General features: G+C 41.3%; 2 protein-coding genes across 3 annotated transcripts; one reads left to right on the forward strand and one right to left on the reverse strand.

Annotated features, from left to right (window-relative positions):
• Nucleotides 1–5,156: 5,156 nt before the first annotated feature.
• On the forward strand, nt 5,157–107,039 carry ARHGAP45 (Rho GTPase activating protein 45). Of its 2 annotated transcripts, none has more exons than XM_070747303.1 (23): nt 5,157–5,420; nt 34,675–34,981; nt 45,230–45,373; nt 52,914–52,998; nt 56,398–56,470; nt 57,837–57,915; nt 61,432–61,569; nt 62,479–62,543; nt 64,694–64,804; nt 67,854–67,934; nt 70,161–70,343; nt 73,013–73,150; nt 74,934–75,124; nt 75,930–76,087; nt 78,947–79,033; nt 82,630–82,710; nt 83,542–83,705; nt 86,413–86,601; nt 90,900–91,037; nt 97,023–97,249; nt 100,234–100,468; nt 101,131–101,224; nt 104,691–107,039. In XM_070747303.1, the coding sequence occupies exons 1-23, from the start codon at nt 5,331–5,333 to the stop codon at nt 105,062–105,064; spliced, it is 3,432 nt and encodes a 1,143-aa protein (XP_070603404.1). In that variant the 5' UTR covers nt 5,157–5,330; the 3' UTR covers nt 105,065–107,039. The 2 variants fall into 2 exon arrangements, with proteins under 2 accessions (XP_070603404.1, XP_070603395.1); XM_070747294.1 differs by lacking the exon at nt 5,157–5,420 and adding an exon at nt 19,183–19,311.
• Nucleotides 107,040–114,326: 7,287 nt separating this feature from the next.
• On the reverse strand, nt 114,327–121,656 carry POLR2E (RNA polymerase II, I and III subunit E). Its single transcript, XM_070732653.1, has 8 exons — nt 121,543–121,656; nt 119,987–120,161; nt 118,784–118,899; nt 118,225–118,305; nt 117,944–118,002; nt 117,267–117,345; nt 115,928–116,009; nt 114,327–115,052 (listed from the first exon to the last, which is right to left on the reverse strand). The coding sequence occupies exons 1-7, from the start codon at nt 121,597–121,599 to the stop codon at nt 115,944–115,946; spliced, it is 633 nt and encodes a 210-aa protein (XP_070588754.1). The 5' UTR covers nt 121,600–121,656; the 3' UTR covers nt 114,327–115,052; nt 115,928–115,943.
• Between the last annotated feature and the right edge of the window lie 17,425 nt (nt 121,657–139,081).

Below are 139,081 nucleotides of genomic sequence, written 5' to 3' on the forward strand. Positions count from 1 at the left end.
GTTGATTTGCAGGCAAAAGAGGAAAGACAGTGAAAAATTACACTCTAATCTCATTTTAGCTGAAAGAACTGTATTTGTGTTTTAATTTGAAGGTACAGAGTAATAAAACTAATATTAATAATATCTATGGTTAAATTCAGAAAATGTGCTACATTGTTGATCCAATAAGCCACAATTAACTAGGTTCACACAAAACACCAAAGCATAAACCACACTTTGCTATTTAGAGTGGCTTGCTTCACATAACATGCTGAGGCAAAACCAAAGAAATCATATTGTATACCCCCCTTGCATCCTGGACATAAATTGTTTCAACTCCTACCCTCAAAAGGAGGCTACAGAGCACTGTACATGAAAACAACTAGACACAAAGGACCGTTTTTTCCCAAATGCCATCACTCTGCTAAGCAAATAATTCCCTCAACACTGTCAAACTATTCACTAAGGTTGCACTTCTATTAATTGTCTCATCGTTCCCATCACCCATCTCCTCCCACTTATGACTGTATGACTATAGTTTGTTGTTGTATCCTTACAATTTATATTAATATTGATTGTTTCCTGATTGCTTATTTGTACCCTATGACAATCATTAAGTGTTGTACCTTATGATTCTTGACAAACGTATATTTTCTTTTGTATACATTGAGAACATATGAACCAATGACAAATTCCTTGTGTGTCCAATCACACCTCACCAATCAAGAGTTCTATTCTATTCTATTCTATTTGTGCTGTATGCATCAGATCTAAATGATGAATTCATATTTTGAGACAAGGCTGTATGACAAATTAGATACATAGAAACATAGAAGATTGATAAGACCTCATGATCCATCTAGTCTGCCCTTATACTATTTCCATGATTTTTTAAAACTCTATACCCTCTGTGAATGCCATTTTAACCAAAGTCATTGGTCCCAGAGATGGGCTCTTGCAGGTACAAGTCATGTACGCCAAACCGGTAGAAAATTTTGCATTTTTTTTTCTTATTTTCCTTTCTAGGCTCTGGGTATGTTTTTCCTTTTGTAAATAGATGGGGAAATTGTATCTCTTTGAGGCAAGGAGCGGTCAGGCACCTTGTTTGTTTGTTTGTTTGTTTGTTTCTTTGTTTCTTTGTTTTGTTTTGTTTTGGTTTGGTTTATTATATTATATTATATTATATTATATTATATTATATTATATTATATTATATTATATTATATTATATTATATTATATTATATTATATTATATTATATTATATTATATTATATTATATTATATTATATTATATTATATTATATTATATTATATTATATTATATTATATTATATTATATTATATTATATTATATTATATTATATTATATTATATTATATTATATTATATTATATTTATTATTAGATTTGTATGCCGCCCCTTTCCGCAGACTCGGGGCGGCTAACAACAACAATAAAAACAGCGTATAACAAATCTAATATTTAAAATAACTAAAAGCCCATATTAAAAACCAAACATACACACAAACATACCATGCATAAATTGTATAGGCCTAGGGGGAAGGAATATCTCAATTCCCCCATGCCTGACGACAGAGGTGGGTTTTAAGGAGCTTACGAAAGACGAGGAGGGTGGGGGCAATTCTGATCTCTGGGGGGAGCTGGTTCCAGAGGGCCGAGCCCACCACAGAGAAGGCTCTTCCCCTGGGTCCTGCCAAACGACATTGTTTACTTGACGGGACCCCGAGAAGGCCCACTCTGTGGGACCTAACTGGTCGCTGGGATTAACCCGAACCCTTGACATGACTGACGTCAAGTTGGCCACCTTTAAGCCAGTCACAAGACCTTTAAGCAGTGAAGGGCTACCAAAAAATTTACTACCACACTGTGAGTGTGGCTTATACAGGGCGCCCTGCATTTTCTTTCAACATCTTTCAGTGCAAATTGGGTGCTCTGGGGTGGAGCTCCATTTTCACTACCCCACTGCGTTTCCTGCCCCCACTATCTGGGCAGTAGCCCACCCTGCCTTTAAGCCAACACCCGGTCACATGACCATCAACCCACTCCCACCTGGTCACATGGCTGGCAAGCCACACCCACAAAATAAGCCACGTCCACACTGTGGTAGTAAAACAATTTGCAGCCCTTCACTGGTTAAACCCTGGGATTTCACTGCTCACTCACTTTGTCAATATTACCAATGAGTGGGAAATTCTCTGCCAATCTGTGACTGGCAAACAGATTTCATAGATGAGATAGATAGATAGATGGCTCTGCTCCTTCCCCTGTGTGAAACAAAATGGGGCCGGAGAAAAGTGCCTTTGAACCAGATCTAAATGACTAATAGATGACATGGTTATCCTGTTGTGATGAGTCACCTGCCTGTGGAGAGAGACCATCGGCTATCATCTTAAGTAAAAAACACTACTTTAAAACTTTAACAGAAAAGGACAATTTAAGTCTCTTTCCATTATGGATGGAGGACAAGCTGAAGATCTAGTGGTTAAGGAAACCAGGTTAGAGACTAGACACAGGGGTAGGCAAAGTTGGCTCTTCTATGACGTGGACTTCAACTCCCAGAATTCCTGAGCTAGCATGATTGGCTCAGGGATTCTGGGAGTTGAAGTCCACAAGCCATAGAAGAGCCAACTTTGCCTACCCCTGGACTAGATTGTGAATTCTAGCCCCACCTTATTGAACTATGAAAGTTGATTGGGTGATTTTGGACCAATCCCCAGGAGACAGAGTACTAGTCCTGACTTAGGCGTGAAAGCTGATTGGGTGATTTTGGACCAGTCACTCTCTTTTGGTCCAACTCATAGGGTTGTTGTTGTGGGGAAAATAGGAAGAGGAAGGAGTACAGTATTAGATATGTTAGCTATATGGAGTTATCTATAAAAATAATAAAGGTACGAAAACTAAGAGAGACATGAATAGAGAGGCTGCCTGAGTGCACATATACCATGGTTAAATGCAGTGGGGCAGGGAGAGGCAAAGTTGGCTCTTCTATGACATGTGGACTTCAACTCCCAGAATTCCTGAGCTAGCATGATTGGCTCAGGAATTCTGGGAGTTGAAGTCCACAAGTCATAGAAGAGCCAACTTTGCCTACCCCTGCAGGGGGGAATTAAACTCTGAATTTCCTATCTAGAGAACACTCTCTCCTCCCAATAGCTTTATTCTTGTTTTTACATTAGCAAGCAAAGACTGTTTGTTTGTTTGTTTATTTATTTATTACATTTAAAGGTTGCACAACTCCAAATTTAATCTGTTTAAGTTTACTTAGAGCAAGCATTTTATTTTTAATTAGTGATGCAATTTAAATTCTGGCTTTCTTGCTCAAGAAAGTTTGTATTGCTTTGTTTTGTAATGGATGGGTTTTTCATTAATTGGCTTTTACGATTAACAAACCATTTACGTTTGTACATTATCCACTTATGTCATTAATAGGATTAGGTTGGCTTCCCTGACTATCATTTGTTTTAGAAAACCAAGATTATGTTCATATATATCAATAAAATAAACTATAAAGTAGCTTTTTCTGAGTTATAAGGCTGTTGTAGGATTAAGTTTCTTTCATTCTGAATAATTTATTTGTTAGTTACAGTAGTTTGTTTGTTTTGTCAAGTACATATTGTTGGTATACAAAGATTTATATACATGATAGTAGTAAAAGAGAAACATTAGGACAGGGGACGGAAGGCAGGCTGGTGCACTTATGCACGCCCCTTACTGACCTCTTAGGAATCGGGAGAGGTCAACAGTGGATAGCCTAAGGGTAAAATTTTGGAGGGTAGGTGATGATACTACAGAGTCTGGTAGTGAGTTCCATGCATCAACTACTTGGTTACTAAAGTCGTATTTCCTACAGTCGAGTTTAGAGCAGTTTACTAAGTTTGTATCTGTTGTGTGCTCATATGTTGTTGTGGTTGAAGCTGAAGTAGTCGTTGACAGGAAGGACGTAGCAGATGATTTTATGGGCTATGCTTAGGTCATGTTTAAGACGACGTAGTTCTAAGCTTTCTAAACCTAGGATTGTAAGTCTAGTTGCGTAGGGTACTCTGTCGCGAGTGAAGGAGTGGAGGGCTCTTCTAGTAATAATGATACTCAATTCAGACACGTGAACGCTCCAAACTTTCAAGGAGAGATTGGACTGCCATTTGTGGGGTGCTATAGCGTCTCCTCCTCGAGCAGGGGGTTGGACTAGATGACCTTCAAGATGCTTTCCAACTCTAATAAATAAAAAAATAAATAATGACAGAAGTCTGCTAAACTATGATCACATTAGAAAATTCTTTCTGCCTTATATCTTTGAAGCACAAACCTACATAATCTCACATTTGTAGCCGGTCCAGGATGTTGACTGAGAATTATAGTCTGTCTTTCAATTTAAAAAATTAACAGAATGAATTCCTGGCCGCAAGATGTGCCCAAATAATAGGACAGATGAAAAGAAACATAGAAACATAGAAGATTGACAGTAGAAAAAGACCTCATGGTCCATTTAGTCTGCCCTTATACTATTTCCTGTATTTTATCTTAGGATGGATATATGTTTATCCCAGGCATGTTTAAATTCAGTTCCTGTGGATTTGCCAACCACGTCTGCTGGAAGTTTGTTCCAAGCATCTACTTCTCTTTCAGTAAAATAATATTTTCTCAAGTTGCTTCTCATCTTTCCCTCAACTAACCTCAGATTGTGCCCCCTTGTTCTTATTAAAAACACTTCCCTCCTGTACCTTATTTAACCCTTTAACATATTCAAATGTTTCGATCATGTCCCCCCTTTCCCTTCTGTCCTCCAGACTATACAGATTGAGTTCCTGAAGTCTTTCCTGATAAGCTTTATGCTTAAGACCTTCCACCATTTTTGAAGAAAAAAAGAAGAAAAAACATACTCCCATAATAGTTTTTTTTGCACATTAAAGAGAGAAAAGGGGGTTGAATAACAGCAGAGGAATTTAACAAACCATGGCTTCCTCTTAGTTTTCAACTGCAGTGGTCACACATACTCACCAGCTTTTTCCTGTGCAGCCTCTCTCTCAATCTCTCTCTCTCTCTGTGTGTGTGTGTGTGTGTGTGTGTGTGTGTGTTTCAGGCAAACCCAGCCAGGAAATAAGTTTGTAATCATGTGCTTTGAGCCCAGGCAGTTTACACGCAGGGGCAGCTGTCTGTCGAGACTCAGAAGTTCTTCCTTGCTGAGCACCCAAAACACTTTCGCAAAACTAAGGCTTAGGAAGCCACATCCAGGAACCTGAGAAGAAAGGATGCGCCTTGGACAGTTCAGGCCCTGAGCTGGAGGGGGAGTAACACTGATTCTGGACCCCCTCTCATCTTTTCACCGAGCAGCATGTTTTCAAGGAAGAAGCGGGAACTGATGAAAACACCCTCCATCTCCAAGAAGTGCCGAGCGGGGAGCCCTGTGCCTCCAGCCGCCTTGGTAAGTAGGGTGCGGCCTTTATGTACTTGACAGCCAAAAATATGGATGCTCTTGTTTTTTTACACCTGCAGTTTCACAGAAGCAATTTTTGGGGGGGGATCTGAAAGCTGGGCCGGGATGTATTAGTACGGGCTGCATTTATTCACTTGCCTCGAATTCGTTCGTCCGACTCAGAGATCAAAAGGAGTGCTTGTGTTTTCCTTGAAAGGGCATGTGTTTCGATACAGAAAATCTCGTATTTATATATTGCGCGGAGCCACTGTTCGTTTAAACTGCAGTTTATTAAAGAACAGTGGGCTGGGCTGTAGAGTTTAGACAACCTGCTAAACTAACTATAAATCATGGTTTCGACATTGCACTGGCACTTCAGAAATCCGAGGTTGTGCAAAACAAACTGGCCGAACTCCAAGCCATAATTTGGTGTTTCAGCACATGTATTTATGTGCATGCGCATTGGAGACAAAATAACAGAAACATTGGGAATAAGGTATGGAGAGCCTTGCAGAGTGGAAAACAACTCCAGCCGCAAAAATGACAGAGGTATTTTGCAGAAGCAAAACCAGGATAGTGACTTACCCAAAAAAGAAAAGGAAAGAGACAGAGAGAGAGCCTAAAATTAACTATATTTTCTGTCTGTTTTATTTATTTACTTGCCTTAGCTTGTCCTTATGAACTTCTGCAGTGGCAGGCAGGTGGGGGGGGGGGTCCACAGGTAGGAGAAAAAGATAAAACAGGTATTATAGAAACATAGAAACATAGATGTCTGACAGCAGAAAAAGACCTCATGTTCCATCTAGTCTGCCCTTATACTATTTTCTGTATTTTATCTTACAATGGATATATGTTTATCCCAGGCATGTTTAAATTCAGTTACTGTGGATTTATCTACCACGTCTGCTGGAAGTTTGTTCCAAGGATCTACTACTCTTTCAGTAAAATAATATTTTCTCATGTTGCTTTTGATCTTTCCCCCAACTAACTTCAGATTGTGTCCCCTTGTTCTTGTGTTCACTTTCCTATTAAAAACACTTTCCTATTATTATTGTTATTAATTAGATTTGTGCGTCGCCCCACTCCCAAGACTCGGGGTGGCTCACAGCATATAATATAAAGCAGTAAATACAAAGACAAATCTACCGTAATTAATTAAAAACTATATAAGCTAAAAACCCAATACTGTATATTAAAACTCAATCAAACAAATTCAAATCACAGCCATACCAGCCATTATTTATTTTATTAATGTGTTTATTAATTGGACATATGCCGTCCCACTCCATGGACTCAGGGTGGCTCACAGAATGTCAATTAAAAATACAATACACAGTTGTTAAATGAATCTGACTTCCCTTACTTGTCGGAAGGGGATCACGTGACCCCGGAACACTGCAACCGTCATAAATGTGAGTCCGTTGCAAAACATCTGAATTTTGATCACGTGACCATGGAGAGTCTGCAATGTAAATGTGAAAAACAACCAGAGGTCCCTTTCTTTCAGTGCTGTTCAAACTTTGAATAGTCACTAAACGAACTGTCATAAATCGAGGACCACCTATAATTAAGATTACTGACGTTTGTAAAATCTGGAAATGAATCTAGTGGTAATTCAGGAGGCATTTTTCCCCCATTTGAACTGAAAGTGGTTTCAGAAGATATTTCGTTTTTCGTGGTACATTCAAAATAACTTTCGGGGGATTTTTTTTTGGCCAAAGATCTAGCAGATTTTTGAGACAATAGCCCAACCTGTTTTATTTGTGTTAGCTGAAGCCACGGGGGAAGAACACATCTAGGGCAGACAGCAACTCTCTGCTTCTAGCTGAAATAACAGCTTCGCTCCATTGGCAACCCTCAACAAATACAATTGGAATGAATGCAGCAAAATGTTGGTAGTCCTCAACTTAGAACCACAATTGGAACCAGAATTTCTATTGTTAAACAAGGTTAAATTATTATTATTATTATTATTATTATTATTATTATTATTATTTAATTAATTAAATAATAATAATTATATTATTTATCTCCGAAGACTTGGGGCAGCTCACAACATATAAAAAACAGTATCCATCGAGATAAAAATAAGTTAAAATTAAGAGTTACATTAAAAAGAAAACTAAAAAGCTTGTTAACATGCACACATCCCATTCAGCAAGCTTATTATATATTCATTGGCCAGGGGGTAGAGTCTAATAACCCCAAGCTTGGCAGTATAAGTGAGTCTTTAAACCCTTATGGAAGGCGGGGAGGGTGGGGGCAACACGAATCTCTGGGGGGGGGGAGTTCATTCCAGAGGGCCGGGGCTCCCACAGAGAAGGCTCTTCCCCTAGGTCCCGCCAAGTGACATTGTCTAGTTGACGGGACCTGGAGAAGGCCGACTCTGTGGGACCTGATCGGTCGCTGGGATTTATGAGTCATGCCTGATTTTACTACCTGTTTTGTCTCATTTAACATTTAGACTTATATACAGTGATGGGCTCTTACAGGAATGGTCAGAAACGCAGTTCCGGTAGCAAAATTTGGAGCTCTATCCCAGAGCACCCAATTTGCACTGACAGATGTTGAAAAAAAATGCATAAGCCACGCCCACAGTGTGGTAGTAAAAATTTTGTTAGCCCATCACTGCTTATATACGTCTGCACGGTGCTTTATATAGTGCTCTCTAAGCGGTTTACAGAGAGTCAGCATCTTGCCCCCAACAATCTGGGTCCTCATTTTACCGACCTTGGAAGGATGGAAGGCTGAGTCAACCTTGAGCCTACTGAAATTTGATCTGCCAAACTGCTGGCAGCTGGTGATTTTTTAAGTAAGTCACTGCAGTTGTTAAGTGAATCATGCAGTCAGCAAATCTGGCTTCCTCCATTGACTTAGCTTGTCAGAAGACAGTGAAAAGGTCACAAATGGTGATCAAATGGATGACAAGATGCTACAACCATTGTAAGTGCCAATTGGCCAAATGTTTATCATGTGATCTTGGGGATGTTGCAACAGTCATAAGTGCAAGGACTGGTCATAAGTCACTTACTTACTTACTTACTTACTTACTTACTTACTTACTTACTTACTTACTTACTTACTTACTTACTTACTTACTTACTTACTTACTTACATGTACGTACTTACTTACTTACTTACTTACTTACTTACTTACTTACTTGGACTTATATGCCACCCAACTCCCAAAGGACTTCTTTCAGTCTGTTGTAATTTTGAACTGTTACTTAAGAGGTTCCTAAGAGGTCAGTAAGGGGCGTACATAAGTGCACTAGTGTGCCTTTCGTCCCCTGTCCAATTGTCTTTCCTTTATCTCATATATGAGGACCTGTATACTGCACGAGTCAAAAAGAGGGCGGGGAAAATATTTACTGACCCCTCACATCCTGAACACAAATTGTTTCAACTCCTACCCTCAAAACCTCGCTACAGAGCACTGCACACCAAGACAACTAGACACAAGAACAGTTTTTTTCCGAACGCCATCACTCTACTAAACAAATAATTCCCTCAACACTGTCAGACTTTCTACTAAATCTGCACTTCTATTCTACTAGTTTTTCTCATCATTCCTATCACCCATTTCCCCCCATGTTGACTGTATGACTGTAACTTGTTGCTTATATCCAAAGATTTTTATTAATATTGCTTCTTCATTGCTTATTTGACCCCTATGACAATCATTAAGGGTTGTACCACATGATTCTTGACAAATGTATATTTTATTTTATGTATGCTGAGAGCACATGCACCAAGACAAATTCCTTGTGTGTCCAATCACACTTGGCCAATAAAAATTCTATTCTATTCTATATCATATATATTTTCTTCCTTTCATATATCTTCTCCTCTATTTTTACATATTATCTTTATATATATTACTTCATGTCTATTCTCTTCCATATGTATTGTGTATTGGACAAATGAATAAATAAAATAAAATGATTGTAAGTCAAAGTCTATCAAAAACAAGGGTCTGTTCTGGGTCCTATTCTTTTTAATATGTTTGTGAGTGACATAGGGGAAGGTTTGCCTATTTGCCGATGACTCTAAAGTGTGTAATAGGGTTGATATTCCTGGAGGGGTCTGTAATATGGTAGATGATTTAGCGTTACTAGATAAATGGTCAAAGCAATGGAAACTGCAGTTTAATGTTTCCAAATGTAAAATAATGCACTTGGGGAAAAGGAATCCTAAATCTGAGTATTGCATTGGCAGTTCTGTGTTAGCAAAAACTTCAGAAGAGAAGGATTTAGGGGTAGTGATTTCTGACAGTCTCAAAATGAGTGAGCAGTGTGATCGGGCGGTAGGAAAGGCAAGTAGGATGCTTGGCTGCATAGCTAGAGGTATAACAAGCAGGAAGAGGGAGATTGTGATCCCCTTATATAGAGCGCTGGTGAGACCACATTTGGAGTACTGTGTTCAGTTCTGGAGACCTCACCTACAAAAAGATATGGACAAAATTGAACGGGTCCAAAGACGGGCTACAAGAATGGTGGAAGGTCTTAAGCATAAAACGTATCAGGAAAGACTTAATGAACTCAATCTGTATAGTCTGGAAGACAGAAGGAAAAGGGGGGACATGATCGAAACATTTAAATATGTTAAAGGGTTAAATAGGGTTCAGGAGGGAAGTGTTTTTAACAGGAAAGTGAACACAAGAACAAGGGGACACAATCTGAAGTTAGTTGGGGGAAAGATCAAAGGCAACTTGAGAAAATATTATTTTACTGAAAGAGTAGTAGATCCTTGGAACAAACTTCCAGCAGACGTGGTTGGGAAATCCACAGTAACTGAATTTAAACATGCCTGGGATAAACATATATCCATTGCAAGATAAAATACAGGAAATAGTAAAAGGGCAGACTAGATGGACCATGAGGTCTTTTTCTGCCGTCAGTCTTCTATGTTTCTATGTTTCTATAATTTAGATAGGAATATATGTGAGTGTGAATGAAAATAAAGGGATGGATTTTGTGTGTACAACTTGGGACCAGTCTGGCTGCCCCATCCATCATAGATAGCCAAGTTTTCTCTCCTGTTTTCACACTCTGTAGCAAAGAGAAACTCACAGACCACCAGATTCTTTGCACGTGGTGAAAATGAGACAGTTTTTAACTACGGTACATATCTGAACTCTAAAGTCAAAGTAAAAATGTCAAGGCTTGCAATAGATTGGATAAAAGGCCTCTCCAGCATCCTGTTTTCCATAGAGGCCAACCAGATGCTTCAATGGAAAAACTCTTGTCAATGTAGGAAATGATACTCAGTGATGGATTTATTGGGTTCTTGACGATTCTCTTCCTGCAGACACTTTATTATCAGGCTAGGTAACAACATCCATGGAGAAGTAAAGCACATTCATAGAACACCAAGAATGCAACGGTGCCACTCTGAGCCACTTATATTCTCCATTACCAAGAGGTGGAAGTTTGGTGAATGGAGAAACGATATCATAGAAACATAGAAGATTGATGGCAGAAAAAGACCTCATGGCCCATCTAGTCTGCCCTTATACTATTTCCTGTATTTTATCTTAGGATGGATATATGTTTATGCCAGGCATATTTAAATTCAGTTACTGTGGATTTACCAACCACGTCTGCTGGAAGTTTGTTCCAAGCATCTACTACTCTTTCAGTAAAATAATATTTTCTCACGTTACTTCTAATCTTTCCCCCAACTAACCTCAGATTGTGCCCCCTTGTTCTTGTGTTCACTTTCCTATTGAAAACACTTCTCTCCTGAATCTTATTTAACCCTTTAACATATTTAAATGTTTCGATCATGTCCCCCCTTTTCCTTCTGTCCTCCAGACTATATATATCGAGTTCATGAAGTCTTTCCTGATAGGTTTTATGCTTAAGACCTTCCACCATTTTTGTAGCCCGTCTTTGGACCCCTTTAGTTTTATCAATATCTTTTTGTAGGTGAGGTCTCCAGAACTGAACACAGTATTCCAAATTTCTTACATCTTTGAGGACGGTGTTTAAAAAAATAAGTTGATACGGTCGTTCGTAAATATACAGTATACTATGGTTTACCGTGAAAATTCACTATCCTTGGATCTGAATTCAGATAATGTGTTATTATTACCTTTCAGATATTAATTAATGTTTACAATGCCTGAATGTTTTGTGTTTCAGTTCATCTTTTGCGGATTCGCTACTTCACGGGTTTTCAAAGGGGGCTTCAATCCATTAAATCCATTGAAAATTTTAAATCCATTAAAAATTCATAAAACACTTCTACAGTACTACTGTACTCTATTAAAGAAACTGGTAGGATATCCCAAGTAGTTTTATTTATTTTATTTTTATTTATTTATTTTGTCCAATACACAATGAGGGTTTTAGTGGGTATACAGTATATCTATATACGCATAGTAAAATACATGATGAAGTTTATAGAGGAGATACTCATAGTAAAATATATCTAAGAAATAGTAGAAAAGAAGGTATAGTAATAGAACATATCAATGAAAGAATAGAAGAAGATATATAGGAATAGAAGAAAGGTATAGGAGATATAGGAGAGCAATAGGACAGGGGACGGAAGGTACTCTAGTGCACTTGTACTCGCCCCTTACTGACCTCTTAGGAATCTGGATAGGTCAACCATAGATAATCTAAGGGTAAAGTGTTGGGGGTTTGGGGATGACACTATGGAGTCCGGTAATGAGTTCCACACTTCGACAACTCGGTTCTTGAAGTCATATTTTTAACAGTCAAGTTTGGAGCGGTTAATATTAAGTTTAAATCTGTTGTGTGCTCTTTTGTAGTTGTGGTTGAAGCTGAAGTAGTTGCCGACAGGCAGGACGTTGTAGCATATGATCTTGTGGGCAATATTAGATCTTGTTTAAGGTGTCTTAGTTCTAAACTTTCTAGGCCCAGGATTGAAAGTCTAGTCTCGTAGGGTATTCTGTTTCGAGTGGAGGAGTGAAGGGCTCTTCTGGTGAAGTATCTTTGGACATTTTCAAGGGTGTTAATGTCTGAGATGCGATATGGGTTCCAAACAGATGAGCATTATAAGAAACATTATAGAATGACTGTTTAATGCAAAGGGTGGGTTTTAAAAGTCCAACTACTCGTTAAATACATTTTTAAAAATCCTCTACTTCACAGAAATTTGTTTTTCACGGGTGGACTTGGAACGCATCCCCCCGAAAAACAAGGGATCACTGTATAGCTTCAAATTAGCCACTGTATTTTACATAGATCTCACTTCTGGCTAGGTTAACCCACATTAGTCTTTCTTAAGCTGTGCTTTAAATGTTGGATTTCAATTCCCACAATGCCTAACAATATAATCTTTATCAGTGCTGCTTTAGGATTACAGGAGTTGAAGCTTAAAAAACATGCCAGAGGACTCCAAACCAAGCAGAATGTGTCTTAACAAAACATTAGCAGTTTATTGTGTGTGTGTTTGTGCGTGCCTGTAAACACACTCACACTTCTGGTAATGCAAGATAACCCTCGGTGTGTCTGCTGAATCAGACTGACATTTATATAGTGACTGGAGTTATTGGTTTCCATCGTGCTACAAAACGTATTGTTCATTATTATGTTATGTTGAAAATGGAATGCCCTATCTTTGGCTGTTGCAAGAGTGGATGGGTGAGTTAAGAGTTGCACATGCTTCCTTTTACGAGAGGGTGTCTCAGTTTGAAAATGTTGATTCTGTCAGTGGTTGGGGCGTAGCCACAAAAATGTTGAAATGCACAATACGGAGCAGCTTGGAAATCTACATTCTGAAGTAACGGCTTGAAGATAACTCAGCCGGCGCGGTCTGACTATTCTACTTATAATAATAATTATAATAATAATTTATTAGATTTGTATGCCGCCCCTCTCCAAAGACTTATACTGCCAATATAACAGAATGTTATTTTTTACATATATAATGGAGAAATAGGGCAGGGTAGAATAAAACAAAACAAAACATTAGCAGCTTGTAATCAAGCCGTGTTCTTAAACGTACAGTATATAGAAACATAGAAGATTGACGGCAGAAAAAGACCTCCTGGTCCATCTAGTCTGCCCCTTATACTTTTTCCTGTATTTTATCGTAGGTTGGATATATGTTTATCCCAGGCATGTTTAAATTCAGTTACTGTGGATTTACCAACCACATCTGCTGGAAGTTTGTTCCAACCATCTACTACTCTTTCAGTAAAACAATATTTCCGCATGTTGCTTCTGATCTTTCCCCCAACTAACCTCAGATTGGGGGCCCTTGTTCTTGGGTTCACTTTCCTGTTAAAAAACATTTCCTTCCTGAATTTTATTTAACCCTTTAACATATTTAAATGTTTCGATCATGTCCCCCCTTTCCCTTCTGTCCTCCAGACTATACAGATTGAGTTCGTTAAGTCTTTATTGATAAGTTTTATGCTTAAGACCTTCCAGTGTTTTTGTAGCCCGGCTTTGGACCTGTTCAATTTTGTCAATATCTTTTTGTAGGTGAGGTCTCCAGAACTGAGGTGTCCATATAATATGGACATTGCACCTTTCAGCACAGGGGTGAACTGTACATGTGTGAAATAGGGAAGGCAGATAGATTTCTGAAGGAATGCCTCTTTTGTGACCAATAAATACAGTGGTACCTCTACTTAAGACCTTTTCTAGATAAGAACCGGGTGTTCAAGATTTCCCCCCCTCTTCTTAAGAACCATTTTATATTTCAGAACCCAAGCCCGGAAAAATTTCCCAGGAAATTTGAGAGCGGCATGAAGGCCCGGCCAGTTTCCTGCCATTCCCCCTTTAATCCCAGCCATCTCGGGCTCTTCTGGGCTGCCAGAGGAGCCTTTCGGTGGCTCTTAAGGAGGCTTTGGCATCCCAGAGTAAACAGAGCATTTCCCTTTCTTTGGGTGCATAGAGAGGGAATAAACCACTTCGCTGTGGTGACTCTCTCGCGCTACCTCCCATACACCTGGCACGAGGTTGCCAGTGCTTCGCCCCGGCCAGATCAACTCAGCTTCAGCCAAACTGAGGAGTCACCAAAGTGAAGGAAAGGCGAGCGAGCAAGAGGAGAAGGGAGCCCTTCAGCATGGGAAGGAAGCAGGTAGTAGCAACAGTTGCCTTTCGGTCAAAGGAGTGGGAGGTTCCCCCCTCTTGCTCGCCTGGGTTTCTCTCTGGCGCAGTGTATGGGATGCAGCCTCATGCTGGGTGTATGTGAGGCACGTGCTCCTCCTTGACACCTCAGAGTCCCCGCCTTTTTTTTTTAAGCCTTAAAGTTTTGGATTTTTTTTGATTCCCCTCACCTCACCTTCTTCCTTCTGCAGCGACTGTCCTCCTCCTCTTCCTCCTCCTCCTCCCACCCAAATTCTGAGCTTTTATTTCTTTCCTAATGGTTTTGCACACATTATTTGCTTTTACATTGATTCCTATGGGAAAAATTGCTTCTACTTACAAACGTTTCTACTTAAGAACCTGGTCACGGAACGAATTAAATTCTTAAACAGAAGTACCACTGTACTTTGTCCCAACGGTGCTTTTTTCAAGAGACATTTCTGGTTTTGCAAACAGCTGGTCATTTGTTTTCTTTTAGCAGGGAATAAGAATGCAAATGACCAGCTGTCTGCACAGATATTTTTCTTTTATCTATCTATCTTTTATCTATCTATCTATCTATCTATCTATCTATCTATCTATCTATCTATCTATCTATCTATCGTTTACCTACCCACCATCCCACCCACCCACCCACCCACCCACCCACCCAAGATCTATCTATCTATCTATCTATCTATCTATCTATCTATCTATCTATCTATCTATCTAATCTATCTAATCTATCTACCTAATCTACCTACCTACCTACCTACCCACCCACCCATCTATTTATCTATCTATCTACCTATCTATCTAATCTACCTGCCTGCCTACCTACCTATCTACCTATCTATCTATCTATCTATCTATCTATCTATCTATCTATCTATCTATCTATCTATCTATCTATCTATCTGGAAAGACTTCATGAACTCAATCTGTATAGTCTGGAGGACAGAAGGAAAAGGGGGGACATGATCGAAACATTTAAATATGTTAAAGGGTTAAATAAGGTTCAGGAGGGAAGTGTTTTTAATAGGAAAGTGAACACAAGAACAAGGGGACACAATCTGAGGTTAGTTGGGGGAAAGACCAAAAGCAACATGAGAAAATATTATTTGACTGAAAGAGTAGTAGATCCTTGGAACAAACCTCCAGCAGACATGGTGGGTAAATCCACAGGAACTGAATTTAAACATGCCTGGGATAAACATAGATCCATCCTAAGATAAAATACAGAAAATAGTATAAGGGCAGACTAGATGGACCAGGAGGTCTTTTTCTGCCGTCAATCTTCTATGTTTCTATGTTTCTATGAGTATAAATCCTTCCATTCCCCATCATCCAGTCAGAGTTGAAGAAGCTTCTTGAATGAGAAGCGAAACATCTTCAACCCCAACCCCCCAACCCCCCCCCCCCCGAAATCCAGTTGCTTCTTTCTTTTAAAAAAAAGCACCTTTGGGACAACCATGACCTAGAATCTCCATAGACAGTTAAACACATTAAAATTTTATTGGAATACTGTGTTCCGTTGACATACTTAATATTTCATACAGGAATCTTGAAATCCTGAGTAACTATTAACTGATTAAATGTTTATGTGATGTTTCAACGGGAAAACATATATGGTTTATAAAAAAGTATTATTGATATTACAACGCATTCAGGAAGATATGACAAGGAATTATAGCGACATGATGGAATTGATGCAGGACAAAGGTGTGAGACTAGGAAAACCCCATCAAATGAACTCAATCTGTATAGTCTGGAGGACAGAAGGAAAAGGGGGGACATGATCGAAACATTTAAATACGTTAAAGGGTTAAATAAGGTTCAGGAGGGAAGTGTTTTCAATAGGAATGTGAACACAAGAACAAGGGGACACAATCTGAAGTTAGTTGGGGGAAAGATCAAAAGCAACATGAGAAAATATTATTTTACTGAAAGAGTAGTAGATCCTTGGAACAAACTTCCAGCAGACGTGGTTGGTACATCCACAGTAACTGAATTTAAACATGCCTGGGATAAAAATATATCTATCCTAAGATAAAATATAGAAAATAGTATAAGGGCATGGGCAGACTAGATGGATCATGAGGTCTTTTTCTGCCATCAGTCTTCTATGTTTCTATGTTTCTGTCCTCTAAGAATTAAAAATATAGAAGAGGGGGAAAAGAAAATTCTCTTTAAAATGTTGAAAGAACTATGGATGGGTTCTCTAGAGCAGTGTTTCCCAACCTTGGCAACTTGAAGATATCTGGACTTCAACTCCCAGAATTCCCCAGCCAGCAAATGCTGGCTGGGGAATTCTGGGAGTTGAAGTCCAAATATCTTCAAGTTGCCAAGGTTGGGAAACAATGCTCTAGAGATCCAACAACAAGAGATAGATGTTGTAGCAGATGAAAAACGTAGATTAAATAAATGTGATGTAAGGAATTACAAGATCCCAAGGGAGAAGCAGGAAAATTTTACCCCCCAAAAAGTCTATAAGAGTTGAAATTCTAAAAAGAGCAAGAGATGATGGATAGAGATAGAATACTTCTTATTATAGTGGCTATTTTATTAAGACTTTAAAAAGGGATAGAAGTCAGAACATGGGAAAATAGTATTATCTATACTGATATAGAATAGAATACATCATAATTATGTATACATAAATGTTAGAAAGTAAACGATTATGATTATGTATACTTAAATAACTTAAATAACATTACTATTGTTATTATTACTGTGTTTAAAATACAGTATATTGATCCAGACAATACTCTGTTCACCAAGCACCTATGGTGGTTAAACAAAAGAACACCATAAATAAAACTATATATTTTTTTTTAAATCCTGCAGGGATCTACTTATTCAAGACTGTACTGAATAAACCACAAAGGGAACACTTTGTTCAGACTCTAATATGACATATTTCAACTTTTATAATAATAACAACAGAGTTGGAAGGGACCTTGGAAGTCTTCTAGTCCAACCCCCTGCTTAGGCAGGAAACCCTACACTATTTCAAACAGATAGTTATCAAAAATCTGCTTAAAAATTTCCAGTGTTGGGGCATTCACAACTTCTGGGGGCAAGTTGCTCCACTGATCAACCATTCTGACTGTCAGAAAATATCTCCTTAGCTCTACTTCTCTCCTTGTTTAGTTTCCACCCATTGCTTCTTGTTCTACCCTCAGGTGCTTTGGAGAACAGGGTGACTCCTTCTTTGTAGCAACCCTGAGATACTGGAACACTGCTATCATGTCTTCCCTGGTCCTTCTTTTTATTAAACTAGCCATGCTCAGTTCCTGAAACCTTCATATGTTTTAGCTTCCAGTCCTCTAATCATCTTTGCTGTTCTTCTCTGCACTTTTATCCTTTTTATCATCGTGGCGACCAAAGCTGAATGCAGTATTCCAAGTGTGGCCTTACCAAGGCCTTATAAAGTCGTATTAACACTTCGGGTGATCTTGACTCTATCCCTCTGTTAATGCAGTGCACTGCTGGCTCATAAGATCAGAAGCAAGATGAGAAAATATTCTTTTACTGAAAGAGTAGTAGATGCTTGGAACAAACTTCCAGCAGACGTGGTTGGTAAATCCACAGTAACTGAATTTAAACATGCCTGGGATAAACATATATCCATCCTAAGATAAAATACAGGAAATAGTATAAGGGCAGACTAGATGGACCATAAAGTCTTTTTCTGCCGTCAATCTTCTATGTTTCCATATTTAAATGGTTGTTCACTAGGACTCCAAGATCCCTCTCACAGTTACTACTGTTGAGCAATGTGCCACATATACTGTAGCTGTGCATTTTTTTTTTCTTGCCTAAATGTAGAACCTTACTTTTTTCACCACTGAATTTCATTTTGTTAGATAGCGCCCATTGTCCAAGTTTGTCAAGATCCTTCTGTATTTGCACCTATCTTCTGGAGTGTTGGCTATTGCATTTAGACTTGTGGACTTCAACTCCCAGAATTCCCCAGCCAGCACTGGCTCCGGAATTCTGGGACTCAAAGTCCACACGTCTTAAATTTGCCAAGGTTGAAAAATACTGCTCTGAGGCCAATATTGGATTATTAGAAACATAGAAACATAGAAGACTGACGGCAGAAAAAGACCTCATGGTCCATCTAGTCTGCCCTTATACTATTTCCTGTATTTTATCTTAGGATGGATATATGTTTATCCCAGGCATGTTTAAATTCAGTCACTGTGGATTTATCAACCACGTCTGCTGGAAGTTTGTTCCAAGGATCTACTACTCTTTCAGTGAAATAATATTTTCTCACGTTGCTTTTGATCTTTCCCCCAACTAACTTCAGATTGTGTCCCCTTGTTCTTGTATTATTTTCTTTTGCGCCGTGCAGAAAAAGAAGAAGTTGTCAGATCTAACATATTCTGAAACAATTTGTGGTTTCTTTTCTCCGCCTTTTTTAGAGCAAGGAAACTGGTAGTGGGCGGTGGGGTTTTTTGTCTTTTCTATTTCTTTTATTATTATTATTATTATTTTTTAAAACCCACGTAATCCTCCGGAAGTTTTTTTCACAATTAAGATGGGCCAGTTCCTGTGTCAGGGATGGAGTTCTTTTCTTTTAATTTAACAACTTTGTGGAATATATTTCTTAGCAGCGTTTTAAAAACCACTATGTTGCCTCCTTTGCAAAAGTGTGTGGCAAGGTAGGGGGTTGCCGATTTGACTCTTCCTGATGCTTGGCAAACGGAGGAATGCTTGGCAAGCGGATGAGTAGTAAGTCCGCATACAGCCCGTATTCTGCTGAACTACGGAAGAAGGGCTCCAGAACCAGCGGCAACGTTCTAGATTCGGTCGCCTTTCGAGCTAGTGTCTGGCTTAAGGTAGGATGATTTTCAAAACAGTCCTGTATGTACAAGGCAAAGAGGAAGCAAAACTGAGTCCTGTGTGGTGACACGGCATACCCTGTTTCCCCTGAAAATAAGACAGCGTCTTATATTCATCTTTGCTCCCAAAGAGGTCCTACGTTTTATTTTCGGGGGATGTCTTGTTTTTTTTAATGAAGAAGAATTCACATTTATTGCTGAACAAAAAAATTGAACATTTATTATATACTGTACAGTAGTTGTCATCACAAACCAGCACAATCTGCTGCACGAATCCCAGCGACCAGTTAGGTCCCACAGAGTGGGTCTTCTCCGGGTCCTGTCAACTAAACAATGTTGTTTGGCGGGACCCAGGGGAAGAGCCTTCTCTGTGGCGGCCCCGGCCCTCTGGAACCAACTCCCCCCAGAGATTAGAATTGCCCCCACCCTCCTTGCCTTTCGTAAGCTACTTAAAACCCACCTCTGCCATCAGGCATGGGGGGACTGAGATACTCTTTCCCCCTAGGCCTTTACAATTTTATGCATGGTATGTCTGAATGTATGTTTGGTTTTTACTTTAATGGGTTTTTAATTGTTTTTACTATTGGATTATTGTGTATACTGTTCTATTATTGTTGTGAGCCGCCCCGAGTCTCCGGAGAGGGGCGGCATACAAATCCAATAAATCAAATCAAATCAATAATCTGCTGCACGAATCCCAGCGACCAGTTAGGTCCCACAGAGTGGGTCTTCTCCGGGTCCTGTCAACTAAACAATGTCGCTTGGCAGGACCCAGGGGAAGAGCCTTCTCTGTGGCGGCCCCGGCCCTCTGGAACCAACTCCCCCCAGAGATTAGAATTGCCCCCACCCTCCTTGCCTTTTGTAAGCTTCTTAAAACCCACCTCTGCTGCCAGGCATGGGGGAACTGAGATACTCTTTCCCCCTTGGCCTTCAAAATTTTATGCATGGTATGTCTGTATGTATGTTTGGTTTTATAATAAGGGTTTTTAACTGTTTTAATATTGGATTGTTATATGCTGTTTTTATTACTGTTGTTAGCCGCCCCGAGTCTGCGGAGAGGGGCGGCATACAAATGCAATAAATTAAATAAATAAATAAATAAATAACCAGACAAACTGTGAATCCTATCAAGAATTTCTTACTACTACCGTACCATTATTTCCATGTACAACAATTATGCTGTCTTCAAATATATGTTATGTATGTTCTGTTCGGGAATGATGCGAAACGAAACGTCTCCTATGTCTTACTTTCGGGGGATGCCTTATATTAGGCAATTGTACGAAACCTTTCCTAGGTCTTACTTTCGGGGGTGACTTATTTTCGGGGAAACAGAATAGTTCAGCCCTTATACTCGAACCTATGGAACACGTGCCATAAGTGGCACATGGAGCCTTATCGATGGACATGAGAGCTCAAGTCCGGTACGCATGTATGTGCTAGCCAGTTAATTTTCAGGCCTTCTGGGGGGCCCTGGGAGTCGGGAAACCACCTGTTTCTAGCCTCTGGAGTCGGGTGGGGAAGGCCTGTTTTTTGCTCTCCCTAAGCTCCTGAGCCTTTCTAGGAGCCTCTGCCCCCCCCACAGGCCCTGCGAAGGCCAGAAAGGGTCCATTTCAATTCAATTCAATTCAATTTATTAGATTTGTATGCTCTCTACATGGGGCTACCTTTAAAAAGTGTTCGGAAACTTCAGATCGTGCAGAATGCAGCTGCGAGAGCTATCATGGGCTTTCCTAAATATGCCTATGTTACACCAACACTCCGCAGTCTGCATTGGTTGCCGATCAGTTTCCGGTCACAATTCAAAGTGTTGGTTATGACCTATAAAGCCCTTCACGGCACCAGACCAGAATATCTCCGGGACCGCCTTCTGCCGCACGAATCCCAGCGACCAGTTAGGTCTCACAGAGTCGGCCTTAGCCTGCTCCCGTCAAGTAAACAATGTCGTTTGGCGGGACCCGGGGGGAGAGCCTTCTCTGTGGCGGCCCCGACTCTTTGGAACCAACTCCCCCCACATATCAGAGTTGCCCCCACCCTCCTTGCCTTTTGTAAGCTCCTTAAAACCCACCTCTGTCGTCAGGCAAGGGGGAATTGAGACTTTCCCTTCCCTCTAGGCTTATAAAATTTATGCATGTTATATCAGTATGTATGATTGGTTTCTTAAATTGGGTATTTTTTTTAAATTAACTTAAATATTAGATTTGTTTACATTGTATTATTATTGTTGTTAGCCACCCGGAGTCTACGGAGAGGGGCGGCATACAAATCTGATTAATAAATAAATAAATAAATGCCACCCCTTTCCGTAGACTCGGGGCAGCTCACAGCAGTAATAACACAGTATATAAGAAATCTAATGATTAAAAATCACTAAAAACCCGTTATTAAAAGAAAACATACACACAAACATACCATGCATAAACTGTATAGGCCCGGGGGAGATGTCTCAGTTCCCCCATGCCGGGCGGCAAAGGTGGGTCTTAAGAAGTTTGCAAAAGACAAGGAGGGTGGGGGCAATTCTAATCTCTGGGGGGAGGCTGGTTCCAGAGGGTCGGGGCTGCCACAGAGAAGGCTCTTCTCCTGGGTCCCGCCAGACAACATTGTTTAGTCGACGGGGCCCGGAGAAGGCCAACTCTGTGGGACCTAACCGGTCGCTGGGATTCGTGCGGCAGAAGGCGGTCTCGGATAACAAGTTGGAAAACGGGCCATTTCTGGCCTCCAGAGGGTCTCCAGGGATGGTGGGGAAGGCTGTTTTCGCCCTCCGCAGTCTCCTACAATGGCTATGAAGCCTAGGGAGAATAAGAAACGGGCGTACCATTGCATGCCAGGAGCGGGCGGAGGGTTCATGTGTGCATGCGCATGGGGAAGTGCTCCCCTTGTTTTGGCATGCGAACTATAAAAGGTTTGCCATCACTGCCCTATAATGACATTTGGGTGGATGTGATCCTTTATATTTCTGCTCCACAGATCTAGACTGCAAGAATTCCGATGACCACAAGAGGTCAGTCAAGGGGCAGTTGTCTATCTCCTTTCTGCCATCTAGAGGTTGCTTTGAGTGGTTACATCCATACCTGATAGCCTAACTTCCAATAGGAGTCCAGTCCCAAGGAATCTCACATGGACTCTTGGTTGACTCTCTTGAAAACAGAAGAGCCTAATTAATTTATTTTGATTTATATCTGCAATGATGATACATCGTTTATTACAGAAAGCTGTCCTTTAAATTTATTTCCTTTCATGATTCATTTTCTTGGTTTTACACTTGAATTTTCCTTTGTAAAGCAAATATTGACAATTAATTTATTTTTTTAATTCCTGTGAATTGCTTTTAGATTTGTCCCCTTTTCGGGTTTTCCTTTTTTTCCCAAGAAAATATGAAACTCTGGTAAGCATTTATAGCAGCTGACAAAATAGAGTACAGTGGTTCCTCTACTTAGGAAATTAATTTGTTCCGTGACCAGGTTCTTAAGTAGAAAAGTTTGTAAGAAGAAGCAATTTTCCCCATTGGAATCAATGTAAAAGCAAACAATGCATGCGATTAGGGAAACCACAGGGAGGGTGGAGTCCCTGTTTCCTCCTGGGAGATTCCTAGAGAGGCCTCATGGAGGCTTCTCCCTGCCTTTTCAGGCCCTGTTTCCTCCCAGGAGATTCCTAGAGAGGCCCCATGGAGGCTTCTCCCTGCCTTTTCAGGCCCTGTTTCCTCCCAGGAGATTCCTAGAGAGGCCCCATGGAGGCTTCTCCCCGCCTTTTCAGGCCCTGTTTCCTCCCAGGAGATTCCTAGAATGGCCCCACGGAGGCTTCTCCCTGCCTTTTCAGGCCCTGTTTCCTCCCAGGAGATTCCTAGAGAGGCCCCACGGAGGCTTCTCCCTGCCTTTTCCGGCCCTGTTTCCTCCCGGGAGATTCCTAGAGCGGCCCCACGGAGGCTTCTCCCTGCCTTTTCCGGCCCTGTTTCCTCCCGGGAGATTCCTAGAGAGGCCCCACGGAGGCTTCTCCCCACCTTTTCCGGTTACAGTTTCAGAGACTTGGGTTTGTAAGTGGAAAACGGTTCTTGAGAAGAGGCAAAAAAATCTTGAACACCCGGTTCTTATCTAGAAAAGTTTGTAAGTAGAGGCGTTCTTAGGTAGAGGTACCACTGTAGTTAGTTCATGGACGTGACTCATAAAGGAGATGTTTTCATTTCTTTTCATAGTCCCTCATCCCTTTTTTTAAAGCCCAGGAATTGTTTAATTAAGGCATCAGCAAAGAAAGATGAGAAATTAATGAGGATTAAGTGTCTAGCTGGTATCTAAGACAAATGAGGGAAACAATGACCTAACAGGGGTTAGAGCTAGAAACTTGTTATCTCACTGCTTGCCAGGATAAATAGGAAGAGCTAGCTTGTTTAAGCAGCCACTCTCTCAGGTGTTAATTGAAAAATGTGGGTCAACCACAGGACATCCGATGCAAGCTAGAACTTGATGGGTTTAGAGCAGTACTGGGTTGCTACCAGTGCGTTAGCAGACTGCGCACCAGTAGCAGCCACCAGATTGCAAAATTTGCGCATGACCACTCCAGTGGCAGTCCTATGGGTGCCGCCATCTTTTTTCTTCAATTTTTTGTATTTTTTGCTTCGTGCGCATGATTCGCGTGTCCCCACGTGAGATTTCAGCACATTTTTCTTCCTGTGTGTGCACATGTGCATGCCTTCCAATTACCCCATCTAGCATGACTGGAGGAGGAATTCTGGGAGTTGAAGTCCACAAGTCTTAAAGCTGTCAGGCTTGAAGTTTGCAAAAAGTGTACATGGTTGTAAAAAGTAAACACGCTGGCATTGTATTAAATGATATACACTGCTCAAAAAAAATAAAGGGAACACTTAAATAACAGAATATAACTCCAAGTAAATTAACCTTCTGTGAAATCAAACTTTCCACTGAGGAAGCAATACTGACTGACAATCAATAAAACTATTCAACACCACAGACAACACATCTACTCTCCAAAAAGATCTCGACTTTGTCTCAGATTGGTCTAACACCTGGCAACTATCAACCAACAAATGCTCTACCCTCCATATCGGCAAAAAGAATCCAAACCTCATATACAAACTGAATAAACAAAATCTCACAGCCAACCCCCACTCAGTTAAAGACCTTGGAATACTAATATCAAATGACCTAAGTGCTAAAGCCCACTGCAACAATATCGCCAAAAAGGCTTCCAGAGTTGTTAACCTGATCCTACGCAGCTTCTGCTCTGGCAATCTCACACTACTCACCAGAGCCTACAAAACATTTGCCAGACCCATCCTTGAATACAGTTCATCTGTCTGGAACCCATACCACATCTCGGACATCAACACCCTAGAAAATGTCCAAAGATACTTCACCAGAAGAGCCCTTCACTCCTCCACTCGAAACAGAATGCCCTACGAAAGCAGACTATCAATCCTAAGCCTAGAAAGCTTAGAACTACGATGCCTAAAACACGATCTAAGTATTGCCCACAAAATCATATGCTGCAACGTCCTGCCCCGTCAATGACTACTTCAGCTTCAACCGCAACAACACAAGAGCACGCAACAGATTCAAACTTAATATTAATCGTTCCAAGCTTGACTGTAAAAAATATGACTTTAGCAATTGAGTTGTCGAAGCGTGGAACTCATTACCTGACTCAGTAGTGTCAACCCCTAACCCCCAACACTTCTCCCTTGGACTATCCACGATTGACCTCTCCAGGTTCCTAAGAGGTCAGTAAGGGGCGTACATAAGCGCACCAGTGTGCCTTTCGTCCCCTGTCCAATTTGTCTCCCCTTATCCCATATATCATATATCTTTTCTCCCTTTCATATATCTTCTCCTCTATTTTTATATATTTTCTTTATATGTAATACTTCATGTCTATTCTCCTCAATATGTATTGTGTATTGGACAAAATAAATAAATACAAATAAAAAATAAATAAATTTCACATGCTGTTGGGCACATTCAACTTTGTACAGAACAAAGCATTCAATGAGAATATTTCATTCATTCAGACCTAGGATGTGTTATTTGAGTGTTCTCTTTATTTTTTGAGCAGTGTATTAGTACACCATTTGGTTCAGAATACTGTACATTTTCCTTTTATTTCCATCTCTAAAATCTAGATGCGTCTTATACTCCGAAAAGTACGGTATTTCCAAGTCTATTTCTTAGTTTCTTCCTCTGATCATTAAAGTACTGGGGTCTCTTGGCTCTTTTGACTAATTGTTTCAATGGCAGCAATTTTTTCCCCACCATATCCTCCAGTATCATCCCCATATTTCATTACAGCATGCAGTGAATCTAAGAGGTTGCCATTTGTAAACCATGGTGGAATAATTTATGTGCTGGGCAATTAACCACAACCATAAATTAATTAGATCTGTGATTTACTGCCCCCAAACCCAGCCAGCTGTAGTTTATTTTACAAGTTGTGGCTTAGCTACGATCCATAACTAATTAATGATTCTCACCACTGTTCATATGCTTCAGAGGGTCCCAGCATCTGGTGTGCTTCCTATATGTTTGATTATAATTTTCATCATTCTCAACTACTGTGCTGCTGACTGCAGATAGTAATAGACGTTGCAGGGAATAAACCTCTGAATTAAATGCCTTTATACAGTCTCAATCTTGTTAGCAGGAAGCAAATAATAAATGGCAGCCAATTTAGCTTGGTTTATTTTAAATGCTTTCCCCTGGATGTGTATTTCATTTCATTTCATTAGTTACTTCAGTCATTAGCTGGCTGGCTTACAATTCTAGATTGATTTAAAGATGGGGGAAAAAATAACCAGGCAAATAAACAGTGCTTGTATTACATAATAGAATATTCCCATGCCAATGAATAATAAAAAATCCATGTAATCATAAACTATACAGGAGGAATCTTGCTCTTTTCCCCTCTCTCTCTCTCTCCCTCTCTCAAAAGTGTGCTGAAAAAAATTATAATCTATATGACTTGGTTTTAAGGTATCTGTTAGGTCGTAACAATGCACGGATGCTGTTCGGATCCGATTCGTTTTATTAGGAATCGGCAAGGAACGGTAACAAAATAAATAGAGCAAACAGATTTTATTTTTATTTGTTTGTTTTTATTTATTTATTTTGTCCAATACACAATGAGGGTTTTAGTGCATATATGTCTATGTACACATAGTAAAATACATGATGAAGGTTATAGAGGAGATACTCATGGTAAAATATATCTAAGAAATAATAGAAAAGAAGGTATAGTAATAGAACATATCAATGAAAGAATAGAAGAAGAGACATAGGAATAGAAGAAAGGTATAGGAGATATAAGAGAGCAATAGGACAGGGGACGGAAGGCACTCTAGTGCACTTGTACTCGCCCCTTACTGACCTCTTAGGAATCTGGATAGGTCAACCGTAGATAATCTAAGGGTAAAGTGTTGGGGGTTTGGGGATGACACTATGGAGTCCGGTGATGAGTTCCACGCTTCGACAACTCGGTTACTGAAGTCATATTTTTAACAGTCAAGTTTGGAGCGGTTAATATTAAGTTTAAATCTGTTGTGTGCTCTTGTGTTGTTGTGGTTGAAGTTGAAGTAGTCGCCGACAGGCAGGACATTGCAGCATATGATACAAAGTTAAGGCGAGAATGCCGGCTCGTGGCTGTACTGTCCTTTTTAAACTTTTCCCGCTAGAGGCGCAGCTTGACAGCCTCTTGATTTTCCCATGGTTTAGCCAATCCGCGGCCGGTATGCATATTAACTCATTTCCATAAACTATTTACATATCCTATTTACATACACAACAGAATCATTGGAGCCCCTTTTTTCAGGGCGTTAAAAAGTCAGGATGGTAGCTAGGATATTGCAACTGGGGTGCAGATACAAAGGGGCACAGCCAGGCAGGGGTTCCTACTTACCACCACTACCGGTGCTATGCGCACATAGCTCTGGCTGACCGATGGGCGCGTCCTGGCGAGATTTTGCTTCTGCGCATGCACAGGAAGCAAGATCTTGTGAGAGGACGTAACATTTTGGTGATTTTTTTGCTTCTGCGCATGCTCAGAAGCAAAGTCTCGCTGGGATGCCCGCTGCTCACCTGAGCTGCATACACATCGACGGTTTTACTACTGGTGCACAGTGTGGCCCTTATTGGCAAGAGCCCAATACTTGGTGCCGCCATTCTCTTGACTTTTCGGAGTGCCTGCAGACCCGGGTGGGCTACTGCCCGGATGGGGGGAACGCAGCGGGGTAGCAAAAATGGAGCTCCACCCCAGAGCACCCAATTTGCACTGAAAGATGTTGAAAGAAAATGCATAAGCCACGCCCACGGTGTGGTAGTAAACATTTTGGTAGCCCTTCACTGCCTGCAGATAACCCTGTTTTTCATATAAAAGCAACCTGTGAGCCTTGCAGGGTAAACTGTAGATAGGAATTACATATAGATCAGCTCATTCTACTTTATTGTAAAACTATAGAGATAGTCCTTAACTTATGACCACAATTGACCCCAACATTTCTGTTGTTAAGTAAGACATTCATTAAGCTGCATGTTATGACTTTTCCTGCCACAGTTGTTACATGAATCACTGCAGCTGTTAACTTAGTAATACAGTTAGAAACATAGAAAAATAGAAGACTGACGGCAGAAAAAAACTTCATGATCCATCTAGTCTGCCCTTATACTATTTTCTGTATTTTATCTTAGGATGGATATATGCGTAGTAAAATATATCAGAGAAGTGTGTGTGTGTGTGTGTGTGTGTGTGTGTTTGTTTGTTTGTTTATTAAATTTGTATGCCGCCCCTCTCCGCAGACTCGGGGCGGCTCACAACAGTAACAGAAAACAATATATAATACAAATTCAATAATTAGAAAGCTAAAAACCCATAATTTTAAAAAACATGCACACAACATATCATACATAAACAGTATAGGCTTGGGGAAGATATTTCAGTTCCCCCATGCCTGACAGCAGAGGTGGGTTTTAAGGAGTTTGCGGAAGGCAAGGAGGGTGGGGGCAGTTCTAATCTCTGGGGGGAGCTGGTTCCAGAAGGTCGGGGCCGCCACAGAGAAGGCTCTTCTTTGCCAATCAGTTTAAAGCTCTGTTGGGAGAATTGGCGCTAGATTTATGGTTGGGGGTCGCCACAACATGAGGAAGTGTATTAAGGGGTCACAGCTTTAGAAAGGTTGAGAACCACTGTTCTAGAGTGTTTATGTCAGAAATGCGGTGTGGGTTCCAGACAGATGAGCTGTATTCAAGAATTGGTCTGGTGAAAGTTTTGTATGCTCTGGTTAGTAGTGTGAGATTACCGGAGCAGAAGCTACATAGGATTAGGTTACCAACTCTTGAAGCCTTTTTGGCGATGTTATTGCAGTGGGCTTTGGCACTTAGGTCATTTGACATGAGTGTTCCAAGGTCTTTTATGGAGTGATGGTTGTCTGCAAGGTCTTGTTTATTCAGCTTGTATTTGGCGTTCTGGTTCTTTTTGCCAATGTGTAGGACAGAACATTTTTTGGTTGAGATTCGGAGTTGCCAACGTATTCTGTAAACCTTGATTAAGCAAACTTAATGTCCCACGGTGCAAAGCGTGAAGCCCATCAGGCAGTGATTTTATACAGTACCTTTGCAAGAGGAGTGGAAGTGGGACGGATGTGTGGTTTTTCAGCGGGTGACGAAAATGCCCATGTCTGCTGTTTACTCACTGCGACACGCTTGAGCAATTGTAGCTGAGGTTCTCCACCCATTTCTGAGTTGTTGAAAACAGTACATGATATTATCTCTCCGTACTGCTGATCCTCCTCCTGCCCCTGTTCTTTCTCTCCCTATTTTATTTATTTACTTACTTACTTACTTACTTACTTACTTACTTACTTACTTACTTACTTATTTATTGGATTTGTATGCCGCCCCTCTCCGTAGACTCGGGGCGGCTAACAACAATGATAAAAAACAACATGTAACAATCCAATTAATAAAACAACTAAAAACCCTTATTATAAAACCAAACATACACACAAACATACCATGCATAACTTGTAATGGCCTAGGGGGAAGAGCTATCTTAATTCCCCCTTGCCTGGCAGCATAAGTGAGTCTTGAGTAGTTTACGAATAACAGGGAGGGTGGGGGCAGTTCTAATCTCCGGGAGGAGTTGGTTCCAGAGGGCCGGGGCCACCACAGAGAAGGCTCTTCCCCTGGGGCCCGCCAAATGACATTGTTTAGTCGACGGGACCCGGAGAAGGCCAACTCTGTGGGATCTTATCAGTCGCTGGGATTCGTGCGGTAGCAGGCGGTCCCGGAGGTACTCTGGTCCAATGCCATGTAGGGCTTTAAAGGTCATGACCAACACTTTGAATTGTGACCGGAAACTGATCGGCAGCCAATGCAGGCCACGGAATGTTGAAGAAACGTGGGCGAATCTTGGAAGCCCCACGATGGCTCTCGTGGCTGCGTTCTGCACGATCTGAAGTTTCCGAACACTCTTCAAAGGTAGCCCCATGTAGAGAGTGTTGCAGTAATCGAACCTCGAGGTGATGAGGGCATGAGTGACTGTGAGCAATGACTCCCTGTCCAAATAGGGCCACAACTGGTGCACCAGGCGAACCTGGGGCTCCACCCCTAACCACTATAAACCAGGGGTGGGCTACTGCCCGGCCGGGGGGACAAAAATGGGGGTCCACCCCAGAATACCCAATTTGCACTGAAATATGTTGGAAGAAAACGCATAAGCCATGACCACAGTGTGATAGTAAAAATTTTGGTATCCCTTCATTGTTATAAACACCTGATCTTAAAAAAAACCAAACCCATAGAATCATAGTGCTGGAAGAGACCTTGAAGGTCTTCTAGTCCAACCCAGTTATCTTCACTCAGTTATCTAGGGATTTCTGGGAGTTGATGTCCACCCATCTTAATGTGACCAAGATTGAGAATCATTGATGACATGCAATGTTCCCTCTAATTTTTTTTCGGTGTGGGTAGAAAAGTATAGTGTCTGAGCGGCAGTCCCTTTGGGACTGGGCGGCAAACAAGAATGAATGAACGAACGAACGAACGAACGAACAAACAAACAAACAAACAAACAAACAAACAAACAAACAAACAAACAAACAAACAAACACAAATAGGAAAAAAACCCTTCTTTTTTATTAAAATAAATTAATAATAAAACAAAACCAAAATCGATTACTATTAAAACTAAAACAACCAGCAAAACCAAAAACACAACTATTAATAAATCCATGCTTAAAAATCTTCATTTCTTAAATATTTATCATAGTATTATAGTACAGTATTCTAGTAATACTATGAAAATCTGAACACCAATGCATCAATTAATATAGTTCCATAAATTATACTTTTCTATAATTTCATTCAATATTTCCAAGCTCAATTAATTTTCAGGCACTTAGCATTTACTATTACTGTATTAACTTTCATCAATCTTCTACATTTCGAAGTACAGTATATTTTAAATTCATAATGCAAACTCATAAAATCATACAGTACATATCATAAACACCTTATTTATCATACATGTTTGTCCATTTGACCATAGCAATAGCAATAGCACTTAGACCAGTGTTTCTCAACCTTGGCAACTTGAAGATATCTGGACTTCAATTCCCAGAATTTCCCAGCCAGCATTTGCTGACTGGGGAATTCTGGGAGTTGAAGTCCAAATATCTTCAAGTTGCCAAGGTTGGGAAACACTGACTTAGACTACTTAGACACTTCACCAAGGCAGCCTTCGTCGGCGCCATCTTGAATCAGAAGATAATCAGAACTGCAGAAAAAACAATTGCTGCCAACCTGTCTTCCTTTGAGGGCCTTTATACTGCATGAGTCAAAAAAAGAGGGCGGTGAAAATATTTACTGACCCCTCGCATCCTGGACACAAACTCTTTCAACTCTTACCCTCAAAACATCGCTACAGAGCACTGCACACCAAGACAACTATTAGAACAACTAAATCTTGTTCTAATAGTTCTTTTGCAATGTTTCTTGAAAATAAAATTAATTTCATTATGAATTCTACTGGCTTTGGGTTTGGTACTTGCTTCCCAGAAAGTCTACCTATAATAATTTTTGAGATTACTGCAGTATTTATTTATTTAGAGAGGGGTCCCCAACCCCTCGGTCTGTGGATTGGCACTGGTTTGCGGCATGCCAGCAACTAGTCTACGCAAATAAGCGAAGTGTTAAGATATTCATGAACTGGGAAAACCATGTTAACAAGGTCAGCCAACGAATAGGCATAGCAACTAAATCAGCCAATGAGAACTAAACACTTCTAAGTCTGTGCAGAGAATCGAAACTAACATTAAGTTTAAGGCTGGGGGTGGCTCACTCTCCACTCTGAACTCTCTGTGCTGTGTCTGCTCTGCTGAAATGAAACTAACTCTCCTGCTTGTGTTTACTTGTAACTACATTGAAGAAGAATTCTGCTCATGGTAATGTCAATTCACCTGTTCCTATGTTTATAAAGAAGTTAATTAATCCAGCTAAATCAGTTATCTGTGTGTGCTTCTGGTTTTGATTTTTGCAATAAATTCCCCAAAGATTGGGGGAGCCGCTGACTTAGAGTATTTATTTATTTATTTATTATTTTATTTATTCATTTGTCCGATACACAAATACTGTATATGGTACTTTGCTCAACAGTAGTAACTGTAAGAGGGATTTTGGAGTCCTAGTGAGCCAGCAGTGTGCAGCAGCTGCCAAAAAAGCCAACACAGTTCTAGGCTGCATTAACAGAGGGATAGAATGAAGATCACGCAAAATGTTAATACCACTTTATAAGGCCTTAGTAAGGCCACACTTGGAATACTGCATTCTGTTTTGGTTGCCATGATGTAAAAAGGATGTTGAGACTCTATGAAGAATCCAGAGAAGAACAACAAAGATGATTAGGAGACTGGAGGCTAAAACATATGAAGAACAGTTGCAGGAACTGGGCATGGCTAGTTTAATGAAAAGAAGGACCAGGGGCTGCCACAAAGAAGAAGGAGTCAGGCTATTCTCCAAAGCACCTGAGGGTAGAACAAGAAGCAATGGGTGGAAGCTGAACAAGGAGAGCAGCAACTTAGAACTAAGGAGAAACTTCCTGATAGTTAGAACAATTAATCAGTGGAACAGCTGGCCTCCAGAAGTTTTGAAGGCTCCAACACTGGAAATTTTAAAGAAAATGTTGTATAACCATTTGTCTGAAATAGTGTAGGGTTTCCTGCCTAAGCAGGGGGTTGGACTAGAAGTCCTCCAAGGTCCCTTCCAACTCTATTATTCCAAAAAAGCAATGATTTGTCTCGCAACTCTAGCAAAAAGGTAATAAAATGAGGCACAACTTACTTAACAACTGCCTCATTCAGCAACATAAATTTTGGGCTCAGTTGACGCTGTAAGTGAAAGACTACCTCTAAATCTGCAATAAAATAGTCATGATGTAACTCAGGTATAGTTGCATAATGATCGTCTTTGTTCAGTTGCTTTATTGGTCTGTACACATATAGCCTTCCATACCAATAAAATGCAGCATACCAAATACATATTCCCAATCCCTGCTTGGATGCATTTTCAAAGAGAAACTTGATGCAATTCTTAATGATATGTCAGTTATGAAAAATCAGGCCCACACATGAAGAACCAATTAAACTGATTCATTGCTAATCATATCTCTGCCCCGACTTTTTTTCAACTAACAGTTAGCTCCTGCCTGGAGTTAATTTATTTATTATTAGAGTTGAAAGGGACCTTACAGGTCATCAAGTTCAACCCCCTGCCTGAGCAGGAAATCCTACATCACCCCAGCCAAATGGCAGTCCAATCTCCTCTTGAAAGTGTCCAAAGTTGGGGAGTCCACAACCTCCGCTGGCAGGCCGTTCCACTGGTTGATCGCTCTCACTGTCAGGAAATTCTTTCTTATCTCCAGGTTGAATCTTTCCTTGGTCAGTTTCCAACCGTTGTTCCTCGTCCTGCCCTCTGGTGCCCTGGAAAACAGTGTGTCCCCCTCCTCTCTGTGGCAACCCCTCAAGTACCTGTATACAGCTATCATGTCCCCCCTAGCCCTTCTTTTTACTAGACTATCCATGCCCAGTTACAGCAACCTTTCCTCGTATGACCTGGTCTCTAGTCCCTTTATCATTTTTGTTGCTCTTTTCTGCACCCTCTCTAGAGTCTCTATATCTTTTTTGAAGTGTGCTGACCAGGGCCTTATAGAGTGGTATTATTACCTCTCTGGTCTTGGAGTGTATCCCCCAGTTCATGCAGCTTAGGATTGTGTTGGCTTTTTTAGCCGCTGCTGCACATTGCTGGCCCATTTTTAGCTGGTTATCCACTAAGACTCCAAGATCCCTTTCAAAGTCACTCATGGTGAGTGTGGTTTCGCCTAATTTGTATGCATGTTTTGGGTTTTGAATTCAAGAGAGGTTGGACTTGGGTTGCGAGCATTGCGGTAGGTGGCGGCCACAATTTGCCCGCGACCGCTCCAGTGCCAGTCCTATGGGCGCCACCATCTTTTTTCTTCAATTATTTTTATTTTTTTTTTGCTTCGTGTGCATGTGCAGAAGCAACATTTCAGGAGGGGACACGTGCACGAGAGAGATTTCAGCATGCGCGGAAGCAAAAATTCAGTAAAATATCGCATGCGTGTGAACCCTCGCAAGATTTTAGCACATTCCTGCTTTTTGTGCATGTATGGAAGCAAAAACATATTGGGGTGCGCACAGTGATGGGCTCCTACGGGAACGGTCATGAATGCAGTTCCGGTAGCAAAATTTGGAGCTCCACCCCAGAGCACCCAATTTGCACTGAAAGATGTTGAAACAAAATGCATAAGCCACGCCCACAGTGTTGGTAGCCCATCACTGGGTGCGCACACGCATGCGTGCATAGTGCACACGCATGCGTGCAAGACCACCAAAGCTGCGTGCGGCCAGTAATAGCAATCCGCCTTTGGTCTGTTTGTCACTACGTAGGGATTCTAGGCTGATTTCTGTTTTAACTGCCTGGGGAGGATGAAAACAGCTTCCCCTGCCTCCTGGAAGTTGCATTTTCCAACATCTGGTGGGCCTAGTAGGCTCATGTTTTGCCCTCCCCAGGCTCCAAAGGTTTCCCTGGAGGCGGTGAAGGGTAAAAACACCCTCCTCCATCCCCCTGGAGGCTCTCGGGAAGCCAAAAATGCTCTCCCAGAGTCTCCTGTATGAACCAAAAATCAGCTGGCCAGATTGGAGCTGAGCTAGAGCAACAGCTCGTGTGCCAGCAGATATGGCTCCGCATGCCACTTGTGGCAACCCGTGCCATAGCTTCGCCATCACTGCCCTATACCATCCTCCACTTCGAACTCTCTGAATAATCAAAATGGTTTTGATTCTTCTGCCAGGAGCTTCCACGGCGAGATGTCCTGGATGCATCAGCTTTCATCCTGGTGGATTCGTCTTCATCGGCCACCGCAGCCACGCTGAAGCGTCCCACGAGTCTCAGCCGCCACGCCAGTGCAGCAGGGTTCCCTCTGTCCCCTGCTATTCCCAGAGGTCTGGCCAAATCTCACAAGCCCCACAGTGCCTACAGTCCCTGTGAAATCAGCGAAGGGAGCCTAGCAGAAGCGGAGGACATTTCACAACTGCTCGCTGACGTGGCTTGCTTTGCAGAGCGCCTGGAGAAGCTGAAGGATGTTGTATTGCAGGAGGGTGAGTAATATTGCACGCGCATGTACAATAACCGTGAGTTAGGGACTGAACTCATGACTTGACACTCCATGAGGGTCTGAGAGCAGCTGCTATAACTTTAAGTTAATTTGCATTTTACTTTTCCCCCTCCAATGCATACATTTTATTTATTATTTATTTATTTATTTAATTTATTTATTGGATTTGTATGCCGCCCCTCTCCGGAGACTCGGGGCGGCTAACAGCAATAATAAAACAGCATATAATAATAATCCAAAACTAAAAACAGTTAAAAACCCATTATTATAAAAACTAAACATACATATAGACATACCATGCATAAAATGGTAAAGGCCTAGGGGGAAAGAGTATCTCAATTCCCCCATGCCTGGCGGCAGAGGTGGGTTTTAAGCAACTTACGAAAGGCAAGGAGGGTGGGGGCAATTCTAATCTCTGGGGGGAGTTGGTTCCAGAGGGCCGGGGCCACCACAGAGAAAGCTCTTCCCCTGGGTCCCACCAAGCGACATTGTTTAGTTGCTAATGCACCCAACGGCCTTGTCCAAATTGGTGTCTCTCAGAATTTTTCTGCCAGAGTTCCCAACGTTCGCAACAGAAAGTAGTAGTAGTAGTAGTAGTAGTAGTAGTAGTAGTAGTAGTAGTAATAATAATAATAATAATAATAATAATAATAAAAATATTAGATTTGTATGCTGCCCCTCTCCGGAGAGATATAAAATAAATATTTTTATTTTTCAATTTCTATTTATTTATTTTATTTATTTTGTCAAGCACGTATTAGTAGTATATAAAGAAATAGCACTGTTTATATACGTGATATTGGTACTAATAAGAGGGAAACGTTAGGATGGGGGATGGAAGGCACTCTTGTGCACTTATGTACGCCCCTTACTGACCCCTTAGGAATCGGGTGAGGTCAACAGTGGATAGTCTAAGGGTAAAGTTTTGGGGGTTTGTGATGAAACGACAGAGTCAGGTAGTGAGTTCCATGCATTAACAACTCAGTTTTTGAAGTCATATTTTCTACAGTCGAGTTTGGAGAGGTTTACGTGGAGTGTATTTGTTTGTATCCAGCCTTTATTGTTTTTGAATGTACCCAAATACAGTGTTCCCTCGATTTTCACAGGTTTGAACTTCGCGAAAAGTCTATACCACGGTTTTTCAAAAATATTAATTAAAAAATACTTTGCGGTTTTTTCGCCTATAGCATGGTTTTTCCCACCCGATGATATCATATGTGATCGCCAAACTTTCGTCCACCTTTAATAAATGTTTTTTTAATAAACTTTAATAAATAAACATGGTGAGTAATGATCTAAATGGTTGCTAAGGGAATGGGAAATTGTAATTTAGGGGTTTAAAGTGTTAAGGGAAGGCTTGTGATACTGTTCATAGCCAAAAATAGTGTATTTACTTCCGCATCTCTACTTCGCGGAAATTCGACTTTCGCGGGTGGTCTCGGAACGCATCCCCTGCGAAAATCGAGGGAACACTGTACTTCCTATTTTCCCCACAACAATAACTCTATGAGGTGAATTGGCTGAGAGAAAGAGTGATTGGCCCAGAGTCTCCTGGCAATAGGCCCAAAACTGGCTTTCATGCCTAAATTGGGATTAGCACTCCCAGTCTCCTGATGATGGGCCTAAAATCACTCAGCTGCTTCCAGGCCTAAGGCAGGATTAGAACTCATATTCTCCTGCCTTCTAGCTTGGTGCCTTAATCCCTTAGCAATATTGGCTCCCGTGAAGGGTGTCGGGTTAGAGAAACCTAATCCATAATGATAAAACACTGTGAAAAGTAACCATAATGTAAATTGGATTGCAGTAGTTAGGGGGGGAAACTCTTGAGGTTCTCAATGGTTTTCCTGCAACACAAAGGGGTCCTGAAACCAAAATGTTTGGCAACCGCTGGAGTAAACCATGATTAAATTTATTTTATTTATTTTTATTTATTATTTTATTTTATTTTATTTATTTTATTTTATTTTATTTATTTTATTTTATTTATTTTATTTTATTTATTTTATTTATTTTATTTTATTTTATTTTATTTTATTTTATTATTTTATTTTATTTTATTTTATTTTATTTTATTTTATTTTATCCAAAAACACAATAATACACAACGAAGGTTATAGAGCAGTGTTTCCCAACCTTGGCGACTTGAAGATATTTGGACTTCAACTCCCAGAATTCCCCAGCCAGCGAGTTGAAGTCCAGATATCTTCAAGTCGCCAAGGTTGGGAACCACTGTTATAGAGGATACACTCAAAGTAAAATATATAACAGAAAGAACAGAACAGAAAATATAGGAATAGGATATATCAGTGAGGGAATAGAAGAAAAGTTAGAGGGATAGAAGAGAAGATATATGAGATTTAAAGAAAATTGTAATGCACTGACATGCTTCAATTGTACAAAGATTGGGGGGGGGATGTTTCTTCAACCCAAGATATTTTGCGATGGTGGTGGCGGCAGTGGTGGGTTCTGAATTATTTTGCCATCAGTTTGTGTGCAAGCATGCCACTTCTGCACATGCGCAGCAGCATCCTGGGTGGGTGCAACTTACCACTGGGTGGTGGGATTAAGTTTAAATTTAAGTTTATTGAATTTATATGCCGGCCTTCTCCGAGGACTCGGGGTGGCTTACAGAACATAAAAAAGAAAATATATAACAAAATCCAAATAATTAAAATTCAGTTACAACTAAAAAACTAAGGAACCAATTAAAATACACACATAACCATTCAGTCCTTCAGGACTGGGCGACATAGAAGTCAAATAAATAAATAAATCAACAAACATACTATACATTCATCAGCCAGGGAGGAGAATCTAATAACCCCAAGCTTAGCAGCACAGATGAGTCTTAAGACTCTTATGGAAGGCGAGGAGGGTGGGGGCAGTATGAATCTCCAGGGGGAGCTGATTCCAGAGGGCCGGGGGCCCCACAGAGAAGGCTCTTCCCCTAGGGCCCGCCAAATGACATTGTCTAGTTATTAGAAATTAATAGCAGACTGTAAAGACGGAAATTATTGAAAATTTAATGCATGCATCATATTCTGTCCAAAATTGAGAATTTAAGCAAGCATGCATAAGGAGATATTTCTATATTATTATTATTATTATTATTATTATTATTATTATTATTATTATTATTTATTGGATTTGTATGCCGCCCCTCTCTGCAGTCTCGGGGCGGCTAACAACAGCAATAAAACATTATATAACAAAATCCAATACTAAAAACAGTTAAAACCCATTATATAAAAACCAATCTTACATACAGACATACCATGCATAAAATTGTAAAGGCCTAGGGGGAAGTGTACCTCAGTTCCCCCATGCCTGGCGGCAGAGGTGGGTTTTAAGCAGCTTTCGAAAGGCAAGGAGGGTGGGGGAAATTCTAATCTCTGAGGGGAGTTGGTTCCAGAGGGCCGGGGCCACCACAGAAAAGGCTCTTCCTCTGGGTCCCGCCAAGCGACATTGTTTGGTTGACGGGACCCAGAGAAGACCCACTCTGTGGGACCTAACTGGTTGCTGGGATTCGTGCATCAGAAGGTGGTCCCTGAGATAATCTGGTCCGGTGCCAGATGGTTATTATAGACCTATCTATAATAATTGCAATAACTTGGCAATTATTCTGCAAATATCCTCACTTTGCAAGTGGCAGTTAAAAAGTTTTCCCCTTGCCCTAACCTATTTCTAAGGCACTTGTAGTAGCGCGCAAGACTTTACACTCTGTTTTTGCAAGCAGTCTTAATTCATTGAGTGCAGAGCACCCACCTTATAAAAATTCTGCCTTTCCTATCCGAGAAAAGCCTTTATGATGGATGACATCAGCTGATTTCACAATGGTTTGTTTAGCCACGCTCCCAAATCAGTTGACATGTCAAAGCAGGCAGAAGGATGGGAAAATGCCATTTCCTGCCTTTTCTGCCTTTTCATTTGTCTGCCTTTCCTGTTTACGGGACCCTGTGACAGCTGGCAGCGCCCTGATAAATCTTCCATGGGTGCACAAGCCCCAAGGCTTGGGTTATTCTGTCCTTCTCTCCTTAGACTTCTAGGCTGAAAGGATAGCCAAACGCTGCCAAAGAGAAGGGGGTGGTGAGGATTAGGCTAATTAAATTAACCATGCCAACCATATTGTAGAAACCAGCTGTAGGCCTTAGTCTAATACTCATTTACCCAGTTTTGGGTGCTTCAAACCACCTTTTTTGCATTCAACTCAAACATACACTTCCTCAGAATTGTACGGATGGGGGAGTGCAAAATACTTTTGTAAGTTTAAAAGCAGAAGCAGGATGTGCCATAGGACCCTCCCCTCCTTAACCTACCATGCACGGTGGACTCTTTTAAAATTGCATTTTTAAAAATATGTTTCATTTCTTACAATGAGGATGGAGGGAGGGAGGGAGGGAGGGAAGGGAGGAGGAAGGAAGGAAGGAAGGAAGGGAGTGTAAGAGAGAGGTGTAAGAGAGAGAGAGAAAAAGCAAGGAAGGGAGGAAAGAAGGATGCAAGGAAGGAAGGAAGAGAGTGTAAGAGAGAGAGAGGAAGGAAGGAAGGAACCACAACAACACACGAGCACACAACAGATACAAACTTAAAGTGAACCACTCCAAACTCGACTGCAGGAAATACGACTTTAGTACCCAAGTAGTTAATGCATGGAACTCACTACCAGACTCTGTAGTATCATCACCTAACCCCAAAGACTTTACCCTTAGATTATCCACTGTTGACCTCTCCCGATTCCTAAGAGGTCAGTAAGGGGCGTGCATAATTGCACCAGAGTGCCATCCGGCCCCTGTCCTAATGTTTCTCTTTTACTGGTATCATGTATATAAACATTGTTATATCTTTGTATACTCCCAATATATACTTGACAAAATAAATACATAAAAATAAATTATTGTTGTTGTTGTTGTTGTTGTTGTTGTTGTTGTTGTTGTTGTTATTATTATTATTATTATTATTATTATTATTATTATTATTATTTACATTTGTATGCCGCCCTCCTCTGAAAACTCGGACCGGCTCACAGAATAAATAGAGAAACAAAGTGTACCAAACAAATCTAATACATTAAAAAAAAACCTACAGCTAAAAACCCTATGTATTACTCCATCAGACAATCCAATCACACCATGCATCACATTTATTGGTCATGGGGTAAGATCTAATTGCCCCAGGCCTGGCGATATAGATGAGTTTTTAAACTCTTGTGGAAGGCAAGGAGGGTGGGGGTAGTACGAATCTCTGGGGGAGCTGATTCAGAGGGCCGGGGGCCCCACAGAGAAGGCTCTTCCCCAAGGCCCTGCCAAATGACATTGTCTAGTTGACGGGACCTGGAGAAGGCTGACTCTGTGGGACCTAACTGGCCCCTGGCATTTATGTGGCAGAAGGCGGTCCCGTAAGTAATCTGGTCCGATGCCATGTAGGGCTTTGTAGGTCATTACCAACAAAGTTATTTAGCAAATAAACCAGAGTCTCACAATTCCCACCCACCTCAGCCTATAAGGCGACCATCAGAACATTGTGGGATGTTTAATCCAAAATATTGGGTAGAAACTAAAGTAAAAGTAAAGGTAATCCTCAGCTCAGGGGTGGATTCCTCCCAATTCGGACTGGATGGTAGCTACCTGCTGGTGATGTCACGAATCCGATTTGGTGGTGGTAGCGGCCATCAAAACTTTGAATCTGGGTCATAAGTACTTTTTGAGGGTGTGTCATAACTCCAAGCAGTCACTAAGCAACCAGTCATAAGTAGAGGACCACCAGTACAGTACTATGTTTATTAAAAACATAAATATTTATTTGTTTGTTTGTTTATCTATCTATCTATCTATCTATCTATCTATCTACAATATCTATCTACAATATCTATCTATCTATCTATCTATCTATCTATCTATCTATCTATCTATCTATCTACAATATCTATCTACAATATCTATCTATCTATCTATCTATCTATCTACAATATCTTTCTACAATACCTATCTATCTATCTATCTATCTATCTATCTATCTATCTATCTATCTACAATATCTATCTATCTATCTACAATATCTATCTATCTATCTACAATATCTATCTATCTATCTATCTATCTACAATATCTATCTATCTATCTATCTACCTACAGTATCTATCTATCTATCTATCTATCTATCTATCTATCTATCTATCTATCTACAATATCTATCTATCTATCTATCTATCTATCTATCTATCTATCTATCTATCTATTTTGACCTCTATGCCGCCCAATTCCGAAGGACTCAGGGCGGCTTACCACAGTGTAAATTACATGTAACAATAACAATAAAAAGAAGTTCAGAAAAACTAATAATAATAATAATAATAATAATAATAATAATAATAATAATTTATTAGATTTGTATGCTGCCCCTCTCCGAAGACTCGGGGCGGCTCACAACAGTAATAAACAATATGAACAAATCCAATACTTAAAACACTATCTAAGAACCTTATCATTAAATTTAACCACACAACCCAGTCATACCATACATAAACCTTATTAGCAGGGGGATGTATGCCTGGCGACATAGGTGGGTTTTCAGCAATTTACGAAAGGTGAGGAGGGGGGGCAGTTCTAATCTCCAGGGGGAGCTGAATCCAGAGGGCTGGGGCCGCCACAGAGAAGGCTCTTCCCTTGGGTCCCGCCAGACGACATTGTTTAGTCGACGGGACCTGGAGAAGGCCAACTCTGTGGGACCTAATCGGCCGCTGGGATTTGTGTGGCAGAAGACGGTCCCAAAGGTCTTCTGGTCCGATGCCATCTACAATTAAATTGTACATGGCATTACAATTAAAACTCAAAAACAGTTCAGCAACAAACATACTAGTCATTCATACCAATTCATACACATGGACAAGCTAGTGGTTGATTTAGGGGCCCCAGGCCTGCCCGCATAGCCAGGTCTTCGTGGCCTTATGAAAAGCCAGCAGGGTGGGGGCCATACAGACCTCAGGGGGGAGTTGATTCCATAAAGTCAGGGCAGCAACAGAGAAGGCCCTCCCTCGCGGTCCCACCAACCTGCATTGTTTAGCTGATGGGACCTGGAGGAGGCTAAATCTGTGTGCTCTTAATTGGTCTCTGGGGAGGGGGTGGTGGCAGGCGATGGTCCTATATAGGCCATATAGGGCTTTATAGGTAATAGCCAACGGAATAAAACCAAAGAATAAAAATCCTTTAAAAAAAAAAGAATTAAATCTAGAAGGCTACCAAGAACCAATGCAATTCTCCCTGCTAGTATTACAGGGGTTATCCAGAAAGTAAGGTTACAAGCCACGTAGCTCCCGTGGGGAATGTTCGCAGGGGAGGTTGGTATTGCTATCATGTAGCGGGAAGCTAGCGGAAGAGAACGAGCAGTGCCAGTGGTCAGTAGATCATCGATTGGCGTTGTGGTGAAGGATAGAGATGAGCGTCCTCATTCCGTTTCCCTCCAAGTGCGAAGTGTGCACTGTAATACGCTACCTGAATGCTAAGGCGCAGAGGTCCCCAAACTTGGCCACTTTAAGAGTTGTGGACTTCAACTCCCAGAATTCTCCACCCAGAGAATTCTGGGAGTTGAAGTCCACAACTCTTAAAGTGGCCAAGTTTGGGGACCCTTGGCTAAGGGCGTGAACGCTCCAGCGATGGGTCCCAAGATGCTTATTGAAGCGCACAAAATCGACAGAGTCAGTGCCGCCCGAGAATTTCTTGACCATTTTGAGATTGAAGGTGAGGCTTTTCTCAACTGTATAGCGACAGGAGATGAAACTTGGGCTTATCACCATACTCCAGAGAGCAAACGTCAATCAATGCAGTGGCGCCATACCCATTCTCCTCCAGCCAAGAAATTCAAAACTCAGCCATCGGCGAGAAAAATCTTGGGCAGCCATCGCGCACAAATATTGGGCACCCATCGCTGCAGCATTTGTGCCCTTAATATTCAGGTAGCATATTACAATGTGACTTTCCACTTGGAGAGAAACGGAATGAGGATGCTCATGTCTAGAACAGCTTACATCCTTATATCAATTGCCTTTTGCAATTGACTGATGGAGGTTTTGTCAACGCCGATGGTGTTCAAGGGGTGCTCCAGATTTTTGAGATTGCAACCAAGGCACCTACGATTATTGGCACTATCTTGGCTTCCTTTTGCCATAGTTGTTCTGCTTCTATTTATTTTATTTATTTTATTTATTTTATTTATTTTATTTATTTTATTTATTTTATTTATTTTATTTATTTTATTTATTTTATTTATTTTATTTATTCATTCATTCATTCATTCATTCATTCATTCATTCGATTTTTATGCCGCCCTTCTCCTTGGACTCAGGGCAGCTTACTTCTGCTCTGGCAATCTCACACAACTTACCAGAGCTTACAACACTTTTGCCAGACCCATCCTCGAATACAGCTCATCTGTTTGGAACCCATATCGCATCTCAGACATTAACACCCTTGCAAATGTCCAAAGATACTTCACCAGAAGAGCCCTTCACTCCTCCACTCGAAACAGAATACCCTATGAGACTAGACTTTCAATCCTGGGCCTAGAAAGTTTAGAACTAAGACGCCTTAAACAAGATCTAAGTATTGCCCACAAGATCATAGGCTGCAACGTCCTGCCTGTCGGCAACTACTTCAACTTCAACCACAACAACACAACAGATTTAAACTTAATATTAACCGCTCCAAACTTGACTGTAAAAAATATGACTTCAGTAACCGAGTTGTCGAAGCGTGGAACTCATTACCGGACTCCATAGTGTCATCCCCAAACCCCCAACACTTTACCCTTAGATTATCTACGGTTGACCTATCCAGATTCCTAAGAGGGCAGTAAGGGGCGAGTACAAGTGCACTAGAATGCCTTCCGTCCCCTGTCCTATTGCTCTCTTATATCTCCTATATCTTTCTTCTATTCCTATGTCTCTTCTTCTATTCTTTCATTGATATGTTCTATTACTATATCTTCTTTTCCATTCTTTCTTAGATATATTTTACCATGAGTATCTCCTCTATAACCTTCATCATGTATTTTACTATGTGTACATAGACATATATGCACTAAAACCCTCATTGTGTATTGGACAAAATAAATAAATAAAAACAAATAAATAAAAATAAAATCTGTTTGCTCTATTTATTTTGTTACCGTTCCTTGCCGATTCCTAATAAAACGAATCGGATCCGAACAGCGTCCGTGCATTGTTACGACCTTCCGTCCCCTGTCCTATTGCTCTCCTATATCTCCTATACCTTTCTTCTATTCCTATATCTCTTCTTCTATTCTTTCATTGATATGTTCTATTACTATATCTTCTTTTCTATTCTTTCTTAGATATATTTTACTATGAGTATCTCCTCTATAACCTTCATCATGTATTTTCCTATGTGTGTGTGTGTGTGTGTGTGTGTGTGTGTGTATATATATATATATATATATATATATATATATATACACACACACACACACACACACATACATATATATATGTAGATTGTTCTGAGTTCGGGTTTTGCCCTGTGTAATATTTTGCATGTCTATGCGACGTTTCAGTGAAATCACATTCACCATCATCAGGCTGAAGTTCCAAGCTTCGTGTTGTTGTAAAACATAATCATAATCATAAAAAACATAAAACATAATCACCCAATCTATTTGCTACATTCAAACCAAATCTCCACCCCCACACTATATACTAGGAAGAAATGACAGTTGCAAACATTCCATTTTACAACAACACGAAGCTTGGAACTTCAGCCTGATGATGGTGAATGTGATTTCACCGAAACGTCGCATAGACATGCAAAATATTACACAGGGCAAAACCCGAACTCAGAACAATCTACATACATATACCCGTGAAAACCGGGTCCTCATTTTACCCACTTCGGAAGGATGGAAGGCTGAGTCAACCTTGAGCCAGTGATGAGATTTGAACCGCTGACCTGCAGATCTACAAGTCAGCTTCATTGGCCTGCAGTACAGCACTCTACCTGCTGCGCCACCCCGGCTCATACATATTTGTAGGTCTTTGTGTGATTTTTCTCCAGTTTTTGTCTTTTTTTCTCCTTCCCCCAGGTTCTGTAGCATCCATTATCCAGATTTATTCACCTTTCATATAGACAGTTGTTTTTATTATTACAGTTGATCATGCAGCCAGCCAGATGTTTTATCAAAGCCTTGGAGCTTCTCTGAGATTTTTTTTCCCTTTCTTCTTTTGCAGATGGCCCAGAGTCTCGACGGTCGCTCGCCCATGAATGTCTTGGAGAAGCCTTAAGAATTCTTCGGCAAGTCATCAACAAATACCCACTGCTCAACACCTTGGAGACCTTGACAGCAGCCGGGACCCTCATCTCCAGGGTCAAAGGTCAGTGAGAGGATGCTCTTACCAGGAACTTTGCTTAGAAACATAGAATGACGGCAGAAAAAGACCTCATGGTCCATTTAGTCTGCCCTTATATTATTTCCTGTATTTTATCTTACGATGGATATATGTTTATCCCAGGCATGTTTAAATTCAGTTACTGTGGATTTATCTACCACGTCTGCTGGAAGTTTGTTCCAAGGATCTACTACTCTTTGCTTGTTCCTGATTTGATCTCACAATGAACCCCTTAGAAGTGTGCTCTTTAAAGCCTGACTAATATGAATGCTCACAGTAGTGGTTTTTCAAATTTGACAACTTTAAGATGTATGGATTTCAACTCCCAGAATTCCCCAGCCACCTCTTAAGATTGCCAAGTTGGAAAAAACCACTTAACTTCAGTATCCCACTCTCTTTGCTTTAGGGCAACTAGAGAAGGCAAGTAACATTATCTGTGCCATGATGTCATCCTCTAAAGCAGTGTTTCCCAACCTTGGCAACTTGAAGATATTTGGACTTCAATTCCCAGAATTCCCCAGCCAGCAAATGCTGGCTGGGGAATTCTGGGAGTTGAAGTCCAAATATCTTCAAGTTGCCAAGGTTGGGAAACACTGCTCTAAAGGATGTGAATTATATAATCTGTACAACATAATTGGGGCAAATTACTCTATTTGAGGTCAGGATGCTCCCAGTGTCAATATGACATGCTTTAGATAACCTGTGAGTCCAGCATTATGAATCGATGCAGGCTTCCCAACGGTCCTGAGCTATATGTGGCTTGTTTGGTTTTGATTTAATACAATGTGTGAATCCAGATGGGGTGGCTTATAAACCACAGCTTGTAGCCTAGCATCCCTGCAGATGCAATAAATTACGGCCTGTTTAACAAATCATTAAATGTTGGCACATATTGTGAACCAAATTAATAACTTCTGGAATGAATGTCCCCTTAGTTTTATAGTGCGTGTACATTATACTGTTGAGTAGAGATGCTAGCAAATGTATATTTTGTCTGCATTTTAATTCACTCTTTCTGGAGAGTACATTGTCCTCCCAAGGACAATTCCATCTGTCCGTCCATTACCCGGGGGGGGGGAACTATTGACCCCCTCAGAGAGGGTTCGCAACTTGGGCGTCCTCCTCGATCCATAGCTGACATTGGAACATCATCTTTCGGCTGTGGCGAGGGGGGTGTTTGCCCAGGTTCGCCTGGTGCACCAGTTGCGGCCCTATTTGGACAGGTAGTCATTGCTCACAGTCACTCATGCCCTCATCACCTCGAGGTTCGATTACTGCAACGCTCTCTACATGGGGCTACCTTTGAAAAGTGTTTGGAAACTTCAGATCGTGCAGAACGCAGCTGCTAGAGCCATCGTGGGGCTTCCAAGATTTGCCCACGTTTCTTCAACACTCCATGGCTTGCATTGGCTGCCGATCGGTTTCCGGTCACAATTCAAAGTGTTGGTTATGACCTTTAAAGCCCTACATGGCAGTGGACCAGAGTACCTTCGGAACTGCCTGCTATCGCACGAATCCCAGCAACCGATTAGGTCCCACAGAGTTGGCCTTCTCCAGGTCCCGTCGACTAAACAATGTCGTTTGGCGGGCCCCAGGGGAAGAGCCTTCTCTGTGGCGGCCTCGGCCCTCTGGAACTAACTCCCCCTGGAGATTAGAACTGCCCCCACCCTCCTTGTCTTTCATAAACTACTCAATACTGACTTATACCACCAGGCAAGGGGGAGTTGAGACACCTTTCCCCCAGGCTTTTTTATACTTTGTTTTATGTTTGGTATGAATGTGCTGTTTGGCTTTTTAAATAATGATAGGGTTTTATATGTTTTTTAATATTAGAATTGTTCCACTACTATTTTGTTTTTATAACTGTTGTGAGCTGCCCCGAGTCTTCGGAGAGGGGCGGCATACAAATCTAATAAATAAATAAATAAATAAATAAATAAATAAATAAATAAATAAATAAATAAATAAATAAATAAATAAATAAATAAATAAATAAATAAATAAATAAATAAATAAATAAATAAATAAATAAATAAATAAATAAATAAATAAATATTATAATAATAATAATAATAATAACAACAACAATAATAACAATAATAATAACAATAATAATACTTTATTTTTATGAAAGAAATCCTCAATCAGTAGCGGGGTGCTACTGATACAGTTGAGGACGGCGCACCGGTAGCGCAAGTTGCCCTGTGCGCATAGTTTGTTTTCTGCATGCATGCACATGTGACCCAGCACATTTTTACTTCTGCGCATGCACAGAAAGCAAAATCTTGTGAGGGGACATGTGCATGTGAGATTTTGGCAATTTTTTGCCTTTGCGCATGCGTACAAGAAAACAAAATCGCTGAAATCTCGAGCGCGCACACGTCGAATCACAAGATTTTGCTTCCTGTGCATGTGAAGAAGCAAAAACACTCCGGGATGCACCTGCCGGCAGGAGAAGCAAAGTTGCAGGTTTTTCAGAAATAAAGTATTTAATGTATACAGTGTTCACTCGATTTTCGCGGGGGATGCGTTCCGAGACCGCCCGCGAAAATTGAATTTCCGTGAAATAGAGATGCGGAAGTAAGTACACTATTTTTGGCTATGAACAGTGTCACAAGCCTTCCCTTAACACTTTAATCCCCTAAATTACAATTTCCCATTCCCTTAGCAACCATTTAGATTATTACTCTCCATGTTTATTTATTAAAATTTATTTTAAAAAATATTTATTAAAGGCAGACAAAAGTTTGGCGATGACATATGACATCATCGGGCAGGAAAAACCATGGTATAGGGGGGAAAAACGCAAATTATTTTTTAACTAATATTTTTGAAAAACCGTGGTATAGCCGTTTCGTGAAGTTTGAACCCGTGAAAATCAAGGGAACACTGTATACAGCGGTACCTCTATTTAAGAACGCCTCTACTTAAGAACTTTTCTAGATAAGAACTGGATGTTCAAGATTTTTTTGCCTCTTCTCAAGAACCATTTTCTACTTAAGAACCCAAGCCCGGAAAAATTTCCCAGGAAATTTGAGAGCGGCACGAAGGCCTGGCCAGTTTCCTGCCAATCCCCCTAGGTTTCTCCCTCCGGCGCAGTGTACGGGAGGCAGCCTCGCACTGGGCGTATGGGAGGCACGTGCTCCTCCTCGCCACCTCAGAGTCCCTCTTCTTTTTTTTTAAGCCTTAAAGTTTGGAATACTGTGTTCAGTTCTGGAGACCTCGCCTACAAAAAGATATTGACAACATTGAACGGGTCCAAAGACGGGCTACAAGAATGGTGGAAGGTCTTAAGCATAAAACATATCAGGAAAGACTTAATGAACTCAATCTGTATAGTCTGAAGGACAGAAGGGAAAGGGGGGACATGATCAAAACATTTAAATATGTTAAAAGGTTAAATAAGGTCCAGGAGGGAAGTGTTTTTAATAGGAAAGTGAAAACAAGGACAAGGGGACACAATCTGAAGTTAGTTGGGGAAAAAGATCAAAAGCAACGTGAGAAAATATTATTTTACTGAAAGAGTAGTAGATCCTTGGAACAAACTTCCAGCAGACGTGGTTGGTAAATCCACAGTAACTGAATTTAAACATGCCTGGGATAAACATATATCCATCCTGTTGTGATTCAGCCTGAGGCTCCTCAGGGACCGGCTGGAGCTCTGCCGGATCCATGCCCAGAGGAGGAGGACAGTGACCAGGAGGGGGAGGACCAGGCAGACGGGGGAGAGGAAGGTCAGGAAGAGGAGGAGGGAGAGCAGCCTGAGACCCCCGGGGGGGGCTCTCCCCAGCTAGTAGCCTGGATTCATTGGATGAAGACGCACAGGCTATAATAGACATGAGGCAGAGACGTGCAGCTCAAAGAAGGGGCCAATTAGAAAGGTATTTCCATCCCTGAATTGGCAACAGCTGGGTTTGGGTGTGGTTCTCCTCAGCAGGGTTGAAAAGGCAGGCCCGCCCTTACAGTCTTGTGGAGAGTTATCAACTGGGAGCCCTGTGACCTTGCTTCGATTCTTGGAGTCTCTGATCTTGGCTTGTGGCCTAGAAGGCTGAAAGACTTGGGGGAGGCGTGGGTTTTATTATCTCTAGTGTTGTTTTTGCCAGCAAGAATCCTGTTTTATTGCCTGGCCTTCGTGAAACCTCTGTGAAGCTTCATCGTGTTCCTGTCTGCAAGAACAGTTTTTGTTACCTGTGTTTGCTTTCCAGTATATAAACTGCCTTTGCTTTTTACCAGTGTGTCTGGATACTCTTTTTGGTTGGTGTTGGCGTCTCGGGGGACCCAGACAGAACACCATCCTAAGATAAAATACAGAAAATAGTATAAGGGCAGACGAGATGGATCATGAGGTCTTTTTCTGCCGTCAGTCTTCTATGTTTCTATGTTTCTAAGCTTTGGATTTTTTTTATTCCCCTCATTTCACCTTCATCCTTCGGCAGCGACTGACCTCCTCCTCTTCTTCCTCCTCCCACCCAAATTCCGAGCTTTTATTTCTTTCCTAATGGATTTGCATGCATTATTTGCTTTTACATTGATTCCTATGGGAAAAATTGCTTCTACTTAAGAACGTTTCTACTTAAGAACCTGATCACGGAACGAATTAAGTTCTTAAGTAGAGGCACCACTCTATTTTAAAAAGGACCAAATCTGCTCTAACAACCTTGCAGTGACTAGAATAATCTGGAAAATTATGAAGTAGATTTTGACTCTAAAGCAGGAGTGTCCAGTCTTGGTGCTTTAAGACTCGTGGACTTCAACTCCCAGAATTCCCCAGCCAGCTATGCTCGAATTTGGGGAGTTGAAGTCCAGAAGTCTTAAAATGGCCAAGGGTGAAAACTCTCTGAGTTTTCAAAGATACAGAGGAAATGTGAGTAATGGTTCAGTAGTACAAGTCAGATCCATTAAGTGTATAAAATATTATTTACTTTGGCAAATATCTTAGTCAGGAACAGTTCTAGTCATACACAGTTATATCAATCAATACATATACTGTACTATAAGTCTTACTGGATCAGCTTACAAATACATAAACCGGTATTTAGCACACAAACAGCAGTCACGGAGAACATATTTGGACCAGGAGTCACTGCTCACAGTCACTCATGCCCTCATCACCTCGAGGCTCGACTACTGCAATGCTCTCTACATGGGGCTACCTTTGAAAAGTGTTCGGAAACTTCAGATCGTGCAGAATGCAGCTGTGAGAGCAGTCATGGGTTTCCCCAAATATGCCCATGTTACACCAACACTCCGTAGTCTGCATTGGTTGCCGATCAATTTCCAGTCACAATTCAAAGTGTTGGTTATGACCTATAAAGCCCTTCATGGCATCAGACCAGAATATCTCCGGGACCGCCTTCTGCCGCACGAATCCCAGTGACCAGTTAGGTCCCACAGAGTTGGCCTTCTCCAGGTCCCGTCGACTAAACAATGTCGTTTGGCAGGACCCAGGGGAAGAGCCTTCTCTGTGGTGGTCCCGGCCCTTTGGAACCAACTCCCCCCAGAGATTAGAATTGCCCCCACCCTCCTCGCCTTTCGTAAACTTCTTAAAACCCACCTCTGCCGTCAGGCATGGAGGAACTGAGATATTCTTTCCCCCTAGGCCTTTACAATTTACGCATGGTATGTCTGTATGTATGTTTGGTTTTTATGATAAGGGTTTTTTTAGTTATTTTAGTATTGGATTGGATTGTTACATGCTGTTTTTATCATTGTTGTTAGCCGCCCCGAGTCTACGGAGAGGGGCAGCATACAAATCCAATCAATCAATCAATCAATAAAATAAAGTAAAATAAAATAAAATAAAATAAAATAAAATAAAATAAAATAAAATAAAATAAAATAAAATAAATAGAAATAGCAGAGAGAAAGAGAACCAAGTTTCTGGCTCCCTCTTGTGGCAATCCGTAACATTAACTCTTAAAGCAATAGTGTTTCAATACATTTAAGCATACATTGTTGGTTTGCTTTATATATTGCCAAACCCAACCAGTTATATACATCGTACTAACAATTCCTGCCCTAAACGATTCTGTGAATTGCCAAAATAATTCTTTACTATGGCACAAATGAGTATTTATAGAGGCGAGACACTTTCTTTTTTCACCTTGGGCCTCACCTTCCTTTATAATATCTTGGCATCAAAGGAATTGACTTTTTTGTGCTCTGAATCATATCAGAGTAGCTGAGGAGGAAGTGGTAGACAGAGAGTGGCAGCTTCTGCAGCTCAGCAGAGCCAAAATGTTTGTTTTCTGTTGCTGGCTTGGTTTCCTGTATCCTGAACAGTTTAACCACAAAAATGAGAGAGGCTTCATGTTTATGACATCTGCCATAGTAAACTTTGGAGAAAGAAAAACCCAGAGCAATTGAGTGATAGTGTATCCTCAAAGACACCCCCCCAGGTAAAAATCAAAGTGGTCTTCAGTTTCCCAGGGATTATGAGTGAGGGGTCAGTGTCAAAGAATGACTCGTGCAAGGATGGTTCCGTTCTAGGATCCTTTTCTTTGACCAAAATATTGGGTTTGCGTAATTAATTTTTTTAGTGTGATGTAGTTGTTGCCACAGATTCTTCCCTAAAGCTAATCCTCGATTTATGACTCCAATCTGGACATGAATTTCCATGTCCAATCAAGATGGTTAAGTCTTGTGCCTGATTTTATGACTTTTTGACCACCAATGGTTTTTGTATTGATTGATCGGTTGGTTTGGTTTGGTTTGGTTCAGTTTGACTTGATTTGATTTGATTGGATTGGATTTATATGCCGCCCTTCTCCTCACAGTCTCGGGGCGGCTGTTAAGTGATTCACTATAGTTTTTAAGCAAATCTGGGTGGGTTCTATTTACCTTCCCCACCGGTTCACATCATGACAGAAGTCCATGCGTCCCTTCTCGGGAAATAATCAAAAAATAGCTTCTGCACATGCACAGAAGCAAAAATTAGCTTCTACACATGCGCAGAAGCTAAATCCAAGAGGGCGGCACCCATGGAACAGCACTGACAGAACTGTCTCCATGACATCACCACCGGTTTACTAACAGTTCTAAAGAGCCGGTTAGAACCGGTAGGAACCCACTTCTACTGCAACAGGTCTAACTGCATGTCAAGCACCCCAAACAAATCCCAGCGACCGGTTAAGTCCCATAGAGTTGGCCTTCTCCGGGTCCCGTCGACTAAACAATGTCCTTTGGCGGGACCCAGGGGAAGAGCCTTCTCTGTGGCGGCCCCGACCCTCTGGAATTGCTTGTACTTACCAACTTTCCTACTTAAGAACCTGGTCACAAAATGAATTAAGTTTTTAAGTAGCAGTACCACTGTAAGATTATTTTATTTTATTGCTGAGAAGTGCTGCCTTACCCCTTTTCCTTTCCACCCCAGCCCCCACATGGAGAACATTGGAAAACACACAGAAATGTACAGTCTTATTGTGCTACAGCTCTACAGTTGCGCTGTGTATCCTGTAGGATGCCTTTTTAAGATTGATGAATTGGGGAGAATGTCATGGTTTCCTTTTCCATCTGCATTTTTTAGGCTTCCACTATGAGTCTAACAACGAAGCTGAAAAACGTGAATTTGAAAAGGCGGTGGAGATGATCGCAGTCTCCTTCAGCAGCACGTAAGCAAAAGATAAGCTCAAAGAAAACTTTTGATGGCTGCTTAGCAGATTTTAGAATCACAGAATATGTTCTACAAATGGATGGAAAGAAGGAAAACAGAGGGAAAGGAGGATGTATAATGTTTATAGCTATAATTTCAAGGGTGAATGAAAACAAACTTCTTAATTAAAGAAGGAAGGGTTAAGTAATGATATTTGAAAAGAAACAATATTTATTATAAAAGATGAATATCAATGAATAACTAAGCAGAGTGATAGATAAAAACTGTAAAAAAAATACAGTTTAACATATATATACATATCTGTTAAACTGTATTTATTTTAGTTTTTACATATTTATTTTTGCTGAATTTGAAAAATTAAGACTAGGATAGATCTATTTTGGCCTTATTTTGGCCTCATCAGCTAGCCATACGTTCACTGGGACTTGAACTGGCAACCTTTTGCCTTGTAAGGCAGAGAATTAACCTCTAGGCTACAGTATCCAATCCCTTCAGCTCTTTACCAGGGAAGGGTTACATGATTTTTGTGTCGAATCATATATATATGATTGTACTTCCATCTGTTTGGTTTTTAGTTATGATAGGGTTTTTAGTTTTTTTTAATATTAGATTTGTGCCATTATAATATTGTTTTTTATCGTTGTTGTGAGCCGCCCCGAGTCTTCAGAGAGGGGCAGCATACAAATCTAAGAAATTATTATTATTATTATTATTATTATTATTATTATTATTATTATTAATTATATTTATATATATATATATATACATATATATGTAGATTGTTCTGAGTTCGGGTTTTGCCCTGTGTAATGTTTTGCATGTCTATGCGACGTTTCGGCGCACAAATCACCTCAGTGGCCAAAACTCTCATCACCAGAACCAAACGCTTAGCTGACCATGAGCACTTAAAAACTGAATTGAACAAACTCAAAGATGTACTAATTTCTAATGGATTCAAAGAGAAAACAATAACAAACCTAATCAATAAAGAGACACCCCCCAAAAAACAAGATCAAGAACAGGACAATGGCACCACCATCCTTCCTTACATCAAAGGCACCACGGATAAAATTAGTAAAATTCTACAAAAACATAACATCAAAACCTCATTTTGCACTAACCAAAAAATATCTAATATCCTAAGGAGCCCCAAAGATAAAATCCAATTAGAATACCAAGGAATCTATGAAATCCCTTGCAAAACATGTGCAGCCACATACATTGGACAAACTAACCGAAGAGTGAGCCAGCGCATGGCAGAACATATGAATGCAGTCAAGAAACAGGAGAAGACCTCCTCCCTTGTCCAGCACATTAAAAGAACAGGGCACGAAATTGACTTTGAAAAAACTAAATTACTCCACAAAACAGAGAATTTATATAAAAGAATCTCTCTAGAAGCTATCGAAATTGAAAAGAGATCCTTTTGTTTAAATAAAAGGGATGATACCTCGCGCCTGCCAGAGATTTGGAAACCAGCCTTAAACAAAATAAACACTTCATTATAATCAATATGTCAATCCTTTAATTATTATGATTTTAGAATTTTATATTTGGAAATCAGACTTAAACAAAACACTTCATAATCTTCATGCCATTCCTTCTATAACCATGATTACACCAACCAATCAGATCACGGAAGCATAGTCACCCAATCTATTTGCTACATTCAAAGCAAATCTCCACCCCCACACTACATGCTAAGAAGAAATGTCAGTTGCTAATATTCATTTGCAAAAACACAAAGATTGGAACTCCAGCCTGATGATGGTGAATGTGATTTCGCCGAAACGTCGCATAGACATGCAAAACATTACACAGGGCAAAACCCGAACTCAGAACAATCTACATACATATACCCGTGAAAATTTACGAAAACAAATACATATATATATATATATATATATTTGGACAGACACACACACACATATATATATGTCATATATACCAGGGAGGGGCAAAAAGGAACTGTGACGCTCCTTCAATATACCAGGGTGATCAGACAGAAAAAACATACAGCCTTTCCCTGGTACAAAGCTGAAGGGATCGGATCCTGGGGCCTGGAGGTTAATTGTCTGCCTTACAAGGCAGAAGCTACAGGATCAAATCCCAGTAAGGGTATGGCTAGCTGAGGAGGCCAGAACAAGGCCCTTATTTAATTCAGTTTGTATGCCGCCAAACTTCCTAAGGACTCTGGGCAGCTCACAACCAAAAAACCTCCAAGACATATAGTATTTATAATAGAACACCTTAAAAAATAATTTAAAAATAGTTAAAAACCCACCGTAAAATAACCATACGCTCCATTTATGACCGGATCTCGATGGTGCACCATCCAGTCAATGGACCCAGGGCTGCCGGAAAAGCCAGGTCTTTGTAGTTTTCCGTAAGGCCAGTAGGGTGATCTTAATGATGTTTGTACATATTAAAAAATAAGAAAAATGCCATTTGCTGTGAATTAAAATAGTAATGCCATGGACCCAGATGCCGATTTTTGCATTCACTGGTATGGTGCAATTCCAAGTAGCATTTTCTTAATGACTATTTGGGTTATAATGCTGAATAGAGAATACGTCTGATATAGATGTTGGATTAGATATAGATATAGAGCCGGGGTGGTGCAGCAGGTAGAGTGCTGTACTGCAGGCCACTGAAGCTGACTGTAGATCTGAAGGTTAGCGGTTCAAATCTCATCACCGGATTGTGGGGGCAATAGGATGGCTCTGTTAAGAAGTGCTATTGCTAACATGCTGTAAGCTGCCCTGAGTCTAAGGAGAAGGGCGGCATAAAAATTGAATAAATAAATAAATAAATTAGAAGACCTCTAAGCTGATAAATGGAACTGCATTTTCTATCATCCCCCTGTCATTAGTAGTGATGGGCGAACCCAACGGTGTTCGGGTTCGGCAAGTTCGGACAAACTTTACGCAAAATTCGGCCAAACCCGAACCGAACCCAAACTCAAACTCAAACGGGGAATCCCTCCCATGAAGAGATCCCGGGGACGGAGCTTTGACGTCACCGGCAGGTTGCTAAGGATGCCAAGATGATCACTTCCTGGATTCCATGAAATCCAGGAAGTGATCACGTTGGTGTCATTAGCAACCTGCCGGTGACATCAAAGCTCCGAACACCGCAAAATTTGGTACGGACCCGAATTGTGCAGGTTCAGTTCGCCCATCACTAGTCATTAGCCATTTGTGACAGGGGATGATGGGAGTTTGAGTTTCAAACAGTGCAGGGTTTGAGTTCAAAAGAGTGGAACAGGTGTTGTTTGTGCTACCAACACTGGCAAGCAAAAATCTTTTTGAGGCTCAGTGATGGCTTTGCCGGCTGCTGCTAACTTATTTCCTGTTATATCCACCTTTTCCCTGTTTTGTTTCCTCCCCCACTCCAGTGTCTCCGAATTCCTCATGGGAGAAGTGGACAGCAGCACCATCCTTTCGATCCCTCTTTCCGATCTGAATCAGGTGAGCCCCTGAGTTCATCGCCCAAAAGGGACACAGTCCTGTTTTGAATAAGAAAGCAGCAGGTTTAATTTCTGGTGTTTTAAAAGAAAAGGATCCTGTGCTGAGGAAAAAAAACTTTCCCCTTTGTATCCTAATTCCAAATGATTCTTAGAGCCGAAGAAACAGTAAATATTTTGGTTCTCAGTCTTGATGGGGGCAGCTGTGCTTTCTCTAGCCATCTGTTCTGCAACCTGAGTCCTTCAGGAATGAGTGGCATAGAAGTTGAATTAATAATAATAATAATAATAATAATAATAATAATAACAACAACAACAACAACAACAACAACAACAACAATGTACCCATGTCACATCAACACTCCGCAGTCTGCATTGGTTGCCGATCAGTTTCCAGTCACAATTCAAAGTGTTGGTTATGACCTATAAAGCCCTTCATGGCATCGGACCAGAATATCTCCGGGACCGCCTTCTGCCGCACGAATCCCAGCGACCAATTAGATCCCACAGAGTTGGCCTTCTCCGGGTCCCGTCGACAAAACAATGCCGTCTGGCGGGACTCAGGGGAAGAGCCTTCTCTGTGGTGGCCCCGACCCTCTGGAATCAACTCCCCCCGGAGATTAGGACTGCCCCCACCCTCCTTGCCTTTCACAAACTCCTAAAAGCCCACCTTTGCCGCCAGGCATGGGGAAATTTATTCCCTTTGGCCGCTCCATTTTATGTATGATTTGTTTGGGTTTTTAGGACTGTTTTTAAATCAAGGGTTTTTAACTGTTTTGCTTTTTAATCATTGGATTTGTATTTTGTATTGCTGTTGTGAGCTGCTCCGAGTCTTCGGAGAGGGGCGGCATACAAATCTAATAAATTATTATTATTATTATTATTATTATTATTATTATTATTATTATTATTAATTAGATTTGTATGCCGCCCCTCTCCGTAGACTCGGGGCGGTTTACAGCAATGATAAAAACAATATATAATGACAAATCTAATAGAATCTAAAATAACAATAATACATTTAAAAAGCTTAAAAAACAAGAAACCCCAATATATAAAAACATACAGTCATATCATACACAAAAAACTACATAGGCAGGGGGAGATGTTTCAGTTCCCCCACGCTTGATGACAGAGGTGGGTTTTAAGGAGTTTACGAAAGGCAAGGAGGGTGGGGGCATTTCTAATCTCTGGAGGGAGCTGATTCCCGAGGGTCGGAGCCACCACAGAGAAGGCTCTTCCCCTGGGTCCCGCCAAAGGCATTGTCTCCATAAAAAGGGGAAATTTTGGCAGGGACAAAGAAAGAAAGCTGACATCATAGAAGTGTCCTTAAAGGCTCTGAGAGTAACTTTTCTTTTTCTTACTTGTAGTCAGTGGAAAATCTATATGGGGGCATTACAAATTTGGGGCCAGAAGATGTGCTGCATGGTAAGGAAGATTTCAGCTCAGGTAAGAACCATCTTCTTTAACTATGAATTTTGTTCCTTTAGTAGCTTCTCATGAATTGTGCAGAGTTCTGCATTTATGCAACATAGACAAATAATGTTTATTAATTGGACTTTTATGCCACACCTCTTTAAGGACTTGGGGTGGCTAATATTGATATTATTCTGATGCTTTCTCTCTTTTTTTAAAAAAAAATGTGATTAAATTTCTATAAAGAATAAAATATATTTTTAAAAGGAAAAATAGGGGGGGAAAGGGGGGGGAGAAAATAAAAAGGAATAACCAGGCTTTTTTAAATAACTACAAAATAAATTAACCTTTTGATCTGAAATTGGGTAATACCCAGCGTTTTCCAGGAGTGGGGTGGCATATAAATCCAGATAGATTAGATAGATAGATAGATAGATAGATAGATAGATAGATAGATAGATAGATAGATAGATAGATAGACAGACAGACAGACAGACAGACAGACAGACAGACAGACAGACAGACAGACAGACAGACAGACAGACAGACAGACAGACAGACAGATGATTGATAGACAGAAAGACAGACAGACAGACAGACAGATAGATAGATAGATGATTGATAGATAGACAGACAGACAGACAGACAGACAGACAGACAGACAGACGATGATAGATAGATAGATAGATAGATAGATAGATTAGAAAGAGAGAGAGAGAGATCTGTAATGCTAAACAAGTTTAGTCATCAAATCCCAAAATTAATATAGCATTTATTTCTGTCTTGAGTAGTGATGGGCGAACCCAACGGGGTTCGGGTTCGGCAAGTTCGGACGAACTTTACGCAAAATTCGGCCGAACCCGAACAGGGAATCCCTCCCACGAAGAGATTCCGCGGGCGGAGCTTTGACGTCACCGGCAGGTTGCTAAGGACGCCAAGGTGATCACCTCCTGGATTCCATGGAATCCAGGAAGTGATCACCTTGGCGTCCTTAGCAACCTGCCGGTGACGTCAAAGCTCCGAACACCGAACACGACCCTGAACTTTGCCCGAAGTTTGAAAAAATTTCGGGTTCGTGTTCGGCATACCGAACACCGCAAAATTCGGTACGGACCCGAATTGTGCAGGTTCAGTTCGCCCATCACTAGTCTTGAGCAAAGAATCCAAAAGTGGTTTCCAGATAGAAACAAAGCGAGGCAGTCTTTTCTTTAATTAAAGTAGTTAGTTTCACCATCTCAGCTAATTCTATTAATTTTATGACCTATTACTCCATTGTGGGGCTCTGCAGATCTTTCCATTTCTGTACATACAAAGGTCTCTTGCTGTTATATAAAAGACAGTCCCATATTTTTTCTCCTTACTACTACTTACCCATCATACCGAGAAGAAAAATACGTAATTCAAATTCTTTGTCGTGCACCTAATTATGGCACACACTTGTCCTGGCCAACCTCTTAATTCTGCTCTGTTTCCATAACATCAGTTTCATCCCATGTTTAGCTGATGAGTGAAACATGAGCTTGAATTATCTTTGGCTACATCAGTGTTGAATTGAACTTTTCATCTTTACTCTGATACTACCCAAAGGCAATTAAAACGTGTTAGGCTACGTCAACCTTTCTTTCTTTCTTTCTTTCTTTCTTTCTTTCTTTCTTTCTTACTTTCTTTCTTTCTTTCTTTCTTTCTTTATTGTTTGTTTGTTTATTTATTTATTTGTTTGTTTATTTGTTTGTTTATTTATTTATTTATTTATTCATTCATTCATTCATTCATTCATTTATTTTTTTATTTTTTTATTGGATTTGTATGCCGCCCCTCTCCGCAGACTCGGGGCGGCTAACAACAATGATAAAAAACAACATGTAACAATCCAATTTCATAAAACAACTAAAAACACTTATTATAAAAACCAAACATACTCACAAACATACCATACATAACTTGTAATGGCCTAGGGGAAGGAATATCCTAACTCCCCCATGCCTGGCGACAAAGGTGGGTCTTGAGTAATTTGCGACAGACAAGGAGGGTGGGGGCCATTCTAATCTCTGGGGGGAGTTGATTCCAGAGGGCCGGGACCGCCACAGGGAAGGTTCTTCCCCTGGGGCCCGCCAAACGACATTGTTTGGTCGACGGGACCCGGAGAAGGCCAAATCTGTGGGACCTTATCGGCCGCTGGGATTCGTGCGGTAGAAGGCGGTTCCGGATGTATTCTGGCCCAATGCCATGTAGGGCTTGGAAGGTAGCAAATTTCATGCTGCAATAGTTTTGGGCTGACTTAAGGCTGGATAGCCAACGCTACAACTCAGCTGTGCAGAAAGTTCTGTGTGATATTTTGCATTTTGGAGCTCAGGTTTTCTTTGCATTCTTCTTCCTTGATCTCCATCAGTGCTCACACAATAAAACATTACAAAAGCAAATGTTGCCTACGATGCTGCTTGCGGTGTTTGGAAACCACTGCATGAAAAGAATGTTGATGTAATCAGCCTTTTTATCAACTTCAGAAAGGGTTGCTTTTGTCATTAGGTGAAGAGTATATGAAATTCTTTAAGGCTGCACAAATTTTGGCAAGAAAAAGAATAAGATGATGATAACTCAAAATACTACCGTGTTTCCCCGAAAGTAAGACAGTGTCTTACTTTCTTTTTATCCCCAAAAGCCCCACTATGTCTTACTTTCGGGGTATGTCTTATATTGGAAAAAAATTGTCAAATTTTTTGTTTTAACCATAAAATTAACATTTATTAACAACCTGAACAGTATTGTATTCACCACAAAACAGCAGATGGTACCCCAGTATGCCAGTGTGTATGTTTTACTGATGTATGATTAATACTGTGTGCATTACCGTATTTTAAGCAGGAGGCGGCAGTGACAAGTGCAGGGGACAGCGCAGTGACATATGGAGAGGGGGAAGGTGCGGACGTGGGCAGGAGGCGGCGCGCAGCTAGATGAGAGGGAGGCGGCAATACCCCCGTGTTTCCCCGAAAGTAAGACATATGTCTTACTTTCGGGGTACGGCTTATATTAGCCGACCCCCCTGAAACCCCCGATACGTCTTACAATCGGGGGTGTCTTACTATCGGGGAAACAGGGTATCAAATATGGAATGACTTTTATACATGGTTGAATAAAAGAATAACTACTAGTAGCGCTGCGTGACAATAAACGTTACAAATAAACACAAACAACTTAAGAATTAAACCTTAATATGACTCTTTTCTATGTTTAGTTAATGGAATATAAGATTTCAAATAGTAAAACAAAAAACCAAAGAATGTAATATTGCATACTATATACTATTGACCACTGGTTACAATACCGCTAAGAATTAAATTGAGGAGGCTGTCAATTAAGCCAAGCCCCAGGAGGGGAGGGGAGATATATTACAGACTCGTCTTTTAATTTTTTGTTTGTACTATAAGTAATGTACTGTAAGTTGTAAATGTTTATCTGTTCAACTGTTTATTTGTAAATAAAAATCATTTTTATTACAATTTGGTTAAAAAAAAAAAAGATAACTCATTTGCTACTTTTCATGTGACGCAGCACGCTTGTCCGTTGAAGAGGTGAACGTACTCCTTCAGAAGTGTGATGGAGGGGTGGACTTTGCCCTCAAGTATGCCAAAAGCATCTCCAAGTACATGAAGGATCTTATCTACTATATGGAGAAGAGGACCATTCTGGGTGAGCTGACAGTGAAGGGGAATAGCTAAATTTACCCTTAGATTATCTACGGTTGACCTATCCAGATTCCTAAGAGGTCAGTAAGGGGCGAGTACAAGTGCACTAGAGTGCCTTCCGTCCCCTGTCCTATTGCTCTCCTATATCTCCTATACCTTCCTTCTATTCCTATATCTCTTCTTCTATTCTTTCATTGATATGTTCTATTACTATACCTTCTCTTCTCTTCTTTCTTAGATATATTTTACTATGAGTATCTCCTCTATAACCTTCATCATGTATTTTACTATGTGTATATAGATATATACCCATTAAAACCCTCATTGTGTATTGGACAAAATAAATAAATAAATAAATAAATAAATAAATAAATAAATAAATAAATAAATAAATAAATAAATAAATAAATAAATAAATAAATAAATAAATAAATAAATAAATAAATAAATAAATAAATAAATAAATAAATAAAATAAAATAAAATAAAATAAAATAAAATAAAATAAAATAAAATAAAATAAAATAAAATAAAATAAAATAAAATAAAATAAAATTTACCTTCACTAGCAATGATTCTTTAGTATTTTGGAACCTGGATCTTTCCTTGTCCTACCTTGAAATGTCCAAGAATGAATGTGGAACTTTCTGCGTACAGTCCAGGTGCTGCATGCCCTGAGTTATAATCTTTCCCGACCAAAAAAACCCCCCCCAAAAAAACCTGGTGGTCAAAGCACCTGTACATTCAGAAATGTTTGCCTTCTAGTTCCATCTCGTTTTCCAGAGATCTGGAGAAAAAAATTATGGTTCTTAATACCATGGCAGAAATCTCTGAACGCTTGCTTTTTAATGTCAACAAAACCTAACTCGGATCACAGCAATGGAGGTTTTTTGACCCTTTTTTTTTCTCATCAGAAATCGAGTTTTCCAAAGGACTCCAGAAGATAGTGAACACTTGCAAGCAAACTGTCACTCAAGAGGTAAGCCCGGAGTGACATGAGCATGATGTATACAATCCATTAATTCTGTTTGGATTTCCTGAGTGGTAGATGGGAGTAGAAGGCTGGAATTAGCCTTCCAGCTCCCTGGGGGTTTTTTTAATTGCATATTTTATTTTACTTTTTTCAATGTGTATGGCTGCTCATCTCAATCAAGTGACTCTGTATGGTGGGCAATGATAAAATCATAAAATTCCTCAACATTAGTAACTGTGAGAGGGATCTTGGAGTCCTAGTGGACAACAATTTCAATATGAGCCAGCAGTGTGCAGCAGCTGCCAAAAAACCCAACACAGTTTCTAGGTTGCATTAACAGTGGAATAGAATCAAGATCATGTGAAGTGTTAATACCACTTTATAAGGCCTTGGTAAGGCCACACTTGGAATACAGCATTGAGTTTTGGTCGCCACAATGCAAAAAGGATATTGAGACTCTAGAAAGAGTGCAGAGAAGAGCAACAAAGATGGTTAGGGGACTGGAAACTAAAACATATGAAGGACAGTTGCAGGAACTGTGTATCTCTAGTTTAATGAAAAGAAGGACCAGGGCAGACATGATAGCAGTGTTCCAATATCTCAGGGGTTGCCACAAAGAAGAGGGACTCAGGCTATTCCCCAGAGCACTTGGGGGAAGTGAAGAAGCAACGGGTGTAAACTTAACATAGAAACATAGAAGATTGATGGCAGAAAAAGACCTCATGATCCATCTAGTCTGCCCTTATACTATTTTCTGTATTTTATCTTAGGATGGATATATGTTTATCCCAGGCATGTTTAAATTCAGTTACTGTGGATTTATCAACCACCTCTGCTGGAAGTTTGTTCCAAGCAACTACTACTCTTTCAGTAAAATAATATTTTCTCATGTTGCTTTTGATCTTTCCCCCAACTAACTTCAGATTGTGTCCCCTTGTTGTTGTTTTCACTTTCCTATTAAAAACACAGGAGAGAAGCAACTTAAAACTAAAGAGAAATTTCCTGACAGATAAAAACAATTAATCAGTGGAACAGCTTGCTTCCAGAAGTTGTGAATGCTCCAACCCTGGAAGTTTTTACGAAGCTGTTGAATAACCATTTGTATGAAGTGATGTAGGGTTTCCTGCCTAAGCAGGGGGTTGGACTAGAAGACCTCCAAGGTCCCTTCCAAATCTGTTGTTGTTGTTGTTGTTGTTGTTATTATTATTATTAAGTTGTTGTTGTTGTTACTACTGCTACTACTATTAACAACTGGGAGAGGACAGTCCTTGGGTAAACAATCCCAAGCCATGAAGGGCTTTAAAGGTGACAACCTTGAATTCTTCCCATTGTAACCTTTGCAGTTCACAGAGCAGAGGTATCTCATGCACTGAGTAACTCAAACCATTTACACCTGATAATAACAGTTCTGCAGCAGTTGAAGCTTCCTAATGCTCTTCAAGGGCAGCCCCACATAGTGCACATTGTGGTTATCCAGAGGGCTTGAGTTGCTCTTCCTTTGTGTAAGATTACATAGAAACATAGAAGATTGACAGCAGAAAAAGACCTCATGGCCCATCTAGTCTGCCTTTATACTATTTCTTGTATTTTATTTTAGGATGGATATATGTTTATCCCAGGCATGTTTAAATTCAGTTACTGTGGATTTACCGACCACATCTGCTGGAAGTTTGTTCCAAGCATCTACTACTCTTTTAGTAAAATAATATTTTCTGACGTTACTTCTAATCTTTCCCCCAACTAACCTCAGATTGTGTCCCCTTGTTCTTCTGTTCACTTTCTTATTGAAAACACTTCCCTCCTGAACCTCATTTAACCCTTTAACATATTTAAATGTTTCTATCATGTCCCCCCTTTTCCTTCTGTCCTCCAGACTATACAGATTGAAGTTTTTCCTGATAAGTTGTATGCTTAAGACCTTCCACCATTTTTGTAGCCCGTCTTTGGACCTGTTCAATTTCATCAACATATTTTTGTAGGTGAGGTCTCCAAAACTGAACACAGTATTCCAAATGTGGTCTCACCAGTGCTCTATACAGCAGGATCACAGTCTCTCTCTTCCTGCTTGTTATACCTCTAGCTATGCAACCAAGCATTCTACTTGCTTTCTCTACCGCCTGACTGCACTGTTTGAACTCCTGTGATTTTCTCCTCAGCCCTCCATGCCGTTCCTCTCCATCTACTCGCTGTCTCTGGAGCAAGACATGGAATACAGTCTCAACTGCCTGCAAGCGGCTACCACTTTGCGAACTGAAACGTATATGCAGGTAAAAAAAAGACAGTGGCAAAATTGGGGTTGGGGGCAGTGAAGGGCTGCAAAAAATTTTACTACCACACTATGGGCGTGGTTTATTGTGTGGGTGGGGCTTGCTGGGAGAGGCTTGACAATCATGTGACTGTGGGTGGCTTAAAGATCATGTGACTGAGTGGGAATGGCTTACTGACCAAGATAAGTTTTCAAATAGGTGGTTGAACTCTTTTTCAGTTAATTAAGTCACATTATTTGAATAGCCACAAAAAGGACAAATAATAGACAGCATTATTTGTTAAGGAGCACAGTAACACTTTAAGATTTTGTACTGAACCCACGAGATTCAGTATGATAACAGATTAGGCAAATGGCTCAATTTTCTTTAATTGCTATAAAAGTTCAGTTCTAGATAATGATTAAAATGATTAATGGGTAAAAACATATCATTTAATGATTTCCTATTTTAAAAGTAATTAAGAATCATACTAGAGAAGGACGGACAATAAAAACCTATTAAGAATTCATTAAATAGTTCATATACTTACTACCCCCACTGTGTCTCCCCGACCCCCGTGGGGGCAACTGTCCATCACTGGTTGGGGGTCTTCCTTTTGTAAACCCCCAGAGCATGCTATACAGGTCATCTTGATGTATGACAATTGTTAAGTGAATTTTGCTCCATTTTGCAACAACTCTTGCTGCAGTTGTTAGGTGAATCACTGCAATTGTTTTTTTTAATTTAAAAGTTTTTTATTTATAATACATTTAAAAAACATAACATATATATAATAATATAGCGCAATACAGATAGATAACAAAAAGAAAAGAAAGGTACATGACAGTCCATTCAGTATACAGTGATCCCTTGTTTTTTGCTGGGGATGTAGAGGAAAGATATTTTTTTATGTATTTAACATGGACTTGGACTTTTAAAACCCACCTGTTGTGTTAAACAGTCATTCTATAATGTTTCTCAGCTGGAAATACATGTGATATCCTGCCAGTTTTTTAATAGAGTACAGTAGTATTGTAGAAGAATTTTATGAATTTTATTTATTTATTTATTTATTTATTTATTTATTATTTATTTATTTATTTATTTATTTATTTATTTATTTATTTATTTTGTCCAATACACAATAATACACAATGAAGGTTATAGAGGATATAGTAAAGAAATACGAGATATAGGAGAGACTATAGGACAGGGGACGAAAGGCACACTAGTGCGCTTATGTACGCCCCTTACTGACCTCTTAGGAATCTGGAGAGGTCAACCGTGGATAGTCTAAGGATAAAATGTTGGGGGTTAGGGGATGATACTATAGAGTCCGGTAAGGAGTTCCACGCTTCGACAACCCAATTACTAAAGTCATATTTTTTACAGTCAGGTTTGGAGTGGTTAATATTAAGCTTGAATCTGTTGTGTGCTCTTGTGTTGTTGTGGTTGAACCTGGAGTAGTCTTTGACAGGCAGGATATTGCAGCATATGATCTTGTGGGCAATACTTAGATCATGTTTAAGGCGTCGTAGTTCTAAGCTTTCAAGACCCAGGATTGTAAGTCTAGTTTCGTAGGATATTCTGTTTCGAGTGGAGGAATGAAGGGCTCTTCTTGTGAAGTATCTTTAAACATTTTCAAGGGTGTCAATGTCTGAAATGCGATATGGGTTGCAAACAAATGAGCTGTATTCGAGGATGGGTCTGGCGAAAGTTTTGTAAGCTCTGATAAGTAGTGTGAGATTTCCAGAGCAGAAGTTACGTAGGATTAGGTTAACAACTCTTGAAGCCTTCTTAGTGATGTCGTTGCAGTGGGCTTTGGCACTTAGATCTTTAGTTATTAGTATTCCGAGGTCCTTGACCGAGTGGGGATTACCTGTGATAATTCATTTATTAAGTTTGAAGTTCTGATTCTTTTTGCCGATGTGTAGGACAGAGCATTTGCTGGTTGAGATTTGGATTTGGACCAGTCGGAAACTGAGTCTAGATCTAATGGATTAAAATTTTTAATGGATTTAATGGATTTAAACCCTCTTTAAAAACCCATGAAATAGCAAATCCGTGAAAGATGAACCGTGAAGTAGCGGGGGATTACTGTATACACTGATTATTCCTTTTCCCCCCATTAATTTTCCAATATCTGTTTAAGTTTGAATTGATTTAGAACTTCTCCATCCTACTTTCTAGCATTTAATCTTGGTTTCCCTCTCTATCCAATTATATAATTTATTCCAGGTTTCAAAACAATCTGTTTCCAATTTGTCCTTTAACTCTAGCGTCAGTTTGTCCATCTCTGCTCATGTTAGAATTTTAAATAAGGTTTCATCTTCTGTAGGAGCATCTTTGTTTTTCCATTTCTGGGTACAGTGATACCTTGTCTTACAAACTTAATTGGTTCCGGGACGAGGTCCTTAAGGTGAAAAGTTTGTAAGATGAAACAATGTTTTCCATAGGAATCAATGGAAAAGTGATTAATGCGTGCAAGCCCAAAATTCACCCCTTTTGCCAGTCGAAGCGCCCGTTTTTGTACTGCTGGGATTCCCCTGAGGCTCCCCTCCATGGGAAACCCCACCTCCGGACTTCCATTGCCAGCGAAGCACCTGTTTTGGCGCTGCTGGGATTCCCCTGCTGGGATTCCCCTGCAACATCACAAAAACACAGAAGTCCGGAAGTGGGGTTTCCCATGGAGGGGAGCCTCAGAGGAATCTCAGCAGCGCAAAAACGGGTGCTTCGCTGGCAACGGAAGTCTGGAGGCGGGGCATCCCAGCTGCGGCGGTGGGTTTGTAAGGTGAAAATAGTTTGTAAGAAGAGGCAAAGAAATCTTAAACCCCGGGTTTGTATCTCGAAAAGTTTGTATGACGAGGCATTTGTAAGACGAGGTATCACTGTATATGCTATTCTTGCCGCAGTTAAAATATGTAATATACTTAGTCTCTGCAATTGTTATATTTTTAACACGGTTGTTAGGGTTTGGCCTTGTTCCTGGAGTATCCAGGCCTTCTGCATGTAATCATTTTCTTCCCTCTAGCAATCAGGCTGACCCAGTTTTCTTCTTTTTCTTCCCCAGCCTCTGTCCCTGCGACGCCTCGAGCATGAAAAGCGGAGGAAGGAGATTAAGGAACAATGGCATCGAGCCCAGAGGAAGCTGGTGAGATGCTCTTGGGGAACACTGAAAGGTTCTGGGTTTGCTCAGCCCGGAGGTTATAGCAGTTTCATAAATCTCAAGGAAGTTTACAGGGGGTTCCCCAGGGTCTGGTCAAAGAAGTCACGTTCCTTAATGACTTCATGAACTCAATCTGTATAGTCTGGAGGACAGAAGGGAAAGACCGCATGGTCCATCTAGTCTGCCCTTATGCTATTTTCTGTATTTTATCTTAGGATGGATCTATGTTTATGCCAGGCATGTTTAAATTCAGTGACTGTGGATTTACCAACCATGTCTGCTGGAAGTTTGTTCCAAGCATCTACTACTATTTCAGTAAAATAATATTTTCTCATGTTGCTTTTGATCTTTCCCCCAACTAACTTCAGATTGTGGCCCCTTGTTCTTGTATTCACTTTCCTATTAAAAACACTTCCCTCCTGAACCTTATTTAACCCTTTAACATATTTAAATGTTTCGATCATGTCCCCCCTTTTCCTTCTGTCCTCCAGACTATACAGATTGAGTTCATGAAGTCTTTCCTGATACATTTTATGCTTAAGAACTTCCACCATTTTTGTAGCCCGTCTTTGGACCTGTTCAATTTTGTCAATACCCTTTTGTAGGTGAGGTCTCCAGAACTGAACACAGTATTCCAAATGTGGTCTCACCAGAGCTTTATATAGCAGGATCACAATCTCCCTCTTCCTGCTTGTTATACCTCTAGCTATGCAGCCAAGCATCCTACTTGCTTTTCCTACCGCCCGACTACAGTGTTCACCCATTTTGAGACTGTCAGAAATCGCTACCCCTAAATCCTTCTCTTCTGAAGTTTTTGCTAACACAGAACTGCCAATACAATATTCAGACTGAGGATTCCTTTTCCCCAAGTGCACTATTTTACATTTGGAAACATTAAACTGCAGTTTTCATTGCTTTGGCCATTTATCTAGTAAAGCTAAATCATTTACCATATTACAGACGCCTCCAGGAATATCAACCCTATTGCACACTTTAGAGTCATCGGCAAATAGGCAAACCTTCCCTACCAAACCTTCCCCTATGTCACTCACAAACATATTAAAAAGAGTAGGACCCAGAACTGACCCTTGTGGCACACCGCTTGTAACCTGTCTCTGCTCAGAATACTCGCCGTTAACAATAACTCTCTGATGTCTACACTTCAGCCAGCTGCAAATCCACTGACCTATCCAGGGATTAAGCCCAATCTTCACTAATTTATCTATCAGCTCTTTATGTGGAACGGTATTAAAGGCTTTGCTGAAGTCCAGATAGGCAATATCCATGGCACCACCTTCATCCAACACCTTTGTGACATAGTCAAAGAAATCAATGAGATTAGTCTGACATGATTTGCCTTCAGTAAAGCTATGCTGATTTGGGTCCAATAAGTTATTGCTTTTTAGGTACTGATTTATCCTCTTTTTGAGTAGAGTCTCCATCATTTTAACTACAACTGATGTCAAGCTAACTGGCCTGTAGTTACCAGCTTTGTGACCAATCTTTGTCAGCTAATCATTAGTGATGGGCGAACCCAACGGTGTTCGGGTTCGGCAAGTTCGGACAAACTTTACGCAAAATTCAGCCGAACCCGAACTCAAACCCAAACGGGGAATCCCTCCCACGAAGAGATTCCGGGGGCGGAGCTTTGACGTCACCAACAGGTTGCTAAGGACACCAAGGTGATCACTTCCTGGATTCCATGGAATCTAGGAAGTGATCACCTTGGCGTCCTTAGCAACCTGCCGGTGACGTCAAAGCTCCGAATGCCGAACACGACCCCAAACTTTGCCCGAAGTTTGAAAAAATTTCGTGTTCCTGTTCGGCATACCGAACACCACAAAATTCGGTACGGACCCGAATTGTGCGGGTTCGGTTCGCCCATCACTACTAATCATCATTCGCAAGCTTCGCAAATGGCTGGTAATAAGCAGAGTTAATGATGGAAAACCTGTGCAGTAAATTCGTAAGCTCTCATCCTGTTTTGTTTCGCGTAATGACCACAGTGGTTTGCTAAGAGGCATCACTTATTGACCACAGCGCTTAGCAATGGAGTTGCCAGGCCCAATTGCGAAGCCTACCTGTATATTGACTTGTATATTGACTACCACTTGCAGAGGTCAGCACTGATGCTGTTGCTCAGCCTGGTGACGAAATGTCTGCAAGGAGAAAACCGAGACGTATGATGCGTTTGTGTTTCCCCCACTCCAGCAAGAGGCCGAGAACAACTTGCGCAAAGCCAAGCAGATGTACATGCAACGCTCGGAGGAGTGTGAAAAGGCTCGGCTTGTGATGGCCAGAGCAGAAGAGGACCAGCTGGTGTCTAGCAACAGTTCGGCCACCTTGAAGAACTTGGACAAGAAGAGACGGCTGGAAGAAGAAGCCCGGAACAAGGTGGGTAGATGAAATCCAGCCGAAAGTGGAACGGGGGACCAATTAATAATAATAATTAATAATAATTTATTAGATTTGTATGCCGCCCCTCCCTGAAGACTCAGGGCGACTCACAGCAGTAATAAAAAGCAGTATAGCAATAGAACATTGTTGTTACATTGTTTTCTTTATTGTTGTTAGCTGCCCTTCGGAGAGGGGCGGCATACAAATCTAATAAATAAGTAAGTAAGTAAGTAAGTAAGTAAGTAAATTAATTAATTAATTAATTAATTAATTAATTAATTAATTAATTAATTAATTAATTAATTAAAAAATATATACCGGTAAATATAAATATAAATATAAATATAAATATAAATATAAATATAAATATAAATATAAATATAAATATAAATATAAATATAAATATAAATATAAATATAAATATAAATATAAATATAAATATAAATATAAATATAAATATAAATATAAATATAAATATAAATATAAATATAAATATAAATATAAATATAAATATAAATATAAATATAAATATAAATATAAATATAAAATAAAATAATAAAATAAAATAAAATACATAAATACAAATCTAATAATAAAAAGATATATAAAACCCCAACAATTAAAAACCATATAGCAACATACATACCAAACATAAAATATAAAAGCCTGGGGGAGATGTCTTAATTCCCCCATGCCTGGCGATATAGATGGGTCTTGAGTAATTTGCGAAAGACAAGGAGGGTGGGGGCCGTTCTAATCTCCGGGGGGAGTTGATTCCAATTTGGGGTGGGTTGTTGTGAACTTCGTGTGGCATTGACCTCACACTTGGAATCATGTTTTGTTCTCTCTCGATCTGTTGATGATGAGGTTTTCCATTCTGTTGAGTCCGATTCTTGGCTATTTTATAGGCCAGGTCTCTCCACCTTTTCCGACTTTGCACTGTTCTGCCCCAGCTATGGACAAGAAAAAATGTAGCCCACACGCTTTTTGTTTAAAACCAAGGCTTACTCAATTAACAACTACTAATAAGCTTGCTTAGTAGTTGATACATACAAACACAAGTTAAAGCAGTCTTTTCTTTTAAAAAAAAATATGTTAATTAAATGGCATTAATAATAATAATAATAATAATAATAATAATAATAATTTGTTAGATTTGTATGCCGCCCCTCTCCGAAGACTCGGGGCGGCTCACAACAACAATAATAACAGTGTTACAATGTAAACAAATCTAATATTAAAAACATCTTTAAAAACCCATCATTTAAAAACCATGCACCACACGCATACCATACATAAAAATATAAAAGCCTGGGGGAGATGTCTCAATTCTCCCATGCCTGGCGATACAGGTGGGTCTTAAGCAATTTAGGAAAGACAAGGAGGGTGGGGGCAGTTCTGATCTCTGGGGGGAGTTGATTCCAGAGGGCCGGGGCCGTCACAGAGAAGGCTCTTCCCCTGGGGCCCGCAAGACGACATTGTTTAGTCGACGGGATCCGGAGAAGGCCAACTCTGTGGTACCTTATCAGCCGCTGGTATTCTGGTCCAATGCCATGTAGGGCTTTATAGGTCATGACCAACACTTTGAATTGTGACCGGAAACTGATCGGCAGCCAATGCAAGCCACAGAGTGTTGGAGAGACGTGGGCGAACCTAGGTAACCCCACAATTAGGAAAGAAATAAAAGCTTGGAATTTGGGTGGGAGGAGGAGGAAGAAGAAGAAGAGGAGGAGGACAGTCACTGCAGAAGGAAGAAGGTGAGGTGAGGGGAATCCAAAAAATCCAAAACTTTAAGGCTTAAAAAAAAAAGAGGGTCTTTGAGGTGCCAAGGAGGAGCACGCGCCTCCCATACACCCGGTGCGAGGCTGCCTCCTGTACACTGCGCCAGAGAGAGAAACCCAGGGGGAATTTCAAGAAACTGGCCGGGCCTTCATGCCGCTCTCAAATTTCCTGTGAAATTTTTCCGGGCTCAGGTTCTTAAGTAGAAAATGGTTCCTAAGAAGAGGCAAAAAATCTTGAACACCCGGTTCTTATCTAGAAAACTTCTTAAGTAGAGGCGTTCTTAAGTAGAGGTACCACTGTATATCAATCTTCCCCCTTCCCAAAGAATAAAGTAAAAAAATATCTGGAGGAGGCATATAAGAACATCAGCTTCACCAATAGAAGCCATTTAGTAAAAACAACCTTCACCTTACTCTCAAATTAATAATAATAATAATAATAATAATAATAATAATAATAATAATAATAATTTATTAGATTTGTATGCCGCCCCTCTCCAAGGACTCGGAGCGGCTCACAACAATAATACACCATGTACAAATCTAATGTTAAAAACAAAACCCTTATTATAAAAAGAAAACAATCACACAACCTAACAGACCATACATAAACCATAATAGCTAGGGAATACATAAATTCCAAACATGTTTACAAGAATCCCAAAATAGAAGATTTGGGGACTGGAAGTCTTAAGACATTGAAAGGGAGAAACTAATTAAAACAGAGATTCTTGGGTGAAATGTCATCTCATTCCACCTTTTCGAGCAACGTTCTTCCTGAGGCATATAAATTATGTCCTTGTGAGCGAGTTTAATGCTGAATCCATCTATCCTCGTTAGCTGTTTTCCGTGTCCTTTTCTGATGCTGCCTCTCTGCCAATCCAGGCCGAAGAAGCCATGGCAACATACCGGACCTGCATCGCAGATGCCAACACCCAGAAGCAGGAGTTGGAGGACACCAAAGTGACAGCCCTTCGGCAGCTCCATGAAGTGGTCAAGCAGAGTGACCAAGTCATAAAGTCGGTGAGTTTGGCTAGGCCAGTGATGGCGAACCTTTTTTCCCTCGGGTGCTGAAAGAACATGCATGCGTGCTCACACCCATAATTTAATGCCCGGGGAGGGTGAAAATGCCCGGGGAGCTTCCCCCACCTCCCGGAGGCCCTCTGGAGGCCAGAAATGGCCTGTTTCCCAACTTTGGGTGGGCCCAGTAGGCTTGTGTTTCGCCCTCCCCAAACTCCAAAGGCTTCCCTAGAGCCGGGGGAGGGTGAAAACGCCCTCCCTCCCTGGAAGACTCTCTGGAAGCCAAAAATGCCCTCCCAGAACTTCTATGCAAGCCAAAAATAAGCTACGTTTATTTATTTATTTTATTTATTTATTGGATTTGTATGCCACACCTCTCCGTAGACTCGGGGCGGCTAACAGCAGTGATAAAAAACAGCATGTAACAATCCAATGCTAAACAACTAAAAAAAACCTTATTATAAAACCAAACATACATACAAACATACCATGCGTAAATTGTAGAGGCCTAGGGGGAAAGAATATCTCAGTTCCCCCATGCCTGATGGCAGAGGTGGGTTTTAAGAAGCTTACGAAAGGCAAGGAGGGTGAGGCCAATTCTAATCTTTGGGGGGAGTTGGTTCCAAAGGGCCGGGGCCGCCACAGAGAAGGGTCTTCCCCTGGGTCCCGCCAAACGACATTGTTTAGTTGACGGGACCCGGAGAAGGCCCACTCTGTGGGACCTAACTGGTCGCTGGGATTCATGCAGCAGAACTAGAGTAACAGCTCACATGCCAGCAGATATAGCTCCAGGTGCCACTTGTGACATTCGTGCCATAGGTTCGCCATCACTGGACTGGACCATCCCCCTAACGTGGTTCAGTTCTTTGGTCCCTTAAGGAGAATCTGCAAGCAAGCTCACTCTGAGCCATGTTCTTTGCAGGAGACTGTCAACTCTGAAGTGAACCTGGCTGACGCGATTTTGGAGGCTTCCGTGTTGCGAAGAAGGGATACGGAGGGGGGCCCATAGTTAGATGGGGGGGGTTTATAGCCAAAACAAAATAGTTTCATCAAAGACATTCCAACAGAGGAAGGTGGGGTGAAATAACCAGGCAACCAACTAGCGCTTTGATTGGACAATGTGACTGATGGCTTGGGGAAAGGGAGAACTTTCGCATTTTAACGCGGTGAAAACAATGGGAACTTTCAGAGTCGGTTTTCATCAGTTTGTGCCAATATGATATCTCCAATAAAAGTGTTCTTCGAGGAATGTGCTTGCCTTGAAGTTCTTCTTTCTATGGAGCTATTACTTGGAAATCTGGAAGACACATTTTTATTATTTGATTTGATTTGGTTTGGTTTGGTTTGATTTGATTTGATTTGATTTGATTTGATTTGATTTGATTTGATTTGATTTGATTTGATTTGATTTGATTTGATTTGTCAAGTACGTATTGGTAGTATACCAAGATATAACAATGTTTATATACATGATACTTGTAAGGGAGAAACATTAGGACAGAGGACGGAAGGCATCAGAACTAGAAACTTAGTTTATGTCCAAATGGGAGCTAAGATTGTCACCAACGTTTTTGTGCAGAATTCTGGTAGTCGGTTTTTGTAGGTTTTGGGCTTGTGACACCCACACTGGAGATGTCTTATTCATATTGATGACTGATTATAAGTTGGGGTTGACTCTTAGCAACTATATAGAGAGGTTTTTCTCCCATGACTTTATTCACAGAGTCCATCCTTTTCTCTGACACGTTTCTCTCCTTTCCTCTTTTCTATGACTTCCGGATTCCAGGCTACCATTTCCTTCTACCAAATCATGCACATGCAGACCGCCCCACTGCCTGTCTATTTTCAGACGTTGTGCGAGAGCAGCAAACTCTATGATCCGGGGCAACAGTATGCCTCTCACGTCAAGCGGATGCAGCGGGGAGACGAACCTGAGACGCAATATGATTTTGAGCCCTACGTGTCAACCAATAACTGGTAAGGTTTGCTAATGCCCAGAGGTGGGCTGCTCAGGTGGAACGAGTGGGTGGGTGGGTGGAGAGACAGACAAATAAGTTTTTTTGCTTTGCAAGCCTAGAAATCCGGATGGATGGATGGATGGATGGATGGATGGATAGGGATAGATGGATAGATGGATGGATGGATGGATGGATGGATGGATGGATGGATGGATGGATAGATGGATAGATGGATAGATGGATAGATTGATAGATAGATAGGTAGGTAGGTAGGTAGGTAGATAGATAGGTAGATAGGTAGGTAGGTGGGTGGGTAGATGGGTAGATGGGTAGGTAGGTAGGTAGGTAGGTAGGTAGGTAGATAGATAGATAGATAGATAGATAGATAGATAGATAGATAGATAGTAGATGGATAGATGGATGGATGGATAGATAGATAGATAGATAGATAGATAGATAGATAGATAGATAGTAGATGGATAGATAGAGAGAGAGAGAGAGAGAGAGAGAGAGAGAGATAGGTAGATAGATAGATAGTAGATGGATGGATGGATAGATAGATAGAGAGATAGTAGATGGATAGAGATAGTAGATGGATAGATAGATTAGATTAGATTTATTGGATTTATATGCCACCCCTCTCCAAAAACTCGGGGCGGCTCAATAGATAGATAGATAGATAGATAGATAGATAGATAGATAGATAGATAGATAGATAGTTAGTAGATGGATAGATGGGATAGATGGATAGATAGGATAGGATAGATAGACAGACAGACAGTAGACAAATAAGTCAAGGTCTACCTGTATTCCCTCTTCAACAGCTCTCCAGTGACTCGGGCAAGAAAAGGCAGCTACAGTATTCCTGAATTCACGGGAACGAGTAGCTCTGACACCTCCAGTAAAGATGGCGCAGCCTCCGAGGGTGACACAGCTACAGGTCGAGACCCTCAGAACCGGCCCACCCAGCTTGAAAAACGAGGTGAGGAGACAGCCTAACTTTTCTGCTGAAAAGGGGGATTTCTGCGCCCCTCCCGCCCCATATATGGTCCCCTTGGTTTTTGTAACTTTCAGGATTTTGATTCAGGATTGCCAGCAAATTTAGTATGAATTTGCTCCCAAATGCAAAACTATGTATGTATGTATGTATGTATCAGTGGTAGGTTGCTCCTGGTTTGGCCCGGTTCAGCGAACCGGTAGCAGTGATAGCGGGACGCTCTGCCCACCCATCCAGGATGCTCCACCCACCTGTGTGCCAGGAGGGGGTCCCTACCTTTTGCCACTACTGGAATGTTTCTGGAAACCGGCGCAGGTGCCTGGCGGGCACGTGGGCTCATTCTCGCACAAGATTTTACTTCTGCGCATGCGCCATAAGCCAAATCTTGTTTGAGAATATGTGTGCAATGAGATTACGGTGATTTTCACCGATATTTTTGCTTCCGTGCATGTGCAAAAGCAAAGAAACGCCCAAAATGGGCGAAATCATGCACGCGAGAATGTCCTCATGTGAGATTTCGTTTCCGGCGCATGCACAGAAGCCAAATCTCACACGGACACATCGTTCATGGAGATATGTGCACATCTCCATTTTCGCTACTAGAACCCCGATCCCAGCCGCACCAGGTGCAACCCATTACTGTTGTGCGCGCATGAGCGAACTAATAGTGACAGGATTTATAACGCACTACTGGTATGTATGTGTAGGATTTGTTGTCTAGTTTTGAAATAATCACCACTAGCCAATTGTAGATTTTCTTTGTTTTTGTTGTTCTGGTTCAAAAACAAAGGAAGTATAGTTGCGTTTTGAAACAACACCTGTGAGTTGGATAACTGAGAATCTCCATAGACATCTTCAGAGGTTTGTGTAACTGGCCCTCCTGTGTGTCTGCATAAGTTGCTTGGCTTGGATCTGGAAGGAGGTATAGACCCAGGTAACATATGTGGCTGAATCTTTTCTCAAAGCAGAGGTCCTGCTGTTATGTGGCCAGGCTCCCTACTAGAATCCAACCACAGCATCTTTTTTTCAGCTAGGTTCCCACGAGGTCACTGTCAACTTGCCCCAACTCATGACTGAGCCCAACTTTTATTACCATATTTTTCAGAGTATAAGACATATTTAAAAATTTAAAGAATTTTCCCCCCTTGTTTTCCTCCCCCAAAACTAAGGGGCATCTTACACTCTGAAAAATACTAAGTATCTTTAACTGTTCCAGGATTCGAATAGTATTCCTCCCATATCTTAATTCTGCCAGCATTACCCACCTTCCACGCAAAGGAACAGCTGTTACTTCTGGTCACCTTTGTAGAAACTCAGAGACCAGCAGTGAGTAAAAAGAGAGTCAGACAGAAACGGGATGTGCAACAGGAACAAGTAATTTCATGCTGGGAATTTTCCTCTGAGTCAAAGATTCATTATCACTCATTACTGCAGACTGCATCTTGTCTGAAGAGATCAGAAGCAAATAGGAACTGCGTGAAAAGGAAGGCTCAGGTGGTCCTCAACCTACGACTACAGTTACAACCAGAATGTCCATAACTATAAACAAACCGGTTGTTAGGTGATTTGTGCCCCATTTTACAATCAGGAGGAAGCCAGATTCACTTAATGACTACAAATTTTCTTTAAAACTGCAGTGATTTGCTTAACAACTGGGGCAAAATTCATACCCTCCAAACGTCGCTACAGAGCACTGCACACCAAGACAACTAGACACAAGAACAGTTTTTTCCCAAATGCCATCACTCTGCTAAACAAATAATTCCCTCAACACTGTCAAACTATTTACTAAGTCTGCCCTTCTTTTTCTACTAGTTTTTTCTCATCATTCCTATCACCCATTTACTCCCACTTATGACTGTATGGCTGTAACTTGTTGCTTGTATCCTAAGATTTTTATTAATATTGATTGTTTCTTCATTGCTTATTTGACCTCTATGACAATCATTAAGTGTTGTACCTCGTGATTCTTGACAAATGTATCTTTTTCTTTTATGTACACTGAGAGCATCTGCACCAAGACAAATTCCTTGTGTGTCCAATCAATTCAATTCAATTTAATTCAATTTATTAGATTTGTATGCCGCCCCTCTCCGAAGACTCGGGGCGGCTCACAACAAAAATAAAAACAGTATAACAATGGAACAAATCTAATAATAAAATTACATTAAAAAACCCCAACAATTTAAAAACCATATACAACACATACATACCAAACATAAAATATAAGAAAGCCTGGGGGAGATGTCTTAATTCCCCCATGCCTGGCGATATAGGTGGGTCTTGAGTAACCTGCGAAAGCCAAGGAGGGTGGGGGCCGTTCTAATCTCCGGGGGGAGTTGATTCCAGAGGGCCGGGGCCACTACAGAGAAGGCTCTTCCCCTGGGGCCCGCCAAACAACATTGTTTGGTCGACGGGACCCAGAGAAGGCCAACTCTGTGGGACCTTATCGGCCGCTGGGATTCGTGCGGTAGAAGGCGGTTCCGGAGGTACTCTGGTCCAATGCCATGAAGGGCAATCATACTTGGCCAATAAAGAATCCCTATTCTATTCTATTCTATTCTATTCTATTATATTATATTTAAGAACTGCCTTGCTTAGCAAGGGAAATTTGGTGCTCAGTTGTGATCATAAGCCAAGGACGATCTGTAGTGCCAAGTCAAAATAATGTCCAGCCCCTTCGTGAGATTCTCTATCTGCGCTAACCGAGATCCCAGCTATATTGACAAAGTGCCCGAATTTGAGATGCTTTTCCTATTTGAAAGAACCGGTCAGCATTGCAAAGGCTCAGCCTCTTGTCTGACTCATGCGGGAATGAAATCTGCCTTGTCATTGGCTCCTTAGGTGGACGAGGTCACCAGGTACACAAATCATGGCCAACAGCCATCACAGAGACGACGGACAGTCTGGAATCCTCTGCCACAAGCCCAGGTACGTATCTTCCCATCTTCTGACCTATGGATTGTGCAAGTTCCATTTGGACAGTGATGTTGAACCTTTCTTTCCTCGGGTGCCAAAAGAGCGTGGGCGCGCGCTGTCGCACATGCCCACACCCGTAATTCAATGCCTAAGGAGGGCAAAAACAGCTTCCCCTGCTTCCTGGAGGCCCTCTGGAGGCCAAAAACGGCTTGTTTCCCAACTTCTGGTGGGCCCAGTAGGCTAGTGTTTCGCCCTCCCCAGGCTCCAAAGGCTTCCCTGGAGCCAGGGGAAAGTAATATTGCCCTCCCCATCCCCCCGGAGGTTCTCTGGAAGCCAAAAACACCCTCCCAGAGCCTCTGCACGAGCCAAAAATCAGCTGGCTGGCACACACATGCACGTTGGTGCTGAGCTAGGACAACGGCTCACATTGGCTCCGTGTGCCACTTGTGGCACCCGTGCTATAGGTTCGCCATCACTGCATTAGGATCTGAGCCAAGGGTGAAATTCAACCACTTTGACCCAGCTCGGGAGAGGCAGTAGAGACGATTCGTTAAGAATCGCCCCTGGTTGGCCCCGCCCACACCCGTCCAGTCACCCACTTGCCCAGTCATCACTTACCTCTCAGCCTCGGTGGTGCAGTAGTTAAGAGTTCAGTAGAGTGATCACCAGCTGCCAGTAGTCTGGCAGATCAAATCTCACCAGGCTCACGGTTGACTCAGCCTTCCATCCTTCCAAGGTCGGTAAAATAAGGACCCAGATTGTTGGGGGAAAATATGATTACCATCTGTAAACCGCTTAGAGAGGGCTGTAAAGCATTATGAAGCAGTATATAAGTCTAAATGCTATTAATGTAGTGGACAGCTCTTTTCCATTTTATTATTTATTCCAAAGACGGGCTACAAGAATGGTGGAAGGTCTTCAGCATAAAACGTATCAGGAAAGACTTCATGAACTCAATCTGTATAGTCTGGAGGACAGAAGGAAAAGGGGGGACATGATCGAAACATTTAAATATGTTAAAGGGTTAAATAAGGTCCAGGAGGGAAGTGTTTTTAATAGGAAAGTGAACACAAGAACAAGGGGACACAATCTGAAGTTAGTTGGGGGAAAGATCAAAAGCAACGTGAGGAAATATTATTTCACTGAAAGAGTAGTAGATCCTTGGAAGAAACTTCCAGCAGACGTGGTTGGTAAATCCACAGTAACTGAATTTAAACATGCCTGGGGTAAACATATATCCATTGTAAGATAAAACACAGGAAATAGTATAAGGGCAGACTAGATGGACCATGAGGTCTTTTTCTGCCGTCAGTCTTCTATGTTTCTATGTTTCTATTAGACACACAGTAACTCCTGTTAACTCCGAGGTTACCAGGATGCTGGGATATGTAGTTTAATAACAAATGGGAAAGAACCAGGATGGGGAAAACAAGTAAACAGATCAGGAGTGAAATTCAAAAAGAGATCATATACCAATAATTATTCACAAAACAATAAGAGGTTCACAAATACTTACTACATAAGAGCAATAAGACTCTTATTACTCTTATGTAAGAATTTGTGTACCTCTTTTATTGTTTTGTGTATAATAACTGGTATATCTTCCTTCTGTAGGTCATTAGGACAAAAAAGTGACATCGACTTATTTAGTTATTTAGTTATTTTATTTATTTTATTTATTTATTTTATTTATTTATTTTATTTATTTATTTTATTTATTTATTGGATTTGTATGCCGCCCCTCTCCGTAGACTGGAGGCAGCTAACAGCAATAGTACAAAACATCATGTAAATCCAATACTAAAACTAATACTAAAACAATTAAAAAACCCTTATTTATAAAACCAAACATAAATACAAACAAACATACCATGCATAAATTGTAAAGGCCTAGGGGAAAAGAATATCTCAGTCCCCCCATGCCTGATGGCAGAGGTGGGTTTTAAGGAGCTTACAAAAGGCGAGTTAATTAGTTAGTTAGTTAGTTAGTTAGTTAGTTAGTTAGTTAGTTAGTTAGTATGCCGCCCACTCCTGAAGGACTCAAGGTGGCTTGGCCACGCCTGCCCACCCAATCACATGACCACCAAGCCACGCCCACAGAGCCACGCCCACAGAGCCACGCCCACAGAGCCAGCAGGGAAAAAATGTGACTCTCACCCCTGATCTGAGATGAAAAGCATCTAATAAAATATTCTTAACTATTGGCATCAATATATTTGTTTGTTTGTTTGTTTGTTTGTTTGTTTGTTCCTTCCTTCCTTCCTTCCTTCCTTCCTTCCTTCCTTCCTTCCTTCATTCATTCATTCATTCATTCAATTTTTATGCCGCCCTTCTCCTTAGACTCAGGGTGGCTTACAACATGTTAGCAATAGCACTTTTTAACAGAGACAGCCTATTGCCCCCAAAATCCGGGTTCTCATTTTACCCACCTCGGAAGGATGGAAGGCTGAGTCAACCTTGAGCCGGTGATGAGATTTGAACTGCTGACCTTCAGATCTATGTCAGCTTCAGTGACCTGCAGTACAGCACTCTACCTGCTGCGCCACCCCGGCTCATTATATTCATTTCTTCCATTCATTCATTCAATTTATATTTGATCGATGCACCCGCTCACACATTGGCAGCTATGAAAAAGGTCATTAAATTCAGGGAGCTTTAGGAAAACAATTTCCCTCTACCCTTCAGTCGGTAGTAGGTAGCTCCCAGTGCGGTAGCAGACTGCTCACTGGTAGCGGCTGCCAGATTGTGCAATTTGCATTGACCGCTTGTGGGCCCCACCATCCTTTTTTGTATTTTTTGCTTTATGCACATGCCTAGAAGCAAAATCTCATGAGGGGATGTGCATGCGCATGTGATGATGCGTGTGCACATGAGATTTTGGCAATTTGTTTTGCTTTCGCACATGCGCGGAAGCCAAAAAAGTCACTGATATCTCTCTCCCGCTCACAACCCATCACAAGATTTCAGCGTGCTCTTGTTTCCTGCACATGCGCAGAAGCAAAAACACACTGGGGCTGCGCATAGCGCACACACGCACACAACACAACCGAAGCTGCACACACAGCACACCAATAATGGTGGTAGTTGCAATCCTCCCCTGCCTTCAATCACTCAAGAAGACATTTTGAGTTGACATCTGAAAGATAGGCTACACTCAAACGAGGGCACTTGACCTAAAATCAACCAATAACTTTTGTGTTTGAGACAAAATCTGGAAATTCAGCCAGATATTCCAACTTTCTGGGTCTCCCAAAACTCCCAGGAATCTTGCAGGCAATGGAGTTTTCCTTATGGCAAAACTCAAAAGCCCACGCTTATTTATTTATTATTTATTTATTTATTTATTAGATTTGTATGCCGCCCCTTTCCATAGACTCGGGGCCTCTCACAACATAATAAAACAATTCATAACAACATTAAGGGAGAAATTCTTGCTAAATGTGATCCAGAAGCCACACACACGGTGGTGTGATGGTCAAGCTTTCCCTCCACCTTTTGTTCCTGTGCCACATGTTGACCCCGAAATAGGATTGTTTTTTGACATCTTTAGAGTTTAGGTTTTTTGCTGTCTGGGATAAATTCTAAAATCAAGTCTTTCTCTTGGTTAGGCGAGTTTCCTCAGATGCCTTCCAATGGATCATTGTCCCCTAAAGACGAGGCTGATGGGAATTCACCTTCCTTTGAACAGAGTACGTATTAGCGGAAGAATACAAATCGTGGTAAAATTCCTCCCTGTAGAGCAAGGGCTCGCCAACCTTGGCAACTTTACGACTTGTGGACTTCAACTCCCAGAATTCCTCAGCCAGCCCTGCATGTAGAGGAGGGACTTAAGAGGAAAATCAGTATTTATTTATTTGTTTGTTTGTTTGTTTGTCCAATACACAATACATATTGAAGAGAATAGACATGTAGTAATACAGTGTTCCCTCGATTTTCGCGGGTTCGAACTTCGCGAAAAGTCTATACCACGGTTTTTCAAAAATATTAATTAACAAAATTAACCGCTCCAAACTTGACTGTAAAAAATATGACTTTAACAATTGAGTTGTCGAAGCGTGGAACTCATTACCGGACTCAATAGTGTCAACTCCTAACTCAATCTGTATAGTCTGGAGGACAGAAGGAAAAGGGGGGACATGATCGAAACATTTAAATATGTCAAAGGGTTAAATAAGGTTCAGGAGGGAAGTGTTTTTAATAGGAAAGTGAACACAAGAACAAGGGGACACAATCTGAAGTTAGTTGGGGGAAAGATCAAAAGCAACATGAGAAAATATTATTTTACTGAAAGAGTAGTAGATCCTTGGAACAAACTTCCAGCAGACGTGGTTGGTAAATCCACAGTAACTGAATTTAAACATGCCTGGGATAGACATATATATCCATTGTAAGATAAAATACAGGAAATAGTATAAGGGCAGACTAGATGGACCATGAGGTCTTTTTCTGCCGCCAGTCTTCTGTTTCTATATTTTGACGATGTTTCAGTCTTTGCCTTTTTAAAAAATTCTGGTTACCAGGTATTCATGAAATGACTCCAGGGATCTCTACACCCACCGGCCCTTTCCGGCATATCGGCATGTCCAGAGCTGCCCAAACTCACCGTCTGAGGAAGTTGCGGACACCTTCCAAATGCCGGGAGTGCAACAGCTATGTTTATTTCCAGGGAGCTGAATGCGAAGAGGTAGGATGGGTACTTGGGCTATGGCAGGGTTTCTCATTAATTTTCCGTTATGTCCCCCCCCCGTTCCCCCCCAGGAAGAAGTAAACACTTCATGCCCCCAACTCTCCGCCAGGACGATTGTTTGCAATATTCAGCACATTTTCACTGAAAAAACTCAAGCGGCTTATCAGCGTGATTGGGTTGTAATGTGTTTAAGTGACGCTTTTATTTATTTGGCTTCATGCTGTTCGCTGCCAACATTTTTTGACACAGTAAACATACCGGTCTTTCCTCGTCTCCCACCATAGTCACAGTGAAGCCAAGCGCTACATAGGCTTCATCATATTTCCTCGTCTTAGCTTTTGGGAAACTTACGTTTGTCTCATTATCTCCGTCTCTCTCCTCTTTTCTTTTCATCCCTGTTAAATATTTTCCCACAGTGTCTCTTAAGGGTTTGTTATCTGCACTTCATATCTCCTGCTCTGTGCGGTGTGCTCAGTGCAAAAACCCCCTACTCCCTGTGGCAAAAAAACATGTTCTCCAGGGTCACGTGTCCCCCTTGGCATTGCTCCGCGCCCCCCACCAGGGGGCCCCACCCCACTATTTGAGAAACACTGGGCTGTGACAAGGCAGTACAAAAAATACAGGCACACTTTGGAAATACGGCTAATCTTCAACTTATAACAGTTCGACGTCTGAAATCACCACGGCATTGAAAAAAGTGACTTATGACCATTTTTCACACTTATGACCATAGTAGTAATATTAATAATTAATTATTATTTATTAAATTTGAATGCCACCCCTCTCCGCAGACTCGGCGCGGCTCACAACAATAATAACAATGTGACAATGTAACAAATCTAATATTTTTTAAAAAGCATCTAAAAACCCATCATTTAAAAACCATACAACACAAGCATACCATACATAAAACTATATAAGCCTGGGGGAGATGTCTCAATTCCCCCATGCCTGGCGATATAGGTGGGCCTTAAGCAATTTAGGAAAGACAAGGAGGGTGGGGGCAGTTCTAATCTCTGGGGGGAGTTGATTCCAGAGGGCCAGGGCCGCCACAGAGAAGGCTCTTCCCCTGGGGCCCGCCAGACGACACTGTTTAATCGCCGGGACCCGGAGAAGGCCAACTCTGTGGGACCTTATCAGCCGCTGGGATTCGTGCAGCAGAAGACCGTCCCGGAGGTATTCCGGTCCAATGCCATGTAGGGCTTTATAGGTCATGACCAACACTTTGAATTGTGACCGGAAACTGATCGGCAGCCAATGCAAGCCACGGAGTGTTGGAGAGATGTGGGCGAACCTAGGTAACCCCACAATAGGTCTCGCGGCCGCATTCTGCACGATCTGAAGTTTCTGGACACTTTTCAAAGGTAGCCCCATATAGAGAGCATTGCAGTAGTCGAACCTCGAGGTGATGAGGGCATGAGCGTCTGTAGCATCTCCATGGTCACGTGATCAAAATTCAGTCACTTGGCAGCTGACTCACATTCATGACAGTGGTCATGTGACCCACTTTTGCGACCTTCCGACAAGCCAGGTTAGTGGGGTAGCCAGATTCACTTAACAACCACGTTTCTAATTTAATAACTGCAGCAATTCACTTTAACAATTGTGGCAAGAAAGGTAGTAAAATGGGGTAAAATTCATTTAACAACTTTGTTTCTATGTTTCTATGTTTCTAACTGTCTCACTTAGCAATAGAAATTTTGTGCTCAATTGTGGTCGTACGTCGAGGAGTTTCTGTATTACAGATTTGGTTCCAGACCATCAACCTACGGCATATTTATTTATTTATTCATTCATTCATTTATTCATTTATTAGATTTTTATGCTGCCCTTCTCAAAAGACTCAGGGCAGCATACAACATAACACATTCAATACAAATGTATAGAAATCTAATATTAAAAATTATTATGAAAAACTTTTAAAATGTTAAAAAAACACCCATTCATCCCAACACAATCTTCCCCTTTTGCCTAATCAATTACTCATGGCAACGGCCGGAATTGATCTCGATACTCCCGGCCCCCAAGCCCACCAGCAGAGATGGGTCTTCAAAATTTTGCAAAAGGCCAGGAGTTAGGGGGCGGTACGAATCTCCAGAGGGAGTTTATTCCAGAGGGCCGGGGCTGCCACAGAGAAGGCTCTTCCCCTAGGTCCCGCCAGATGACATTGCCTGGCCAACGGGACCTGGAGAAGGCTGGCTTTGTGGGCCCTAACTGGCCGCTGGGGTACATGAGGCAGAAGACAGTCCCATAGGTAATCTTCGATTGTAGGTAAATATTGTAGGTAAATATTGATCATGGGATGCTGTAGGAGCCATAAGTGTAATAAGTCACTTTTTTTCAGTGCTGTTTGAATGGTCACTAAACGAATGGTTGAAAGTCAAAGACCTACTGTATTAATAGTGTTTCTCAATCTCAGCTGGGTGGACTTCCACAATTCCCCAACCTGCCTTGAGAAACACTTTCGTTGTTGTTAGTTGCAAAGTTGTGTCCAACCCATTGCGACCCCATGGACAACTTTCCTCCAGGCCTTTCTGGCAGGTCTGGCAGGTTCCATTAAGTCCAAGGGATTTGCAGGAGTCTTGTTAATTAACCCTCTTGTTAATGACATATTGCCACCCAGTGGCTCTTTCTGGAACTGCACGAACTCCCTAAAACTACCGTTTCACTTCCACCTTCTCTTCCTCTGCCTCCTCTTCTCCAGTGTTACTTAGCCTGCCACAAGAAATGCCTGGAGACCCTGGCCATTCAGTGTGGGCACAAGAAACTTCAAGGGAAACTGCAGCTCTTCGGGCGAGACTTTGCTCAGGCTTCCCACATCGGCTTTGATGGCGTCCCCTTCATCGTCAAGAAGTGCATCAACGAGATCGAAAGGCGGGCCATGAAAACAAAAGTAAGAGGCAGAGCACCTGTAACGAAAGAAATTTATTTACAGAGGGAAAAAACACTCCTCTCTGCCCCAGAGCCTGGGAATTGTGTCATCAGGCTATAAGCCTTCATCTTCACTGGGGTAATCAAGAACCAGCCGAAATTTCACAGCAAAAAATATTGCAAAGGTTGTGCTTTGTTTTACTATAAACTGGGGGTTTTCCAATCTTGGTCACTTTAAGAGGCATGGACTTCAACTCCCAGAATTCCCCGGCCAGCCATAGAATAGAATAGAATAGAATAGAATAGAATAGAATAGAATAGAATAGAATAGAATAGAATAGAATTTTATTGGCCAAGTATGATTGGACACACAAGGAATTTGTCTTGGTGCATATGCTCTCAGTGTACATAAAATAAAATATACATTTGTCAAGAATCATGTGGTACGACACTTAATGATTGTCATAGGGGTCAAATAAGCAATGAAGAAGCAATATTAATAAAAATCTTAGGATATATGCAACAAATTACAGTCATACAGTCAACATGGGAGGAAATGGGTGAAAGGAATGATGAGAAAAACTAGTAGAATAGATGTGCAGATTTAGTAGAAAGTCTGACAGTGTTGAGGGAATTATTTGTTTAGTAGAGTGATGGTGTTCAGAAAAAAAAACTGTTCTTGTGTCTAGTTGTCTTGGTGTGCAGTGCTCTGTAGCGACGTTTTGAGGGTAAGAGTTGAAACAGTTTGTGTCCAGGATGCGAGGGGTCAGTAAATATTTTCCCCGCCCTCTTTTTGACTCGTGCAGTATACAGGTCCTCAATGGAAGGCAGGTTGGCAGCAATTGTTTTTTCTGCAGTTCTGATTGTCCTCTGAAGTCTGTGTCGGTCCTGTTGGGTTGCAGCACCAAACCAGACAGTTTTAGAGGTGCAGATGCTTTTGGGAATTGAAGGCCACATCTCTTAAAGTGGCCAAGATTGCAAAACTCTGCTGTGAGGCCTCCAGTAATTGTCCTAAAGCAGGGAGTTGAAGTCCACAAGTCTTAAAGTTGCTAAGGTTGGAGACTGCTGTGCTAAAGAGAGTGTGTTGGTATGTCTCGGTATAGCTAGGCTATGAGACCTTTGACATACACTGAGCAGAGAATTTTAACAGAGTGTGGATGTGTGGTAAAGCCAAAGAAAAAGACCCAGACTTAGTTATGCTTAATAAGTAGTATTTACATATATACAAAATAGAAACAATCCATAACAAGCACTAAGCAAATGCACTCCCCCCTCAAGGCAAAGCAAAAGTGAATGAGCGATAAAGCATCATTGAGGGAAGGAGTACTGGCGCCCTCTTATGGCGAACCAGCCCAAAATATTTAAAGTGATAGTACAAGAGGCTATAATAGGTAGTTTACAATGGCAAACCCTAACAACCGTGTACCTTGTACTAACAGAGTGAAAACAAACTGTGTTTAACTGTGATCTCTCATCTAATAGAAAGGAAGAATGCACGGGGAATAATTTTATGAGCTATTTAATTCAAGGGAAGCAAAGTTAATTTTGGCTCTATTCCTGCCGACTTTTTTGCATTGCAACACCTGTAAAATGGTTGTAAACTTCTGTTGAAAATGGTTGTAATTTTTTTTTTCAAGGTGACAGAGGGATGGAAACTCTGTGGGGCACACACAAAAAATAGGCAGAACTTCAATCGCATCATTATAATTACTGTGGTTCATTTTGACTATCTACCTTCTGTTGTGAGTGGTCCACGTCTGGCTCAGCTGGTTACGGATTCCGAGGACCAGGAGACGGGTGCATATTGGTATCGTAGTCCCGTGTTCTTAGCACCCGAGTCTGAGAGTGAGAGTGATGAGGAGTTAGAGACTGAGGACCCACCGGAGACTGTTGCACCCCCAGTTATGGGATTCAGTGAGTCAGAGGACGATGGGGAATTAGAGGAGGAGGACCCCCTGTTAGATGCAAGGTTTAAAAAACCAACAAGAATCAGAATTTTATTATGTTTGGCAAAAGGTATACATCTGGTGGGATACAAAGAATCAGAGATGTTGTGGTTCAGTCTGGGACCCCTCCGGGAATGGCTGACCTTCTGTCGGTTTCCAGCTCAGAGGGAGAGGCTGAGGAACAGGAGGTGCAGACTGACGAGGAAGAGGAATCCCAGGCTGAAGAAGAAGGACAGCCAGAGTCCCACCAGGGGGAGCTCTCCCCAGCAAGCAGCCTGGATTCCTTAGGGGAAAATGCTCAAGACATCATAGATATGCGACAAAGGAGAGCTAATCAGAGACGGACTCAATTGGCTAAGTATTTCCAGCATTAGAGGTCACAGCTGGGTTTGGGTGTGGTGCTCTTGGGAAAGGATAAAAGGCGGACTCACCCTTCCTGGCTTGTGGAGTTTTATCTTGGAGATTCGTGAGACCTGTCTGTGAACTTTGGTGGCTTACAATCCTGGTTTGTGCCTTGGACTATTGAAACCTTGGGGGGGGGGGGTGCCAGCAAGAAGCTTGTGGTATTGACTGGACATCAGGACCCTGCTGTAACGTATTATAGCCTGTCTGTTGTGAAGACAGGTTTTCCTTTGTGCTTATTTTTTCCAGCTATAAAATACTTTTGGCTTTTACCAGAGTCTGGCTGTTTTTTCAGTTGGTGTTGAGGTCTGGGAAAACCCAGACAGAACAAGAGATAACCTTATTTTTATACTATTTTAAATATATATGTACCTAGTAATTATATTGTATAGACAGTGATTATTTACAATACAAACGTAAATTCCTTTTTTCTTCTTCCACTATTTTTTCCTCTTTTTTAGTTCATTTTAAGTCATAACTTTTACATTTCTATATATTTTTAAATACTTTAGATGTTTTTTTACCTATCATCTTATAATTGATATTTTTAAGTATTTCATAGATGGTGTTAAATACGATAAGATTTTCTTTTCTTTTTTTTTCTTATTACAAATATAAAGATGACTTCAACTCTGAGAGGAGCGATTGTTGCTCCACTAAATGTTACATGTAATGTATGTTTTGTTTGTCTTTGCAATTTAATAAAAAATATTTTTTAAAAAAATGTAAGGGTCAGAAGAATTAGGTCTAGACATGAGTATCTGAAAAGAAGGGGTTCTTGGTGTAAATAGATCTATAGGCCACTTGGCCATGCCTTGTCACTATATAAGGGACTGTCTGAGGGGAAGTGGGCATGGTGAACAACGTTTGTAATCATGGTGGTTGGTGAATCGAAGCTGAGAGAACTTTCTTCTTCCAGAGACTTTTTATCCATGCCAGTTTCATGTTCTACAAAGCTTCATTGAATTGTAAGTTTGGTCAAACTGCCAAAAACACTTCAAGGACTGAGATTAATGACTCTTTGGCTTGCAACCTGGGTTTTCTAATCTTTATTTATTTATTTTATTTATTTATTTAGTCCAATACATAATACATATTGAAGAGAATAGATATGTAGTAATATAACTAAAGAAACGAATAGAAGAAAAGATATAAAAGTATAGAAGAACATATTTGAAAGGAAGAAAAGATAAATGAGATAAGGAGAGACAATTGGACAGGGGACGGAAGGCACACTGGTGCACTTATGCATGCCCCTTACTGACCTCTAAGGAACCTGGAGAGGTCAATCATGGATAGTCCAAGGAAAAAATGTTGGGGGTTAGGGGTTGACACTACTGAGTCCGGGTAATGAGTTCCACGCTTTGACAACTCGGTTGCTGAAGTCATATTTTTTACAGTCAAGTTTGGAGTGGTTAATAATTAAGTTTGAATCTGTTGCGTGCTCTTGTGTTGTTGCGGTTGAAGCTGAAGTGGTCATTGACAGGTAGAACGTTGCAGCATATGACCTTGTGGGCAATACTTAGATCGTGTTTTAGGCGTCGTAGTTCTAATCTTTCAAGACCAAGGATTGATAGTCTGCTTTCGTAGGGTATTCTATTTCGAGTGGAGGAGTGAAGGGCTCTTCTGGTGAAGTATCTTTGGACATTTTCAAGGGTGTTGATGTCCGAGATGTGGTATGGGTTCCAGACAGATTAACTGTATTCAATCTCCGACTCATTAGGCAGGAACGCTGCCAGCATGGACTAAAAAGTAGCCTGTTTTTTACTGGACGTTTTAATAGCAATGTAGGTTTATTTTGTATTCTATGAGTTTGTGTGTGTGTGTGTGCTTTTTCTTCCGATTGGACCCGGCCCAGACAGAACACCTTCTGGGCATCCCTGAAAAAAGCACATCCTGGAGAGAGACTGGGTCAAAAAAGTTCAAGATGGCAACGTTTTGTCTGACCGATACTCCTTTCTGTCTTCCTTAGGGCATCTACCGTGTCAACGGAGTGAAATCCCGCGTGGAGAAGCTGTGTCAGGCTTTTGAGAATGGGAAAGAGCTGGTTGAGCTGTCTCAGGCCTCGCCACACGACATCAGCAACGTGTTGAAGCTCTATCTTCGCCAGGTGAGATTGCCCGCAAAGTGATTGCAATCTTTGGGCCAAAAAGTGAAACACCTGCCCTGCCCTTGAAAGACCAGAAGCTTTTTAACCCAAAGTGAAGAAGAAAGATAGTATCCTGTTAACAATAGAAATATAGCTCTTTTTTTAAAAAACAATTGTTTTGTGTAGTATGTATTGGTGCTATACAAAGATATAACAATGTTTATATATTTTTTAATAATTATAAATTTTATTCACAAGAATAGAAACATAGAAACTTAGAAGTCTGACGGCAGAAAAAGACCTCATGGTCCATCTAGTCTGCCCTTATACTATTTTCTGTATTTTATCTTAGGATGGATATATGTTTATCCCAGGCATGTTTAAATTCAGTTACTGTGGATTTATCTACCACGTCTGCTGGAAGTTTGTTCCAAGGATCTACTACTCTTTCAGTAAAATAATATTTTCTCACGTTGCTTTTGATCTTTCCCCCAACTAACTTCAGATTGTGGCCCCTTGTTCTTGTGTTCACTTTCCTATTAAAAACACTTCCCTCCTGGACCTTATTTAACCCTTTAACATATTTAAATGTTTCGATCATGTCCCCCCTTTCCCTTCTGTAATCCAGACTATACAGATTGAGTTCATTAAGTCTTTCCTGATACGTTTTATGCTTAAGACCTTCCACCATTCTTGTAGCCCGTCTTTGGACCCGTTCAATTTTGTCAATATCTTTTTATAGCTGAGGTCTCCAGAACTGAACACAGAATATATACAATAAACACAACAGCAATACAAATAACAATACAAATATTTAGATGAAAAAAGAAATATGAAAAAAGAGGACAAACATCAATGATTTATACAATGAACAGTATACAATAATAACAAACTAATAGTAAAAATCGGGCGGGTGAACGATAGATCTGTATCGAAAGTTTGTGCTATAAATATTCTCTATAGCCCGTTACATTATAAGTAAAAATTACATTATAAGTAAATAAGAAGTAAAGTTGAGTATAACATAGCCAAGAAATTTTAGAAAGATAGGCTTAATTTTTATATCATATTTCAATCCTTTACTGAAGTAATTTAAACACCAGACTGTTATCTTTGTATATACAGTGATCCCTCGATTATCGCGAGGGTTCCGTTCCAAGACCCCTCGCGATAATCGATTTTTCGCGATATAGTGGTGCGGAAGTAAAAACACCATCTGCGCATGCGCACCCTTTTTTTCCATGGCCGCGCATGCGCAGATGGTGTTTTTACTTCCGCACCTGGGAAGACCCAGGGAAGGGTCCTTCGGCCGCCCAGCAGCTGATCTGCTCGGCAGCGCCGCAGCAGCGAGGAGCCGAAGATCGGGGTTTCCCCTTTGCGTGGGCGGCGGGGAAGACCCAGGGAAGGTTCCTTCGGCCGCCCAGCAGCTGATCTGCTCGGCAGTGCCGCAGCAGCGAGGAGCCGAAGATCCAGGTTTCCCTGCCGCCCACGCAAAGGGGAAACCCCGATCTTCGGCTCCTCGCTGCTGCGGCGCTGCCGAGCAGATCAGCTGCTGGGCGGCCGAAGGAACCTTCCCTGGGTCTTCCCCGCCGCCCACGCGCCGCTCGAGAGCAAGAGGGGGAGAGATAGAGAAAGAGAGAGAAGGAAAGAAAGAGATGAGAGAGGGAGGAAGAGAGTGTGAGAGAGGAAGAAGCAAGATAGAGAAAGAGAGAGAGAAAGAAAGATGAGAAAGGAAGAGAGTGACGTCATCGGGTGGGAAAATATTTTTAATTAATATTTTTTGAAAAATCGCGATACAGCGTTTCGCGAAGATCGAGATCGCGAAAATCGAGGGATCACTGTATACGATTTGGTATGTAGTGAATTTGGTATGTAGTGAGTTTTAAGCAGTTATTGGTCGGATTGTTCTTTTTTTTTTTCCCAACCAGCGGTAAAAAGGGTCCCAGTATTTATAAAATATATACATGATACTAGTAGAGAGAAACATTAGGACAGGGCTAGGAAGACGCGCTGGTGCACTTATGCACGCCCCTTACTGACCTCTTAGGAATCGAGAGGTCAACAGTAAATAGTCTAAGGGCAAAGTTTTGGGGGTTAGGTGATGATACTACATAGTCTAGTAGTGAGTTCCATGCATCAACTACTTGTTTACTAAAGTCGTATTTCTTGCAGTCAAGTTTAGAGCGGTTTACTTTATGTTTGTATCTGTTGTGTGCTCGTGTGTTGTTGTAGTTGAAGCTGAAGTAGTCGTTGACAGGAAGGACGTTGTAGCAGATGATTTTATGGGCTATGCTTAGGTTGTGTTTAAGGTGACGTAGTTCTAAGCTTTCTAAACCTAGGATTATAAGTCTTGTTACATAGGGTAGTGTTTCCCAACCTTGGCAACTTGAAGATCTCTGGACTTCAACTCCCAGAATTCCCCAGCCAGCATTCGCTGGCTGGGGAATTCTGGGAGTTGAAGTCCAAATATCTTCAAGTTGCCAAGGTTGGGAAACACTGACGTAAGGTATTCTGTTGCAAGTGGAGGAGTGGAGGGCTCTTCTAGTAAAGTATCTCTGGACATTTTCTAGAGTGTTTATGTCCAAAATATGGTTTGGGAACCAGACAGATGAGCTCTATTCGAGGATTGGTCTGGCAAAAGTTTTAAATGCTCTGTTTAGTAGTGTGAGATTACCGGAGCAGAAGCTACGTAGGATTAGGTTACTAACTCTTGAAAACTTCCAGTGTTGGAGCATTCACAACTTCTGGAGGCAAAATCTTTCCACTGATTAATTGTTCTAACTGTCAGGAAATTTTTCCAACCTAGAACTAAGGAAACATTTCCTGACAGTTGGAACAATTAATCAGTGGAAAGACTTTGCCTCCAGAATTTGTGAATGCTCCAACACTGGAAGTTTTAAAGAAGAAATTGGACAACCATTTGTCTGAAACAGCATAGGGTTTCCTGAGCAGGGAGTTGGAGTAGAAGGTCCCTTCCAACTCTGCTATATTCTCTGTTATTCTGTAAAGTTACATTAATAATGTGAAAAATACAGATGGAATTTTTTTTCCTGCCTTTCCTTTGGTTAACCAAGATTAATCCAGTGAAATTGATTCACACAGCATTGTGGTAGCAGCCTCCAAATGTCTAAATAGAACAGAATAGAATAGAATTCTTTATTGGCCAAGTGTGATTGGACACACAAGGAATTTGTCTTTGGTGCATATACTCTCAGTGTACATAAAAGAAAAGATACATTTGTCAATATTTTCCCTCGGTTTTTCCCCTTTACCTGAGTTAAGTTGTAAGTTAAATAAGCCGCCCAGACTGTCTCAAACTGTGAGATGGGGAATTTATTTATTTATTTATTATAAAATAATTAAATTCTGCATCAGTGAACAGTGCAGTCAGGCGATAGGGAAAGCAAGTAGGATACTTGGCTGCATAGCTAGAGGTAAAACAAGCAGGAAGAGGGAGATTGTGATCCCGCTGTATAGAGAGCTGGTGAGACCACATTTGGAATACTGTGTTCAGTTCTGGAGGCCTCACCTACAAAAAGATATTGATCAAATTAAATGGGTCCAAAGACGGGCGACAAAAATGGTGGAAGGTCTTAAGCATAAAACGTATCAGGAAAGACTTAATGAATTCAATCTGTATAGTCTGGAGGACAGAAGGAAAAGGGGGGACATGATTGAAACATTTAAATATGTTAAAGGATTAAATAAGGTCCAGGAGGGAAGTGTTTTTAATAGGAAAGTGAACACAAGAACAAGGGGACACAATCTGAAGTTAGTTGGGGGAAAGATCAAAAGCAACATGAGAAAATATTATTTTACTGAAAGAGTAGTAGATGCTTGGAACAAACTTCCAGCAGACATGGTAGATAAATCCACAGTAACTGAATTTAAACATGCCTGGGATAAACATATATCCAGCCTAAGATAAAATACAGAAAATAGTATAAGGGAAGACTAGATGGACCATGAGGTCTTTTTCTGCCGTCAGATTTCTATGTTTCTATGTTTCTAACAGATAAGCCTCTCGGGACATTTAATAGAGCTGCCACTCTTAGAAGCTGCATTATTTTTATTAAAAACATGTTAGCTGGAAAAGGTGTTCTCTGACTCCTTCTGAGATATATTTTGTTTGTTTATTAGATTTCTATCCCAACTCTATTCTTTTTATAAACAACTGAAGGCAATGAACATTCATAAGGCTCCTCCTATCTCACCCACAACAATAACCCTTTGTGGTGGATTGGGCTGATAGAAAGCCACTGGCCCAAAGTCTCCCAGTTGGCTCTCATGCCTAAGGGTGGAACTAAGCTTCATTGTCTCCTGGTTTCTAGGCCAGCACCTTAACCACTACACCAAACTGACTCTCAGCTGGGTATTTGGGTAAACCTCAGTCTGGGTAAACCTATGGAATTCACTGCCCTTAGATTCTACTAGTTTTTCTCATCATTCCTCCCATCCTTTTCTTCCCACTTAGGACTGCATGACTGTAACTTGTTGCTTGTTTCCTAAGATTTTTATTAATATTGTTTCTTCATTGCTTATTTGACCCCTATGACAATCATTAAGTGTTGTACCACATGATTCTTGACAAATGTATCTTTTTCTTTTATGTACGCTGAGAGCATCTGCACCAAGACAAATTCCTTGTGTGTCCAATCACACTTGGCCAATAAAGAATTCTATTCTATTCTATTCTATTCTATTCTAGATGCCACCATGGCACCCTCTAAAAGAGAGTGAAATAATTTGCAGAATTGTTCTAGATTGGTTAGGGGATCTTCCAAGTTCAAAGCAGCATCCAAAGCTCTTGCTTTCAAATTCAGCTGATGGGCTTCCTAAATACATTTTATAGTTTATAGTTTATATTTGTTTATATTTTATAGTTTATATTTTTTTTACATTTTACATTATTTTACATTTTTATTTTATTTTGTCAGATTTCTAGGTCTCCCTTCTCCGGAGACTCAAGGCGGCTTCCAATAATATAAAAAAAATACAATACATATAAAAGTGAAACCCAACCTAACACTAAAATTAATAGTTAAAACCCTTATAATATAAAAAACCCCTATAATAAAATCCTAATAATATAAAAAAAAACATTCATTCAACGACAACCACGCAATCACATCTATGGCCGGAGTAAGATGTTATACTCAATGGCTCCAAGCAATGAAGGGCTACCAAATTTTTTACTACCACACTGTGGCCTTGGCTTATTTTTTATTTATTTATTTATTATTTAGATTTGTATGCCGCCCCTCTCCGCAGACTCGGGGCGGCTCACAACAGAATACAACAATTCATGACAAATCTAAATTATAGTTTAAAATATTTTTAAAAACCCATTTACTAAGCAAACATACACACAAACATACCATGCATAAATTGTATATGCCCGGGGGAGATGTCTCAGTTCCCCCATGCCTGACGACAAAGGTGGGTTTTAAGGAGCTTACGAAAGGCAGGGAGAGTAGGATCCTTGGAACAAACTTCCAGCAGACGTGGTAGATAGATCCACAGTAACTGAATTTAAACATGCCTGGGATAAACATAGATCCATCCCAAGATAAAAATACAGGAAATAGTATAAGGGCAGACTAGATGGACCATGAGGTCTTTTTCTGCCGTCAGACTTCTATGTTTCTATGTTTCTATATAGGAGAGACTATAGGACAGGGAATGGTGTGGGATACACTGATGCGCCCTTTCTCATGGGGTGGAGCTAGCCTCCAAGGCCCACCCTGATCTAGGGCCAGCCGTGACACACGATATTTGATGTAAGGCAGGAGTGTTACTTCCCTCGTGGAAGAGGGGTAATCATGGAGGGTCCTCTCCTTTTGTACTATTGATTCAGTCCTGATTACATCACAAGACCGTCATAATATAAGTTCCCACATAAGTGTGGGAAGGGCAATGTGTTTTGATCCAGGATCCGGGTTCTTGTTTGGTGGGCAAGCTGGCATGCCCTACGATTTACTTTCCTGCGACTCTCCCTCCTTTCAGCTCCCGGAACCAGTCATACCCTTCCGGATGTACAACAGCCTTATGGGGCTGGCCAAGGAAACCTTGCAGAGTCGGTCCGACAGCAGGGCAGGGAGAAGCTCTGGGGAGCCAGTGGACACAAGCAGCGAGTCAGAGAAAGCCATGGTGGCCAAGCTGAAGGAGCTGCTCAAGGAACTCCCAAGCAAGAACTTTGCCACCTTGAAGTGTATCACGCAGCACCTGAAGAGGTGAGTTGGTTTACCTGGCAAAATTGGGTCAGGAAAACGATGGCACGTAGTCTTCAATTTGCAATTGAGGGGCGGCATACAAGTCTAATAAATAATTAATAATAATAATAATAATAATAATAATAATAATAATAATAATAATATGATGTAGTGACCATTCGAAATGGCAAAGGCACTGAAAAAGAATGACTAACAACTGCAACTGTTTGTTTGTTTGTTTGTTTGTTTGTTTGTTTAAATTTATTTATTCATTCATTCATTCATTCATTCATTCATTTATTGGATTTGTATGCCGCCCCTCTCCGTAGACTCGGGGCAGCTAACAACAATGATAAAAACAGCATGTAACAATCCAATAATAAAACAACTAAAAACCCTTATTATAAAACCAAACATACCCACAAACATACCATGCATAACTTGTAATGGCCTAGGGGGAAGGAATATCTCAATTCCCCCGTACCTGGCGGTATAAGTGAGTCTTAAGTAGTTTACAAAAGACAGGGAGGGTGGGGGCAGTTCTAATCTCCGGGGGGAGTTGGTTCCAGAGGGCCGGGGCCGCCACAGAGAAGGCTCTTCCCCTGGGGCCCGCCAAACGACATGGTTTAGTTGACAGGACCCGGAGAAGGCCAACTCTGTGGGACCATATCGGTCGCTGGGATTCGTGCGTTAGCAGGCGGTTCCGGAGGTAATCTGGTCCAATGCCATGTAGGGGTTTAAAGGTCATGACCAACACTTTGAATTGTGACTGGAAACTGATCGGCAGCCAATGCAAGCCATGTTGCCCAACTCCGTAGGGATTCAGGGCGGCTCACAACCAAAACAGGTATAGATCCATATAAAAAAAATGTTTCAATTTAAAACAGTTTCAGTCATCCATATATTTGTGGGACGACCTCGCTAATCATCCCCCTGAGGTCAGTGGTAGCAGATCTGTCAGAAGAGCCAGGTCTTTATGGCTGCCCTGAAGGCCAATAAGGTGGGGGCAGTGCGGATCTCAGGAGGTAGCGGATTTGAGAGAGTCGGGGCAACCACAGAGAAGGCTCTCCCCCCACTGACCCGCCAGCTGACACTGTTTAGCTGATGGCACCTGAAGGAGGCTTATCCTGTGGGCTCTTACCGGTCACTGGGAGGTATGTGGTAGAAGACAGTCTCAAAGATACTGCATACTTGAGCTATGTAGGACTTTAAAAGTAATAACCAACACCTTTAATTGAGAGGGGAGAGCAATAGGAAGCAAGTGCAGCTCGCAAAGAATTGGTACAGTATCGGTGTATCTAGGGCAGTGTTTCCCAACCTAAGCAACTTGAAGATATCTGGACTTCAACTCCCAGAATTCCCCAGCCAGCATTCGCTGGCTGGGGAATTCTGGGAGTTGAAGTCCAAATATCTTCAAGTTGCTAAGGTTGGGAAACACTGATCTAGGGGCACCTCATCATGTCCTCACTGGTCCTTTTGTGTAGACTAGCCATAACCACTTGCTATAATCATTCTTCATATGTTTTAGTCTCCAGAGTCCAGACCTTAAGGGCAATCTTTTATTTATTTTATAGAAACATAGAAACATAGAAGATTGATGGCAGAAAAAGACCTCCTGGTCCATCTAGTCTGCCCTTATACTATTTCCTGTATTTTATCTTAGGATGGATATATGTTTATCCCAGGCATGTTTAAATTCAGTTATTGTGGATTTACCAACCACGTCTGCTGGAAGTTTGTTCTGAGCATCTATTACTCTTCCAGTAAAATAATATTTTCTCACGTTACTTCTGATCTTTCCCCCAACTAACTTCAGATTGTGCCCACGTTCACTTTCTTATTAAAAACACTTCCCTCCTGAACCTTATTTAACCCTTTAACATATTTAAATGTTTCAATCATTTATTTATTTGTTTGTCAAACTTGTACAAGATAGAAAGTATAGATATAAACATAAGCAAAGTAAGTACAGATAAATGAGGATAGCAGGACAGGGATGGTAGGCACGATGGTGTGCTTATGCACGCCCCTTACAGACCTCTTAGGAATGGGGTGAGGTCAACTGTAGACAGTCTAAGGTTGTTGTGATTCCGTCTGAGGCCCCTCAGGGAACGGCTGATCCTCTGCCGGCTTCCTGCTCAGAGGGGGAGGATGAGGAATAGGAGGTTCAGGCAGACGGGGAGGAGGAATCTCAGGCTGAGGGAGAGGGAGGACAGCCAGAGTCCCCCGAGAGGGAGCTCTCCCCAGCAAGCAGCCTGGATTCCTTAGATGAAAATGCACAAGCAATAATCGATCTCCGGCAGAGAAGAGCAACACAACGAAGGGGACAATTAGCCAGGTACTTTCAGCACTAAAGAGGCAACAGCTGGGTTTGGGTGTGGTGCTCTCTGGAAAGGCTGAAAAGGCAGACCCACCCTTCCTGGCTTGTGGAGTATTATCTTTGGGAGTCCTGGGACCTGGCTGTGATCTTTGGCGTCTTGGAATTCTGGTTTGTGACTTTGAATACTGAAACCTTGGGGGGAAAAGGTGTGGGTCTTATTCTCTACAGTGGTGGGTGTGCCAGCAAGAAGTCTGCTGTATTGTCTGGCCATCAGGACTCTGCTGTGAAGTCTCATAGTCTGCCTGTTGGGAAGAACAGGTTTTTCTCTGTGTTTATTTTTCAAACTATAAAGTGCTTTTGCTTTTACCAGCGTGTCTGGCTGCTTTTTCCAGTTGGTGTTGAAGTCTGGGGGCACCCAGACAGAACAAAGGTTAAAGTTTTGGGGGTTTGGGGAAGAAACCACAGAGCCACGTAGTGCATTCCAGGCAATTGATCACTCTGTTGCTGAAGTCATATTTTCTGCAATCAAGTTTGGAGTGGCTTACATTAAGTTTGTATCTATTGTGTGCTTGTGTATTGTTGTGGTTGAAGCTGAAGTAGTCATTGCATTTTTTCCCCCAAAGTCTCAACGTCTTTTTTGTAATGTGGTGATACTTATGTGTCTCTTTGTCCAATTCCGTTCTAGGATTATAGAACTTGAAGATGACAATAAAATGTCTTCTAGCAACCTGGGAATCGTCTTTGGCCCCACGTTAATGCGCCCTCGACCCACCCAAGCTACCATCTCCCTCTCTTCCTTGGTGGATTACCCCCACCAGGCATGCATTGTTGAGGCACTCATAAATTTCTACGCTACTATCTTTGAATCCAGTGTCACAGAAGAAACGATCAGGGAAGATGAGGAGCTGGTCAGGAACCAGGTGAGTAGAACCTGTTGGAGGCACTATGGTTGCCATCGGTAACCTTTTGGTCAGCATCCTTTCATCAGTGCAGTCTGCATTGGTTGCCGATCAATTTCCAGTCACAATTCAAAGTGTTGGTTATGACCTTTAAAGCCCTTCATGGCATCGGACCAGAATATCTCCGAGACCGCCTTCTGCCACACGAATCCCAGCGACCGATTAGGTCCCACAGAGTGGGCCTTCTCCGGGTCCCGTCAACTAAACAATGTCGGTTGGCGGGCCCCAGGGGAAAAGCCTTCTCTGTGGTGGCCCCGACTCTCTGGAACCAGCTCCCCACAGAGATTAGAACTGCCCCTACCCTCCTTGCCTTTCGTAAACTCCTTAAAACCCACCTTTGTCATCAGGCATGGGGGAACTGAGACATCTCCCCCGGACCTATTCAATTCAATTTATGTATGGTATGCTTGTATGTATGTTTGCTTAAAAAATTGGTTTTTTAAAATATTTTAAATTGTAAATTATTAGATTTGTCATGAACTGTTTTATTGTGTTGTGAGCCGCCCCGAGTCTATGGAAAGGGGCGGCATACAAATCTAATAAATAATAATAAATAATAATAATAAATAATAATAATAATCTTAGAGTTAATCTTACTAATGTCTTGAATTCCATGTACCCAGGAGGATGAAGGGACACAATCCCACAATGAAATCCAGTATCTTGAAGCAACCTCTGAACAGACAGAAGCTGCTCTTGATGAAGATTCTTTCAGAGGTGAGGTGCAATCTGTTGTGAATGGTCCCCAACCAGCTCAGTTATTTATTTATTTATTTATTTATTTATTTATTTATTTATTTATTTATTTATATTTATATTTGTATGCCGCCCCTCTCCGTAGACTCCATAGACTCGTAGTTATAGATTCTTTGGAAGATGAACCAGGTCCGTCTTGGTACCCTAGGCCAGTGTTCTTGACAGAGAGTGAGAGTGAGGGTGAATTGGAACCTGAGAAACCTGGGGAACTACCAGAGACTGTAAAAACCCCAATGATGGTAATGTCTGACTCAAAGGAGGAGGGAGATATTGGGGATCAGGCGCTCCTATTAGATGCCAGGATCAGAAGGTCACGAAGCACACAGGAATATCTTTATGGGAAAAGTTCTAGGAGGTAAATATCTCTATGAAAGAAAGTCTAGAATATCTCTAGGAAATTGTTGACCACACCCAGACAGTATACAGATGAGGATTTATGGGGAAAGAGGTGTGGAGATTCAACGTTTGTAATGGTGGAGTTCCTAGATCCGAGATTCCAGAAATGCTTTGCTGGCAAACTGGTGTTATCCCTTTAAGTTCATCATGCAGAGATGCAGCTCTGAGAAAAACCTGAAGATTTGTGGGTGGGTGTGTTTGAAGGACATTAGAGGAATGTCTAAATTAGATTTGGCTCCTGACCGCAGCTGGTCCTTATCTATTAAACAATTTGACCAGAAACTCTGCCAACATGGACTAAAAGCCTGACTTCGTTTTGTACAAATCATTTTTAAATATAGATGTGTTTTGGTTTGAATTTTCTGTGAGTGGGTGCTCCTTTGTCCTGATCTGTTTAGGCCCAAAGCAAAACAGATTCTCACATGTTAATGTTTGGCATGTTATTCTTGCAAGGGTGATGTTCTCACAAGATGAGCCATGGAGGTGCAGTGGTTAGAATGCAGTTGTCAGGGGCTCCAAGTAACAGAACTGTTCTGCCGGTGTGTTTCAACCGCCCATAATTACAGGGTAATTAGTCCAGGAAGACACACACCACACTATAAAAGGAAAACCCAAAAGTTTTTATAAACAGTAAAAGAGAAACAGCTCCCTTTTTAAATGTCAAAGGGATTTTCTGGTACACACAAGGCACAGGTTAAATGCAATCCAATTGCTCACCCAATAACTGGGAAATTGAGTCCAATTCTAAAGTCCAGAGAGTCCACACACAATCTTGAACAGCACAAAAACCACAATCTTGATGAAACAATGAATCAGATAAACTGCCACAAGGCTGAACCAGCACTCTGTTCTTTTTATATGTAGCACTAGTTACAGCAGCCCCACCCAACCACAGGTGGCCTCATTTTCTCTTGTAATAATCCTTCAGTTGTTGTCTCCTATGCATCACTCTACGCATTCGTGGATATGTCATTAATTCTTGTTCAGAATCCAAGGATGATACAGATGATTGATCTCCTCCTGGGCTGTCTGCCAAATTCCCCTCTTCCCTGTCACTCACGCTTCCTTGGTCAGAGGAGGCTTTGTCGGCAGATTCCATCGGGAGCAAAACAGGCCTGCGGCATGTGGATGTCTCCCCCACATCCACCGCCACATTCCTTGAGGCAGAAGCTGGGCCAGAGCTAACCACAACACAGACCCATTGCAATCAAACCTCTGAGGCCTAGGTGATCCTCAAAGTATAGATTTATTAGACATGTCATACTGGCGCATCTAATGAGAACCCAACTCGGAAAGTCACATGGTTTGCTATTCGTTTGGCACTGGTGAAAAGAGGCAGAAATTGCCTGTTTAAAAAGAGGTGTGTGTCAGCTCTAACCAGAACAGTTCCAAAAATGGGTCGAACACTCTCGTCACACTGTCTTCCTTCTTCAGGAAAGAGCAGATATAAACCACAAATTTCCTCCCCCAAGAGGACTCTTTAAGTTGGAATGCTTCTAAATTTGAATACAGTGTTCCCTTGACTTTCGCGGGTCTGACATTCGCAAAAAGTCTATACCACATTTTTTAAAAAAATATTAATTAAAAAATACTTCGCGGGTTTTTTTTCTATACCATGGTTTTTCCCGCCCAATGACGTCATACGTCATCGCCAAACTGCAGTGATAACAAAATAATTATTGTTAATAAATCATTATGTTAATAAATATCAGGATCATTAAGTATCTTATTCAATGGTGAGTACCAGTAATAGTGGCGAGTAATAATCTAAATCAGTGGTTCTCAACCTTTCTAATGCCGCGACCCCTTAATACAGTTCCCGATGTTGTGGTGACCCCCAACCATAAGTCTAGTGCCAATTCTCCCAACAGAGCTTTAAGCTGATTGGCAGGAATGCCAGAGGGACACCCCCACTGTAAACACCTGATTGGTTGGATTGTAAAAATAAGTTCCAAGGCACCAGCTTTAGTTCCTAACACCATGAGAAATTTATCTTTTCCCCTGGTCTTAGGCGACCCCTGTGAAATGGTCGTTCGACCCCAAATGGTGTCCTGACCCCAAGGTTGAGAACCACTGATCTAAGTGGTTGTTAAGGGAATGGGGAATTTAGGGGTTTAAAGTGTTCAGGGAAGGCTTGTGATGCTGTTCATAGCCAAAAATTGTGAATTTACTTCCGCATCTCTACTTCGCGGAAATTTGACTTTCGCAGGCAGTCTTGGAACGCATCCCCCGTGAAAGTCAAGTAACACTATATTTCTAAGATGGAGGCCATTGGGGCCTCCTCTCCTTCAGCTGCTGGAATTTTGACCTCGCAAAAGCCAAGAACTTGTCAAATTTGTCCCCGAAGGAACATCCTTGTTTTTAGATTTTTTAAATGTACAATTGCTATTTTAGATTTTAAATTATTAGATTTGTCAATATATATTGTTTTTATCACTGTTGTGAGCCACCCCGAGTCTGCGGAGAGGGGCGGCATACAAATCTAATTAATAATAATAATAATAATAATAATAATAATAATAATAATAATAATAATAATACAGTGTTCCCTCGATTTTCGCGGGTTCGAACTTCGTGAATAGCCTATACCACGGTTTTTCAAAAAATATGAATTAAAAAATACTTCGTGGTTTTTTTTCCTATACCACGGTTTTTCCCATCCGATGATGTCATACTTCATCGCCAAACTAATAATTTTTGCAAATAAATAACAACAACAAAATTACTGTTAATAAATAATTATGTTTATAAATATCAGGATCACTAAGTGCCTTATTCAATAGTGAGTACCAGTAATAATGGTGAGTAAATGGTTGTTAAGGGAATGGGAAATGGTAATTTAGGGGTTTAAAGTGTTAAGGGAAGGCTTGTGATACTGTCCATAGCCAAAAATGGTGTATTTACTTCCGCATCTCTACTTCGCGGAAATTCGACTTTTGCGGGCGGTCTCGGAACGCATCCCCCGCGGAAATCGAGGGAACACTGTAATCCCACTCTTGGCTTAATTGGGTTCATTGTCTTTTCTTCCCAGAACCGGATACTCCCTTTATTGATTCAGATTCCGATCCAGAAGACGGTGCAGAGGCAGCCCTTGAAGGAATCCCACGGGCCAACTCAGGTGCAGGAGGCAGTGAGACCAGTGGTGAGGAGGAGAGCCCCTCTGGTGAGGACGCCAGTGAGGAGGGAGTCCTGAGGGAGAGGCCCAGCGTGGAACAATCAGACCCTGAGAATACTTCACCGCTACATCACCGAGCAGAAAGTTGCTGGGAGGCAGACGGAGATGCTGTCTTCAAGAGCGGCGGTGGTGATGATGTGAACACCAACCGGAAGGTTGAAAGCCTTCTAGGGGACCTCAACACCAACCAGTCTAACAACTCACTTTTCTCACACTTGCTGATCAACTAAGAACACGTTTTGGATTCCCTGACGTAAAAGCGAAGACTATGTCAATCAGGGTATAAATGTAGAGACTGACAGTGAAGAGATAGATGGCCTTCAACGGCCTTCTCAAAGTCATCCTCTGGGCTTTATAACAGCCTGCTTTTAATTCTTCCTAATACCAAAACATCTGGGGACTCTGTGTGAAAAGGCAGGGAGGAGACATTAAGGCCCAGAGACCTTTGCAAAGACATTATGCAGCATCCAAACTTTCTTAAAGACACTTTTCTCTAACCTAATGCCCTTCCGAAATTTTGGATCTCATCTCCCATCGTTCTTCCTGCATAGTCCTAAACCAAACTGGGTGGGTAGTGGAGTAGCTTAGAGGAAAGAGCCACAGGCAGAGTCACTTTCCACGCCCTCCCATCCTTGATGTTCCCATCCCTTGCAGGAAACAATGTACCCATTGTGATCCTAGACCCTCAGATATGTTTGCTTAAACATTAGCGAGATTATCTTTGTTTCTAAGTAAAGCCACTTTGGGATGCTACGGTATTTTTTAAAATCAGGGTACAGACAAAAAATGCTGGATGACGGATTACTTGAAATCCACTTGTGCAAACCCTACTGAGGTCTGAGGACCGGAGGCGTTGGTTTGTTGATGTGGATTGATCCTATCAGGGAATTTGGGAGAGGGGAGGGACGTATGCTTATGGCACAGCTGTGTGAAAAGCGGAGCCAATTTTCAGAGCTTTAGGTGGGACCTTGATTACCGACCGCCTCACTTAGCGCTCCAAGTTAAGCGTCACTGAAAAAAATAACTTTATGACCAGTCCTCGCATTTACAACCTGAGCAACATCCTCACACCTGTGTCATTCAGGCACTTGGCAACTGTGGGGGCATGTTTTCGGCCGTGAGAGTATCCCACAGTCCTGTAGCCAACATTTGTATGCTTTGCAAACTGGCTTTGCGCCAAGCGGTCAAGGCAGAAAAAGGCAGTAAAATCAGAAGTCACGGTCACACGAGGTTTCAATTAATGACTGCTTGACAGCAGTAGTGGAAACCAGTCCGTCATGACCACATGATGTTTCACTTAGCGACCCGATATTTAACGACAAGAGTTGCTGGTCCCAGTTGTGGTCGCTAAAGTTGTGGTCGCTGGAGAACCCCACCAGAGTTTAATACACCATTATTCAGTTTCTGAGAAGCCGCTTGAAATCCATAGCAGAAACGCAAGGTATTTGTGAGGTAAATATGCTTAAGCCACCTAAACAGCTTTTAGAACCGCTGTGGATGATTTGAGGGCATTTCACAATAAGGGCCTAGTGCAGGTGTAGGCAAAGTTGGCTCTTCCATGACTGGTGGACTTCAACTCCCAGAATTCCTGAGACAATCATGCTAGCTCAGGAATTCTGGGAGTTGAAGTCCACATGACATAGAAGAGCCAACTTTGCCTACCTGTGGCCTAGTGGCACTGCTACATTACTTTTAAAGTTCTGTTGTACATAACTGAATTATAGCATTCATTTAAAACAATGTTTCCCAGTCGTGGCCATTGTAAGTCCTGTGGACTTCAATTCCCAGAATTCCCCAGCCAGTAATGTTGTAGAATGATCCTGGTTGTCAATGGTGGCTAAGGAATTCTGGGAATTGAAGTCCTCAAGTCTTAAAATGGCTTCCGTGGAAACCCTGATCTAAAGCAAAAGTGTTATCACATTCATCTACGAAAAAGGAAAATACAACAAGAAACCTTTTGCCTTTTGGAGAAGGCTGGAACAGTAGCACACAGCCAAGGAAGTCCTTTAGATATTTTCTTGAGTTGCGGATGAGAAAAATGAGTGACTAAAGTTGAAGTGCAAGTCTTCAACCACAGCTTGTATTTATATATAAGTATGAGTAAGCCTATTTTAATGAGATGCTTGTTTCCTTTTAAACTGCTCTGTACACTTTTGTTTTTATAAGACTTGTATCAAAAATTAAATAAACAATTTGGGGAAGCGATATTTGCACCCAGTAACTGTGTTTAGTGTTTCCTAGGTAACGTTTTGCATTTAAAAAACTCAAGGATAACAAGAATTGGAAGGGACCTGGGAGGTCTTGTAGTCCAACCCCGCTCAAACAGGAGACGCTATACCAGTGATGGCAAACCTATGGCCTGGGTGCCACAGGTGGCACGCGGAGCCGTATCTGCTGGCATGTGAGCCATTGTCCTTACTCAGCTCCAACATGCATGTGTGTGCTGGCCATCTGATTTTGGGCTCACACAGAGGGTCTGGGAGTGTGTTTTTGGCTTCAAGAGAGCCTCTAGAGCAGTGGTGCTCAACCTGGGAGGCAGGACCCCTTTGGGGGTCGAACAATCATTTCACAGGGGTCGCCTAAGACCATGGGAAAAGATAAATTTCCCATGGTGCTAGGATCTAAAGCTTCTATTCTGTGTTCTGCCAGCGTGTTTCAACCGCCTGTAATTACAGGGTAATTAGTCCAGGAAGACACACAGCACACGATAAAAGGAAAACCCCAAAGTCTTTATAAACAGAAAAACAGAAACAGCTCCCTTTTTAAATGTCAAAGGGATTTTTGGTACACACAAGGCACAGGTTAAATGCAATCCAATTGTTCACCCAATAATTGGGAAATTGAGTCCAATTCTAAAGTCCAGAGAGTCCACACACAATCTTGTACAGCACAAAAACCATGATCTTGACGAAACAATGAATCATATAAACTGCCATGAGGCTAAAACACCAGGCTGCACTTTTATCTGTAGCACTAATTACAGCAGCCCCACCCAACCACAGGTGGCCTCATTTTCTCTTGTAATAATACTTCAGTTGTTGTCTCCTATGCATCACTCTACGCATGCGTGGATGGGTCATTAATTCTTGTTCAGAATCCAGGGATGATACAGATGATTGATCTCCTCCTGGGCTGTCTGCCAAACTCCCCTCTTCCCTGTCACTCTCGCTTCCTTGGTCAGAGGAGGCTTGGTTGGTCAGATGAGGCTTCGTTGGCAGATTCCATCGGGAGCAAAACAGGCCTGTGGCATGTGGATGTTTCCCCCACCTCCACCTCCACATTCCTTGGGGCAGGAGCTGGGCCACAGCTAACCACAACATTCTGGCACCTTTTTACAATCCGACCAATCAGGCATTTACAGTGGGCGTGTCCCTCTGACCTTCCTGCCAATCAGTTTAAAGCTCTGTTGGGAGAATTGGTGCTAGACTTATGGTTGGGAATTGTTTAAAATAGCCAGATCCAGGGAAGGCTTCAATTGCTTCTTTCAACAGAGGCGGAAAGAATCCCTCCCTCGAGGAAGCATTGACAACCAGCTGGATCCAGCCTCGTGTCACTTCCCTGCTGGCTGAGACCAGCCAGGAGGGACATGGGTCCAACAAACCGGTGGAGGAGCTCACAGCTTATATGGCCTTGTCCCCTTCATCAGGTATCACAAGTTCAAATTCGTCCCATATAAGTGGACTAAGACTTGCCCCAGTAACCTCAATCGATGCTGCCCAGTGGGAGTCCAGGTCTTTCCAGATCTGAGTGACTTTGTCTGTGTGAGACTGATTAAATCCCTCAGTGCTACCCTGCAACGACTCCACCACTTCCCCTGTGTCAAGGAGCGGGTCACCCTAGACAGGGTGGCCGGGTGAGATTCCACAGATCAAATCATGACAGAAAGATGGGAAGATCTTGTCGCCTTGATCGCCACTAGATAAGCCTTAATATAAGATCTTAACAGTGTTCAGTTGTGTTGTGGTTGACTCTGGTCCAGCTCCTGCCCCAGGGAATGTGGAGGTGGATGCAGGGGAAACTTCAACATGTCACAGGCCTGTGTTATTGCCGACAGAGTCAGTTCAGAGTTTAGTTTCCTCGGACGAAGAAGGTGGGAGTGACTTGGAAGAGGGGGGCTTGGCACACAGCCCAGGCAGTCAATCTCCCTTATCTTCCATTGATTCGGATGAAGACGTTTTGGACCCACGCAAGCGCAGAATTATGGGTAGAAGAGACCAAGTAAGGACATATTACAGGAGATAAGTGAGGCCACCTGTGTTTGGGTGGGGCTCCAGTAATTAGGGCTGCTGCTATAAATAGCAGCATGTGGGTTTGGCCGTTGTGGAAGAGTATCTGATCGCAGTTCGTCAGGAATCCTGGGTTTCTGGACTTTGCTTGTTGATTTTTCACGCCTTTGAAAACAAAGCAGAGCAACGTGTGTGTGTGTGTCTCACTTCGTTGGAAGAAGGGGTGTGAAGTTTCTTCACAGCTGCTAGCTAAGTACTTAATGACTGCTTAAGGTTAATTGTACAGACTACCCGGTTGTTTTGGGACAAGTGCTCTTTGCAATACAAAAAGAGTGCTTAGTTTATTTTGACTTTTGGGATAAAGAACATTGTTTTGAATTTTCAAACGTGTGTGTGTCTGAAATTTGTACCCTTGAATTTTCTGGAGGCTCCTACCAGAGAGCCTGGCAGAACAGGAACGCCCGAAGATTTACTGGACCTCCAACGCTGCTCCAGACATCTCTTCTGACGTTTCATCCCCCGCAGCTGCTCTGTGAACCAAGGAGCTTTCCTGGGTCTACTGCCACAGAGAGGTCGCAGAGGCACAATTAGGTCAAGAGCCTCTGTTGATGCCATATTCCAGGTCCTCCCAAGTGACTCTGCCGGATTGTGTATAAATCGAATCCCAGGGGAAGAGCCTTCTCTGTGGCAGCCCCGGCCCTCTGGAACCAACTCCCCCCGGAGATTAGAATTGCCCCCACCCTCCTCGCCTTTTGTAAGCTCCTTAAAACCCACCTCTGCCGCCAGGCAGGGGGGAACTGAGATATTCTTTCCCCCTAGGCCTTTACAATTTATGCATGGTATGTTTGTTTGTATGTATGTTTGGTTTTACAATAAGGGTTTTTTAGTTGTTTTAGTATTGGATTTACATGCTGTTTTTTATTACTGTTGTTAGCCGCCCCGAGTCTACGGAGAGGGGCAGCATACAAATCCAATAAATAAATAAGCGAGTCTGGAAAATCTCCTAGCACCCTCTGAAATCTCTCTGGATCCATTAGATGCCCAGGGAGGAACTGCATAATCAGTTCAGCCTCCCTGCGGTAGAGGATTGAGTTGTAAAGTCGAGCCACAGCAGGAAATGATCTGACAATGACAAAGGCAGAATATCTAAGCCCTTTGACTTCCGATCATCACTCCATTGCTCCGAGAGAAATACCATGTCGAGCGTGTGTCCTGCCTCGTGGGCCGGACCCTGAACTACTTGGGTCAGGTCCATGGTTGCCATGGAGGCCATGAACTCCTGTGCCATTTCAAAGGATTCACCGAGCAACAGTAGACTGAAGTCCCCCAAGACAATAAGTCTGGGGAACTCCACCGCCAGCTCGGCTACCACCTCAAGTAGCGCAGGCAGGGCCGTTGTCACGCAGCTGGGAGACAGGTATGTGAGCAACAGCCCACCTGAACCCCTGGGTCCAACCTCAGGAGGGACTCGCACCCAGCAATCTCGGTTTTTAATCCTTTAGACTGCTGTATTTCTAAACAGCGAGACTCAGCTCCTATGTCACATTGAATCATGTTCTGAATCATGGTTGACAGCTGGCTGGATTCACACAATGTAACAACAGACAACAAACAATATTGTAGTTTGACAAAGATCCAGGATCACTCCACACCATAGCTGAATGATAGTCTAAGCTACCACTTAACAGTGATTAAGAAACCAGACCCACAAATACAAGCAAACCACAGCCAGTCACATTTTGACTAACAATATATATATATATGTATGAATCTTTGGGTTAGGGAATACTTCCTGGATTTTTTTCAATACTTCTCATTAAAACGAATGAAAAATCCAACGGGCTAATCAGGATTAGTGTCAATGGACAGAGCCTCTCCCAACTGCTTTTTTTTCTATACTTTCAGAAGGTAAATGGAGCAGGCATGATTGCCATAACCCCATTTCAAGCCCACATCTTCTTTCTCTCTCTACATTCAGAGGTTTAGCCCAGATTAAAAACCACCCATCCCTTTAATCCATCCATGATATGCAAACTAGCACCGTGGTAACTAAGCCTGCTATAAACCACAGGTACAATCCGGTTAAGGGATTCTGTAACTACAGTTAAACCCTACGGTCTGTCTAGATTCACCCATTGCCCTGAGTCTAACCATGCCCCAGTTTGGCTAAGAGTCGCCACGGCTGTGCTTAAGAACTCTGTTCAGATTTACAGACCTGCAAAGATTCTAAATGCAAGGATAGATTGCAAAGTAATTTTTTCCCCATCGGTTGTTAACTGTGAACAGTTGCTAAACGAGGCAATTACTAAACAACGGCTCTTTTTATCAGTAATTTATAAATAACTAGTGATGGGCGAACCAACGGTGCTCGGGTTCGACAAGTTCGGGCGAACTTTACGTAAAATTCGGCTGAACCTGAACCGAATGGGGATTCCGGGAGCAGAGCTTTGATGTCACGTATACCGGCAGGTTGCTAAGGACGCCAAGGTGATCACTTCCTGGATTCAATGGAATCCAGGAAGTGATCACCTTGGCGTCCTTAGCAACCTGCCGGTGACGTCAAAGCTCCGAACGCTGAACACGACCCTGAACTTTGCCCGAAGTTTCAAAAAAAATTGGGTTCGTGTTCGGCATACCGAACACCACAAAATTCAGTACGGACCCAAATTGTGCGGGTTCGGTTCGCCCATCACTATAAATAACCTCTTTTCAAGTAATGATTACCTTACCATAGAAATATTTTATATATAATTTAGCTGCTGTGCAACAAACGTCTACACTGTGTTCAGTGAACTGCCTACCAGAGCTCATTTTGCAATTAAAACAAGCTAATTCAGACCTTTTACTAATGGGGTTGCTAGCTACCCATCTTCTCCTACCCACAAAACTGTGCTGAAAATTTTTCCGTATTTTATTTAAGATGAGCGCCGTTCATTTTAAGAACTGTTCAGAAACCAATGGATATTCCTCTTCAAAACCCCCTTATTTAAATAGAGATCATTGGGTGGGGTGTTCAGTTCTGGAGACCTCACCTACAAAAAGATATTGACAAAATTGAACGGGTCCAAAGACGGGCTACAACAATGGTGGAAGGTCTTAAGCATAAAACGTATCAGGAAAGACTTAATGAACTCAATCTGTATAGTCTGGAAGACAGAAGGAAAAGGGGGGACATGATCGAAACATTTAAATATGTTAAAGGGTTAAATAAGGTTCAGGAGGGAAGTGTTTTTAATAGGAAAGTGAACACAAGAACAAGGGAACACAATCTGAAGTTAGTTGGGGGAAAGATCAGAGGCAACATGAGAAAATATTATTTTACTGAAAGAGTAGTAGATCCTTGGAACAAACTTCCAGCAGACGTGGTTGGTAAATCCACAGTAACTGAATTTAAACATGCCTGGGATAAACATATATCCATTGTAAGATAAAATACAGGAAATAGTATAAGGGCAGACTAGATGGACCATGAGGTCTTTTTCTGCCGTCAGTCTTCTATGTTTCTATGTTATTTATTTATTTATAGTGTATTGGAAGGGACTCTAAGGGTCTTTTAGTCCAACCTCCCTCTGGTGCAGGAGACCCTATACCATCCCAGACTGCACATTTCTGGCTCATATTTAGTTGGTTGTCCATCAAGACTCCTAGATCTCTACCAGTCACTTGGGTTGAGTGTGGTTTCACCCAGTTTGTACGTATGTTCTGGGTTTTTCTTACCTAGGTGTAGGAGTTTAATTTTCTCTACATTAAATTTCATTTTGTTTGGCCCCACTGTACAAGTCTGTCTAGATCTTTCTGCATCCTGAGCCTATCCTCTGGGGTATTGGCCACTCCCGCCAGCTTAGTGTCGTCTGCAAATTTAATTAATTCCCCCTCTATTCCCTCACTTACGTCGGTGATGAATATGTTAAGACAGGGGTCTCCAAACTCTGTCACTTTAAGACTTGTGGACTTCAACTCCCAGAATTCTGGGAATTGAAGTCCACAAGTTTTAAATTGTCTGAGTTTGGAGACTCCTGTGTTAAGAGTACTGGGCCTAGGACTGATCCTTGTGATACCCCGCTGCTTACTTCTTTCCATGTGGACATAGACCCATTGAGGACTGCTCCTTGGGTGTGGTTAGTCAGCCAGTATTCAATCCATCTTTGTTGTGTTACTGTCTATCCCACTTTTCTTTACTTTGCAGAGTAGTAGATTATGGTCCACCTTGTCGAATACTTTGCTAAAGTCTAGGTATATTAAGTTCACTGCGTTTCCCTGGTCAATTTATTTGGTCATGGTGTTTATGAATGAAATATGAGGTTGGGTTTTGCATGATGTTGGTTCCATACCCCTCATCCCTCCCTGCTTCTGTCAAGAGAAAAGAAGTCCTAGAGAGAATCAATTCTCAAGGACAGGCTAGCTGCAAAATAAAAAATTTTGTTAACATTTGTTACCCCTGAACTGCAATACCACAGCCACAGGTAGGATAGAAACATAGAAACATAGAAGTCTGACGGCAGAAAAAGACCTCATGGTCCATCTAATCTGCCCTTATACTATTTTCTGTATTTTATCTTAGGATGGATATATGTTTATCCCAGGCATGTTTAAATTCAGTTACTGTGGATTTATCTACCACGTCTGCTGGAAGTTTGTTCTAAGGATCTACTACTCTTTCAGTAAAATAATATTTTATCATGTTGCTTTTGATCTTTCCCCCAACTAACTTCAGACTGTGTCCCCTTGTTCTTGTGTTTACTTTCCTATTAAAAACACTTCCCTCCTGGATCTTATTTAACCCTTTAACATATTTAAATGTTTCGATCATGTCCCCCCTTTTCCTTCTGTCCTCCAGACTATACAGATTGAGTTCATTAAGTCTTTCCTGATATGTTTTATGCTTAAGACCTAAATCCTTTTCTTCTGAAATTTTTGCTAACACAGAACTGCCAATACAATACTCAGATTGAGGATTCCTTTTCCCCAAGTGCATTATTTTACATTTGGAAACATTAAACTGCAGTTTCCATTGCTTTGACCTTTTATCTAGTAAAGCTAAATCATTTACCATATTACAGACGCCTCCAGGAATATCAACCCTATTGCACACTTTAGAGTCATCGGCAAATAGGCAAACCTTCCCCTATGTCACTCACAAACATATTAAAAAGAATAGGACCCAGAACAGACCCTTGGATCATTTTGGATAGATTGAAGGGAACTCCCCCCAGCAAATATGAATGGGTGAGGATTCCCAATTCATCTTAAAGGAACCGGGGGGGGATAAAATATACTGTTTTATTGAAATAAAAAAATTCAACGAGCCTTAGCAGTAAAAACGACAGTTAACAGACAACAGGGAAGGCAGCAGGTCTTCAGGGACCTTCTGAAGAATTCAGGTTATCTTTCCAAGGTTTGTAAAAGTCATTTTTTTCAAGACAAAAGTGACCGTCCATAATTACAGATGACTCCCTGCATCTTCTTTTACATTCCTAGGAGATGAATGGCCTAGTCTCCCATTTTAATCCTTAGAACTCCACTCTTCCCCCACAAAAGTCCACCAAAAGCCACATCCAATGGAACCTCTGTACCCAACCAAAAAGGGGCTTCCTACCCCTTCTTACCCCGTTAGCTACAGAAGGAATAAGAAAGCTCCCACATTTGAAGCCTTCATCCAGATTTGGAAAATTAAACTGTTGCTGCTTTAAATATTTACCCCAAACTAACCTAAATCCAGAAAAGTGGTGTCAACAAATTCTAAATCCAGTTTATACAAGCAACATGAAGTCCATTCTGGAAAAATCAACAGAGCATTTCCTGTGCTGCTGATGACTCCTTTTCTCTTCATGGCCGATTGGTTGAATGGAAAGGACTAGAAGCTTGAAGTTCAAAATCTCAGGTCGGTACATTTCTTCACATTCTTGTAAACTCTTGTATTTCCTTATGCTCAGGACTGTTGAGCAAGCAGATCGGCATCTCCAGGGCAAGGTTAAAAGAGCTTCAGACGTTGCTGTAGGATAAGAGATGCCAGCATTAGTGGTGTCTAATTTGAATTCTGTATCCATGTCGCAATTAGCTGATTAACTACAATACCAATTAAGACATCACAGATGTGCTTAATCACAGGGTCTGGATGGTAGCCAATAGGCTCACCATCAACAACAGTTGATGTCCTGATTTGCATATGTCTCCTCCTCTCCCAAGCTAGGCCCTGTTCCATAGTGAAAAAGAAAACCATGGACTGTCTTATCAGCCCTGCCAATCAGAATGAATAACAAAGATACATAACGTTTCAACTTTCCAACTCCTGCTCCTGCACAAAGCAGACAGAGCAGAAGGAAGCATGAAAGAGGAAGGAAGGAATGTCTATTTCAACAACCTTTAAAATAATGAAACATTTTATTTTATTTATTTGATTTGTATGCCGCCCCTCTCCGAAGACTCGGGGCGGCTAACAACAATAAAGAAAACAATGTAACAAATCTAATATTAAAAAGTAATCTAAAAAACCCCAATTTAAGAGACCAATCATACAAACAAGCATACCATGTATAAATTCTATAAGCCTAGGGGTAAGGGAAAAAAATTCAGTTCCCCCATGCCTGACGACAGAGGTGGGTTTTAAGGAGCTTGCGAAAGGCAAGGAGGGTGGGGGTAACTCTGATATCTGGGGGGAGCTGGTTCCAGAGGGTCGGGGCCACCACAGAGAAGGCTCTTCTCCTGGGTCCCGCAAAAAGACATTGTTTAGTCGATGGGACCCGGAGAAGGCCAACTCTGTGGGACCTAACCGGTCGCTGGGATTCGTGCGGCAGAAGGCGGTCCCGGAGATATTCTGGTCCGTTGCCATGAAGGGCTTTATAGGTCATAACCAACACTTTATAGTACCTTATATGAAACTTGGCTACTGCACCAGCCTGTAAGTGATGTAACGCCCGGCCGTTTCACTAGGCCGAATGATCTTCACCACCTGAAGAAACCACGTGGACAATAGAGAAAGAAAATTATTCAGATTATTTTTCAGATCGGTTATACAATAAATCCCTGTAAAATGGCTGATGGACAACCAACATTTCAGGATTTCATTACGCAAGCTGTTATACGGATCAAACAGGTTCACCCTTCACCCAACCTGATTCTCCAAGTATCCTGGATTTGGCAACTTTGGACCTGTTACTCTCTACACAACATACCTCACAGGGTGGTTGTTGTGGGGAAAATAGGACAAGGAAGGAGTAATGTTTTCCAGATGCAGATTTTTTATCTAACAAAAGCCCAAACCCATTTAATCCAAGTACAGTGATACCGTGTCTTGCAAACTTAATTGGTTCCGGGACGAGGTTCTTAAGGTGAAAAGTTTGTAAGACGAAACAATGTTTCCCATAGGAATCAATGGAAAAGCGATTAATGCGTGCAAGCCCAAAATTAACCCCTTTTGCCAGCCGAAGTGCCCGTTTTTGGCCTGCTGGGATTCCCCTAAGGCTCCCCTCCATGGGAAACCCCACCTCCGGACTTCTGTGTTTTTGCGATGCTGCAGGGGAATCCCAGCAGCCCAAAAACAAGCGCTTCACTGGCAACGGAAGTCCAGAGGTGGGGTTTCCCAGTGAAGGGAGCATCAGTGAAATCGCAGCATCGCAAAAACACCGAAGTCCTCGAAACCCCACCTCCGGACTTCTGTGTTTTTGCGATGCTGCGATTTCACTGAGGCTCCGCTCGCTGGGAAACCCCACCTCCGGACTTCCGTTGCCAGCGAAGCGCCCGTTTTTGCGCTGCTGGGATTCCCCTGCAGCATCACAAAAACACAGAAGTCGGAAGGTGGGGTTTCCCATGGAGGGGAGCCTTAGGGGAATCCCAGCAGCGCAAAAACAGGTGCTTTGCTGGCAAAGGAAGTCCGGAGGCGGGGCATCCCAGCAGCGGCGATGGGTTTGTAAGGTGAAAATAGTTTGTAAGAAGAGGCAAAAAAATCTTAAACCCTGGGTTTGTATCTCAAAAAGTTTGTATGACGAGGGGTTTGTGAGACGAGGTATCATTGTAAATGCCTCTGTGAAATACAAAACCCAAAAAAGTCTCTCTCTCCCTCTCTCCCTCCCTTTCTCTCTCATCATCAGGCTTCCTGAGCTTCTATTTAGATATCAGAATGTATTGCCACTTATAACCTCCATATACTGTATTTATCAAATCTATTGGGAAATGACACATTCTCCCACTCCCTTTCTCTGCTCCTTACCTGGCCTCTTTTAATTCCAAAATAGCGAGCTACAGGATCTCCAGCTTGTATTCTTGGAAGCTGATTCTCTCTTAGTTTACTGACAACAGCAGTTAAAGGAAAAATTTCCAAACATATAAAAACAGAGCCTTTTTTAAAATTTCCTATACCGGTATCACAGTATATTTTGGCTAGTTTCACACACAACCTGCTGGTTTAAGATAAATAAAGTTGGTACAGTAATTTGTGGTTTGGTGAAAACAGAAATCCAGGGCCTGTTTTAGCATCATGGTTGAATCAAAGCGATGTGATTAACTCGCACTTGATGCATTGTGGGAAATGCATTTTGTAAACCCAGGTTTACAATCTAAACCGTGAAAACTAATGCATGTCAATGGAACTGTTTTCAGATAATAGAATACATGCTTACTCCTACATTGGGTTTACTTGTCAATCCGTTATGCTTCTAGTTTTATAGGCCTTATCCAAACCCAAACAAATAAGACTACCATTAACCTCCTATTCATGGGATTGAAAATCCTAGACATATTTGCCTGGAAAGGTTTCTCTTAACACAGGGTAATGCTAGAAAATTCTACCCCTGTCTCATACCTGAAAGACAATAGCAACCCAACTCAGAACAAGTAGAAAACTGAGGAAGATGCTCAAAAACAGTAAGTACAAAGGTAAAAAGATACTATCTGGCCAGTAATTCTGTCACCTCTTCTTTGGTCATTACAACATGTTCTGGAACCAGCTGTAGTGACAAAAAGAAAGAAAAGAATGAAAACACAATATAGAAATAATTAGATTTCTGCTATGCGCAGAAAACTCTTCCAGGTAAACAACCACAGAAACGGCTTCTGTCAATCGAATGAGAGCAGAGCTGATATTGTTCCTCTCAATGCACTCACCACAGGCCCAAACAATGTCCCTCCACATACACACACACAAACACACAAACCCCTTCCTTCCTCACCTCATGCTCGGTGATGTTGATCAGCAACTCCTGTTGAAGGAATTGTTCAAGGATGTACTTGGGAGCCATGTCTACTAGAGACTAAAAGAGAGAAGAGACATTGAGGCAAGGGTCCTAAATTAAGAAAGGGACTTCAATTTTAGGAAGAGAAAGGATGGGAAAAGGGGACAGAGATTGCAATCCCTCTTAATTTAATTTAATACTCTGGACTCTTATTGGTATCTTAAAGCTCAAGCTCAGATATCAGTTCTAGTTGCTTTTATTCTTCATTAGTTTCCATCCATTGGACAATCCTATGCTACTTTGGATGAGCTATTCAGTGGTATGGTGGCATCCATAAAGATGAGAAATGAATATTAACATTACGGTGGTCGGGGAAACAGACTTCTATGACCAATACTCTGTGAACTTTCTCATTTGAATGATGTTCCCTATTTAAGCCAAAGCCTTGGGATCCAGCCCTCCCCCAAGAACAGATCACTGTTCCCTGGAAATTACAAGCCAGGATCCCTTATGAGATTGTTATCAACATCCCTTCTGCCTATTTAGACTCAGGTACCTGTTTGGCAGATGGAGTCATGCCTTGTTGCACCACAATCAGGGCCCGGGTAATATTTTCCTCTTGCATTCGCTGGCAATACATCTTGATGGTCTTAATCCCAACTTTTGGTTCCTCTGAAAAGAGATTTTGGTTTGTTTGTGTAAGTGAAGAATCTCCATGAAATAAAACACTTTGTTTATTAGGCCTGACATCTGCTTCAGGATTAGAATTCAAGCTCTCATTTAATAATAAATGAACTGAGAGCTTTAATAGTAAAGCAGGAAGCTTGCAACTCCCATTGTTTCAAACAAGTGTAATTTCAGTGGCTGGAATTTTAGCCAAATAAAATTTCCAGGAGTACGATAGCTTTTTCATTGTCCTGACATATAATCAAAAACAGCAGAAAGAGAATTAAGTATTCATTAAATTATCTAATGGAATGCCATTTATTTTTATGTACTTCAATAACTGTTTTAGTTGAGAAATTAGTACAGCTGTGGAAGATGAAAGTTGTAAGTATAAAAACTTACCGGTATATCTTATTCTTATAAATATATGAGCATGTTATCTATTAGAAAGGCTTTTTAGAAAAGGAACTCCTCTTAAAGGTATAAAATTTTTGTTTGGTCATTAACTGACCTTTATTTTTTATTTTTTAAAGAGATGCCATCATCTTCAGGAATAAATGCACTATATCATGAAACAGTTGTTACCATCAAAATAATGTTACTATGCACTGAAAAATGTAGGGTTTTTTTCTATAAGTGTATTGGTCAATGTTTTTATTTCTGCCTCACTAACAAATGACATTAAATTAAATAAAACAGTAAATAAAAAATTCATTGCCAGTTTCTTACTGCATCCACTGCATATTTAAAAACAGGAAAACAGATGTCAAATTTATTCCGTTCAACTAACTGGCATACTATAACTAAAAATACAACAATAAAAGCTAGATACTGTATATTTCCTTAAGATACATAGATGGTAAAAGTCAGCTAGCAGAAAGAACTGATGAAGAGGGATAGCAAAATTCATTCCAGAATTTTCAAAAAAAAGATTGGTTTTTAGGAAATCAAACTGCAAGACATGAAAGAAAGGAAGAAAAACTGAATAAAAATGTCACTGAATTCATTCAGGAAAAGCAAGCAGAATGAATGAAGATGCAATCAAATTTCAGGTTCTTAGGAGTAATAACCAAATCTATTTTAGTACAATCACCTGGGAAAAACACAAACATCTGATCTGTGGGATCATCGTTGTGGGCCACCAATACAGTGAGATCAGTACGCCGAGGTCGGCCTTCACTCGGCTTATCACCAAACTGGGATTTGAACTCTTCCAGAGTCTGATCCAATTCATCCTGTGTTACTAAGTAGCCTCGATCATGACACAGCTAATTTAAGGACACAAAAAAAATGCATTTATATATTAATATATTATTGTGAAGAATGCAAGTAACTATAACAGCAAAATACAGGTACTTCTCGACTTATGACCACAATTGAGCCCAACATTTCAGTTGTTAACGGAAATATTTGTTAAGTGAGCTTTGCCCCATTTTATGATCTTTCTTGCTTCAGTTGTTAAGTGACCCACTGCAGTTAATAAGTTAATAACCCAGTTGTTAAGTGAATCTGGTCCCCACTGACTTTGCTTGTCAGAGGCTGCAAAAGATATGACATTGAGACATAGCAACGATCATAAATATGAACCAGTTGCCAAACAACTGAACCAGTTGCCAAACCTACAACTCTAAGACTATTTAATAGTCTTTGATCTAATTTTACTGCACACCAGAACAACTAGACACAAGAACAGGTTTCCCCCCCAAATGCCATCACTCTGCTAAACAAATCATTTCCTCAACACTGCCAAACTATTTCCTAAATCTGCACTACTATTAATCTTCTCATCATTCCTATCACCCATCTCCTTCCACAAATGACTGTATGACTGTAACTTTGTTGCTTGTATACTTACGATTTATATTGACAGGTTTGTAATATGATTTGATTGTTTATTTGTACCTGGGCTATCATTAGGTACATTTGATTCTTGACAAACATTTCTTTTCTTTTATGTACACTTGGCCAATAAAATTCTATTCTACATTTCTATTCTCTATTCTTTTTTAAATGCCTTATTTATTCAATTTTTCATTCTTAAAAACATCACAGTAATTTTACACAGATCAATACCGATCTCTTATATTACCGTATATCCATTCTGTAATCTAATCTTATTGTTTATATTTACAATATATTTAGACATGCTGTTTATATTTACATTATTCTAATTTTCGTACATTCTTTCACATTATATCACAGTTTTAATTTTATTTTCCATCCAATTATACTACTCTATTCTCCTTTCCTCTCTCTTTTCTTCTATTTTTCTGAAATCTTTCAAAGCTGACTACAGTAGATACTTCTGTTAGGTCATTTCCAATAACCAGACAGCTTTTGACCTGCCCCATCCCAGACCTACAACTTTATTACGAAGTTACCATCATTTCTTTAAAAAAAACAAAAAAACCTAATACAGTAATTTTGCAGCTTAATTGCAAACAAGCCGGAACCATTGCCTATTTTTAAAATAATCCAAATAAAACAAATCTCTAAATATTTTGTATATATGGTTTTGGGGAACACCGAAATCAACTAAGATAAAAAAATATAAAATAAAGAGCAACGGGCATTTTCTCCCTCCTAAACTCTGTCATCTGTGCCCTTCCCCCATTCCCAGGCCTCATCCTTCTTCCTCCTCCTCCTGACCTGCATGATCGTTTTCCGGATTTTCCATAATCGATAGGTCTCCTCTTCGTCGTCCATGGCGCTCCCCGACAAGACCGCAGCGCGGACGCTTGAGAGAATGCACCGGATGGCCCCGGGATATGACGTATTAGGCAATGCAGTTTGCGGGCAGAATTACGCATGCGCGAAGAAAGCGCTCCGTTGAAGGACATTGCGCACGCGCAGAAGACGAGAAGTAGGAGAAGACTCTTAGGGCACGGGGTTATAAAATCAATGGCCTTCTTCCGGGCTCTCCTTTCTTGCCTTCACCGTGATGCTGCGCACGCGCAAGAGCTGAAGCAGGGCGGAAAAAGGGACGTTTAGGACCTCGGTTTGGGCGAAGCGCAAGCGCAGTGTGTAACTCCATGGCGCTGAGTCTGCCTTTCTCTTTCTTTCTCTCTCTCTCTCTGTCTTCTCCGCTGATTTGTTATCACGATAGATTTGATGAAAGGAAGCTAGATTTATTCAAAAAGTAACAAAACTCTCCAGAATGACGAAACTCTTTATCAGGATCAGCCTCATTGGCATAAGGTTAGGGCTAGCTTTGCTTAATTGCAATGAAAAGCTTAAAAGAAAGTTAAATATGCTTTTTTTTTTCTTATCCACCAATTGGAAAAGTTTTATGTAATTGTATCGGTCCATGGAGTGAAGCAATACCTAAATGTGGGAGGAAAGGAAAACGGCCAAATGTGGTTCTGTGCTGATATCCGAGATAACAGCAGAGTTTCTGCCTGGGAAATTGGGCCAGGAGATTTGGGTTGGCAGCCTATTTTTGCATATTTTTTTTACATTTTTTTATTATAAAAATACATAAACAAAACCTAAAATATTGAACAATGTGTGGCAGTCCTGTTTCTTATTTTCTGTAATATTTTTTAATTACCATCATTTAATATTTCTAATACTGTACTATATATATATATATTATTTCCATAGGTCTTACATCGGTATCTCTTTTATTTCTATATTCAATTGATCCTCTTTTCCTTTCTTTCCCTATTATTTAGGTTAGTTGACTATTTAATTGGTTGTCTTTATTTTATTTTTCGTTTTCCCTGACTTTCTAACCAAAAGTAAAATTTATTCCAGCTTTGGTAGTATTCTGACTCAACTTTATCTTTTATTTCCATTGTTAATTTGTCCATTTCTTTTATAAATAATTTTTTTTTAAAATGTGAGAAGGATTTAGGACATGAAGGAAGCTAGCACCCATCCCTCTCCTAGAAAAATGAAATATCCTAGGAAATATTGTAAAGGAAGACTATGTTTTAAAGACCTTAACAATGGACACATGGAGGGTGAGGTGTGATATATCAGCCTCATAATATTGTTATCTCAGCCATGCCCTTTTTTCAACATACCTTGCAATGTTGCTTCATGCCCAGAATAGCAATAGCATAGCATTTAGACTTTTATACTGCTTCATACCCTCTCTAAGCAGTTTAGGGAATCAGCATCATTTAAAAAAAAATTTATTGGTTTATTTACTAAATTAACAACAAACAAAAAATACATAAAAGAAGACGTGCCCATCACCAATAAAAACCCCACCACCATTTAGGGGGTTTTATTATTTACAATAAGTTTTAATTTCTTCCTTAGTTCCGGTTTACATTTCTTTACATACAAAAAGTGATTGGAATTTATTTTTCACATTGTCATCATAAATTCTACTTAAGATACAATTTTTCACCTTATTCCATTGTGCCATCAGCTTCTCCAATTTATTTTCATCAAAGTTATTTAATCTTATTTCCATAATTTTGAAATGAATGTGGTCCACCATGTACCAGTACCAATTCTGGATTGTCCATTTATTGCTATCCTTCCACCCTAATACAACTACTGCTTGAGCGCTTTCCAAAGCTGCTGTTTTGATTTCTTTAAATTCTCGTAATTCCCCATATTTAACTAGTATTGCTAATTCTTTTGTAATTATCCAATTAATATTTAGCATATTATTTATTTCATTCTGTACTTCCTTCCAAAATTTTTATACTTCAACACATTCCCAGAGCATATGCATACAAACTCCTTTTATTTGGCAACCATGCTAGCAATTTCCGCATATTGCCCCCAACAATCTGGGTCCTCATTTTACCCACCTCAGAAGGAGGGAAGGCTGAGTCAACCTTGAGCCGGCAGTGAGATTTGAACTGCTGAACTACAACTAGCATGAGCTGAAGTAGCCTGCACTCTAACCACTGCGCCATCCCAGGTCATTCACGGAAGAGTGAAGCTTGTAAGATGACAATACACAATGCTACTTTCATAATTCTGATGAAAGCAATCAGCTCCTGCTGACACCGCTGGTTTATGAGTAACAGAGACCATCAGCCACAAGTGGTGTGATGCAGCAGCTAAGCAAGCCATGGTTAGCGTTAGTCAGCTGTGTTAACAAACATATGTGCCATAGATCACAGGAGGTAATAATAGCCCTAAGCATGGGTGAGACTAAAGTATTTGGTTATTATAGTCAAAGCTATGGTTTTCCCAGTAGTAATGTATGGCTGGGAGAGTTGGACGGGTGAAGACCAAAGAGCTGATGCTTTCGAATCGTGCTGGAGAAGACATTTGAGAGTCCTTTGAATTGCAAGGAGATCAAGACAGTCAATCCTACAGGAATCCTGACTTCTTTGGAGAGACAGATATTGAAGCTGAAGCTCAAATACTTCAGCCACCAAATGAGAAGAAATGACTCATTTTGAAAAGACCCTGATTGTTGTGGTTAGCTCTGGCCCAGCTCCTGCCCCAAGGACTGTGGATGTGGGGGAGACATCCACACGCTGCAGGCCTGTTTTGCCCCCGGTGGAATCTGCTGATGAAGGCTCCTCTGACCAAGAAGACATGAGTGACAGGGAGGAGGAGAGTGGGGCAGACAGCTCAGAAGGAGATCAATTATCTAGCTCCTCCTTGGATTCAGAACAAGAGTTAATGATACAGCCACACATGCGGAGAGCGATGCATAGGCAGCAACAACTGAGAGATTATTATCAAAGAAAATGAGGCCACCTGTGGTTGGGTGGGGCTGTGGTAATTAGTGAGGCTGCTATAAATAGCAGCCTGTAGGTTTGGCCATTGTGGAAGATTATCTGATCGTTGTGTTTCGTGACTGCTTTACTGACTTTGACCTTTTGTGTGCTGATTTTTCCCCCGCTTTGAAATTAAACCAGAGCAAAGTGTGTTTCACTTTGGGAAAGAAGAAGGACTGTGAATTGCCTCACAGCTGCAAGCTAGGTATCATGGAACTGATAAGGGACTTGTACCAATTACCAGTTTGTTTGCAGACCGGTGCTCTTTGCTATACCAAAAGAGGGCTTAGGTTAAATGAATTTTCATTATAAAGAACATTGTTTTGAATTTTCAAATGTGTGTGTGTGTCTGAAATTTGTACCTGTGAATTTTTGGGAGGATTCTACCAGAGAGCCCGACAGAACACTGATGCTGGGAAAGATTGAAGGCAAAAGGAGAAGAGGATGGCAGTGGATGAAATGGTTAGATAGTGTCATTGACGCAACGAACATGAATTTGGGCAAGCTCTGGGAGACAAAGTAGAACAAGGGAGCCTGTGGTCCATGGGGATCGTAAAGAGTCAGACATAATTTAATGACTAGAGAACAACATCACTTTAAAAGAGGACTATGGAGAAGCTGGAACAGGTTTCCAAGATTGCTGCTAGGATAAGAGGTCTGAAAATTAAACCGTTCAAAGTTGCTGGAGATGTTTAGCTTGCAGTAGACAAAAAGGGGAGGTATAGCAATAGCATTTAGACCAGTGTTTCCCAACCTTGGCCACTTGAAGATATCTGGACTTCAACTCCCAGAATTCCCCAGCCAGCGAATGTTGGCTGGGGAATTCTGGGAGTTGAAGTCCAGATACGTTCAAGTGGCCACGGTTGGGAAACACTGATTTAGACATACAGTACTGTATATTGCTTCACAGTGCTTTACAGCCCTCTCTAAGCGGTTTACACAAAGAAAGCATATTGCCCCCCAAAATCTGCATCTTCATTTTACCAACCTTGGAAGGATGGAAGGTTGAGTCAACCTTGAGCCTACTAAGATTCGATCTGCCAATCTGTTGGCAGCCGGGATCAGCAGAAGTAGCTTGCAGTACTGCACTCTAAGCACTGTACCACCGAGGCTCTTATACGACCACTACCTGGAAAAGGTAAGAGAAAGTGATGCTGTTTTCTGTTAAAATCAAGAGCAGGAAATCAAGGGATTGAAATTAAAAGAAAAGCTCAGCTAAACAACATGAGGGATTTCCTGGCCTGACAAACTGAGGCCTGTTTTTCTCAACATACGGCATCTTTAAGATGGATGGACCTCAATGCCCAGAATCTCCTAGCCAGTGACTGTTAAGAAGTGGCGGCCTTGGATAGTGTTGGATTCTCCCTCTTTGAGGGCTAAATGGTTTCTTAAACTTGCTTCTTTCACAATCTCTTTTCAGTTAAAAAACGTTATGAAGGACCCCAAAATAGCTTTTTTTGTAATAGGTCACATTTATCATTATTTAGAATAAAATAGAATAGAACTTTATTGGCCAAGTGTGATTGGACACACAAGGAATTTGTCTTGGTGCAGATGCTCTCAGCGTACGTAAAATAAAATATACATTTTTCAAGAATCATGTGGTACGACACTTAATGATTGTCATAGGGGTCAAATAAGCAATGAAGAAGCAATATTAATAAAATCTTAGGATATAAGCAACAAGTTACAGTCATACAGTCAACATGGGAGGAAATCGGTGATAGGAATGATGAGAAAAACTAGTAGAATAGAAGTGCAGATTTAGTAGAAAGTGTTGAGGGAATTATTTGTTTAGTAGAGTGATGGCATTAGGAAAAAAACTGTTCTTGTGTCTAGTTGTCTTTGTGTGCAGTGCTCTGTAGTGACGTTTTGAGGGTAGGAGTTGAAACAGTTTGTGTCCAGGATGTGAGGGGTCAGTAAATATTTTCCCCGCCCTCTTTTTGACTCGTGCAGTATACAGGTCCTCAATGGAAAGCAGGTTGGCAGCAATTACTTTTTCTGCAGTTCTGATTCTCCTCTGAAGTCTGTGTCGGTCCTGTTGGGTTGCAGCACCAAACCAGACAGTTATAGAGGTGCAGATGACAGACTCAATGATTCCTCTGTAGAACTGTATCAGCAGCTCCTTGGGCAGTTTGAGCTTCCTGAGCTGGCGCAGAAAGAACATTCTTTGTTGTGCTTTTTTTGATGATGTTTTTGATGTTAGGTGACCATTTTAGGTCTTGAGATATGATAGAACCTAGAAATTTGTAGGTCTCTACTATTGATACTGTGTTGTCCAGTATTGTGAGAGGTGGAAAGGTGGAAGGGTATTAAAAGGGTATTTATTGTATTAGAAATTAAAACGGGTGCATTTGGTGATAAAACCCTTTCTCACAATGGATGGGTCTTTGGAGAGGGGCAGCATACAAATCTAATAAATTATTATTATTATTATTATTATTATTATTATTATTATTTGATTTTGATACTATATTATTTTTCATCATAGGCTAGCCGGTAATTTTAATTTTGTAGACCTACAAGTTAAAAGGCACTGGTTTAGTGGATTCCTGAACTGAGGAGGAGGTTGGACTGGATGACTTAAAATATTTCTTCCAATTTAGATTCTGTAGTGAAATACATGCCTTCTGGCTTTTGGGACATACAGATAGTCTGTTGGGATTCCAAGTAGGACCCCCTCCCCAGTAATGGGCAGCCGAATATTTACTGCCATACTGTGGGTGTGTCATTAAATAGCACTGGCTCTTTGGCTTAGAAATAGAGATGAGCACTGCCCCCTAGTGTCGGGAATGACTAGCACGTTTGTGCGAGGGGAACCTTTACCTTAATTTTCGTAAGCTTGGCAATTTTAAGATTCAAGGCCTTCATCTACCCATGTTTTGTTAATAATCCGCGGACTGCACTGGTTGCTGATTGATTTCCAGACGCAATTCAAAGTGTTGGTCATCACCTATAAAGCCCTTCATGGCACCGGACCAGGGTATCTATGAGACCGCCTTCTGCCGCACGAATCCCAGCGACCGGTTAGGTCCCACAGAGTGGGCCTTCTCTGGGACCTGTCAACAAAACAATGTTGTTTGGCGGGACCCAGGGGAAGAGCCTTCTCTGTGGCGGCCCCGGCCCTCTGGAACCAACTCCCCCCGGAGATTAGAATTGCCCCCACCCTCCTCGCCTTTCGTAAGTTCCTTAAAACCCACCTCTGCTGTCAGGCATGGGGGAACTGAGATATTCTTTCCCCCTAGGCCTTTACAATTTATGCATGGTATGTTTGTTTGTTTGTATGTATGTTTGGTTTTACAAATAAGGGTTTTTTAACTGTTTCATTATTGGATTTACATGCTGTTTTGTACTACTGTTGTTAGCCGCCCGAGTCTACGGAGAGGGGCGGCATACAAATCCAATAAATAATAATAATTTAAAAAAACAATTCAAAGTGTTGGTGATGACCTATAAAGCCCTACATGGCATCGGACCAAATTACTTACGGGACCGCCTTCTGTTGCATAAATCCAAGCAGCCGATCAGGTCCCACAGAGTTGGCCTTCTCCAGGTCCCATTGACCAAACAATGTTGTCTGGTGGGGCCTAGGGGAAGAGCCTTCTCTGTGGTGGCCCCGGCCCTCTGGAATCAACTCCCTCCAGAGATTCAAATCGCCCCAACCTTCCTCGCCTTTCGCAAGAGCCTTAAGACCCATCTAGTACATGCCCCCCCTTCTTGCCATTAAAAGTTATGTGTGTACAGTATATGATTGTGATATATTGATTGTTTTTTAAGATGATGGGTTTTTAGTCATAGTTTTAATTATTAGATTTGTACTTATCAATCCAACTCAAATACGTCCCATAAAGAAGTAAGACGTGAGTCCTTAAAAGGCCTTCAGAGGGTTGATTATGGCACGTATTTTTGTGAGCCAGAGTTCCTACACCCGCTACATTGTGCTGTGTTGGCATGTTTATCTATACAGTACACAGCTCAAAGGTAAGCAATGAAGTCAGGCAAAAATGGAATGCACAAACCACCACCAATTATAATTAAAGCTAAATGTATGTAGAATAGATGCAGTGATCTGACACAACAAGAATAATTGGGGATCGTCCCTACTAAACTTGTACCTTTGGAACTCCCTGCTTAGTTAGGTCAGATTAGCCAGCCCAGATAAAAATCACTATTCTCTTGTGGTTAACTTTTATGCTGGTTGGAGATACATATACCGGTATAGATATGCATAAACATAAGCATGCATTCACTGCTTATTAGTGTCTAAAGTGATTTATTTATTATTTATTTATTTATTGGATTTGTATGCCGCCCTCTCCGTAGACTTGGGGCGGCTAACAACGGTGATAAAAAACAGCATGTAACAATCCAATACTAAAACAACTAAAAAAAACCTTATTATAAAACCAAACATACATACAAACATATCATGCGTAAATTGTAAAGGCCTAGGGGGAAAGAATATCTCAGTTCCCCCATGCCTGATGGCAGAGGTGGGTTTTAAGAAGCTTACGGAAGGCGAGGAGGGTGGGGGCAATTCTAATCTCTGGGGGAAGTTGGTTCCAAAGGGCCGGGGCCGCCACAGAGAAGGCTCTTCCCCTGGGTCCCGCCAAATGACATTGTTTAGTTGACAGGACCCGGAGAAGGCCCACTCTGTGGGACCTAACTGGTCGCTGGGATTTGTACGGCAGAAGGCGGTCCCTGAGATAATCTGGTCCAGTGCCATGAAGGGCTTTATAGGTCATAACCAACACTTTGAATTGTGACCGGAAACTGATCGGCAACCAATGCAGACTGCGGAGTGTTGGTGTAACATGGGCATATTTGGGAAAGCCGATGACTACTCTCGCAGCTGCATTCTGCAGCCCCATGTAGAAAGCATTACAGTAGTTGAGCCTCGAGGTGATGAGGGCATGAGTGACTGTGAGCAGTGACTCCCGGTCCAAATAGGGCCACAACTGGTGCACCAGGCGAACCTGGGCAAACGCCCCCCTCGCCACAGCTGAAAGATGTTTCTCTAATGTGAGCTGTTGATCGAGGAGGACGCCCAAGTTGCGGACCCTCTCTGAGGGGGTCAATGACTCCCCCCCCAGGTTGATGGACTGATTGATAGGTGTCATTTTAATTATGATTGTCTTTTAAATTGTATCTTTTAACCTTTGATTTAACCTGCTTTGGTTGTGCGTTGGAAGGAAAGTAAGGTTTTTAAAAAAATAATAAATCCTGACTTCTCTAAGATTATTTATCTCTGCCCATTCAGGATCAACTTCAGCCCTGCTGTTTTCTTAATCCAGACCTCAGTTAATAAATCCTAAAGTTGGATGGCCTATTGAAACCAATCCCCTGCTCATTTTAAGAATCTAGTAGTAGTCCTCAATTTGCAACTATATTTGGGACTGGAATGTCCATCAAAAATCATTGTGGCTGCAAATTGAGCAAGACCAGATTTTATGACAATTTTTGCAATGGTTATTAACTTAATCACGTTTGTTATTTGAATCCAGCTTCTTCAATGTGCTTATTTGGCTGGAAATTAGCAAAAATTGTTGCTTGACCGTAGAATTATTATTATATTATTATTATTTATTAGATTTGTATGCAGCCCCTCTCCGCAGACTCGGGGCGGCTCACAGCAATAATAATACAATGTAAACAAATCTAATATTTAAGTTAATTTAAAACCCCAATTTAAAAACCAATCATACATACTAACATACCATGCATAAACTTTATAAGCCTAGGGGGAGGGAAAAGTCTCAATTCCCCCATGCCTGACGACAGAGGTGGGTTTTAAGGAGCTTACGAAAGGCAAGGAGGGTGGGGGCAACTCTGATATCTAGGGGGAGTTGGTTCCAAAGAGTCGGGGCCGCCACAGGGAAGGCTCTTCCCCTGGGTCCCGCCAAACGACATTGTTTAGTTGACGGGACCCGGAGAAGGCCAACTCTGTGGGACCTAACTGGTCGCTGGGATTCGTGCGGCAGAAGGCGGTCCCTGAGATAATCTGGTCCGGTGCCATGAAGGGCTTTGTAGGTCATAACCAACACTTTGAATTGTGACCAGAAACTGATCGGCAACCAATGCAGACTGCGGAGTGTTGGTGTGACATGGGCGTATTTAGGGAAGCCCATGATAGCTCTCGCAGCTGCATTCTGCACGATCTGAAGTTTCCGAACACTTTTCAAAGGTAGCCCCATGTAGAGAGCATTACAGTAGTCGAGCCTCGAGGTGATGAGGGCATGAGTGACTGTAAGCAGTGACTCCTGGTCCAAATAGGGCCGCAACTGGTGCACCAAGCGAACCTGGGCAAACGCCCCCCTTGCCACAGCTGAAAGATGTTTCTCTAATGTGAGCTGTGGATCGAGGAGGACGCCCAAGTTGCGGACCCTCTCTGAGGGGGTTAGTGATTTCCCCCCCCAGGGTAATGGATGGACGGATGGAATTGTCCTTGGGAGGCAAAACCCACAGCCACTCCGTCTTATCAGGGTTGAGTTTGAGTCTGTTGACACCCATCCAGACCCCAACAGCCTCCAGGCACCGGCACATCACTTCCACTGCTTCGCTGACTGGGCATGGGGTGGAGATGTAGAGCTGGGTATCATCTGCATATTGATGATACCTCACTCCATGCCCTTGGATGATCTCACCCAGCGGTTTCATGTAGATATTAAATAGTAGGGGGGAGAGGACCGACCCCTGAGGCACCCCACAAGGAAGTAACCTAGAGGTCGACCTCTGACCCCCCACTAACACCGACTGCGACCGACCACAGAGGTAGGAAGAGAACCACTGGAGAACAGTGCCTCCCACTCCCAACCCCTCCAGCCGGCGCAGAAGGATACCATGGTCGATGGTATCGAAAGCCGCTGAGAGGTCAAGAAGCACCAGGACAGAGGATAAACCCCTGTCCCGGGCCCGCGAGAGATCATCCATCAGCACGACCAAAGCAGTTTCCGTGCTGTATGTTTATCCTCTCTTTGCCTGTGGTGAATATTTCTGCTTTTATAATATTTATTGCTGCAGAATTTTAGACTTTTAGTTTTACAGTGGCTGCATTATCTATTGTTTTGTGATACCCAGAGTTGCCTTTGGCGAGATGTAATTTTGGCATCAATAAATAAGTTTAGCCTTGAGAAGAATTAATAAGGATTTGGAAACATAATGATTCTCTTCAGTTTCTCTTGATACATTTTTAGTTTCTAACTTGCTGATCTCTCCGTTATCCTCTGAACGTATCCAGTCTCTCTGATTTGTGGTGCCCAAAATTGGGTAGAATTTTAAGTGGGCACTGATTTAGGCAAGCTAAAATAGGACAAATCCTCCGTCTCTCTCTCTCTCTGTCTCTCTCTCTCTCACACACACACACCTGTTTGTTGTTTATTCGGCAAGACACATTAGTTCCTTCACTTCCCTGTGCTGTTTACTCCAAATCGAGCATTAATTTCTTGGCTTACCAGGATGTTTGTATCATCACCAATGACTCTTGTTTTGAAGAGTTACTGTCATTATTATGCTTGTGTATAAATCAGCCTTCTCCAGCCTCTCCCTCCCTCCGTTAACTTATTTATTTTTTGAAGATTATTTATTACTTGGTTTATCTGATTATTTACTTGCTTATTATTTGTTTATTATTTATTATTATTTGTTTGATTATTTATTAAGATTATTTATTATTTGATTTATTATTTAGCCTATTATTAATATTATTATGAACACAAGAACAAGGGGACACCATCTGAGGTGAGTTGGGGGAAAGATCAGAAGCAACGTGAGAAAATATTATTTTACTGAAAGAGTAGTAGATGCTTGGAACAAACTTCCAGCAGACGTGGTTATTAAATCCACGGTAACTGAATTTAAACATGCCTGGGATAAACATATATCCATTGTAAGATAAAATACAGAAAATAGTATAAGGTCAGACTAGATGGACCAGGAAGTCTTTTTCTGCCGTCAATCTTCTATGTTTCTAATAGTGGTAGTGACAACAATAACGACCCCAATGACATTTGGAAGCTCATCTATCCACTCAAAATACTCAGCCAGCAAGGGCATTCAGACAGTCCTCAGTTTACAACCATTTGTTTAAGTCACCAAAATTAACAACAGTATTGAAGAAAGTGACCTACAATGGATACCCTTGCAGCCACCACAACATCCTTATGGTCACATGATTGGAATTCAGGTGCTTAGCAAATGACATGTATTTACGACGGTTGCAGCATCTCGAGGGTCATGTGATCCCCATTTGCAGCCTCCCCAGGCAGCTTCCAACAAGCAAAGCCGGATTTCCATAACAACCCTGTGATTCACTTAACTCGTGATTTGCTTAACAACTGTGGCAAACAAGAACATAAAAGTCAAACACAGCTCACTTAACAACCTCACTGTAGACCTCACCTACAAAAAGATATTGACAAAATTGAACGGGTCCAAAGACGGGTTACAAAAATGGTGGAAGGTCTTAAACATAAAACATATCAGGAAAGACTTAATGAACTCAATCTGTATAGTCTGGAGGACAGAAGGAAAAGGGGGGACGTGATCGAAACATTTAAATATGTTAAAGGGTTAAATAAGGTCCAGGAGGGAAGTGTTTTTATTAGGAAAGTGAACACAAGAACAAGGGGACACAATCTGAAGTTAGTTGGGGGAAAGATCAAAAGCAACATGAGAAAATATTTCACTGAAAGAGTAGTAGATCCTTGGAACAAACTTCCAGCAGATGTGGTTGGTAAATCCACAGTAACTGAATTTAAACATGCCTGGGATAAACATATATCCATCCTAAGATAAAATACAGGAAATAGTATAAGGGCAGACTAGATGGACCATGAAGTCTTTTTCTGCCGTCAGACTTCTATGTTTCTAACCGCTTTGCTTAAGAATGAAAATTCTGATCGCAAGGGCGGTCGTAACTTGAGGATTACTTATAATGTATTTTTATTAAATAGGATTCTATGTAGCTGTGGACTTCAACCAGTTTTAACAACCGGTTAAAACTGGTTGCAGTCTGTGCACTTTGTGTGCCCACGAATCTAATGCGCTTGCGTCCCGCGTTCAAAATACAGCAATTTGAAGCTGCACTGCTTATTTTATAATAATATTAATAATAATAATGGTTACTAAATTTTAGATAAGAGGAATAGTAATATAACGACAGATGACAAATAGAATGATACAAAGAATAAACAACACCAAAATGGATTGAAACCTTTAAATAACATTTAAAACAACAAGTTGAAACATAGCTGTCAACAAATATGGTTGACAAATTTGTTATATATGTATAGTATATATATATATGTGGAAGATTTAGGTGGTAATGTTAAAAACTTAAGGAGATTAGCACGATTACTGATTATTTAGGACTCACAGAGAAAATGGAAGTTGTATTTTGAAGACACAAATAATAATATATTTTATACACTTACCTATATATTGACTAAATTACTATGAACAAACTCTATGTAGTGAAAACACTTAAAATCGTTTCCTTGGTACCCTTTTTATGATATTTACCATTTACATCACACTATGAAAATTGTATCGTTTTTATTGTTTGGTTTGTATTGTTATTGTTCTGTTTTATTTGATTTCTATGTTTTTTTCATATATATTCAATAAAGATTATAAAATAATAATAATAACAGAGTTGGAAGGGACTTTGGAGGTCTTCTAGTCCAACCCCCGGCTTAAGTAGGAAACCCTACACTATCACCTGAGCCGGAAGGAAGAAAATACAGGACAGGATAGGGCAGGCGCGGATGGGCGGGGCCAGCTGATCATTGGAACTACTAGTTCACCTAAACTGGTGCAAACCAGCAACAGCCCATCACTGATTCTACGTAATTGTGGATCAGGAGTATCAAACTCAATTTAATTGAGGGCCGCATCAGAGTTCTGTTTGACCTCAGGGGGCGGGGGGTATAGTGGCCGTGGCCAGCTTGACATCATTCATGTCAGGGGCACCTGTGATGGCCTAAGCACTTAGCCAGTAAAAACAGACTCCCGAGATCATTTTCTGGCTGCAACAGGCTCCTGCAACCCTTTCCCTGCGAAAACAGAGCTCCGTTTTCGCTGGCAGAGTCATTGTGGTCTGGTCCTTTGCTGTTTCCAGGGTGGCCCTATGTGCCAGATCTAAGCCCCCCGTAGGCCAGATCCGGCCCCCAGGCCTTGAGTCTGACACCCCTGCTGTAGAGAGGGATAGACCAAGTAACCTATGTGCCCAGTAATGAGCAGCCAAAATTTTTACTGCCACACTATGGGTGTGGCTTATTTTGTGGGTGTGGCTTAATGGTCATGTGACTGGGTAGGAGTGGCTTGCTGGCCATGTCATCAGGTGGGAATTGCTTGAACGATCATCATCGTTCAAGTGAACTGTTAAGTCCTCAATTTACAACCTTACCAGTGTTGCTCGCTGGAGTGACAATTTATTATTTATTAATCGTTTATTTATTATTTATTTATTAATCAGATTTGTATGCCGCCCCTCTCTGCAGACTCGGGGCGGCTCACAGCAATAAAAATACAATGTAAACAAATCTAATATTTAAGTTAATTTTTTAAAAAACCCAATTTAGAAACCAATCATACATACCAGCATACCATGCATAAATTTTATAAGCCTAGGGGCAGGGAAAATGTCAGTTCCCCCATGCCTGATGACAGAGATGGGTTTTAAGGAGTTTACGAAAGGCTAGGAGGGTGGGGACAACTCTGATATCTGGAAAACACGAATTTACTTTGTGTTTCCTGCGCTCTCCTTCCTGGGTTGCCCTCCTGCCTCAAGCTGGGTAGCTAGGCGAACGGGTGCTGCCAGAAACAGAAATGCTGCCAGCGCTGCTTCCACTGACGCCTTCTGCTTGCACCTCAGGTGGGAGGTGGCCATGTGAGGCTGGAAGGGAGCCGGACAGGAGAGAGGGAAGCTCGTCCGAGGCCAGGAAGGAGGAAAGAGGAGAAAAGCAAGGAGCACAGACACAGCAGCAGCAGGGGGAAAAAGGAGAGCTGAGCTGAGACCAGCAATCCAGGAAGTGACAGCCGCCGATCAACTGGAGCTGCGCACGCATCTTCATTTCCACCGGTGGAACTGTGTTCTACCCCCTCCTGCCTGCTGCCCACCCATGGATTCACTTAACAATTGTGCCAATACAGGGGCTAAAATAGGGCATGGCTCACTTAACTGCCTTGTTAAGCAATGGATATTGTGGTCATAAGTCGAGGACATTTTTTTTTTGCAATCCACGGTGACTGGAGGACCAGCTTGGGAGCGTGGCCCACCGGTCATCTCTGTTGGTCCGGTGAGCAGCACCAAATTTACCGGTTCTGAAGAACCAGTCCAAACTGGCAACAACCCACCTCTGACCCCCTCCACCCCCTTGAAGGAACTTCCGTGAGATGTAAAGAAAAACATCCTCAGGGAAAGAGAAATCTGATTCTTTAGGGCCACCAAATAAAGGAGTAACTGAAGGGACAGATAAAAGGAGTCCTCCGTGTTAATAAAATTCGACTGTTGCTGAGCCAGCTGAGAATGAGCTGGCAAATATATGCAAAGCCCTGTTTGTCTCTTAAGTTGGTTCCTCTCCCTTCCCAGGAACTGTTAGGAATGATTCAGGAAACGAATTGACATTTTTTAAAATGCAGGTATGCACAAATCCTCGTGGTGCACACAGCCACCTGGAGAAATGACATTGTGGAGTTGTGGAAATTGAAACATAGAAGTCTGACGGCAGAAAAAGACCTCATGGTCCATCTAGTCTGCCCTTATACTATTTCCTGTATTTTTATCTTAGGATGGATCTATGTTTATCCCAGGCATGTATAAATTCAGTTACTGTGGATTTACCAACCACATCTGCTGGAAGTTTGTTCCAAGGATCTACTACTCTTTCAGTAAAATAATATTTTCTCACGTTGCCTTTGATCTTTCCCCCAACTAACCTCAGATTGTGTCCCCTTGTTCTTATGTTCACTTTCCTATTAAAAACACTTCCCTCCTGGACCTTATTTAACCCTTTAACATATTTAAATGTTTCGATCATGTCCCCCCTTTTCCTTCTGTCCTCCAGACTATACAGATTGAGTTCATGAAGTCTTTCCTGATATGTTTTATGCTTAAGACCTTCCACCATTCTTGTAGCCAATCTTTGGACCCATTCAATTTTATCAATATCTTTTTGTAGGTGAGGTCTCCAGAACTAAACACAGTATTCCAAATGTGGTCTCACCAGCGCTCTATATAGCGGGATCACAATCTCCCTCTTCCTGCTTGTTATACCTCTAGCTATGCATCCAAGCATCCTACTTGCTTTCCCTACCGCCTGACTGCACTGTTAACCCATTTTGAATCTTTTTCCTTTGGACTCAAATGTTGGAGCCAAGGATCTGCTTCTCAGGGGTTGGTGGGTTTATCTGAAATGCAGAGGCATCAGGCAGGCCCGGCAGCTGACCGCTGAGAGGGCCGTGGTGTATTTAATAAAAGACTTGCCATGATGGCTGTCCTCACCGTTAAACATCTCTTTTACACAGTGGTTCAGACTGCAACCCCCAAGGGACCAAGGAAAGCTGGTCAGAGAATTCTGGGAATTGAAGTCCACATGAAGTTGTCAAATTTGAAAGACATTGACTTACATACTATACATCAGTGATTCTCAACCTGGGGATCGGGACCCCTTTGGGGGTTGAATGACCATTTCACAGGGGTCACCTAAGACCAAGGGAAAAGACAAATTTCCCACGGTGTTAGGAACTAAAGCTTCTATTATGGCATCTTGGAACATATTTTTACAATTTGAACAATCAGGCATGTACAGTGGGAGTGTCCCTCTGACCTTCCTGCCAATCATCTTAAAGCTCTGTTAGGAGAATTGGCACTAGACTTATGGGTGGGGGTCACCACAACATGAGGAACTGTATTAAGGGGTCGCGGCATTAGAACGGTGGAGAACCATTGCTTTAACACGAGGAATCCTGTGTTGGACTTTTTTATCTTAGCTATGGCGTGTGTGCACGCTCGCACACACATATAGACAGGCAGATCTCCTAACAAAGCCCTAGACAGTAGTTACGAATACGTCTGGATTCCACATAATCTGTAATAATCCCAAAGTATAACTGGAATAAAAATCTTTGTCTTTACATGCCACTTTCCTCCTCTTCCTCCTCCTCCTTTAAAAAAAAAAATAGTATTTTCCAAAAGTCTAAATGTAAATCTGATTTAAGGAAGACCTTTTTTTCTTGGTTACGTTATAGTTTTTATATTTAAATATTTAATAAAGATGTCTTAAATAAATTATAATTATAATATTTATAATAATTATAATAATATATTAGACTTGTATGCCACCTCTCTCCGAAGACTCGGGGCAGCTCACAACAACAATAAAACAATACAGATACAAATCTAATGATTAATACTAACCACATAACCACATATAACTCTTAATGGTCAGAGAAGGGGATACATTAGTTGCCCCATGCGTGGCAACATAGATAGATCTTCAGGCTCTTGCAAAAGGCGACTGCTGGAAGTTTGTTCCAAGGATCTACTACTCTTTCAGTAAAATAATATTTTCTCATGTTGCTTTTGATCTTTCCCCCAACTAACTTTAGATTGTGTCCCCTTGTACTTGTGTTCACTTTCCTATTAAAAACACCTCCCTCCTGAATTTATTTAACCCTTTAACATATTTAAATGTTTCGATCATGTCCCCCCTTTTCCTTCTGTCCTCCAGACTATACAGATTGAGTTCATGAAGTCTTTCCTGATACGTTTTATTCTTAAGACTTTCCACCATCCTTGTAGCCCGTCTTTGGACCCGTTCAATTTTGTCAATATCTTTTTGTAGGTGAGGTCTCCAGAACTGAACACAGTATTCCAAATGTGGTCTCACCAACGCTCTATATCAGGGGATCACAATCTCCCTCTTCCTGCTTGTTATACCTCTACCTATGCAGCCAAGCATCCTACTTCCTTTTCCTACCGCCTCTACAACTTTAAGCTGTATGAACTTCAAGTCCCAGAATTCCCCAGCCAGCATGAAAATTCCCAGAATCCCCTGCTCAGTATTCCAAGTGTTCTGGGAATTGAAGTCCACACAACTTTTTAAAAAGAAGCAGTGCTTGGGAAACATTACCCACTTGACTCCTTGGCTTAGAATATGTTTTGTTTCGAAGCTGGGGGTTGGTGGGGTGGAACTAGAAAGTTAAAAACACCAGAAAAATATATCTGGTGAAAAACAGCCTCGGTCTTGCAACACTTGTGGGATGCCAACGAGTTAAACAGGAGTGAGTTTGTGGTGACACAGTTGTAGACAGATGAAATGCAACAAGGAAGCCCAAAATAGAATATGAAATCACCACTCAGAATTGTTGCCAAATTGTTTGTAATGTTAAAGTAATGTTGTAGACTTGCTGGAATGTGGATAATTCTGAACTAAGCTCCGTCATTCTGCAGTCTAGGAGTCGATTCCCAAAACTACGTCAATAATTTT

The sequence above is a fragment of the Erythrolamprus reginae genome, chromosome 1 (assembly GCF_031021105.1).
Source record: "Erythrolamprus reginae isolate rEryReg1 chromosome 1, rEryReg1.hap1, whole genome shotgun sequence".
Lineage (NCBI taxonomy): Eukaryota > Metazoa > Chordata > Lepidosauria > Squamata > Dipsadidae > Erythrolamprus > Erythrolamprus reginae.

Excerpts from the sequence above, each read along its gene's own strand:
- ARHGAP45 (XM_070747294.1), top strand. The coding sequence starts at position 19,183 with ATGCTTGGCAAGCGGATGAGTAGTAAGTCCGCATACAGCCCGTATTCT. Across the intron at positions 45,374-52,913 it reads CCTCATCTCCAGGGTCAAAG|GCTTCCACTATGAGTCTAAC; the intron begins GTCAGTGAGAGG and ends TGCATTTTTTAG. Across the intron at positions 83,706-86,412 it reads AGGGAGCTGAATGCGAAGAG|TGTTACTTAGCCTGCCACAA; the intron begins GTAGGATGGGTA and ends CCTCTTCTCCAG.
- POLR2E (XM_070732653.1), bottom strand. The coding sequence starts at position 121,599 with ATGGACGACGAAGAGGAGACCTATCGATTATGGAAAATCCGGAAAACG. Across the intron at positions 120,162-121,542 it reads TCCGGAAAACGATCATGCAG|CTGTGTCATGATCGAGGCTA; the intron begins GTCAGGAGGAGG and ends TCCTTAAATTAG. Across the intron at positions 116,010-117,266 it reads TTGGAATTAAAAGAGGCCAG|GTGGTGAAGATCATTCGGCC; the intron begins GTAAGGAGCAGA and ends TGGTTTCTTCAG.